This window comes from Canis lupus, chromosome 1 (assembly GCF_003254725.2).
Source record: "Canis lupus dingo isolate Sandy chromosome 1, ASM325472v2, whole genome shotgun sequence".
Classification (NCBI taxonomy): domain Eukaryota; kingdom Metazoa; phylum Chordata; class Mammalia; order Carnivora; family Canidae; genus Canis; species Canis lupus.
In genome coordinates, this window is record NC_064243.1 from 104,876,168 (window position 1) to 105,015,314 (window position 139,147).

At 41.9% G+C, this 139,147-nt stretch overlaps 3 protein-coding genes and 2 pseudogenes across 19 annotated transcripts; 3 read left to right on the forward strand and 2 right to left on the reverse strand.

Annotated features, from left to right (window-relative positions):
• LOC112643416 (zinc finger protein 347-like) overlaps positions 1 to 3,591 on the reverse strand; it is a 13,763-nt pseudogene extending 10,172 nt beyond the window's left edge.
• Positions 3,592 to 11,733: 8,142 nt separating this feature from the next.
• Positions 11,734 to 55,532, forward strand: LOC112643403 (uncharacterized). Of its 13 annotated transcripts, none has more exons than XR_007409792.1 (6): positions 11,736 to 11,801; positions 24,053 to 24,384; positions 33,664 to 33,746; positions 37,043 to 37,113; positions 51,187 to 51,341; positions 55,267 to 55,532. XR_007409792.1 is itself a non-coding variant. In XM_025421442.3 (6 exons), the coding sequence occupies exons 1-5, from the start codon at positions 20,149 to 20,151 to the stop codon at positions 51,192 to 51,194; spliced, it is 693 nt and encodes a 230-aa protein (XP_025277227.1). In that variant the 5' UTR covers positions 19,245 to 20,148; the 3' UTR covers positions 51,195 to 51,341; positions 55,267 to 55,532. The 13 variants fall into 13 exon arrangements, 11 of the variants coding, with proteins under 11 accessions (XP_035561516.1, XP_035561510.1, XP_035561504.1 ...); XM_025421442.3 differs by lacking the exon at positions 11,736 to 11,801 and adding an exon at positions 19,245 to 20,453 and having other exon boundaries at positions 24,053 to 24,278; XM_025421438.3 differs by lacking the exon at positions 11,736 to 11,801 and adding an exon at positions 19,246 to 20,453 and having other exon boundaries at positions 24,053 to 24,388.
• On the reverse strand, positions 39,444 to 56,145 carry LOC112643383 (zinc finger protein 347-like). Of its 3 annotated transcripts, none has more exons than XM_049108348.1 (4): positions 56,060 to 56,145; positions 47,581 to 47,653; positions 45,919 to 46,045; positions 39,444 to 42,121 (listed from the first exon to the last, which is right to left on the reverse strand). In XM_049108348.1, the coding sequence occupies exons 2-4, from the start codon at positions 47,593 to 47,595 to the stop codon at positions 40,608 to 40,610; spliced, it is 1,656 nt and encodes a 551-aa protein (XP_048964305.1). In that variant the 5' UTR covers positions 47,596 to 47,653; positions 56,060 to 56,145; the 3' UTR covers positions 39,444 to 40,607. The 3 variants fall into 3 exon arrangements, with proteins under 3 accessions (XP_048964305.1, XP_048964307.1, XP_048964298.1); XM_049108350.1 differs by having other exon boundaries at positions 55,987 to 56,109; XM_049108341.1 differs by lacking the exon at positions 56,060 to 56,145 and adding an exon at positions 54,735 to 55,030.
• Positions 56,146 to 59,559: 3,414 nt separating this feature from the next.
• On the forward strand, positions 59,560 to 82,667 carry LOC112643375 (zinc finger protein 677-like). Of its 3 annotated transcripts, XM_049108363.1 has the most exons (5): positions 59,588 to 59,861; positions 59,976 to 60,234; positions 71,139 to 71,208; positions 74,652 to 74,778; positions 80,273 to 82,667. In XM_049108363.1, the coding sequence occupies exons 3-5, from the start codon at positions 71,194 to 71,196 to the stop codon at positions 81,748 to 81,750; spliced, it is 1,620 nt and encodes a 539-aa protein (XP_048964320.1). In that variant the 5' UTR covers positions 59,588 to 59,861; positions 59,976 to 60,234; positions 71,139 to 71,193; the 3' UTR covers positions 81,751 to 82,667. The 3 variants fall into 3 exon arrangements, with proteins under 3 accessions (XP_035561490.2, XP_048964320.1, XP_035561486.2); XM_035705593.2 differs by having other exon boundaries at positions 59,620 to 60,234; XM_035705597.2 differs by lacking the exons at positions 59,976 to 60,234; positions 71,139 to 71,208 and having other exon boundaries at positions 59,560 to 59,613.
• Positions 82,668 to 107,446: 24,779 nt separating this feature from the next.
• On the forward strand, positions 107,447 to 110,901 carry LOC125754975 (vomeronasal type-1 receptor 4-like; annotated as a pseudogene).
• The last annotated feature ends 28,246 nt before the right edge of the window (positions 110,902 to 139,147 follow it).

Consider the following 139,147-nt stretch of genomic DNA (forward strand, 5'->3'; position numbering starts at 1 on the left):
TTCAGTGTTTTTGGGAAAATGAAAATGTATAAATTGTACTTAATTCAATTTATCAATTTGTATAGTAAGCTAGTAAAGAGGTGGTATGAACATGAAAAAATATAGAATACTTTAACTCCAGTTTCTAGAAAATACCTGAATCAAACATATAAATACAGTTTTATGCATTTAAATGTAGGTGTGTAAGCATTAACAAAAGTCAGTTTGTTTATTCCACTAATAAACCAACAGTTCAAGATTAGATTTAAAAAGATTAGAGGAATTATCAGTGTTATACATTAATTGAACAGATTAAGATTAAAAAACATACAGCAAATTAGATACTTGAAAAAAAATGACAAAAAGGAAACTGGGGAATAAACTATTATTAAGCAAGAACATTTCATCAAATGTTATGACCCAGTTAAAAGCACTGTATGATTTTCCTCTTAAATTATGGTGGAGGAAGGAGGCTGGCTGGGGCTCTTGCCATTCACCATCATATGGTATGCCTGAGCAGGGACCAGCAAAAGAGGTTAAAGGAGGAAAAAACAGGGTGAGAGAGAGTCAAAGAGCTAGACTGTTGAAATTCACAGATGTAAGGACAGAAATAGGCTAAAAATGAAAGAGGGACAAAGATATTCCATGCCGGTAGGAATGTAAAGAGGGCAATGGTGGCTATATTATATCAGACAAAACACGCTAAGACAAAGGACATTATAATGGTAAGAAGGTCAGTTCACCAGGAAGATGGAACAATTATAAACACACAGGCATGGAACATTAAAGCCCCCTTATGTATAAAGTAAATAGTAACAGTAGACTTCAATGCTCAGTTTCAGAAGATCCAGAAGGAAGCAGAGGACCTGAACAGCACTGTCACCAAATGCAACACCCAATCTGCTGATAGTGAGTTAGTACATGTGAAGCATTTAGAGTAATGCCTTGTTCATAGGAAGGGTTCAAAAACTTCAAGTTATTGCAACCACCAGACAGACAGAACACTCTACCCAACAACAGCAGAATATGGTCTTCCAAAGCACACGTGAAAGACAGACTGCATGTCATCCCACAAAACAATCTTTAACAAATTTAGGAAGACTGAAACCATAAAAAGTATCTTCTCTAACTACAGTGAATTGAAACTAGAAACAAACAGCAAAAAAGGAAATAGAAAAATCCACAAATGTGGAAATTAAAATTCATTCTTAAGCAATGAGTCAAAGAAGAAACTACAGGAATTTTTAAAGTGTCAGATGAAAATGAAAATACAACATACCTACATGTAGGGAGGTGGTGAAAGAAGCAATGAGAGGAGTATCTACAAAGGTAAATATGTACATTAAGCAAGCAGGAAGATCTCAAACCAGAAATTTAATCTTACACCCCAAGGAAGCAGAAAAGGAAGAACAAACAACCCAATTTAGCAGAAGGAAGAAAGGAATATTACAGCAGATATAAATGAAAGAGGATAAAAAATATAAAAAAATCAACAAAGAGTTGTTTTGTGAAAAAAAAAAATCAACAAATTGACAAACCCTTAGCTAGACCATTAAAAAAAGAAAGAAAGAAAAAAAGAGGAGCCTGGGTGGCTCAGTCACTTAAGCGTCCAACTCTTGGTTTGGGGTCACGTCCTGATCTCAGGGTTGTGAAATGGAGCCCCATGGCTCCACACTCAGCGTGGAGTCTACTTAAGAATCTACCCCCTGGGGATACCTGGGTGGCTCAATGGTTGAGCTCAGGTCATGCTCCCAGGGTCTTGGGATCGAGTACCACACTGGGCTCCCCACAGGGAGCCTGCTTCTCCCTCTGCCTGTGTTTCTGCCTCTCTCTCTCTGTGTCCCTCATGAATAAATAAAATCTTTTTTTTTTTAATTTTTTATTTATTTATGATAGTCACACAGAGAGAGAGAGAGGTAGAGACACAGGCAGAGGGAGAAGCAGGCCCCATGCACCGGGAACCCGACGTGGGATTCGATCCCGGGTGTCCAGGATCACGCCCTGGGCCAAAGGCAGGCGCCAAACCTCTGCGCCACCCAGGCATCCCTAAAATCTTTAAAATATTAAAAGAATCTACCCACCCTTTCTTCTAGCCCTTTTCCTCATGTTCTGTTTCTCAAATAAATAAATCTTTTTTTAAAAAAAAGAAATAAAAGAGGGGACATTCCAACTAATGACACAGCAAGTTTTAGAAAGGACTATAAGAGGGTACTGTGAACAATACCATGCCAACAATGTGTAACCTAGAAGACAAGGGTAAATTCATGGAAACACACAACCTACTAAGACCTAATGAAGAAATAACAAATGTGAACAGAAGGACCTACAGAGGACATACAGGCAGGAATAAAAAATCTCCAACAAAGAACCCAGGACCAGATGGCTTTACTAAAGAATGCTACTAAACATTTACAGAAGAATTAACATATCCTGCTAAAAACCATCCAAGGAATTGAAGATGAAACACTTGCAAACTCATTCTATGAAATCTGCATGACTCTGATACCAATCCCAGATAAAGATACAAGAACAAAAGAATGCATGCAGTACACTAACAGAATGTACTAATAGAATGAAGGGGGAAAACCCCACCCTAATCATCTCAATTAATGCAGAAAAAGCCTTTGGCAAAATTCAGCAACCTTTCGGGATAAAAACACTCAACAAACCTGGAAGAGCAAACTACCCCAACATAATCAAAGCACACTGCCCACATACTCAATACTGAGAGATGGACCACTTTTCCTCTAAGATAAAGAAGGCAAGGATCCATGCTCTTAGCATTATTATTCAACAGAGTACCAGAAATCCTAGGCAGAGAAATTACCAAGGAAAAGAAATAAAAGCCATCCAAATTCAAAAAGGTTGATTTCATATTATAAAACTGATGAATAAAAACTTTCCATTCCATTCCCAATCATTAAAATTTTGAAGTGTTTTTTTTTTTTTTTTTTTTTTAAGTAGTGTCTACACCCAATGTGGGGCTCGAACTTACAACCCTGAGATCGAGTCACATGCTCTTCTGACTGAGCCAGCCAGGCACCCCTAATCACTAAAATTTTGAAGGCAGTGACTCATTTGCTCAGCTTCCAAGGTGGCATAAAAGCAGGCAGAACAGATTTCTCATACATATTGCTCTCTTTTTCTAGAAGTTACTGGGTATCTGTAGATACAATATCTGTGGATATTAAATCACACACATGATTTCTATGTGTAGTTTCTTTTACCCTAGCTCACAGAGAACTAACAGAGTGCACCCAGATGTGGCCCCCAACAATCCCTGCTGCCCAACCTTAATGACACCACGGGGCCCCCACCCATCTCCAATCCACGCCTGGTGTGAAGCCCAGCAGGATGTGCCCAATGGAGTTTCCTCATAGACTCCACGTCACTGCATCATCAAGAGATGGAATCTAAGTGGAAAGGAGAGGGGCTGAGGGAAGGCCTAAGTGAGTGTAAGCAAGCATGTGTCAAGGATACTTTAGAGATTGACAAGCCCAATAGGAAGGAGTAACTGAACATCAACCAAGAATATGATTTTACCTGAGAAAAAGCCATTTCCAGCTCCTCTTGTCTCTTCCTCCTCTTCTGAGTTTCTTCCTCAAGCAACATGAATCTTCCTTAGAAGTCAACCTTGAAAGTTGAAAATATGCCATTTAATATGCCACAACTGCACACACAGGGAAGTCCTCACCATGTGGGAGAGACAACCATCTACTGCCCCTGCCACAGGTGGGGCTCACAGACAGAAAACTCCTACACCATAAAGTGAGTTTGGCCACCCCTTTCTCCAGATCACATTCCCTTCCCAGTGAAGCCCTTATACACACTGCAGCAATGGGGACCTCAGCAGCACTGACCCTCCCCTGCAAATCACAGACCTGCCCTGATCAAACCCCATGAAGAGCAGAAACCTCAGCCCAGATCTCAGCCCTCAGACATGAAGGACCCAGAGCGTTGGTGCTTAATGCTGAATACAGACCAGAAACACCTGGGGCACTTTAAATATTATCGAGGCTGCACCTGCCCACCCCCCCATCTGAAAGGAATCTATGGGGGGGGCACAAAAGATGTATCTGCAAAATGCCTGAGCGATCTAATACGAAGCTGGGATTGAGTACCACCCAGAAGAGGCAAGATCAACACACCTCCCATTGTTTTTTCTTTTTCAGCTTTATTGAAGTATTATTGACAAAAATTATATATAGTTAGGTGTACAATGTGATCATTTGAAATACATATACACTGAAACAATGATTACAATTGTCACAATTGTGACATATACACTGAAATACACATATACACTGAAATAATTATCACAATTATCACCTCACAATTACCATTTTGTGTGTATGTGTGTAGTGAGAACACTTAAGATTTACTCTTCAGGTAAATTTCAAGTATATAATATGGTATGATTAACTGTAGTCACTGTGCTTTACATTAGATTCCTGAACTTATTCATTTTACAAACGGGAGGTTGCACCTTTGACCAACATCTCCCCAGTTTTACCCACCTCCCAGCCCTTGGTAACCACTAATATACTCTATGGTTCTAGGAGTTTGACATTTTTAGGTTCTACACATCAGCAAGAGCACACAATATTCCCTTTTCTCTGTCTGGCTTATTTCACTTAGCATAATGTTCTCCAGGTTCATCCAGGTTGTCATAAATAGTAGGATTTTTATGGCCAAATAATATTTCGTCGTATACATATATATCAAATTTTCTTTATCCATTCATCCGTTGACATTTAGGTTGTTTCCATACCTTGGCTGTTATGAATAGTGAATGCAGTAATGCACATGGGAGTGCAGATATCGCTTCAATACTGATTTCATTTTCTTTGGATATAGATCCAGAAGTGTGATTACTGAATCAGAGGACAGTTCTATTTTTAATTTTTTGAGGAACTTCCATGCTGTTTTCCACAATGGCTACACCCATTTACATTCCTGCCAACAGTACACAAGGGTTACCTCTTCTCCACTTGCTCACCAACACTTGTTATCTCTTGTCATTTCCTGATGGACATCCTAACAGATATGCTACCTCCTCCCTGCTCTCCCCTTGAAGCTTGTCATCTTCAGGACTCAGACCTGAAGAGGAAGGGACAGAAGGAAACAGGCAGGACAGGCAGCAGAGGGGAAGGTGTGGCTGGCATGTTAACTGGGAGGGGGCCAAGAGGCTCCCCTGAGAAGGTGGTTATCAATCGAGGACCTGGCAGACAGAGGTTGTGTGCCACCTCCATGTGAGGGGCCAAACAGTCCCAGGCAGCCAGACAGGCCCTGGGAGGGCCCTGAAGCAGGAGCAAGCCTGGCCACAGGGAAGGGAAGAGGCCAGCATGGCTGCAACAGGGTGAGGAGGTCAGAGAGGCAGCTGGGGAAGCAGATGGGCATGGTCTTCTACGACTTGCCTCCCACATCTCTAAAGGATTTTAGACACTGTGTACTCTTCCTGTCATTTTAAATAAACATTTAACTTTTTCTTATCTTTTTTTTTTTTTTAATTTATTTATGATAGTCACAGAGAAAGAGAGAGAGAGGCAGAGACACAGGCAGAGAGAGAAGCAGGCTCCATGCACTGGGAGCCCGACGTGGGATTCGATCCCGGGTCTCCAGGATCGCGCCCTGGGCCAAAGGCAGGCGCCAAACCGCTGCGCCACCCAGGGATCCCTACTTTTTCTTATCTTATAAACACTTACAACTAAGGTAATTTCTTACATATTTTATGTTCAGGCTGAGATGTATACCTAAGTCCCAGGAAGTACAAGGTGGCCCTTAACCAAAATACACAGGATGCAGGGGGAAGACATTTAGAAAAAGTCAAGACCATTTTTGGACAAATTAAGGTGGAGACGCCTGTTAGACATCCTAGCAGAGATGCGAGACACATGGACATGGGATGCAGAGCTCAGGGCACAAGCTGGGTAAGGAGAGAAAGAAAATCAGTCTCTCAAGGAAGAGGGAAAAATCAACCGTGCCACCTGCTGCTGACAGGAACAAGAAGGTGAGAACAGGAAACCAATCACTGGACTGACAAGTGGCAGGTCTCTAGAAGGCCTCAGTTGCACAGTGGCTGTGAAAGCTTAACCGGATGGGGTCAAAGTGGGAACTGAGGCAAGGTCTGAAAACAGTGGCTAGTGTACTGTGCTCTAAAATAGATCATGAACAAGGATATTTAATAAGGGGGAAACACTTGAGAATGTTTTGTTCTATCGATCAAAGAATAGTGAATAACAAGGCTCTGAGGTATATGTGTCTCTGTGTCTGTTTAAGATACCACCGTTCAGGGATCCCTGGGTGGCGCAGCGGTTTGGCGCCTGCCTTTGGCCCAGGGCGTGATCCTGGAGACCCAGGATGGAATCCCACGTTGGGCTCCCGGTACATGGAGCCTGCTTCTCTCTCTGCCTCTCTCTCTCTCTCTCTCTCTCTCTCTCTCTCTCTGTGATTATCATAAATAAATAAAAAAAATATTAAAAAACATTTTAAAAAAGGTACCACCATTCATGCCTGCTGCTGGAATAACTTCCACAGAGTAAACGCATATGAGGAGGTGCAGGAAGGATGCCCAGAAGACCCCACAGAAATAACCATGTGGAGCAGATGCTGGGGGGGCACCTCCTGGATCCACCCCCTCAGGACCAAGATGCCATCCTGCTGCAGCCAGCCCTCCCTGTGGATGAAGCACAGGGTAATGTGTCTCTGCCTAAGCCCACTCCCATCATGCTTCCTCAGGTGTCATCATGAGTTTCCCAATTAAATCCAGCAGACAAATCTCAGTATCAGCCTCTGTGTCCCAGGGAACCCGAGCCATGACAATGGCTCCAGCACTTCAAATGGACCCATGCAGACCCCATCTACCCATAAGCCCCCTTCCAGGTATTCCCGCTAGGACTAAGACACCCCTTCTAAGAGTTCCACACATCCCTTGACCCTACAACTGAGCCTGGGACACGTGCACACACTATTCACTGGGCCATCTGGAGGCCCACACTTGCTCCCACATGGCTCCTGCAGACCCTCTAGGCCACTTTCATTTTCCCCCATCTTCCTACCTCTCCTGCACCCAGAGACTGATAGGCGCAGGCTCTGCAGCAGTAATGCACACAAGTGCATGCTGAGGGCCACTGGGCCTCCAGCATGGAGACCAAGAGGTTGGCCCTGCTGGAAACAGTTGTGAGGCCACCAGGTCTCCTCCTCTCCCCATTCACAGCAAATTACAAGAATCTCTAGTTCTTCATCCTATTTTGTGCCATCTTAGGCTCCTGACCTTGTCCCCACCTTTCCCAAAAGGAAATCAGGTTTCTCGACCCTGAGCAGATCAACTGCTGGAAGGCAAAGCCCTCACCCAAGATGCAGCTGCTCCCTGTGATGTGCTCGGCAAGGATGACCCGGGAACTGGCAGAGGGCAGTGACACTACAGTAAAATAAATTTTGAGTAAAATGAGCAGCCACAGGAGGTTTAGATCAATGTGTTAAATTTCCCAGAACAAATATGGGCACCATCTTCATCACCTGTCCTAGCTCCTTGGTCTTCCTGAGGACTACTCAGCCCAATCCACAGCCCTAGCATCTAAACACATCCCAAAGGGAAGGTGAGGCAATTAGCTTGTGTGCCCTCCAGTGGAGGGAAAACAGGATGGACTTTAAACAGTCAAAGGAGAAGAGCTTTTCTCATATGGGTGATTGACATGGAAACAATTCAACCTGCAGAACATGGCAGCTGGCCAGGGAAGGGCACTGCAGAGGATAGGTGAGAGAGGCTGGACACACATCGCTGAGCCTAAACCTACATGAGAAAGGGCCGGAGCCAAGATGATTTAGAGACAGAAGGGAAGAGCAGGGACAAGGTCCTGCGATAGAAAAGGCTGGTGTTTGGGAACAGAGAGAAGGTGAATGTGACTGGGGCAGAGTGAGCTGTGTGAACTGTGAAGTTCCCAGGATGAGGCTGGAGACCCTGATCATACAGGGCTGTGTAGCAATGGTGAGGAGTCTGCATTTTGTCCTGATGATAACAGGAAGCCCGCAGAGGGTTCAGTACCAGCGAGTGATATCATTTGCCTACAGATTTATTCCTGCTGCAGAGACAGGTGACGATGGTCTAGGACTTACAGCCTATGTCTTTGCCTCCATCCTAGTATTTTTGTGTTTCAGTTTTCAAGGACTGGGACCCATCTAAAATTCTAATGACAACTGAGCACTCCAAAGTGCCACACAAAGAACTGCCACACACAGACCCAATATGACCAATCATTTCAGGAGTCAGTATTGCTAAGACTCAGTTTCTGGTCTAGTGTCCCATCTCCATGTGACAGGTAGGCTTACTGAGGCCCAAAATGGGAAACCTTTCTGAGAAGGTCTGAGTTGAGTGAACAGAACCATGTGTAAGTGAATTGAGATGGAGTCTGATGGACCAGAAGCAGTTAGTCCTTATCATCCTCTTAAAGCACCAGGACCTTCTTTCAGATGCCCCAGCAAAAGAAAATTTTCTTTGACCTGATCACACTGATACCAAGTATTTAATTCCTCTTTTCCAGAAAATCACAGTAAAACATTTAAAAATACAGAATTGCAAAAAACATAACCATTGGTACAGAACACAATGAAAAAGGATCAGCTATAGAAATAAACTCTGAGCAAATTTTTTTTAACAATTTCTATTTTGTTAGAGATTCTTTGTTTTGTTTGTGAGCAAATTTCTTCATTGTAAACAGATGAACTATTTTGGGAAAAAGTTCAAGTCAATCCAGCCATCCTTCTATTTGTAGAGAGCAGACAAATGGACTTGAGGGGAATATTGACTTAGTAGCTCACAGCCCACTGTTTTAACGGATCACATAAAAGAAGAAAATGGAGTATTAAGCAGCTGGTTAAACTAGGTTACAAATGCTAAAAGACCACTCACAATCTTACCAAGTACTCATTGAAAAAAAACTAAGATTATTTAGTGATTACCAAAAAACTTTTCTAATATATAAGATAGGGAAAAGGGGCATCTGGATGGCTCAGTCAGTTGGGCAGCTGACTCTTGATTTCAGCTCAGGTCATGATCTCAGGGTTGAGGGATCCAGCACCAGGTCAGGCTCTGTGCTCAGTGGGGAATTTGCTCCAGAATTTTCTCTCCCTTTCCCTCTATCCCTCCTGCTGCTCACTTGTACTTTCTCTCCATAAATAAATAAATACATCTTTAAAAAGGAGAGAGAGGAGAAAGCACACAGAAACAAATTTAGAAGGGAAAGTTTTAATTTTTAAAAAGCTAAATCATAATGGTGGCAATGTAAAAAAATTAAGAATATATCATATTGACTGGGTGATTAAAATAGAAACTTAAAAAACATATATCATATTGAGAAAAGAATAACATGACTTGAGTATAGGCCACCAAAGCTTATTTCAGAAGCTAGTAATTATTTATAGAAAAGTGGCAACTGAAAAATAAGACGAAATCAGGGAGACAAACCATAAGAGACTCTTAATCATAGGAAATAAACAGGGTTGCTGGAGAGGAGAGGGGCGAGGGGGATAAGGTAACTGGCTGATGGACATTAAGGAGTGCACCTGATGTAATGAGCACTGGGTGTTATATAAGACTGATGAATCTCTGAACTCTACCTCTGAAACTAATACACTATATGTTAACTAATTGAACTTAAATAAAATAATAAAATTGACAGAAAAAGTGCCAACTGACCTCAGATTTATCTCAAGCCACAATAAGAATACTGAATCAAATGTAAGAGAAGTTGTGTGTGTGTGTGTGGGGGGGGGGGGGGATGTAAATCCATTACCCAAAAAAACACACAGTAAGTGTAATCTTCCTTTACAAAGGCAGTGTGTAGTGAAGGTCACTGCTTGCCTCGTCTGTTTCCTCCCCCACCCAGCCCAGGCAAAGGGAAGAGGGTGACCCCCAACTGACTGAGTTCAGTCACTGCCCCTGGCTGAACAGCGTTTGCAAATGGAAATTATCTTGATGCACATAAATATAAAACTCATATAAGCCTTATACACAGGAGTCTTGAAATTCTCATCCTCATCCATAGAATTCAAACTTTAAGCATTTAAGATTATAAAGTCACAAATCAGTATTCCACAACTTAATTATCTACATCCAGTCAACTCAGAATCATCTGGATTGAGGTCCACCCTCTTTTTTCATTACCATGTGTTTTCTTTCTCATTCTATCTATCTCTGCATTTTTTTTTTCTGTTTTCCCCCTGGGTTTCTGCTCATTCTGTTCCCTTCTCCTGTCTTGCTGTTTCTGTCTTCCCCTGGATTCATCCTCTCACACCTGTTCCGCCCCACTTGGCCACTTGTTTCCCTCTAGTTTCTATTTCTCCCCAATCTTTCTGATTGTCCCCAGTCTCCATGCATGCCTGCCCCTTTCTTCTCCCATCGGGGCTCCTCTGCCCTCCCTTACATTCCTCTCTTCTTTCCCTGCCATACTCCCTTGGTCCCCCTTCTCTCTGGCACCCCCAGGTAGTTATACTTCCATTCTGGTCTGTTTCTTCCCTCGCTCTCCTTGTCACCTGTTTTCTCTGTCTCAGCTACACGTTGCTCAGGCTGGCCAAGGCTTTAACTCTTCCGTCCTCTCCCCCGGACTCTCTACCTGAACTGACTCACCAATGTGGCCTCCGCTCCTACACGGAACAAGGGCCCTTCTCCTACGTTGCTGTCCTTCGCCTCCCTGGAGATCCCGCTTTCCTCTAACTTCTCTATTCCTTCCACCTGCTTTCTCGGCTTATTCTTACTGTCTTTTTGCAAGTCCCTCAGCCATCCTCTCTGCTTTCTTCCGGTCGCAGTCTGTCTCTCGACCACACATCCAGTAGGCGCGGGACGGATATAGATGCCCGTCCCTACACAAGCGCACTGTCCAGGGGGTTGGACTGGGGCCAGAAGAGCACCGAGTGTCAGAGACAGGCCCAGGTCACCCACCGCACCCGGGGTCAATGGAAGACGTGTCCAGGGAGGGGGCCTGAGGAGCTGCTCAAAGGGATGGCCGCTCCAGCGGGGCGGGGCGCTCCAGCATTCCAGGAGCCGGAAGAGGACGCGGCCCCTCCTGAGGGGGCTGCAGGGGCTGCCCGCCGGGGCCGAGAAAGGGAGGCTGTGGTGCGCCAAGAGCACAGGTCACCCACCTGGCGGAATGGGGCTCTGCTGGGCCCGGGGTCCGACGACGGCTCCGAGCAGGACGCCGAGGGGGAAGCGGGCGTCCGCGTGGACCCCACACAAGGTGCCAAGGGCAGGGACCAGCCTCGCTGCGATTGGAAACCGAAAGGGACGCACACCCGGCCTCCCACCGCGACGTCCGCATGTACTTGGGGTGCAGGCGAGGGCGCGAGGACTTAAAGGCCCGTAGCGACCCTCATACCTCGGCCATGGAGGAAGAGGAGACTGCGATGAGCAGGTTTAAACGAGAAAGACGGAAAATCACGCTCCCCAGCGAGACCTGTGCTTCGCGCTATCCGCTTCGGGGTCTACAGGAACCTGCACAGCTGTTAAGAGGCCGGCCGGACGCCTGGGTGGCTCAGAAGTTGAGCGTCTGCCTTTGGCTCAGGGCTGATCCCTGAGGCCCCGGATCGAGTCCCACGTCGGGCTCCCTGCACAGAGCCTGCTTCTCCCTCTGCCTGTGTCTCTGCCTCTTTCTCTCTCTCATGAATAAATAAATAAAATCTTAAAAAAAAAAAAAAAAAAAAGAGGCGGGGCAACGTGGGGGCGGGGCGCAGAGCGGCGAGGCCAACAGAGAATCTCAAGAGGGAGGGCGGAAGCGGACATGCAGGCGGGCGAGGGGGGCGTGGCGTGGAGAGGCGAGGTCGGCGTGCAGGTACCGCGAGAGCGCGGGGTGGGGGGTGGGGCCTCGCCCGCGCGACCGTCAGGGGGCGTGGCCCGTTTGGCGCACCTGATGCGGGAGAGCGGTTGCCGTCCCTCCAAGCGTTCCCAAGGTGTTTCCTCTGTGGGTAAAACTTATTCTTTGTTATGTTCAGGAGCAGCCTTGCTTCCTGCTTATGTCACTGTTTCTAACAATTCTAAGGTAAAACCTTGGGAAGCTGAAACAATTCGGGGGTCAGGGAACTGGGATCTGTGGAACTGGTCTGTGGGGACGCGGTGAGTCCGGGAACATTTCCTACAGTTAGAATCAATTTAATAAGAGTTTAGTTGTGTAACTATAGAGTTTTCTGTGTAGGGATTACAGGTTAGAATGTGAAATACAAAACTCTTCCTGGATGAGGCACCTGGGTGGCTCAGGTCATGATCCTGGGATCCGGATGAAGTCCCACGTCAGGCTCCCTGCATGGAGCCTGCTTCTCCCTCTGCCTGTGTCTCTGCCTCTCTCTCTGTGTCTCTCAGGAATAAATAAATAAAATCTTAAAAAACAAAACAAAATTAAAGAACTCTCCCTGAGGAGAAAGGGCAATGCTATACTGACACCCAACAAAATGGCATTTTTCTATTCCCCACTCACCCAGGAGGCCAAACTCCACACTGGGCTCCGTTCCAAAGACTTTCATAGGGAGGAGACCTGAGACCTGGGATATGAGGCTTGGAGGGCTGAGGTATAGGATAGTTTGGGTTACCAACCACTGCTTTAAAAACAACAGTAACTTAAAAAAATTTTTTTATAAGATTTTATTTATTTATTCCTGAGAAATAGACAGGTAGAGGGAGAAGCAGGCTCCATGTAGGGAGCCCAACGTGGGACTCGACCTCGCGTCTCCAGAATCATGCCCGGGCTGAAGGCGGCGCTAAACCGCTGGGCCACCCAGGCTGCCTACCACATTCATTACATTTGGAGGATTTCTCTCCAGCATGTACTATGTGATGATCACTAAGGCTTGAATCCACTGTAAAGGTTTTGCCACACTCATTACACTGACAGAATTTCTCACCAGAATGAACTCTCTCATGATTTGCCAGATATGAATTTTCACTGAAGACCTTACCACGTTCATTACATTTGTAAGGTTTCTCTCTAGTATGAATCATCCGATGTCTACTGAGGTGTGACACTTGATAATAAGCTTTGCCACACTCATTACATTTGTAAAGTTTTTCCCTTTTTGCTTCATGGTCTTGTGTCAGTATCGAAGGATACATAAAATCACTCCCATCTTTATTAGAAATGTTGGTTTGGACACTAGGAGGAATTCTTTGAAGTGGTAAAACTGAGGATCCACTGTTGAAAAACTTCTCAGCTTTATTACATGTATAAATTTTCCCTTCAGTTTGACATATGGGCAGTTCATCCTGCAAGCTTAATCCAAGCCTATTTCCTCATCCCTTCTACCAGATTGATCTCTTCTACTGCTGAGATGATCTTTATAATTCACAGGAAATCCTTTGTAGTTTCTTTCATCTTTCCACTGACACTCAAAGTCATACATGCTTTCCTGGAGTACCCTGATGCAAAAATCTTTAATATCATGGCCTGCATGCCTTTCCCACATTACTGTATGGAAGACTTATCCTGTATTATTGTTCTCTTGTGGTGGTAATTTTTTGATGAAAAGTATAGAAGGGATAGCTATAAGATATAAAGAACCATCAGTTTCCTATTGTAGCTGCTAAATATAAATATTTCATATTAAAAAACAATATTTCATCAAGAGTAATACTTATATTGAACAGAGTTAAGCAACTTCTCAACCATGACCTTCAATTTCTAGAAACACCAATAAAATAGAATTTATTTTTAAAGATTTTTAAAATTTATTCAAGAGAGAGGCAGAGACCCAGGCAGAGGGAGAAGCAGGCTCCTCACAGGGACCCCGATGGAGGACTCGATCCCAGGACCCAGGGATCACACCCTGAGCTGAAGGCAAATGCTCAACCACTGAGCCACCCATGCATTCCTGAAGTAGGATTTTTTTGTTTTGTTTTGTTTTGTTTTGTTTTGTTTTGTTAATAAAGGAGGAGTGATGGGCAGCCCCAGAGGCTCAGCAATTTAACGCCGGACCGTGATCCTGGAGACCCGGGATTGAGTCCCACGTCAGGCTCCCTGCATGGAGCCTGCTTCTCCCTCTGCCTGTGTCTCTGCCTCTCTCTCTCTCTGTGTCTCTAATAAATAAATAAAACCTTAAAAAAAAAAAAAAGGAGAAGGAGTGATTACATATAATTCAAATTAATTTGGGGGAAGCCTAGTTCCAAAAAAATAAATAAATAACGTATGACAAAAATGCTTTGTAGAAACTTAAGTTAGCTTTAAAAAAGGGATATGTTTCCACCAAAACTCCACAGCACCAACAAATGTCAGTAAATACATAGCTGTCTCTTTTTTTAAAAAAGATTTTATTTATTTATCCATGAGAGACAGAGAGAGAGAGGGAGGGACGGTGGCAGAGACACAGGCAGAGGGAGAAGCAGGCTCCATGCAGGGATCCCGATGTGGGACTCGATCCTAGGACTCCAGGGTCACGCCCTGAGCTGAAGGCAGGTGCGTAACCACTGAGCTACCCAGGCGTCCCACATAGCTGTCTCTTATTTGAGGAGGAAAAAATATATATACATATTACTATATATGTGAATTAATAAGTACTAAAGGAAGGGCACCTGGGTGTCTCAGTTAAGCCTCTGACTCTTGGCTTTTGGCTCAGGTCATGATCGCATGGGGTGTAGGACTGAGCCCTATATTAGACTGCACTCAGTAGGGAGTCTGCTTCAAGATTCTCTCCCTCTGTTCCTCACCCCACTTGCTGCCTCTTGTGCTCTCTGTCTCTCCAAAATAAATAAGCAAATCTTTAAAAAAGTTCTAAAGCACACGATATATTGTAAAGACAAATGATCTGTACCAACATTATCTAATGAATAATCTAAATTTTAACACAAAATTTCAAATCAAGAATAACAATGGGAAAATAAGGGAGTATTAATAAAACATAGAAATAAAATATTTTTCTCAATATTGTTATAAACTCATGCAGAATAGGCATTTTGCAACATTAAAAAGTGGTTCAGGGATCCCTGTGTGGCGCAGCGGTTTAGCGCCTGCCTTTGGCCCAGGGCACGATCCTGGAGACCCGGGATCAAATCCCACATCAGGCTCCCGGTGCATGGAGCCTGCTTCTCCCTCTGCCTGTGTCTCTGCCTCTCTCTCTCTCACTGTGTGCCTATCATAAATAAATAAAAATTAAAAAAAAAAGTGGTTCACTGAAGGGGGGCACTTGACGGGATGAGCACTGGGTGTTATGCTATATGTTGGCATATCGAACTCCAATAAAAAAATATATTTAAAAAAAAGTGGTTCATGTCATGACCACTAAACCAGTCCTACAAGAAATGTTAAGGGGACTTTCTGAGTGGAAAGGAAATACCGTAAGAAAGAGGTAAAAAAAGAAGACATCCAGATGGCTAACATACACATGAAAAGATGCTCAACATCACTCATCATTAGCGAAACACAAATCAAAACCACAATGAGATACCACCTGACACCTGTCAGAATTGCTAAAATTAAAAACACAAGAAACAAAAGGTGTTGGTGAGGCTGCAGAGAAAGGAGACCCGTCTTGCACTGTTCTAGGAATGCAAACTAGTACAGCCACTCTGGAGAATAGTTTGGAGGTTCCTCAAAAAGTTAAAAAAAAAAAAGTTAAAAACAGAACTACCCTATAATTCAGGAATTACACTACTAGGTATTTACACAAAGGATACAAAAATACACATTTGAAGAGATACATGTGCCCCTATATTTATAGCAGCTTATTTACAATAGTCAAGGTATGGAAGAAGCCCAAGTGTTCAAGGATAGATGAATGGATAAAGAAGGTATGGCATACATATACAATGGAATATTATTAGTCATAAAAAAAGAATGAAATCTTGCTATCTGTACAACATGAATGGATATACAAGGCATTATGTTAAGTGAACTAAATCAAACAGAAAAAGGCAAATATCATGATTTCACTTATATGTGGAATATAAAAAACAAAACAAATGCATGAACAAACAAAAAAAATAGAAATAGACTCATAAATACAGTGAACAAATTGATGGTTGTCTGAGGGGAGGAGGTGGGCAATGAGCAAATTCAGTGAAGGGGATTAAGAGGTACAAACATAGTTATAAAATGAGTCACAAAAATGAAAAGTGCAGCATAGGGAATATAATCAGTAATATTATAATAATACTGTGCTGTGACACAGGGTAACTACACTTACGGTATTTTGTATTGCATGTAATTGTGGAATCACTATGTTGTACACCTGAAACCAACATAATAACGTATGTCAACCATACGTCAAGAAAAAAATGCAGCCTACCATAAAATCTTGGGATAATAATACTGTATTCAGCAATTCATTCATTAAGAAAAAAGAGCTTTGCTTTCATCTCTGTTGGAGTTGCAGCACCACCACTGGAGTGTGAAAGGGTATATTTTACATGTCTGAAAAAGTTTGATATGGAGAGGGAGAAAAACATTTCCTCCGAGAGCTCACAAGAAAGAAGCCTTTGTTTTCTCACAGAACTCTCCCACTGCAGTTTCTCACTTTTTTTTTTTTTTTTAAGATTTATTTATTCATTCATGAAAGACACACAGAGAGAGGCAGAGGGAGAAGCAGGCTCCCTGTAGGTAGCCCGATGTAGGACTTCGTCCTGGATCCTGGGATCATTCCCGGAGCCAAAGGCAGACGCCCAAATCCCTGAGCCACCCAGATGTCCCTCTCAAACACTATTAATGGTGTGGCCTCCTCTCTGCCCTTCTGAGTGCCTGCCTGTGTTCCCACCTGTTAGGTTTTCTTTTAATGATCGTCGGAGAAAATTAAAGACAGCAGAGCCAGGCGGTAGGTTTAAAAGTGCTTTAATGGGGAGCGCTCCCGGGAGAGGTTCCGTGACTCCGAGAAGCTCCAGCCAGGGAAGTCGCGCCCCAGCAAACCGGAGGGGGGTTTATAAAACGTTTTCGACGGGAAGATGGGGGCAGGGTGGCATTCCGGTTAGGGCAAGGATCATGGGTTTCGGGTTTCGGAAGCTAAGTTAGGGTAGGGCAGCAAGGCGGCATTGTTGGGAGGTTGCTGGCCTCTGGTCGGCTGTTTTGAGGTCCCCAGTCTCTCCAGCCCAACACAACCTGTTACACATTCCCATTCATTTGCGTTTTGTTTGTTTTTTATTTTGCCCTCCACAGTCCAGGGCTCTTTCCCTTACTTCAAAAAGAATATTTAGGGATGCTTGGGTGGCTCAGCAGTTGGGCGTCTGCCTTTGGCTCAGGGCATGATCACAGAGTCCTGGGATCGAGTCCCACATGGGGCTTCCGGCACAGAGCCTACTTCTCCCTCTGCCTATGTCTCTGTCTCTGTGTCTCTCATGAATAAATAAAATCTTAAGAAAAAAAAGTCAGAAAGACTTAATTCCATCAGATAAGATTCCTGCTTATCACATAACAGAAACATGATGCACTGTGGCTTTTCCAAAATTCAACCCCTTTATTCAGCTGAGTAAGGACATTATAGGTGGATCTAGAAAAAGCACTTCACAAATTCCTCCACTGCTTGTCTCCTTCTCTGAATGCACAGAAAACAGAACAATATATGCAAACCTCACTCTCTTCTAAGAGCCACAAGACTAGAAAACGGAATCGGGTATGTAAAAGCTTGGAAGGTTTTACGCATACTTAAGTTCTGTAACACTCCTGATGTATCATGAAATGGGCAGATGACCTGAAGAAAGAGGAAGTGTAAAGTCCAGATGGTATACTATGAAGCTTGTCATTTCTTTTTTAAGTTGGCTCCATGCTCCACGTGGAACCCAACATAGGGTTTGAACTCATGACCCTGAGATCAAGACTCAAGCTTAGATCAAGAATCAGATGCTTGACCGATTGAGCCACCCAGGCATCTCAAGAAGTTATCATTTCTGCATCAAGGCTTCAATCTCAATCAAGCAGGGCAGGGGCTCCCAGGAGGCAAACAAGGGAAAATGCAAAAATAGCCAAGGGCAGATCCCCACTGCTGGAGAGACATTATCCTCACCCAGAGAGACCAGGTTCCTATAGTTCTCCAACATCACATCCCTGTACAATTCCTGCTGTGCAGAGTCCAGGCACTCTCACTCCTCGAGAATTCTGTGGCCACATCACTAAAGGTCAACCATCCCTGAAATGAGAACACATTTCACCAAGGAGCTGTGGAAAAAGTTCTTATCTTCACATAAAATGAGAAGAAGAGAGATGTGAAGGATAGATTTGGTTGAAGTGGTGTTCTTACAGATCCACAGAAGATATTTCCGAGCAAGTTAAGTGTCCCTAATTGACTTATTGTACTTTTTCCAAAAGAGGTTAGGACAGTCTCTAAATTGTTGTGGATTTCTCATTTTTGTAGATAATACAAGAAGTACATACCAACACACACAAGTTCAACACAGTATTATCCATTTAGAAGTGTGAGATATTATGTTCTACACACTCAGTGATATTCAACATCTAGATGAACTACAATACAAGTGGTATCCTCAGAGATGACAATACCCATGGTAGCTTTAAAGAAAGCATGGAATCTAAAAATTGTAATAACAATAGTGACAGCAATGACTAATGGTTTTTCAACATGTCCCGTGTACTAGGCATTACTCTAAATGCTTTACACATCCAAGCTGATAAAACCAAAGAATAGCTCATGACAGAAAGAACGGTTCTCAAATTACTGAAATTACAAATTTCACCTGTCTCACAGTTACTCTGAGAAACTATTCTTGGGTCAGGTAGCTAAGAAGTGGCAGTCAACTTCTGATCACAGAGGTCTGGGCTTTGAAATTGAACATAAGAATTAAATACTTAAGTAACAGATACCATCTAAAGTGCATTCATGGAGGGTTCTCAAACTGAGAAAACTTGAAACAAGTTCAAGGATAATAACAAGGAATTGCCTGGAAGGTCACTATACACACACACACAAACACATACACAAACATAATGTATTACTATTCTTACTATAATTTTAATCACTGATGTAATAGTGTAAAAATAACCTAAAGCCATAGAAATTATTTCAGATGTAATTCCAACTGTTAAAAAGATTTAAAACTTATTTACGAAAGTATGAAGTGTCTTTTATAAAAAACCATGGGCCTGCACATCCATGGATTCATGCACACATAAATATACACACTTAAATTGAAACAGAAATAAGAGGAGTTTTCTCTTGATTTTTTGGGTGAAATTTTTCATCATTTTTTGCTTATAGTGTATTCAGTCTCTTTGGGTCAAACTAATATATAAATTGTACTAAATCAAGTACAAAATTAGTCTATCTTAGGCTTTAAAACAAGTGGTAAAACATGTAAGGATACATTGGCCCCTTCATTCCAATATCTATTAAATACTTATGGTCAAAAATATAATTTTGCTCTCCTAAATTTAGACATTTAGACATTAAAAAATATGATTGAGTTTGTTTACTCCACTAATAAACTAATAATCTACAAGGATTCAAGAGTTGAAAATTTATTACTGGTACACACTACTTGAACAGAATTAGATAAAAAAAAATATGGATTGCTGCAGAAAACACTTGAAACATTAGTGGAAAATTAACAATCACCAAAAAAGGTGAAAAAAAAAAAGCCATGTTTTTAAGCAAGAATATTTCACCAAATATCATGACCAAGAGCACACATTGGATGCATCTCCCCCAAATTAAGGCACAGAAAAGAGGCCGGCCAGGCCTCCCAGATCTCACCACTGCACAGAATGCCTGAGTGGGGACCATTACAAGAAGAGGGAAAGAAAAAAAATGTCAAAGACCTGGGTATGTTAAATTCAGGGATGAAAGGTGTTCACTGAAGCAGAACTTAAAGCAATATACTAAAAATAATACTCCTTTCTTTAGTGGCACAGATTTTCTCCCATTGGTCTCGTTTTCAAAAATTTTACCAACTATTTATGCCCATGAACACGTGACTTCCATGTATAGGTCCTTTGATCCCGGTATACAGAGGCTGACAGTGCATGCAGAAGCAGTCCCTAAAACAACCTCTGCTGCCCAACTGTCCTGACACCATGGGGCCCACACTCATCTCCAACCCATGCCTGTTGTGAAGCCCAGGAGGATGCGCCCAGGGGTCCTCACAGGCTCCACATCACTGGGACACCATGAGATGGAATCTACATGGAGAGAGACTGAGGGAAGGCCTGGGGAGTGTGGACACACACAGCTCAGGTGGACACGTCAGAGTCAGAGAAGATGAGCGAGTCCAAGAAGGGCACAGCAGGAGGGAGAGATGGAAAAACAACCAACAATATGACTTTACCTGACAAACAGCCATGCCTGACTCCTCCCTTCCTCCTTCTTCCTCAGACAAGATCAGTCTTGAGAGTCCTGAGTCCTGAGGGTCAAGAATATGCAGCTGAATGCTTAGAATCAATCTCTGTCCTTCCGGTACCACAACCTCACACAGGAAGACCTCTCCCTGGGGAGACAACAGTCCCTGCTGCCACTGCCACAGGAGGAGACTCAGGGACCATGAACCCCTCCAGACACCGACACAAGTGAGTGTTCCCAGCCCATTCTTCACAACTGGCCCCTGCTCCGGGGAAGTACCCCCCCTTTCACTGTAGCAGTGGGGACCTGGGCTGGACCCACACTCCCCTCCAGGTCACAGACCCGTCCTGACCACACCCCACACAGAGCAGGGCCCCCTCCCCTCTCCCTAGATCAGGAACTGCTGTCAGCCTCAGAAACGGAGGACCCAGGGCTTTGCTGAAGGGGCAGAAGGAAACAGGGAGGGAGTCAAGGGGTATCAGAGAAGATAGTATCAAATCGAGGACTCGAGGGAGGACGCTGTTTGCCACCTGCATCTGAGGAGCCAGACAGTCCCAGGCAGAGGGATAGCCTGAGGCAGGAGCAAGCCTGGCCAGCATGGCTGCAGCAGGGTGAGGGGAAGAGGCCAGCATGGCTGCAGCAGGGTGAGGAGGGGACCAGCAGGAGAGGAGGTCAGAGAGGCAGCTGGGGTAGCAGATGGGGAAGGGCGTGGTCTTCCAACATTTGCCTCTCACATCTTGAAAGAAGTTTAGAAAACATGTATTCCAAAAAAACAAAAACAAAAAACAAAAATAAAAAAATAAAATAAAATAAAAAGAAAACATGTATTCCTCCTCTCACTTTAAGCAAACATCAAACTTTTTTCATCTTATACATTAAAACATTTACAAATAATATAGTATCTTATACTTAGAATCACGCCAAGATGTGCATCTAGGCCTCAGGAAGTACAGGGTCACCCTTAACCTAGATGTGGGGGGCGCAGGAGGAGGGTGACTGGGGGAGCTTGAGCCAGTTCTGCACAAATAAGATGGACATGCCCCAGGTGTTCCAGCAGAGATGTAGAGGCAGCTGGACATGGGATGGAGTTCAGGGCAGAAGTCTGGAGGAGAGGGGAAACTGGGACATATGCAGGTGATGTTGAGAGCCAGGAGATGAGGTGATGAGGAAAGGCAGGGGGTAGACAGAGAAGAGGTACAAGGATTAAGCTGTGGGGTGCCCCACACTCAGAGACCAGGCAGTTCAGCAGACACCAGCAGGGATGGTGAGAGGTGATCAGGAAAACCAAAAGGTAGGTAGAGTAGTCAAGGTTAGTGGGATGTCCTCAAACCAAGGAAAAATGTGTCAAGGAAGAGAGAGTGGTCTCATGTGCCACCTGCTTCTGACAGGAAAAGCAGGATGAAGCCAGGAGATTCAATCCTGGGCTGAGAAATGGGGTCCCTGGTGATTCTGAAAGAGAAAGTCTCAGGGGCATAGTGATTGTTGAAGGCTTGACCGGATGGGGTTCCTGTGACAAGTGGAGACAAGATATGAAGACAGTAAAAGCCAACTTTTAGTGGCTTGCATTCTGGAAGGTAGCAAGGAAGAGAATGGCTTTCAAGAGGAGAAATGAGAAAGCCAGTGGGCCTCAATCCGAACCAGACACAATTCACTTAAAAGCGAAAAAGTCTGGGCATGTTTTCAAAAATATAATGAAGTCAAAGTTTAGAAAAATTTCATACTTATAGCGGGAAGACGAATTGATTATAGGATCCTACCAAGCTTATTTCAGAAGTTTATTAATAATTATTCTCAAAGTAGGGGATCCCTGGGTGGCGCAGCGGTTTGGCGCCTGCCTTTGGCCCAGGGCGCGATCCTGGAGACCCGGGATCGAATCCCACGTCAGGCTCCCGGTGCATGGAGCCTGCTTCTCCCTCTGCCTGTGTCTCTGCCTCTCTCTCTCTGTGTGACTATCATAAATAAATAAAAAACTTAAAAAAAATAATAATTATTATTCTCAAAGTAGAAATTGAGTAAACTTAAGATTTATCCTAATTTCAAAAATAATGAATTAAATGTAAAGAAATGAGGGAAAAAAAGTAAATTCATCACTAAACCAACAGTTTCAACGCTCCTTTCAAAAGGAAACGTGTAGGGACAATCAAGTCCTGTCCCAGGGCCCCTCCCTTCCCCTTTCCCAACCCAGGCAAAGGGAAGAGGGTGACCCCAACTGACTAAATCAATTGCTGTCCCCTGGCTGAATAGGGATTGCAATTGGAAGGTATCTTCTCATACAAATAATCATAAAATGCTCAAGCCTTTGAGACAGGAGTTTTAGACGCGTCATCCTTATCTGTATAATTGAAACAAACTTCAATTTCTTAGATTATAAAGCCACCCATCAATGTTATAACTTAATGACATCCATATCCAAACAACTTAGTGCTCATCTGGATCCAGATACGCCCTCTTTCTTCACTAGGATGTGTTTCCCTTATTCTGCATGTCAGTCTGCCAGATTTTTTTAAAAAAGATGTTATTTATTTGTTCATGAGAGACACACAGAAAGAGGCAGAGATACAGAGGGAGAAGCAGGCTCCCTGTGGGGGAGCCTGATGCAGGACCCCTGGGGTCATGACCCAAGCCAAAGGCAGACGCTCAACCACTGAACCATCCAGGCATCCCTATCTCCCAGATTTCTTTCTCTCACTCTGTCTCTTAACAAAGGTACTTTGCCTCACCAAACTTTAGTCAGCCAGATCCTTAAACCTTCTTCTAGGCGCATCTATACACTTCTCTACAAAATCAGCCTTGGCGGGGCACCTGGGTGGCTCAGTAGGTTAAGGGATGGACTCTTGGTTTCAGCTCAGGTCATCCTGAGATCAAGCCCTACCTTGGGCTCCCTGCTTCTCAGGAGTCTGCCCTCCCTCTATGTCTGTTCCTCGCCCTACATGGGCGTGCTTGAGTGTGCTTGTGAGCTCTCTCTCATAAATAAATTAAATCTTTAAAAAAAATCAGCTTTGGTAAGAATCCTGCAAAGTTAGTTTATCCAGAACCTTCCACCCTCCTTATCCTCATCCCCCCACCATTCCCCAGGTTATGTCTGATCACCCTGGCCTGTCAGCAGGAATCCTGTTCGGTCTGTTTAGCCAGAACCACACTTACCCGTGAGGTTTCCTGTTGGCAATTTTCCATGCAGGAATCTCCTCCTTGCTCCTTATCTTCGAATTCCCACTTGCCCAGGATGTAGTCAGGGCTGAGTCCAATCTCTCTCCCCAACCGTAAATCTTACAGTTGGGGGGCAATGGTCCTGAATAATCCCTGCCTTACCACCTTTAACAAGCATCATTACATTTTTTTTCTTTGACACTCTTTTTTTTGGTGGGGGGGGTGAGGTCCTCTTTTCCCCTGGGTTTCCCCTCATTCTGTTCCTCTCTCCTGTCCTGCTCTTTCTGCCCTTCTCCTTCTCTCACACCTGTTCTGCCCCACTGGGACACTTGTTTCCCCTCTTGTTGCTTTCTCCTCAACCTTTTTCTTTCTTCCTTTTCTTTTTTTTTTCTTTTTCTTTTTTTTTATGATAGCCACAGAGAGAGAGAGAGAGAGAGAGAGGCAGAGACATAGGCAGAGGGAGAAGCAGGCTCCCTGGGGGGACCCCAAGCGGGACTGGACGGGACACCATCCCAGGACCCGGGGATCATGTCCTGACCTGAATGCAGATGCTCAACCACTGAGCCATCCAGGTGCTCCTCTTCCCAACCTTTCTGATCCTCCCTGACCTCCACTATTTCTGCCTCTTTCCTTCCCCATCTGCCTCCTCTCTGCTCTCCCTATTACATCATCACCACAGGTCACCTGGCAGAATGGGGCTCTGCAGGACGCCGAGGAGTCAGCGTAGAACCCACACAAAGTGCCGAGGGCAGAGACCAGCCTTGCTGCGATTGGAAACCGATGGGGACGCACACCCGGCCTCCCACCGCGACGTCCGCATGTACTTGGGGTGCAGGCGAGGGCGCGGGTATTTTAGGGCTCGTAGCGACCCCCACACTTCGGCCATGGAGGAAGAGGAGACTGCGGTGAGCACGTTTAGACGAGAAAGAGGAAACTCATGCTCCCCAGCGGGACCTGTACTCACTCCTGAGTCTAGAAGAACCACCACCCGCGCAGTGAAGAAGCCCCAGCGTGGGTATTTGTTGTTTCTAATGGCTGAGTAATATTCCATTGTATACATAGACCACAGCTTCTTTATCCATTCATCTTTCGATGGACACCGAGGCTCCTTCCACAGTTTGCCTATTGTGGACATCGCTGCTATAAACATTGGGGTGCAGGTGTCCTGCATCTGTATCTTTGGGGTAAATCCCCAGCAGTGCAATTGCTGGGTCGTAGGGCAGGTCTATTTTTAACTCTTTGAGGAACCTCCACACAGTTTTCCAGAGTGGCTGCACCAGTTCACATTCCCACCAAGAGTGCAAGAGGGTTCCCCTTTCTCCGCATCCTCTCCAACATTTGTTGTTTCCTGTCTGGTTAATTTTCACCATTCTCACTGGTGTGAGGTGGTATCTCATTGTGGTTTTGATTTGTTTTTCCCTGACGGCAAGGGATGCGGAGCATTTTCTCATGTGCTTGTTGGCCATGTCTATGTCTTTGTGAAATTTCTGTTCACAGAAATTGCCCATTTCATGATTGGATTGTTTGTTTCTTTGCTGTTGAGTTTAAGAAGTTCTTTATAGATCTTTGGTACTAGCCCTTTATCTGATACGTCATTTGCAAATATCTTCTCCCATTCTGTAGGTTGTCTTTTAGTTTTGTTGACTGTTTCTTTGGCTGTGAAGAAGCTTTTGATCTTGAGTAAGACCCAATAGTTCATTTTTGCTTTTGTTTCCCTTGCCTTCATAGATGTATCTTGCAAGAAGTTGCTGTGGCTGAGTTCAAAAAGGGTGTTGCCTGTGTCCTCCTCTAGGATTTTGATGGATTCTTGTCTCACATTTAGATCTTTCATCCATTTTGAGTTTATCTTTGTGTATGGTATAAGAGAATGGTCCAGTTTCATTCTTCTGCACATGGATGTCCAATCTTCCCAGCACCATTTATTGAAGAAACTGTCCTTTTTCCAGTGGATAGTCTTTCCTGCTTTGTCTAATATTATCTGACCATAGAATTGAGGGCCCATTTGTGGATTCTCTGTTTTTGTGCCAGTGCCATACTTTCTTGATGATCACAGCTTTGTAGTACAACCTGAAATCCGGTATTGTGATGCCCCCCCGCCCCCGGCTCTGGTTTTCTTTTTCAATATTCCCCTGGCTATTCGGGGTCTTTTTGATTCCACACAAATCTTAAGATTATTTGTTCCAACTCTCTGAAGAAAGTCCATGGTATTTTGATAGGGATTGCCTTAAATGTGTAAATTTCCCTGGGTAACATTGACATTTTCACAATATTAATTCTTCCAATCCATGAGCATGGAATGTTTTTCCATCTCTTTGTGTCTTCCTCAATTTCTTTCAGAAGTGTTCTGTAGTTTGTAGGGTATAGATTCTTTACTTCTTTGGTTAGGTTTATTCCTAGGTACCTTTTTTTTTTTTTTTGAACAGGTTTCAATTTATTTTTTTATTCATAAATTTATTTTTTATTGGTGTTCAATTTGCCAACAAATAGAATAACACCCAGTGCTCATCCCATCAAGTGCCCACCTCAGTGCCTGTCACCCAGTCGCCCCCACCCCCCACCCACCTCCCCTTCCACCACCCCTAGTTCGTTATTCCTAGGTATCTTATGCTTTTGTGTGCAATTGTAAATGGGATTGACTCCTTAATTTCTCTATCTTCAGTTTCATTTTTAGTGTATAGATATTCCACTGATTTCTGGGCATTAATTTTGTATCTTGCCACACTGCCAAATTACTGTATGAGTTTTAGCAATCTTGGGGTGGAGTCTTTTGGTTTTCTCTGTACAATATCATGTCATCTGTGAAGAGGGAGAGTTTGACTTCTTCTTTGCCAATTTGAATGCCTTTTATTTCTTTTTGTTGTCTGATTGCTGAGGCTAGGACTTCTAGTAATATATTAAATAGCAGTGGTGAGAGTGGACATCCCTGTCGTGTTCCTGCTCTTAGAGGAAAGGCTCCCAGTGTTTCCCCATTGAGAATATTTGCTGCGGACTTTTCATAGATGGCTTTTAAGATGCTGAGGAATGTTCCCTCTATCCCTACACTCTGGAGAGTTTTGATCAGGAATGGATCCTGTATTTTGTCAAATGCTTTCTCTGCATCTATTGAGAGGATCATATGGTTCTTGTTTTTTCTCTTTTTTTAAAAAATTTTTTAATTAATTAATTAATTAATTTATTTATTTATTTATGATAGTTACAGAGAGAGAGAGAGAGAGAGAGAGAGGCAGAGACATAGGCAGAGGGAGAAGCAGGCTCCATGCACCGGGAGCCTGACGTGGGATTCGATCCCGGGTCTCCAGGATCGCGCCCTGGGCCAAAGGCAGGCGCCAAACCACTGCGCCACCCAGGGATCCCCTTGTTTTTTCTCTTGATGATATGATCTATCATATTGATTGCTTTACAAGTGTTGAACCAGCCTTGCATCCTGGGGATAAATCCCACTTGGTCATGGTGAATAATCTTCTTAATGTACTGTTGGATCCTACTGGCTAGTATTTTGTTGAGAATTTTTGCATCTGTGTTTGTCAGGGATATTGGTCTATAATTCTTATTTCTGGTGGGGTCTTTGTCTGGTAATGGAATTAAGGTGCTGCTGCTCTTGTAGAATGTGTTTGGAAGTATTCCATCCCTTTCTATCCTTCAGAACAGCTTTAGTAGAATAGGTATGGTTTCTTCTTTAAACAATTGATAGAATTCTCCTGGGAAGCCATCTGGCCCTGGACTTTTGTGTCTTGGGAGGTTTTTAATGACTGCTTCAATTTCCTCCTGGTTTTTGATGACTGCTTCAATTTCCTCCCTGGCCTGTTCAAGTTTTCTATTTCTTCCTGTTCCAGTTTTGGTAGCTTGTGGTTTTCCAGAAACTCATCCATTTCTTCTAGTTTGCCTAATTTATTGGTGTATAGCTGCTCATAATGTTTTTAAAATCGTTTGTATTTCCTCGGTATTGGTTGTGATCTCTCCGTTTTCATTCATGATTTTATTAATTAGAGTCTTTTCACTTTTGTTTTAATAAGGCTGGCGAATGGTTTATCTATCTTATTAATTCTTTCTTTTTCTAAGATTTTATTTATTTATTCATGAGACACACACACACACACACACACACACACACACAGGCAGGGAGGCAGAGACACAGGCTCCAGGCCGGGACCCGATGTGGGATTCGATCCTGGGTCTCCAGGATCACACCCTGGTCTGAAGACGGCGCTAAACCGCTGAGCCACCTGGGCTGCCCTTATTAATTCTTTCAAAGAAGCAACAACTCCTAGTTTTGTTGATCTGTTCTATAGTTCTTCTGGTCTCTATTTCGTTGAGTTCTGCTCGAATCTTTATTAACTCTCTTCTTCTGCTGGGTGTAGGTTTTATTTGCTGTTCTTTCTCCAGTTCCTTTAGGTGGGAGGTTAGGTTGTGTACTTGAGTTTTTTCCAATTTTTTGAGGGATGCTTGTATTGCAATGTATTTCCCTCTCAGGACTGCTTTTGCTGTTTCCCAAAGATTTTGAACTGTTGTATATTCATTCTCATTAGTTTCCATGAATCGTTTTAATTGTTCTCTAATTTCCTGGTTGGCTCTTTCATCTTTCAACAGGGTGCTCTTTAACCTCCACATGTTTGAGTTTCTTCCAAGTTTCAACTTGTGATTGAGTTCAAGTTTCAAATCATTGTGGTCTGAAAATATGCAGGGGACAATCCCAATCTTTTGGTATCGGTTGAGACCTGATTTGTGACCCAGTATGTGGTCTATTCTGGAGAAAGTTCCATGTGCACTTGAGAAGAATGTGTGTTCAGTTGCGTTCGGATGCAAAGTTCTGCATTTATCTGTGAAATCCATCTGGTCTAGTATATCATTCAAAGCTCTTGTTTCTTTGGAGATGTGGTTATAAGATCTGTCATTTGCAGAAAGCGCCATGTTGAAGTCTCCCAGTATTAGTGTATTATTATCTAAATGTGTCTTTACTTTGCTTATTAATTGATTGATATACTTGGCAGCTCCCACATTAGGGCATAAATATTCATGATTGTTAGGTCTTCTTGTTGGATAGATCCTTTAAGTATGATATAGTGTCCCTCTTCATCTCTTTTTACAGTCTTTGGGATAAACTTTAATTTATCTGATATGTGGATGGTTACCCCTGCTTTCTTTTGAGGACCATTTGAATGATAAATGGTTCTCCAACCTTTCATTTTCAGGCTGGAGGTCTCCTTAGATCTAAAAGGAGTCTCTTGTAGACAGCAAATAGATGGGTCTTGCTTTTTTATCCAGTCTGAAACCCTGCATCTTTTGATGGGATCATTAAGCCCATTCATGTTCAGAGTAACTATTGAAAGATATGAATTTAGTGTCATTGTAATACCTATTCAGTCCCTGTTTTTGTGGATTTTTCCTTTGGGTTTCCTTTTTCTTTTACAGGGTACCCCTTAATATTTCTTGCAGAGCCGGTTTGGTGGTCACATATTCTTTCAGTTTCTGCTTATCTTGGAAGTTCTTTATCTCTCCTTCTATTCTGAATGAGAGCCTCGCTGGATAAAGTATTCTTGGCTTCATGTTCTACTCATTTAGGACCCTGAATATATCCTGCCAGCCCTTTCTTTTCTGCTAAGTCTCTGTGGAGAGGTCTGCTGTTAATCTGATATTTCTCCCCATATAAATTAAGAATCTCTTGTGGCTCGCTGCTTTAAGGATTTTCTCTTTATCTTTGGAATTTGCAAGTTTCACTATTAAATGTTGAGGTATTGAATGGTTTTTATTGATTTTTTTGGGGGGGAAATCTCTCTATCTCCTGGATCTGAATGCCTGTTTCCCTCCCCAAATTAGGGAAGTTCTTAGCTATGATTTGTTCAAATATGCTTTCTGGTCATCTCTCCCTTTTGGCGCCCTCTGGAACCCCAATTAAATGTAGATTTTTCCTCCTGAGGCTGTCACTTATTTCCCTTAACCTTTCCTCATGGTCTTTCAATTGTTTTTCTCTTTTTTCCTTAGCTTCCTTCCTTGCCATCAACTTGTCTTCTATGTCACTCACTTTTTCTTCCACCTCTTTAACCCTCATCATTAGGACCTCCAGTTTGGATTGCATCTCATTTAATTGATTTTTAATTTTGGCCTGATTAGATCTAAATGCTGCAGCCATGAAGTCTCTTGAATCTTTTATGCTTTTTTCCAGAGCCATCAGTAGCTTTATTTTTAAGATTTTATTTATTTATTCATGAGAGACACAGAGAGAGAGAGGCACAGACACAGGCAGAGGGAGAAGCAGGCTCCATGTAGGAAGCCCAACGTGGGACTCAATCCTGGGTCTCCAGGATCATGCCCTGGGCTGAAGGCAGCGGTAAACCACTGAGCCAATCGGGCTGCCTTACCAGTAGCTTTATAATTGTGCTTCTTCTTTTTTTTTTTTTTTATAATTGTGCTTCTGAATTGGCTTTCTGACATCGAATTGTAATCCAAAATCTATAACTCTGTGGCAGAGAGTACTCTTTCTGATTCTTTCTTTTGTGGTGAGTTCTTCTTTCAAGTCATTTTGCTCAGTTCAGAGTGGCTAAAAACGAGTTGTACTGGGAAAAGAAAAAAAAACAAAAATCAAAACAACAACAACAACAAAAACAAGGAGTGGTATCCTCTGGTTCTATATACTGTAAATCCCTCAACTTCCCCTGGAGCTTTCCAGCGGTGCTCGGCCAGGAACTTGCTCTTCCCCTGTCCTTCCTTTTTTTTTTTTTTTTTAATTTTTATTTATTTATGATAGTCACACAGAGAGAGAGAGAGAGGCAGAGACACAGGCAGAGGGAGAAGCAGGCTCCATGCACCGGGAGCCCGATGTGGGATTCGATCTAGGGTCTCCCGGATCGCGCCCTGGGCCAAAGGCAGGCGCCAAACCGCTGCGCCACCCAGGGATCCCTTCCCCTGTCCTTCCTGCTGGTCTTCTGGAGGAGGGGACTGCTGTGCATATTCTCAGGTGTGTGCATGGCTCAGTGGGAGTGTTTATCCTGTGAGGCCCCTGTTCCCTGGCGGCCCTCCCTCTTAGGCACAGGGTGACACCACGAGGAACAACAACATTGGCAGCGGCCAGATCTCCAGCCCTGGGGTCAGTTCCCGCAGTAACTACCGCAGTCTCCCAGTCCGCACTGGTCTGGATGCTCCAGAGGCTGGGGGCACTGACCTGCATGGCTTGGGGGCCCCCAGGGGCAGGAGAGTCCTCGCTGTCCTGTGTCCTCCACGCCTCTGCCTGTCCCGGGGGGAGCGCAGGATCCTGGATTGTGTCTGCTCAGTGCCCAGGATCCGCGGCCTGTGCTGCTGGAATTGTGCTCCTGGGGCCAGGGCTCCTCAAGGCAGCAGGGCGCAGCCCCCTCCCCCGGAGCCGCTGCCTGAGCTTCTCCTAAGGTCCCACCAGGCGCGTGCTCTAGCCCTTTACAGAGCTCGGCCCTGGGTCTGTGGCAGGCTCTCCTCCCGGTGCACTTCCTCTGTTAGTGACCCTGGGAGACTGGAGACTCCATTGCCCCTCCTGCGGTTCAGCCCAAGTTCCCTGCTGAGCACCTTTCTGTGGGAAAGAATACTGTGTGGATTTTTAAAGTTCCTGCTTCTCTGGGACTGGGCTTTCCTGTCCCAGGAGGCTTTCGCTGTCAGCCTTAGCCCGGCTCCTGGGGGGAGCCCCTTCCCCCACTTGATTCTTTTTTATTTTTCCACCTTCCTACCTTGTTAGAAGTGCAAACTCTTTTATCTGTAGAGTTCTAGCTGTTCTCTCTTTAAATCTCAGGTCGAATTCATAGGTTTTCAGGATGATTTGAAAGTTATCTAGGTCAGTTGGTGGGGACAGGTGACTTGGGGACCCTACCTCTCCGCCATCTTGCCCCACCCCCCAAAATAAATATTTAGATAGCAGTCCTAAGCTCACAATGAATCTACTATTTAAACTTATACAATGCATTTGTTTCCATGCCTTCTTGATGTCATTTTGAATATTTGTCTTGATGAATCTATTTCAATAATTATTATGTCATTCCTAGTAGAATTTCATTTAGTCCTCCTTCATTATATCATATATAATCAATAATATTTAAAAATAGCCTCTATTTTAATCACATTTTGTCTCCTCTACATGTTTCAAAATCCAGATATTAGCCCACCATGTGGTAGTACAAAGATTTTGGTGATTGCCACCATGTATGCTTGTTCCAGGGATAAGGATGGACACCTTTTCTATCACCATCATCAATATTGAGCCATTTTTGTCCCTATAAACCCAACATTCATTTTAGATCATCTTTCTATAGGATTTTATGGTAGTCAGAGTATTATCAGCTTATTTGCATCTTTAAATATTCATAGGTAACACTGGCCTATTAAATAAACTTATAGCGGTGTCTGGGTGATTCAGTCAGTTAAGTGTCTGCTTTCGACTCAGGTCATGATCCTGGGGTCCTGAGATGGAGCCCTCCATCTGGCTCCCTGCTTAGCGGGGTGGAGGGGGCGGGGAGCCTGCTTCTCCTCTCCCTCCCCCGACCCATGCTCTCTCTCTCAAGTAAAATCTTTTTATTTTTTTTAATTTTTTTTTAAGTAAAATCTTTTTAAAAAATACGATAAGCTTATAGACATAATTATAAAATTGCCAGAATCACAATTACTCATGAAGATCAAATTACTTAAAAATGGCAAATGATAGCAGCAAAATTAAGTCCAGATGTTAAGGTGAGGACTTGAGTAAAACTACTTTTTTTCATGTAGCATCACGATTGAGATACTTGTCTTTGTAGCTAGAAAACACAAATCCAGTTTCTGATGCTGCTATCTGGAAGGATGTGAGCTAGAGTGGTTGTACACGCTGTGCTTAGGGTCTCCTCACTTGGAAAAATAATAAAACAACAGTACTTATTTAGAGAGTGGACGATTCAATCAGTTATTGCACACAAAACATTACTTAGTGACTCTACTTTAATCACTATATAAAGCATAATAGGCCCCACCCAATGACAGATTTGGGGTTGAAACATTTCCCTGGTGACTCTGGATGCAAACTTTTTTTTCCTGTGTTCACAGAGTAGCAGGGATGTGTTCTTTAGCACCACCTGTCTCATATTTTCCTGGTGACCACCATCAGTCCCAGAAATGCCACACGGATAGAGTTTAAAGTTAAAGCTCCCAAATACACTGGTATCTCTCTGTACCTGTGCTGGATTTTGCACATGCTTACATATATTTTTTTCAGGCACGTTTGGTAAATGGAGCAACACAAACATTACGAAGCAAAATGGTTCAGGATACTGCTCTAGGACTCTTTTTTTTTAATAAACTTATTTTTTATTGGTGTTCAATTTGCCAACATATAGAATAACACCCAGTGCTCATCCCATCAAGTTCCCACCTCAGTGCCCGTCACCCAGTCAACCCCATCCCCCGCCCACCTCCCGTTCCACCACCCCTAGTTCGTTACTAGGACTCTTCTTGACCAAGATAACATCCACACTATTTGTAGCTTTTTAAAACCTTTAAAAAATATTTTCTTTATTTATTTGAGAGAGAGCGTGCATAAGCTGGGGAGAGAGGCAGACAAAGAGAAGCAGATTCCCCACTGAGCAGGGAGGTGACAACAATGACGATGATGACAATCCCAGGACCCCAAGATCATGACCTGAGCCACCCAGGTGCCCTGAGCCTTTGGTTTTGATGATTCACACGCCTAGGATGGATCAGGAAGAGGGAATAAGGTATCAGATATTGCATGACCCTGAAGGTCAACTATGTGTTTTTACCTCAAGCCTAAGAGAAGACCTTGTCATTTGATTGTTTATAAGTGGGGAGAGATTGCCATACATTTTTTTCCTGTATCTTATGGCAAGAATCAGCTAAATGATGAAAATAAGGCAATAAACTAAACACAGGAGATGTCAGGGCACCCAGCTGGCTCAGGAAATAGCGAATGTAATGTAACTTTTTTTTTTTTCAGCATGTGACTCTTGACCTTGATATTGTGAGTCTGAGCCCCAAGTTGGGTGTAGAGATTACTTAAAAGTAAAATATTTTTCTAAAAAAACACACAGAAGGATTCCTGGGTGGCTCAGCAGTTTGGCGCCTGCCTTCGGCCCAGGATCAAGTCCCATGTCCAGCTCCCTGCATGGAGCCTGCTTCTCCCTCTGCTCTGTCTCTGCTTCTCTCTCTCTGTGTCTCTCATGAATAAATACATAAAAGCTTTTAAAAAAAAACACACAGAAAATTTCTCGGGATGTGTTTCTTAAATTATTTTTAATGGTAGTGAAATATGCATAAAATTTAACATTTTAACTGTTTTTAACTGTACAGTTCAGTGGCATTGAGCGTATGCACACTCTGTTGCACAACTATCACCACCATCCATTTCCAGGACTCTTTCCATCCAGCAAATTGTAAGTATGTACGCAATAAACGATTCCCCTCCCCCAGCCCTTGACAAATGCCATTCTATTTTCTGGCTCTGTGAATCCAACTGCTCCAAGTATTTCATACAAATAGAATCACACAGTATTTGTCCTTTTGTTATTGGCTTGTTTTACTTAGCAATAACCTTACCTCAAGTTTGTAGCACACACAAGAATTTCCTTCCTTTTTAAGGCTAATATTCCATTGCATACTGCATTTTATTTATCCATTATGTGTCCATGAATGTCCTGGGTTGCTTTTACCTTTTGGCTATTGCGAATAATGTTGCTCTGAACATACTTGTACAAATGTCACATTGAATCTATTTAGTTCTTTGGGGTTATTGGGGAAGAAGAGTTTCCTCTACCTTCAGAGACCTTCTAGTTAGGCTAAGAATCAAATTGACATGACACAGATAAACAAGAAAAAAGATCTTTTTTTTTTTTGAAAGTAAGCTCTACATCCAACATGGGACTTGAACTCACAACCCTGAGATCAAGAGTCACATGATCTTCTGACTAAGCCAGCCAGGCGCCCCTAATTTTTTATAGTTGCTGTCTCAATAGGTATGAGATGGTATCTCATTGTAGGATATTTTTAGAGTTCAGGAGACAGCTGGGAAATATGACGAGATAAAATCCAAGTAGGAATTAGGATATTTAGAAGGTAGAATATTGTGTATTAAGTGATGTTAGTTAGCTTGAGGGAAGCAGAGGAGTGAGTTTGGACTCCCATGTCTCCTACTTAATATATCCATGGTGAGACCTTTACCATTTCCACAACAGCAGAGGTGAGAGTGAGGGTGAATAACCTGAGTGTTTTTGTTTATGTTTATGGAACAAAACAATATTGATTTGGGGCAGCTGTCCTAAATTGGGCTTGAATAAAATGTTTTTTAGGGGTGTCTGGGTGGCTCAGTTGGTTAAGCATCTGCCTTCTTCTGCTCAGGTCATGATCCCAGGGTCCTGGAATTGATTCCTGCTCAGTGGGGAGCCTGTTTCTCCTTCTTTCTCTGCTGCTCCCCCTGCTTGTGCTCTCTTGCTCTCTGTCAAATAAATCTTTAAAAAATTATTTTAAAAAATCCTTTCTTGGAGAGAAAATGAGTGGGAAATATCAGTGAGGGTGACAGAACATGAGAGACTCCTAACTCTGGGAACCGAACAAGGGGTAGTGGAAAGGGAGGTGGACAGGGGGACGGGGGGGGACTGGGTGACAGGTACTGAGGGGGGCACTTGACGGGATGAGCACTGGGTGATATGCTATATGTTGGCAAACTGAACTCCAATAAAAAAAAATCCTTTCTTTTAGAGATTCTAAAAGGTTCATTTTGCAACAATATCACAAACTTTCAAAAACCATAGGATATTTTATAATTAGATGTTTATCATATGTCAAATAATAGTATATGGAAAACTATACTTTCAGAAAATTTAAAATATTAAAAACCTAAAAGATAGTCACTGTTTTGATAACTAGTTTTTGTATATGAAAAGACAAGAAAATTCTTGTACAAACTTGTGGTATTTATTTAATGAAAAAGTATTTAGAGGGAATAAGTTAGCCATAAATTTACATTAAAAATTACATACATCACTAGGCATTTTAGGTTGTACAAGTCCAATTCAAGAGTTTTAAAAAAGATATAGTGTCAATCCAACAAAGGCAGAAATGAGAATTGTATCAAATATAATGGAGTGTAGAAAAACAGACATAAAGACATAAAACTAATGTCTTATCAAAATTGATATAATAGATCTTCTGAAATACTGATTTTGAGATGTGCAGACACATGAATACTAAATAAATAAGAGATTTTCAAAACTTGTAGAAATTACTAAGAACTATATCTTAATTTGAAAATTGAGAATAATTTCCACAAATATAGATTGCTAAACTAGAATTTAAAAGAATTAGAAAAATGGCTTGGCTTTGTCAGTTAAGCGTCTGCCTTCTGCTCAGGTCATGATCTCAGGGTCCTGGGATTGAGCCCCATGTCCAGCTCCCTGCTCAGCAGGGAGCCTACCTCCCCCCCTTCTCTCTCTCTGCTTTTGTGTGCTCTTCGTTAAATAAAATAAAATCTTTTAGAATGTTCAGAAAAACATAAATAACTTGGAAATTTTGAAATATTCAACACCTTACAAGAAACGTTCCCACTTCTTTGGAAGTATTGCCAGTTCTCTTCATTTACAGATTTTTTCAGTACAGAAGAAAACATGAAAGTTTTGTAGTATTGCTAGTATATCCCTCATATTTAGACATAAAAAAGAAAGCAGTTTGACTTCAGTTTTGATGCAAAATGAATCATTATACAATATGACTAAGCAGGTTTTACTCCAGTAATGCCTGTATTTTAATAGACTGTGGTGTAATACACTCTACTGTGATGTGATTAGAATATATCTCTATTATGCTAACATTTTCAGGAAAGCACTTTAAATATTTCAACACTCCATTATATTTAAAATAGAAATGTATGCTCAGTACATAGGGTGAGGAAGAAAGTTAATCTGATCTATAGATTAACTGCAATGAACATAGGGCCTTCTGTTAATGGCCAAATGTTATAAGTATTTCTGTTAAGGTCAGGAATAAAGAATTGAGAAATGATCCCTTATATCACTCCTACCTCAAGAATATACTGGAATGTGTAGCTATTTAGAGTTAGTAGGTCAGAAGTACAGGAAGCCCAGGACTTGGGATTGGCATCTGAAGTGGAGACAGTGTTGTGAGACCAAGTCCTTAATCTCTGGGATCTGTACTAATTCCAAGCAGTTGGTTTCAGAATTGAATTATATGACACCCACCTGATGTCAGGAGAGCTGGAGAATTGGTGTAGAGAAAACCCCACACATTTGGTCTCAGTAGTGTTGTGGGTGAAACAGCTCACCCTACTGTTGATGATTAAAAATTATCTTAAGTGTGTTGGTAGCTAAATATAAATGGAGAGGCACCTGGCTGGCTCTGTTGGTAGAGCATACAACTTCATCTCAGGGTCATGAGTTCAAGCCCCATATTGGGCATAGAAATTACTTTAGAAAAACAAATGAGCATGAAGAGAGGGGGTAGAGAGAAATGGCACCAAGGGAATTTTCTGATGGTTTGTTCATTTGCATTCATGACTTCTATTTTTGACATGTGGAGCAACCCGTGGACTTTCTAGGAATAGAAGACTTGGTGCTACAAGGATCTCTTAGAACATAGGTTATAACAACAAAAGCAACAAAAACTCTACAAATTCACTTACCAAATTTTAAGTTCTTTGTACTCCTTTATTTGCATCTAGGTGCCTGGCAATTGATGGGCAGGAGCAACCCCCCACCAACCCCATTCTAAGCAGTTCTGAGAAAGGACAACGTAAGGATGAGGCAAATGGGAGGGGTGAGAGAGCCCAATTCCTTAAGGCTATTTTAGAGGGAAACTGGACTGATAATTCTCTATTAGGTCCTACAAGACCCCAGTTAGACAGAGGAGAAATAATCTCACATATTTATAGCCAACCGATATGCATAACTGGTGCCAAAACACACACCAGGGAAAAGATAGTCTCTTTGATAAATGGTGCAGGATGAATTGGATTCTTTATTCACATGCAGAAGTTGAAAATGGACCTTTATCTCACCACACATAAAATCAACTAGAAAAGGTATCAAAAATGTAAAGTGCAAGACCTGAAAACTGTAAAACTCCTAGAAAAAAAATGGGAAAAATTTCTTGACATTGGCCTGTGGAATAATTCTTGAATTTGACACCAAAAGCACAGGGAGAAACAAGCTAAAATGGATGGGTGTGACCACATTGAACTATGAAGTTTCTGCACAGGGGTGCATGGGTAGCTCATTCAGTTAAGTGTCTGCTTTGGCTCAGGTTATGATTTCAGGGTCCTGGGATGGAGCCCTGTGTCGAGCACTGAGTTGGACATCCTACTCAGCAGGGAGTCTGCTTCTCCCTTTCACCACTTGTGGTTTCTCTCTGGTATGTTCTCTCCCTCTTTCAAATAAGTAAAAAAATAAAATAAAAAATTCTTAAAAGTCTCTGCACAGCAGAAGAATCCATCAAGAACGAAAAGGCAGGGCTGCTCAAGTGGCTTAATGGTTTACCACTGTCTTCAGCCCAGGGTGTGATCCTGGAGACCCGGGATCGAGTCCTATGTCGGGCTCCCTGCATGGAGCCTGCTTCCCCCTCTGCCTGTCTCTCTGCCTCTCTCTCTCTCTGTGTCTCATGAGTAAACAAAATCTTAAAAAAAAAAAATGAAAAGGCAATCTCTAGGAGAAAATATTTGCACACTATATATCTAGGGTGTTAATATTCAAACTATACAAGGAACTCAACCTATAGAGGGAAACTTCCTCCACTCAATAAAGAACAGCTATAAAACCTTATTATACAGTGAACATCAGGCTTAATGGTGAAAGACTGAATAATTCCTCCACAGAGATTGGGGATAAGGTGTCAATGTCCTATTATCCCTGCTAGTCAATATAAGCTAAAGCCAATTAAATTAAGGACAGAAAAGTGGAGACCAGAAAGGAAGGTGTAATAGCGTACCCATCCATGGAAGGTTATGTAGTTGCAGTAGGATGAATGCACCCCACCCCCCAACACACACAAAAGATAGGTATATCATCTCTGTAAACGGTGAGGATTACATTCTTTGTCAAAAGGGAGTTTGCAAATGTGCCCTAGTTAAGGATCTTGAGGTGGGAGATGATCCTGGATTATCTGATAGACATGATATAATCAGGATGTGACAAAGATGCCAGTTGGAATTGGAGACTTAGAGAAGTTGTTGCTCTGACAGAACCAGGATGGACAGATATCAAGATACTACCTTGGTAGAAGTAGGCCATGAAGCAAAGCATATAAGCAGTTTCCAGAACTTGGAAAGTGCAAGAAAACATATTCTTCGCTGGAATATCAAGAAGTTTAACAGTGCTGTGGATCCATTTTAGAGGTCTTAAATTGAATAGTGTAAGAGAATTTTATTGTTTTAATCCATTTAGTTTGTGGTAATTTCTTACAGCCACATTAGGAAACTAATGAAACAGTATACATAGAAAAGCCCAAAGAACCTGTAAATATATAAAGTGACATTAGTCAGTTCTTTTTTTTTAAGTTTATTTTTTAGTGATCTCTACACCCAATGCGGTACTTGAACTCATGACCCAGAGATCAAGCATTGCATGCTCTTCCAACTGAGCTAGCCAGGTGCCCTGTGAAATGAGTAAATTCTGAGGACACAAGACCAACATTAAAAAAAATTCTACCTTGGGGTGCCAGGGTGGCTCAGTTGCTTAAGTGTCTGACTCTTGATTTTGGCTTAGGTCATGATCTCACGACTAAGCATGACATGGGGTGAGACTAAGCCCCATTTCAGGCTCTATGCTCAGTGCAGTCTGCTTGAGATCGTCTTTCTTCCCTTCCCTATGCCCCTCTCTCCATCCATGCTCTCTTTAAATAAATAAATATAATCTTTTAAAATTCTTATTGCCTCACAGTAGCAAGTAACACATGGAAACAAATCAAAAACACAATGTGTGTGATTGCTCAAAAAGGGAAAAGTACAAACATAGGTTAATTTAAAAAAACACCAGCAGGATCTTGATGCTAAAAATCTATAAAAGATCACACAAATAGAGATATACCACAGTCATTGGAAGATAAAACATAGAAATGATGTCAAATGATTGCAAATTGACACACAGGTTTAATGCAATTTCTATCAAGATATAGACAGAAACAAGATTATTCTAAAATTTATAAGGAAAGGCAAAGGAAGTACAATAGCAAAAACATCTGAAAAAGAATAAGGTCGCTGGAATCATTCAATATTTCTAATACAGTGAAGTCAAGACTACATTGTATTTGTGGGGTAAGAAACATAGGGATCAATGTAAAAGAATAGAGAACCCAAAAATGGCCCCACACAAGTACTTCCAACTGAGCTTTGTCAAAGGTACCAAGGAAATTAAGTGAAGAGAGAATTTAAAAAAAAAAAAAAAAAAAAAAAAAAAAGATGTGGGACCAGTTGATTTCCCATACCGGAGAGGGGAAAAAAAAGAATCTCTGCAAAAACTTCACACCTGTACAAATATTAGCTCAAAAACGATCACAACTTTACATGTAAAATGTAAAACAATACTTTAAACTAGAAAAGACTTAGAAAAGATACCATGGAATAATATCTTCGGGATCTATGTATCTTTGCTATATCTTTATGTATCTTTCTTCCCATCAGGTGTTTTAATCCATTTTAGCTTTATTCTGTGGTATGCTGTATTTAAAAAAAATCTGCAGTATGTACTATCTCAGGTGAAATTGAGAGAACTTGAGACTTAGTCATTTTATTCCTCAAAAGAATTCTCTGATGTGGATTCTGTTGTGAAACTCATGGAAGAAATATAAAAATATTCATTACATTTGTAAGACTTCTTCCTATTATGAACTATTTGTTCTATTATGAATTGATGAATCCCCAGGATATACTGTTGCTTTAAAGGCCTTTATATGTCCAGTAAATTTGTAGGTTTTCCTCTAGTATAAATATTTGCATGATATCAAAGGCATGAATATTTGACAAAAAGCCTTCATATTCATTACATTGTAAGGTTACTCTCCAGTATGAGTCCTGTAATGTTCTGCAGTTTTGATTCATGGGTAAAAGCCTTAGCATGCACATTACATTAATGTGGTTTCATCATAGATGTATATTCCGATGTCTAATGAGTTGTGAGCCTATGTAAGTTCTTTGCCACATATGTTACATTTATGATTTCTCTTCAGTGTGGACTCTCTAATGTCAATTCATGCTTGAAATTATAATAAAGGCTTTGTCACATTCACTACATTTGTTACTCCCCAGTATGAATTCTCAGATGACTTGCAAGGCTTGAATTTTGAGTGAAGACTTTTCCACATACATTACATTTATATGGTTTCTCTCCAGTATGAATCATCTGATGTCTAGTGAGGTTTGAGCGTTGAATAAATGATCTGCCACACTGATTACATTTGTATGGTTTCTCTCCAGTATGAATTCTCCGATGACTAGGAAGGCTTGAACTCTGACTGAAGACCTTGCCACATTCATTACATTTGTAAGGTTTCTCTCTAGTGTGGATTACCTGATGATAAGTAAGGCTTGAATACATACTAAAGGCTCTGCCACACTCATTACACTGGTAAGGTTTCTCTCCAGAATGAATCCTGCGATGACGTGCAAGGTGTGAATCATAACTAAAGACTTTCCCACATTCATCACACTTGTAATGTTTCTCTCCTGTGTGGATTATCTGATGTCTAGTGAGATGTGAGCTCTGATTAAAGGCTTTGCCACACTCATTACATTTGTAAGGTTTCACACCAGTATGGATTACCTGGTGGTTAGTGAGTTGTGAGCTATACGTAAAGGCTTTGCCACACTCATTACATTTGTACGGTTTCTCTCCAGTATGAATTCTTCGGTGACTTGCAAGGCCTGAACTCTGACTGAAGACCTTGCAACATTCATTACATTTGTAAGGTTTCTCTCCAGTATGGATTACTTGATGGTTAGTAAGACCTGAACACTCACTAAAGGCTTTGCCACACTCATTGCAGTGGTAAGGTTTCTCTCCAGTATGAATTTTGTGATGACGTACAAGGTGTGAATTGCGACTGAAGACCTTGCCACATTCAATGCATTTGTAAGGTTTCTCTCCAGTGTGGATTCTTCGATGACATGCAAGGTGTGAGTTGTGACTGAAGACTTTCCCACATACATCACATTTATATGGTTTCTCTCCTGTATGGATCATCTGAAGTCTACTGAGGTGTAAAGTGGGATTAACTGCTTTGTCACACTCATCATGTTCATAAGGTTTTTCCTTAATGTGTGCTTTCTGGTCTGGTGTGAGTAATGCAGAATGCAAGAAATCATTCCCATGTTCATTAGAAATGTTGGTTTGGACACTAGGAATAATTCTTGGACGTAGTGAAATGGAAGAACCATTGCTGACAGACTTCTCAACTTGGTGACATTCATATATTTTCCCTTCAGTTTGAAGTACCTGCACTCCAGTCAGATGTGACTGGAAGCTTAGTCCAAATCTGTTTTCCATTGGCTTATTTCCTTCATCTCTTCTACCACATTGAACTCTTCCACCAGTGAGATTTTTGTTAAGGGTCACAAGCACTGCTTTGTAATTTCTATCACCATCTCTCCACTGACACTCAAAGTCATGAATATTTTTCTGGATTGCTCTGAAGATATAATCTTCCGTGTCACAGCTTTTATGTCTTTCCAATATAACTGCCTGCAATACTTCCCCTATGTTACTGTTGTCTTTTGGTGGTAATTTCTTGATCATACATTTGGGAGTGATATCTACAAGATATAAAGAACCACAGGTTTCCCATAAATTACAGAAAAATTCTATACTGAAAAACACATTATACCAAAAGTATTACATATTTTAATCAGTTATGAAATGGAATTGTGTTCTTCAATTTTTAGGAACACAAAAGAAATAGGATCCTTTAACATAAAAGGGTGATTACATGTAATTCAAATTAATTTTAGAGAAGCCTACTTTCAATAATCAATGGCCAAAAAAAAAAAAAAAAAAAGAATCAGTGTGCCAAACTTATGCCAGCCCTGAAAGAAGAGGTATTTTTGGGCAGCCCTGGTGGCTCAGCGGGTTTAGCTCCACCTCCAGCCCAGGGCGTGATCCCAGAGACCCCGGATCGAGTCCCACATCAGGCTCCCTGCATGGAGCCTGCTTCTCCCTCTGCCTGTGTCTCTGCCTCTCTCTCTGTGTCTCTATAAATAAAAAAAAAAAAAAAAAAAAAAAGAAGGGGTATTTTTCTATCACATACCACTTCACAGAAAATATATGGCTATTTCATATTTGAAGAGATAAAAAACTATATATATTTACTGCATATTTATTGTGTACTCATGCTAAAGCATAGCATGACATACTCTAATGGTAAATAATCCCAAACAAACTTATCTAATGAGTAATCTAGTAAATGGTAATTTGGAATTGGAGAACTGTAGCAGCACTGAGGAAGTGAGGAAGCATTTAATCCAACAATGTTAGAAAAGTATTTTTCTGAATACTGGTTATAAAACTATATTCACTTGGAATGGCCATCTTTTAACGTTAACAAGTGGTGTTGCATTATACATTCAGAAAAATCATCGTCCACAAATCATGAAAATTAATATTCTAGTAACCTGTACTGAAACCAGGACAGAAATAATAAGTAACCACAATTATACAAAATTATAGTTTGTGTAATTCTTAACAAATCTCTTCTAAGAAAAAAAGGCTTCTATTCTAGACCAGCACACAGTATTAGAACTGGAATTTGTATTAAGACCACTCACTTTTGAAGTACCAAGTCAGTTAAACACTTAATATTATAAAGAAGAGTAACTAGGGAAAGAGTCAGAAATCACAAGTATGATTTTTTTTTTAAGTGATCTTCTTCTCAACGTGGGCCTTGAACCCATGACTCAAAGGCTCCACCGACTGAGCAAACCAGGCGCCCCATAAACCATAATTATGATTTTATGCCTGCAGTTATGTAACAGCAAAGCAATAGAGCAATTCCCTATCTATGCAGTGTTCTTTAATTTTCTAGTTCATTGGACACAAACTATATGTAATAAAGAGCTTGTGCATGAAAAACTTATTAACTAAGGTCAGATCAAACACTGGACAAAACTACAGAATAAAAACATACAAAATATAATGCAGGCTGCATGCTCTGAAAGCCTGTGTCCACCCCAACACGATGGTGTTGGAGGTGGGGTCTTTGCTGGTAACCAGGTCATGAGGGTGGAGTACTGTGAATGGGATTAGGGCTGTTATCAGAAGAGAGAGGGGTATTTGCTACTTCTCATTCTTTCCACCATGCAAAGACACAGCAAGACAGTGTTCTAAACCAGAAAGAGAATGCTCATCAGGAATTGAACTGACTAGCACTAATCATGCCAGTCTCCAGGATTATGAGATATAAATTTCTACCAGTTAAGCCATCTGGTTTATGGTATTTGTTATGGCAGGCTGAACCAAGACACAGGCAAAAGACCAACTGCTTAAAATCGTGACAGAAGGTTGCTATATCTTACTAAACAAAGGAATTTCTGAGACTTTACTATAAAACATGGAATATTCTAAACCTTCTAATAGTGCTAACATGGTTAAAAGTCTCAAAGTAAGAGGCACCTGGTGGCTCAGCCAGTTAGGTGTCTGTCTTCGGCTCAGGTCATGATCCCCGGGATTCTAGGATCGAGCCCCATGTTGCTACCAGGCTTCCTGCAGGGAGTCTACTTCTCCTTCTCCCTTTTCCTCTCCTTTCATTAGTGTGCTGTGTGTCTCTCTCTCAAATAAATAAAATCTTAAAAAAAAAAAAAGCCTTGAGGTAAATTGTTGCTATTTTTTTTTTTAAAGCAGGCTCCATGCCCTGTGTGGAGCCCGATGCAGGGCTTGAACTCATGACTCTGAGATCAAGGCATGAGCCAAAATCAAGAGTTGGATCCTTAACTGACTGAAACACCCAAGTACCCCCAAATTATCACTATTTTTAAAATAGGGACAGTAGACACACGGGGTTTCTGTTTCTAACCTCTATCTATAGAGAAAGTAAGTTAGAGAAACAGGATTGACCTGGGCCTGCAGGTTCAGACAATGTGTTCTTATGCAGGACTGCCTGTAAGTCACAGTAAAGATCATGAGCTCAGAAATAAATACTTCGATGGAGACACCAGAGCTGTGTTATGTTGCTAAGAGTGGCACTCAGCCATCCTAAGTACCCTGTCCCTCTCTGCATATATGGATTTCCGTACTGTCCTGAGACAATGATACGATGGATAAACAGGGATCTTTTCTTATACAGTGAGAGTAGTGTGGCTGGTGAAGGGTCCTTTGGGAATAAGGTACAATCAGGGTGTTCAAGAGTACAAAATCAATATGCTAGTAAGCAATAGTGTCGTCCATCCAGATTGAGGAACCATGTAAAGAAAGACCATATGGAAGGAAGGTCAAGAGTGGAGGGCAGGAAGTAATGAGCAAATGAGAGAAGCAACTGTATGTGCCAATCTATGGGAAGATAAATGTACCAGGACAGTTAGAATTCTGACCTTAGAAATAAAGAAGGAACTGACATGGCAAAAACCATCAGGCTGTCCCAATCTTAACTGAAGTAATTATAGTACAGCTGTGGAGCAAAAAATGGAAGATATTTAGCAGGAAGGGAGCATGATGACAAGGGAAGGAGTCACGTTTAGAAACAAGGTAGGAGGGATCCCTGGGTGGCACAGCGGTTTGGCGCCTGCCTTTGGCCCAGGGCGCGATCCTGGAGACCCAGGATCGAATCCCACGTCGGGCTCCCGGTGCATGGAGCTTGCTTCTCCCTCTGCCTGTGTCTCTGCCTCTCTCTCTCACTCTGTATGACTATCATTAAAAAAAAAAAAGAAACAAGGTAGGATGCATGGCTGCTGAGGGTGAGGCAGAGGGGAGATGCTAATAAAAGGGGACAAAATTTCAGCAATGTGGTGAATAAGGTCTGAGAAGCTAGTGTACAACTAGTGACTAGAGTTGATAATATAATTGAAATTTGCTAAGAGAATAGAACTTAAGTGTTCTCACCAAAAAAAAAAAAGATGAAAGAAAAAGAAAACAAGTGAGGTAATGTGTGTTGACCTGATTATGGAAATCCTTGCACAATATATGTGTATTTCAAATCATCATGGTGTACACTTTATATTACAATTTTCTTCATCAATTATACCTCAGTAAAGCTGAAAAATAATTTCAAAAATTCATCCAGCCACTGAATATCCTCTGAATACTTAAAGAATAGTTTATACAAATGTTTTGATGTCCTCTGAGAACTAGTGAATCAATAGCACTGGGGGTAGAAAAAAATGGAACTGGATATTTTAAGTTTTTCATAAGGTTTTATGCATACTTAAGCTCTGGCACCTGCCTGATTAAGTGCGCAGATCATCTGAAGAAAGTGTAAATGTAAAGTCCAGATGCCCCATTCATTTCTGCATCAACAAGGCTTCAATCTCAATCAAGCAGGGCAGGGGCTCCCATGAGGCAAACAAAGGAAAATGCAAAGATACCCAAGGGCAGATCCCCACTGCTGAAGGGACATTATCCTCACCCAGAGAGACCAGGTTCCTATAATTCTCCAACATCACGTCCCTGTACAAGGCCCTCTGAGCAGGGTCCAGGCACTCCCACTCCTCCTCAGAGAATTCTATGGCCACGTCCCTGAAGGTCAACCATCCCTGAAATGAGAACACATTTCACCAAGGAGCTATGGAGAGAGTTCTTATCTTCACATATATGAAAAGAGGAGAGATGTATAAGGATCAATTCAGATGAAGTGGGTGTTCTCACAGATCCACATAAGGTATTCCTTTTTTTTTTTTTTTTCAAGATTTTATTTATTTATTCCTGAGACACAGAGAGAGGCAGAGACCTAGGCAGAGAGAGAGAAGCAGGCTCCATGCAGGGAGCTTGATGTGGGACTCGATCCCAAGATTCTAGGATCATGCCCTGGGCTGAAGGCAGGCGCTCAACCGCTGAGCCACCCAGGCGTCCCAACACATAAGGTAGTCCTGAGCAAGTTATGTGACCCTTATTTTGCTCTATTATACTTTTCCATAAGCGGTTAGGAAGGTCTCTCAATCAATATGGCTTTTTTCATTTTTGTGGACAATATAAAAAATATAAAAATACAAAATCAGGGGTGCCTGGCTGGCTCAGTCAGAGAAGCATGTGACTCTTGATTTTGGGGTTGAATTTGAACCCCACATTGGGTGTAGAAATTACTAAAAAAAATAAACTTTTAAAAAATAGAAAACCAACACATGATTATAAGAAGTGTTACTTATCATGTTGTACATAATGAATGATATCAATAAATGAATGAGCTACAGCATGAGTGGTTATCTTCAGAGATGACAAGGTCCACATGGCTTTAGAGGCCAGAATCTAGAAACTGTGATAATGATAGCAACAGTAATGAATAAGAGTCCTGAATACTTCCCATGTGGTAGGCATTATGCTAAATGTTTTACACGAACTAAGTGCTAGGCATTATGTTAAATGCTTCACAGGAACTAATTGTAACAGCATCAATTGTTAAAGACAGATCTGTTCCCATCTTCCTGAGGAGACCCCTGTGATTCCTGGAAACCCACCCAAGGTCAAATGTTAAGAAATGGCAGAACAAGCATCTGAACCTAGATGTTTAGGCTCTGGAATGAACCTAAACAATTAAACATCTATAACAGACAGCATCAAAAGTAAACTGACAGAGGGCTCCCTGAGACAATTTGAAACAAGTTTAAGGCTACCAACATAGAGATCATTATATATGCATACATGTGCACATAAAAGTCACTCTTCTTATACTATTTAACTCGTGTTAGTGTAGAAAAAGTGTATAGCTATGGAAATTTTGTAAGAAAATTCTTCAACAATAATTTACTTATGAAGTACTAATAATGTCTTTTTAAAAACTATGGGCTTGCACATCCATGCATTCATGCACACACATATATATACACTTAAATGTACTGAAATAAGAGGATTCGTCTCTCCATGACAGAAAAGGGCTTCCTCACAGGCTCTACATCACTGGGGCACCATGAGATGGAATCTATGTGGAGAGGAGAGGGACTGAGGGAAGGCCTGGGGAGTGTGGACACACACAGCTCAGGTGGACACATCAGAGTCAGAGAAGATGAGTGAGTCCAAGAAGAGAAGGGCACAGTAGGAGGGAGAGATGGAAAAACAACCAACAATATGACTTTACCTGACAAACAGCCATGCCTGACTCCTCCCTTCCTCCTTCTTCCTCAGACAAGATCAGTCTTGAGAATTCAGTCCTGAGGGTCAAGAATATGCAGCTGAATGCTTAGAATCAATCTCTGTCCTTCCTGTACCACAACCTCACACAGGAAGACCTCTCCCTGGGGAGATAACTAGTCCCTGCTGCCACTGCCACAGGAGGAGACTCAGGGACCATGAACCCCTCCAGACACCAACACAAGTGTTCCCAGCACATTCTTCACAACTGGCCCCTGCCCTGGGGAAGTCCCCCCCTCACTGCAGCAGTGGGGACCTGGGCTGGACCCACACTCCCCTCCAGGTCATAGACCCGTCCTGACCACACCCCACACAGAGCAGGGCCCCCTCCCCTCTCCCTGGATCAGGAGCTGCTTCCTGGATCAGGAGCCTCAGAAATGGAGGACCCAGGGCTTTGCTGCTCAATGCTGGAGACCCATCAGGAGTACCTGGGACACTTTACTAGAACTGAGGCTGGGCCCTATCCCCCCACACCCCTGACCAATGGAAGGGGAATCTCTGGGAGAGGGCACAAGAATGGTATCTGCAAAACGACTCAGCCATCCAGGGTGCAGCTGGGTGGAGCACACAGGCCAGCCCAGACACTTCCCACCTTCTGGCTCTGGTCTCCCCGGGAGCCTGCTGTCACCAGGGCCCACACCCGGAAGGGAAAGGGGCAGAGGAAACAGGGAGGGAATCAAGGGGTATCAGAGAAGATAGTATCAGATCGAGGAATCGAGGGAGGACGCTGTTTGCCACCTGCATCTGAGGAGCCAGACAGTCCCAGGCAGAGGGATAGGTCCTGGGAGGGCCCTGAGGCAGGAGCAAGCCTGGCCCCGAGGAAGGGGAAGAGGCCAGCATGGCTGCAGCAGGGTGAGGAGGGGACCAGCAGGAGAGGAGGTCAGAGAGGCAGCTGGGGTAGCAGATGGGGAAGGGCGTGGTCTTCCAACATTTGCCTCTCACATCTTGAAAGCAGGTTTAGAAAACATGTATTCCTCCTCTCACTTTAAGCAAACATCAAACTTTTTTCATCTTATACATTAAAACATTTACAAATAATATAGTATCTTATACTTAGAATCACGCCAAGATGTGCATTTAGGCCTCAGGAAGTACAGGGTCACCCTTAACCTAGATGTGGGGGGTGCAGGAGGAGGGTGACTGGGGGAGCTTGAGCCAGTTCTGCACAAATAAGATGGACATGCCCCAGGTGTTCCAGCAGAGATGTAGAGGCAGCTGGACATGGGATGGAGTTCAGGGCAGAAGTCTGGAGGAGAGGGGAAACTGGGACATATGCAGGTGATGTTGAGAGCCAGGAGATGAGGTGATGAGGAAAGGCAGGGGGTAGACAGAGAAGAGGTACAAGGATTAAGCTGTGGGGTGCCCCACACTCAGAGACCAGGCAGTTCAGCAGATACCAGCAGGGAAGGTGAGAAGTGATCAGGAAAACCAAAAGGTAGGTAGAGTAGTCAAGGTTAGTAGGATGTCCTCAAACCAAGGAAAAATGTGTCAAGGAAGAGAGAGTGGTCTCATGTGCCACCTGCTTCTGACAGGAAAAGCAGGATGAAGCCAGGAGATTCAATCCTGGGCTGAGAAATGGGGTCCCTGGTGATTCTGAAAGAGAAAGTCTCAGGGGCATAGTGATTGTTGAAGGCTTGACCGGATGGGGTTCCTATGACAAGTGGAGACAAGATATGAAGACAGTAAAAGCCAACTTTCAGCGGCTTGGGTTCTGGAAGGGAGCAGAAGGTGGGAAGGGAATGGGCTAAATTAAATGGATGATGGGGATCTAGGAGGGCACTTGTGAGGGGCACTGGGTGTTGTATGTAAGAGATGAGTCACTAAATTCTACTCCTGAAACTAATACTCCACTGTAGGTGGAGTTAACCTAACACTGCAGGTTAACTAACTAGAATTTAAATAAACACTTGAAACATTAAAAAAAAAAAAAGGAAAGGGATTACAGAAAAGAGTTTTAACTAGCAGTGAAATTAGTTAACAGAATGTTTTGTTTTAGAAATGCAAGAAGACAGTGAGTACAAAGCTTTGAGGGGGGTGCATGCGCATGTGAAAGATGGGCAAAATCTCCCTCTGTGTATATGGACTGAGATGATTCCTGAGATGTACAAATTGAAGATGCAGTGGAGGAAGGATGCCATATGGTCCTGAGATGTTGAGTGGGGCTGGCAACTGGGGAACAATCTCAGGCCCACAGTGATGTTGGTACATCCTCTGGCGTGGCCTTCTTATGGGGGACTGAAATATGTATGGGTCTTGTTTGTCCTTGGAACAGTCTTCATCATGAGGGTAGGGGGAGCTGACCAGGAGCAGAGGGGGGAGTGGGAAGCCATGAGTCCAGGGCACCAGGCTGGCTCAGTCAGGAGAACATGTGACTCTTGGTCTTAGGGTTGTAAATTCAAGCTGCATGTTGGGCATAAAGCTTACATGAAAAAAGGAAAGGGAAAGGGAAAAAAGGGAAAGGGAAAGGGAAAGGGAAGGAAGAAAAGGAAAAAAAGAAAGAAAAGAAAGACAGACAGACATCCAGCCAGCCTAGAGTCCTTCATTCAGACCACTCTCCTCCCTCTCAACAGATGTCTACAAGGATGCACATACCCCAACAAGACCTCGACATCTTCCAAAAACACTGCAAATTCTCATTTAGATTTCCCAAAACAGATTTGAATCATTCTTAACTTGCAACGCAGAATAATCCAAAATAGCAAAGTCATCCCCTGAAGGTTCTCTGAGACCTTTTCTCCAAATCCTCTGTATTGGACAATGATTCTTGCAAAAAGTCAATGAATGATTCTTGCAAAGACCCCACAGAGGTCACTATGTGGAGTGGATGCTGGGTGGCACCTCCTGGGTCCATGCACTCAGGACCAAGGTGCCATCTGCTGTGGCCAGCCCTCCCTCTGAACGCAGCATAGAGTAATGTGTCTCTAAGCCCACTCCCATCATGCTCCCTTGGGTGCCATGTTGAGTCTCCCAGTTAAATCCAGCAGGCAAATCTCAGTCTCAGCTTCTGTGTCCCAGGGAACCTGAGCTGTGACAACGGCACCCTGAATGGACCCATGCAGGCCCCCCAAATACCTATAAGCCCTCTTCTGGGTGCTCCCGCTAGAACTGAGACACCCCTCCCAAAGTTTCACACATCCTTCGATCCTACAACCGAGCCTGGGACATGTGCACACACCATTCACTGGGCCATCTGGAGGCCCACACTTGCTCCCACATGGCTCCTGCAGACCCTCTAGGCCACTTCCATCTTCTCCTCTTCCTGCACACGAGTGAACTGGGCTAAGGCACAGGGTCCACTGGACACAGGCTCTGCAGCAATAATGGACACAAGTACACACTGAGGGCCACTGGGCCTCCAGTATGGAGATCAAGAGGTTGGCCCTGCTGGGAACACTTGTGAGCAACTGGGGACAACATGGGAGTCCAATGAGGATGTCAGAGAAAGAAGCCCACAGCTCTCCTAACAGAGGCCACCAGGTCTCCTCCTCTCCCCACTCACAGCAAATTACAAGAATCTCTAGTTCTTCAGTCTGTCTATTTTGTGCCCTCTTAGGCTCCTGACCTTGAGGAGGAAAAGGGAAATTAGGATCCTCGACCCTGAGCAGATCAACTGCTAGAAGGCAAAGCCCTCACCCAAGATGCAGCTGTTCCCTGTGATGTGCTCAGCAAGGACAACCCAGGAACTGGCAGAGGGCAGTGATACCACAGGTAAAATATTGGGGACCCCTGGTCCACAGGGCTTTCCAGGCTTCAGTACATCCTTTTGCTCTTATGTTGAGTAAAATAAGCAGCCACAGGAGGTTTAGATCAATGTATTAAATTTTCCAGAACAAATATGGGCACTGTCCTCATCACCTGCCCTAGCTCCTTGGTCTTCCTGAGGACTACTCAGCCCAATCCAGAGCCCTAGCATCTAAACACAACCCCAAGAGAAGGTGAGGCAGCCAACTTGTGTGCCCTCCAGTGGAAGGAAAACAGGAAAGACTTCAGTCAAAGGAGGAGAGTTTTTCTCATATTGGGTGATTGACATGGAGACAATTCAACCTGCAGAACATGGCAGCTGGCCAGGGAAGGGCACTGCAGAGGATGGGTGGGAGAGGCTAGACACACATTGCTGAGCCTAAACCTACATGAGGAGAAAGGGCCAGAGCCAAGATGATTTAGAGACAGAAGGGAAGGGCAGGGATGAGGTCTTGTGACAGAAAAGGCTGGTATTTGGGAACAGAGAGAAGATGAATGTGACTGGGGCAGAGTGAGCTGTGTGCACTGTGAAGTTCCCAGGATGAGGCTGGAGACCCTGATCATACAGGGCTGTGTAGCGATGGTGAGGAATCTGCATTTTGTCCTGATGATAACAGGAGGCCTGTAGAGGGTTCAGTGCCAGCAAGTGACATCGTCTGCCTACAGATTTACTCCTGCTGCAGAGATAGACACATGATGATGGTCTAGGACTTGGAGGCTATGTCTCTGCCTCCATACTAATGTTTTATGTTTCACTTTTGGAGGACTGGGACCCATTTAAAATTCTTTTTTTTTTTTTTAAGATTTATTTATTCATTTGAGAGAGAGAGAGAGAGAGAGAACAGGCATGCATGTACACAGGGGAGGGGACAGCGGAGAGAATCTCAAGCAGACTCCACATTGAGTTGGGAACCCACTGTGGGGCTCCATCTCACAATCCTGAGATCATAACCTGACCCCAAATCAAGAATTAGATGCTTAACTGAGCTCCCCAGGCACATACTGCCCCCTATTTAAAATTCTAATGACAACTGGGCACTCCATCCAAGAACTGCTACACAAAGATATGCATTGAATTTGCTAATCAATTAAGTGTTGCTCAAAATCCGTTTCTGTGTAGTCCATCATCTCCATGTTGGGGTGGGCTCATGGAGGCCTACAAGGGAGTCATTTCATCAAGTTATCCTGAGAAGGTCAGCGCTGGGTAAGCAGAACTTGATGTAACTGAATTCTCATATGGTGGCCTGATGGGGCCAGTGGGCAGGGTTTGCCTGCATCACTTTTCTTAAAAATTCTAGGACCATATTTCACACGTCTCAACAAAGGAGACACCTATTTCTTTTCTCTTCTTTTTTTTTTTTTTTTTAAAGACAATTTATTTATTCATAAGAGACAGAGAGAGAGGCAAAGACATAGGCAGAGAGAGAAGCAGGCTGCCTGCTGGGAGCCTGATGCAGGACTCAATCCCAGGACCCTGGGATCATGACCTGAGCCAAAGGCACCCAGGTGCCCCACTTTTCTGTTCTTTAAGTAATCTCTAAACCCAACATGGGGCTCAAACTCATGATCCTGAGGTCAAGAGTTGCATGCTCTACCAACTGGGCCAGCCAGGCTTCCCTAGGAAACTTATTTAAAGATATGATCACAGTGATCTCAGGCAATAAATTTCTCTTTTCCAGAACATCACAGTAAAATATTTACAAAATACAGAATTTTGGACACCTAGGAATCACTGCTGTAAACATTGTAGGAGGGTCACCTACAGAAACAAGATAGTCACAAATTTCCTCATCAGATGGGTATGTTAGCTGACATTTCCAAATAAATCAGCCCATTCTTCAACATTTGCAAAGAGTGGACAAGAGGAACTTGAGAGGAATATCTACCTGGTCCACTCATGGCCCACTGTTTCAATAGATCAACACAAAATGTAAGAAAATTGAGTATCAGAGTAAAAGATTAAACCAGGTTCCACTTAGATAAAAGAAGACTGACATATTTACCAAGGACACATTGGAAAAAATCTATAATTACTTACCAGATACCATAAAATGTTCTCAATATACATGACAAAGAGAGGAGAGCTGGCAGATCTCAGCCTGAACTAGACAAAATTAACTTAAAAAGCAGAAAGTTAAAAAAAATTTTTTAAAAAGAAATATGAGATCAAAATTTTTTAAAATGGCAAGGCAAGGTCATATTTAGAAAATGCCATCGACTGTTTATAGGATGGCTCCAAAGCTTACTTCAGAAGTAAATAATTTTTTATAGAAAAGTATAACTTAAATAACCAAGATTTATTTCAAGTTTCAAAAAGAAAAGTGATGTAAATATAAATGAATAAGGGAGAGTAAAGTATAGCACAGCTATTACAAAAAAGCAACACTTTAATGTTCCTTAAAGACACAGTGTAGGGGTGCCTGGGTGGCTCAGTCGGTTAAGTCTGCCTTCAGTTCAGGTCATGATCTCAGGGTCCTGGGATTGAGACCCACACTGGACTCCCTGCTCAGTGGGGAGTCTGCTTCTCCCTCTGCCTCTGCTGCACCCCCTGCTTGTGCTCTCTCTCTCAAATAAATAAATAAATAAAATCTTTAAAAAAAGAAAAAGGCACCGTGTAGTGACAGTCATTTCTTGCCCCACTTTTCTGCTCTGAGCCCAGGCAAAGGGAGAAAGGTGACCCAAGTCTCTGCCCTCTTCACTGAACAAGGATTGCAAATAGAAGTTATCTTCTGATATAATTATCAAATGCATAAGCCTTTTGTGCTCTTTCTCTGCTAATCTCCCTTTGTCCCCACTGTCTGGCACCCCCAGCTTGGTTGGCTTCTTCTCTCTGTTCCTGTAGCCCATTGCTCCCTCCTTTCCTCCAGCTCCACACTCTCTGTCTGCCATACTCCTTTTTTGTTTTTTAAGATCACGTATTTTATTTATTAGAGACAGAGAGAGAGAGAGAAAGTGAGAGCGAGCAAGCACAAGCAAGGGAAGCGGCAGGCAGAGGAAGAGGGAGAAGCAGACTCCCCTGAGAGCAGGGAGCCCGGTGTGGGGCTTGATCCATGACCTGAGGGGAAGGCAGATGGCCAACTGACTAAGCCACTCAGGTGCCCCAAGATGTATTTATTTTAGAGAGAGACAGGGCGCAGGGTGGTGGTGGTGGGGTGCCGAGGGAGAGGGAGAATCCTGAAAAGCCTCCCTTCTGAGCATGGAGCCGGACTTGAGGCTCCATCCAAAGTCCTTAAGATCATGACCTGAGAAGGTACCAAGAGTCTGATGCTTGACAACTCCGCCACACAGGCGTCCCTGCCAAGACTCCAACTCTTTTAACCTCTCCCCTCACTGCCTGTGAAGGGCCTCCCCCTTTGTTACCCATGCTCCTGTACATCGAGGGCTCTTCTCCACATTTTGCTCTTCATCATCTCCTTGGAAATTTCCTTCTTACTCTAAATTTCTCCATCTTCTCTTCTCCCACTGCTGCTATTCCCAATGTCATCTGTTTGTGGTTCTCCCTCATTCTTCTTTGTTCATTTTTCTATAATTCTCTCAGCAGGTCTTGTGAAAATAAATAAGGAAACCTCATTTAAAATGAAGCAGGGAGGGGCACCTGGGTGGCTCAGTGGTTGAGCGTCTGCCTTTCGCCCAGGTCACCCAGGTCGTGATCCCAGGGTCCTGGGATGGAGTCCTGCATCGGGCTCCCTGCATGGAGCCTGCTTCTCCCAGGCAGAGCCTGTGTCTCTGCCTCTCTCTGTGTCTCTCATGAATAAATAAATAAAATCTTTAAAAATAAATAAATAGAGTAGGGAAGCCCTGAAGTGGGAGCCAAGTACCATGCCCTGAAGCTTGCTTTACCAGCATGAAGAAGAATTATTTTAACAAAGGAGGGCATTTTTTTTTTTTACAGATTTTCTTCTTCTGCTTGTACGAAAAAGAAGATCCCATCCTGCTCAGCAACAAACGCACTAACCACCACTTGCAGCCACTGAAAAACCGCCACCAACTCTTGCTCTTCTCCAATTAAAGCAATCCTCCCCAATTTCCATCTAAAAATAAAAGGCTGACCTTCCTTTTCTCTCCCCACTCGCCTACGATGGTTCACCACTCCATGCACGTCCCGAACTGCAATTCCTCTGCTTCTTCCAGAATAAACTCATCTTGCTAGTAAAGTGACTGACTTTTGTTTTTTTACGGTGGACAGCTCCTCTCCTTCTCCGGGTTCCTCCCACCCAGGAGTGGGATGTAATACGATGCCCGCCTCCCACGAGAGCACGTTATCCACGGCGGGGTGCACGGTCTGTGTCAAGACAGGCCCTTGTTAGTCACCACGTCAACACAAGGTGGGCAGAGGCGGGGACCGACGGGGGGAGGCTGAGGAGGACGCGGGGTGAGGGAAGTGCGTGGGTCCCGGGAAGGGCTGGGCTCTCCAGAACCTCCCGGCCCAGCTGAGGGCCCGCTGCTCCGAGGGACCGGCCGGCGCTGCCCTCTAGGGGCCGAGCAGGGCGCGGACCACCTCGCGGATTTCAAACCCTAAGAGAAGCACCGCCCCCGCCCCCGCCCCCGCCCCCGGTCTCCCAGGGAGTGTCTGAATTTTCTTGGGCTGGAGGAGGTGGTGCAGGGATTTTACCTGCCCTCCGCACCCCGGAGATGAAGAAGCGGGACTGCGAGGCGCAGGTTTAAACAAGAAAAACGAGACTCACTCTCCACAGACGGGCCTCCGCTCCACGAAACCCGCTTCCGAGACTGTAGAGCACTGCGCACGCGCAGAGGGAAGAGGCAGGCCCCGGGCGGGGCACGGAACGAAAAGAGGCGTGCGCGGGGACCGCGGGTGGGGAGGCGGGGCCTCAGAGGCGGGTGGTAACCATAGAGATGAGGCGTTGGGGGGAAATGACGCTAGGCTGGGGCGGGGCTGGCGTGGGGGCGGGGCCTGGGACTCTGCCAGGTGTTTAGGGTTTAGGCAAATTTGAGTCCTGTTTCTTCTGGAAAATAGCGTTGATTTCTTTCTTTTCTTTTCTTTCTTTTCTTCCTTTTCTTTCTTTCTTCTTTCTTTCTTTCTTTCTTTCTTTCTTTCTTTCTTTCTTTCTTTCTTTCTTTCTTTCTTTCTTTCTTTCTTTCTCTTTCTTTTCTTCCTTCCCTTTCCTTTCCTTCTAATAGCGTTGATTTCTATTTTAATGTTTTTTTTTTTAAGATTTTATTTATTTGTTCATGATAAACACACAGAAAGGCAGAGACATAGTCAGAGGGAGAAGCAGACTCCCTACAGGGAGCCCTATGCAGGACTCAATCCCCGGACCTGGGATCACAACCTGAGTCAAAGGCCTTCAACTACTGAGCCACCCAGGAGTTCCCTCTTTTTGCTATTTTTTAATTAATCATGGGGAAAAAAATCTGAAGACAAGTCATGAGTTTTATAGTCCGGATTGGGCAATACAAATAGTATTTAAAAATCAGGGTCACTGGGAGGAGGCAGGACCTCAGCTGATCATGTCTTTGGGACTAGGCTTCTCCAGGGAATTTAGGGTCTTTGGGCACCAAGATGGGCCACAGAGATGCCAGGTGACACTTGGCATCCACACCTGTGATTCAGAAGGGTACCTTGGTGTGGCTCCTCCCCTTGTAGGACCAGAGTCTGCCCTCAGAAGTCATTCGCCACTGTGCCTGCACTGCTATAAGTTCTTGCCCAAGTTAAGCGCCTGTGCTCAAAAGAGTGCTTACCATCCTTGCACCCCTTACCCAGGATCCAAACATGCAGCAACAAATTGGTCCCTCTACCGATTTGGAGCTCTCAACACTCAACCAGAATCCAATATGGCCCTAAGTGCACAAGAAGAAGCTGCAGTACTCAGCCCTGCCTGGACAGGAATATGTAGCACAAGCCAGTCCTACCACCATCCCGTGCTGTCCCCTTACTTGATTTCCCTTACTCTGCCTCTTTCTGCCTCTTCCTTCCTGTCCAAACCCTCCAGCATGCACAAACACCCAGGGAAGTGGACAGCCCCTCAGGGCCTGAGTACAGCATCCTCCACAATCCATGTGTCTCTAAACTGCACAGAGGCTGGCACTTGCTGCCCACAACTACCCCATGCTATCAAAAAGTAAGAACCCCTTACTAGCTAGAGGGTGCTAGTGAAAACTGCTCCTCTCAAAATTTCCTAGATTTCTATGTCACACCTCTGGCCTTACACAAGCGTTCACACAGAGCTCAGTTGCCTCCAGAATCTGCACCCTGGAAGGCAGTCTCTTCTGCCAAGCTGGGGTCTCCAGGGTCTAACAGAATGGTCAGAACAGATATTCTCTCAGATAATCTCTTAGGTATGGAATTTGCCTCTTGCACTCCTCCCGTTCACTCCCATCCTGAGAGGTCCTACCTCCTGAGAACTGCTTAGAGAACTTAGTTCAAGGCAACTCCTCTGGCTGCCCAGCCAGGACTGGCACTCAGATTTTCTGGACACACAGATGCACATAAAAGGGAGCAAAAGTCCTAGATTTGATAAGTGAAAATTTGCTCTTTTGGTTTTAACCTATGCATAGGAAATTCTTCGAAGCACAGTGTCTCCAACTATTGGGGGCCCACTGGTTGCTCCACATGTTAACAAAATACATGAACACAAATGAACAAACCATCATTAAACCCCTCAGAACCACTAATCTCACCACTCCTTTGCTTTCTTTTCTTCTGTGTATATTGAGGTACAGTCATATGAAGGTCATTTTAATGATCAGTCATAGGGAAAGGAAACAGAAGAGACAAGGAGAATCTCTACCCCCAGAAAGGCAAAGCCCAGCACCTAAATCCTCCAGAGGAAAATTGATATATAAAACCCAATTCCTAAGATATTACAAGAATTAACTCACATAATTTATGTGAGGTTCCCAGCACGGTTCTTGACACGTAGTGTACACATTCTTGTGAGCATGTCGCGGATGTTAAAAAAACAATATTGCTTTAGTGAATGAATGCATGTTGTTTCTGTAAGGAAAAATATAAACTAAAAATGAGAGACAGAAAGCAGGTCTCTCTTGAAAGAAGTGGGAAGGGCCTTTTCTTCCTCCTGTTTCCTAGAGCATTTCCCTTAGAAAACTCGTAAGTTCTTTGTCTTCCTGTTTGAAATGTATGTAAGTCTTTGAAAAGCTAAATAAGGCTCTTGCCAACTTTGTAACTCAGGAATGTTTGCTCTCAAGGATCTGTGAGTCATCCCTTTGAAATGTAAACATCAGGGGATCCCTGGGTGGCTCAGCAGGTTTAGCACCTGCCTTTGGCCCAGGGCACGATCCTGGAGTCCTGGGATCGAGTCCCACGTCGGGCTCCCGGCATGGAGCCTGCTTCTCCCTCCTCCGGTGTCTCTGCCTCTCTCTCTCTCTCTATCATAAATAAATAAATCTTTAAAAAAATGAAATGTAAACATCAAAGGAGAGAGGGAGGATAGGTGCCTAACTCAGCAGATGTCTTGCTCCAAGATCCAAAACTCCCTCCTTTCATAATGATATGAGAAGTTTGTTTTCCTTCTGGTTAAAGCCAATTAGCTAACACAAATGGCCACCCTGATTACCTGATGATGTTAGGATGAACTATGTGTGACAAATGGTGCTGTTATGTCTTCTTGAGGACTAGTTATGATCTATCTTGGGAACATGTATGTAATAGGTTGTATCTCCTTGTCTTTTGTGACAGGGTGAGATTCATCTTTGCAATCTCCCAAGATTGCCTGTGATGCACATCACATTCTGGTTTAATGCTTATTCACTAATGAAAATGTGCTCTTTCTCTACTGCCTTTGTGGAGAGGATTGCTGGGATGGGAGACGATTTTGTTTTTAATTATATTCCAACTCTGCCTGCTGGCAAGGAGCGCTTTGACTTAAACCGTTTTCAATTTAACAGGAAAACATCTTGGCTCTCACAACTCTCTCACAACTCTGGTCTTTCATTTTAAGTTGTTTGAAATATTAATTTAAAATAGCCAGGAGACTGTTCGGTCCGTGAGACACCAAAGAAATTAAAAGAAATTCAAAAGCGGAAAGTACGGTATTATTGGGCTGAAAGGGCGGGAAACGTCCGGAGGCTGCGCGGAGGTCCAGACCCCGCCCCTAAGCTTGGCCACGTCCCTTCAGCTGCGCACTTTTTGCCAAGTCCAGGCCACCGTCCGCGGCTTGTCCCCGCCAGCCCCCCCACCCCTCCACCCCCCCCCCCACCACAAGCTGCGCACGCGCACTCTCCTGCAGAGACCCGGAAGCGGAGCGAAGGGCACCATCAGGTAAGTGGTGTCAGATTTTCTGGTTCGTCAGTGGTCTCTGCGGGACGCTCCCCCCGCCCCCGGCTCCGATCCGCAGCACCCGGGATTCCGGGGTCTCCACGTACGTTAAAATGCCTTCGCTGTCCCGGCAGCACCGTCAGACACTCCAGGCCTGGGAGCTCCACTGCGGATCCGGGGGTCCAAGTCTGTTTCGAGTTAAAATCGCTGAGGCGCGTTCCCGCCCCCCAGTCTTTCCGCCTTCCGTCCAGGTAGACAGCGCCTGCCGGGTCTCTTTCCTGCTGAAAACCCTTCCCGGACTCCCGCACCTCCGGCCCTTCCCCTCTCCGCCACGCTGTGTAAAGTCTTTCCTCGCTGGCCCCCAGGGCGGACGCGATCGTGCAGACCTCGACCCCACATCTCCATGGCCTTGGGGTTCTGCAGGCACACCTCTCTCTCCTGACGCCGCCTCCATCTGCACCAACTCCGGAGCCTTAGCACTGCACTTTGTACTGCTCCCCGCCGTAGGAGTGCCTTCCGCACAAACTGCATGCCACTGGCCGTGCGTGTCACGGTGTGTGTGCGTCCCTGAAGCCCTCCTGGAAAGTGTTCTTCCCGGGCAAAGGACGTCTGCAGTCCGTACCTGTGAGTGTGAGGGTGCGGGGCGAAGCAGAGAGTCTGAGGGAGAGTAAGAAAGACTACGTGTGAGAGGGAGGGAGGGAGGGAGGGAGGGAGGGAGGGAGGGAGGGAGGAAGGAAGGAAGGAAGGAAGGAAGGAAGGAAGGAAGGAAGGAAGGAAGGAAGGAAGGAAGGAAGGAAGGAAGAAGGAAGGAAGGAAGGAATAGAGGGTGGATGTAGAGAGACCGTAAGAGTGGAGCGAGCCAGAGAAAAGTAGAAGTAGAAAAAAAAAATAGAGGAATCTAGATTAAAATATATCTCCAGGGCGGTGAAGGATAGCACACTGGACGAGAGCGGCCTTAACTGGTGATAGGAGTGGGGCAGCAAGGAGCAGATTCATCTTCTGAGACAATGGGGGAGGAATAGAAGAATTGGGACCTTGGTAGACGGGTGATGCGGGGACGGCAGGAGGGGCGAAGGGTGACAGAGGTCGCAGAGGGACTAACAGAGCAGGGAGGGCGTCCCCTGGCTGTAATCCTTTCATTGGCTTCCTGTTGCCCTCAGGAAAAAAATCCAGACTCCATCGTAAGGCTGAGGGCTCCGCTGGGAGCTCCGGAGGTGGGGTGACTTTCCGGAGTTGGTCCAATTTGAGGGAAGGAGCAGGCTTTTCTTTCCGGCACTGACCAGACATCGGACACTGGCTGCCCAGCCGGCTGCTGTGATGAAGAGGCCGCTGCTCAATGTAGCTGAGTCAGTTTACTAGGACCAGCCCTGGGGCAGTTTGTGCCTGAATCCCCAGGGGGTGGATTCAGGACACGCCCTCTGGTGTTGACATGGTTGACTTCGCTGGGGTTTCTTAGGACCCATAAGGGGTTGAAGAGAAAATGTCACCACTTGGGGGGCAATCTGTAGTGGTTTTGGTGGAGGATCTCACTATTAAGGGCAAAACATTACTGAAGGTATGGTGTTTTGTGGAATACAAACGACATACTGGGACGTTGCATTAGACAATACTTGAGTCTTAGAGTATGTAGATCATGACAGACGTTACTCTTATGTTATGACATTGTGGAGGTGCCTGACTTTTGGGTACAGACTCCAAAATAGGAACATATCAGATGCTGGGTTGGTGGGTATCTTTTTGCCAAAACCAAAGATTGATGTAAGGAACAGTTTGGGATTCTTCAACACTGTATAGATGATTCAGAGGTTCTGTCCTGTAGTAGTGTGGGGTGTCCATTGGGAATGCAGAACAAACACCATGGAAACTTGCAGGAGTGTCTGAGTCAAGAAGGCAAAAAGTGGGGGACTGGGGCCCAGGTGGTGGGGGTTTTCACTGGGGCAGGCTTGCTGGAGGTGGGTCTCTGCGAACAGCTGCAGAAGGGCCGTAATGTCCAACAGTACAACAGTCTCAGGATCCTTTAGACCCTGCCACTGCTCATCAATTCCTATCTTACCTTTAGGCAGTTACTTTGTTCACCATATACATGTGGTGGTATTGCCCCATCTTTTTTTTTTTTTTTTGTATATGTTTTTATTGGAGTTCGATTTGCCATCCCTCAACCCCCTACTCATCTCCCTTTCCACCACCCCTTGGTCGATTCCCAGAGTTAGGAGTCTCTCATGTTCTGTCACCCTCACTGGTATTTCCCACTCATTTTCTTCCTTTCCCCTTTAATCCCTTTCACTATTTTTCATGTTCCACGAATAAATGAGACCATATAATGTTTGTCCTTCTCCGACTGACTGACTTCACTCAATATAATACCCTCCAGTTCTATCCACATTGAAGCAAATGGTAGATATTAGTCGTTTCTAATGGCTAATATTGCGTTGTATACATAAACCACATCTTTATCCATTCGTCTTTTGATGGACACCGAGGCTCCTTCCACAGTTTGGCTATTGTGGACATTGCTGCTATAAACATTGCGGTGCAGGTGGCCAGTGTTTCACTGCATCTGTATCTTTGGCGTAAGTCCCGAGTAGTGCAATTGCTGGGTCGTAGGGCAGATCTATTTTTAACTCTTTGAGGAACCTCCACACAGTTTTCCAGAGTGGCTGTGCCAGTTCACATTTCCACCAACAGTGCAAGAGGGTTCCCCTTTCTCCACATCCTCTCCAACATTTGTTGTTTCCTGCCTTGTTAATTTTCCCCATTCTCACTGGTGTGAGGTGGTATCTCATTGTGGTTTTGATTTGTATTTCCCTGATGACAGGTGATGCAGAGCATTTTCTCATGTGCTTGTTGGCCAAGTGTATGTCTTCCTCTGGAAATTTCTGTTCATGTCTTTGGCCCATTTCATGATTGGATTGTTTGTTTCTATGCCATTGAGTTTAATAAGTTCTTTATAGATCTTGGATAGTAGCCCTTTATCTGATATGACATTTGCAAACATCTTTTCCCATTCTGTAGGTTGTCTTTTAGTTTTGTTGACTGTTTCTTTGGTTGTGCAGAAGCTTTTTATCTTAATGAAGTCCCAATAATTCATTTTTGCTTTTGTTTCCTTGCCTTCATGGATGTATCTTGCAAGAAGTTCCTGTGACCAAGTTCAAAAAAGGTGTTGCCTATGTTCTTCTCTAGGATTCTGATGGGTTCTTGTCTCACATTTAGATCTTTCATCCATTTTGAGTTTATCTTTGTGTATGGTGTAAGAGAGTGGTCTAGTTTCATTCTTCTGCATGTGGATGTCCAATTTTCCCAGCACCATTTATTGAAAAGACTGTCCTTTTTCCAGTGGATAGTCTTTCCAGCTTTGTCGAATATTAGTTGACCAAGGAGTTGAGGGCACATTTCTGGATTCTCTATTCTATTCCATTGATCTATGTGTCTCTTTTTGTGCCAGTGCCATACTGTCTTGATGATCACAGCTTCGTAGTACAACTTGAAATCTGGCATTGTGATGCCCCTGGCTCTGGTTTTCTTTTTCAATATGCCCCTGGCTATTCAGGGTCTTTTCTGATTCCACAAGATGATTTGTTCCAACTCTCTGAAGAAAGTCCATGGTATTTTGATAGGGATTGCATTAAACGTGTAAATTGCCCTGGGTAGCATTGACATTTTCACAATATTAATTCTTCCAATCCATGAGCATGGAATATTTTTCCATCTCTTTGTGTCTTCCTCAGTTTCTTTCAGAAGTGTTCTGTAGTTTGTAGGATAGATCTTTTACTTCTTTGGTTAGGTTTATTCCTAGGTATCTTATGCTTTTGGGTGCAATTGTAAATGGGATTGACTCCTTAATTTCTCTTTCTTCAGTCTCATTGTTAGTGTATAGAAATGCCACTCACTTCTGGGCATTGATTTTGTATCCTGCCACACTGCCAAACTGCTGTATGAGTTCTAGCAATCTTGGGGTGGAGTCTTTTGGGTATTTATTTATTTATTTATTTATGATAGTCACAGAGAGAGAGAGGCAGAGACATAGGCAGAGGGAGAAGCAGGCTCCATGCACCGGGAGCCCGATGTGGGATTCGATCCCGGGTCTCCAGGATCATGCCCTAGGCCAAAGGCAGGCGCCAAACCGCTGCGCCAACCAGGGATCCCTCTTTTGGGTTTTCTAGGTAGAGTATCATGTCATCCACGAAGAGGGAGAGTTTGACTTCTTCTTTGCCAATTTGAATGCCTTTAATGTCTTTTTGTTGTCTGATTGCAGAGGCTAGGACTTCCAGTACTATGTTGAATGGCAGTGGTAAGAGTGCACATCCCTATCATGTTCCTGATCTTAGGGGAAAGGCTCCCAGTGTTTCCCCATTGAGAATGATATTTGCTGTGGACTTTTCATAGATGGCTTTTAAGCCGCTGAGGATTGTTCCCTATCCCTACATTCTGGAGAGTTTGATCAGGAATGGATGCTGTATTTTGTCAAATGCTTTCTCTGCATCTGAAGAGGATCATATGATTCTTGTTTTTCTTTTGATGATATGATCTGTCATGTTGATTGCTTTATGAGTGTAGAACCAGCCTTGCATCCCAGGGATAAATCCCACTTGGTCATGGTGAATAATCTTCTTAATGTACTGTTGTATCCTATTGGCTAGTATCTTGTTGAGAATTTTTGCATCCATGTTCATCAGGGATATTGGTCTATAATTCTCCTTTTTGGTGGGGTCTTTGTCTGGTAATCGAATCAGGGTGATGCTGGCCTCATAGAACGAGTTTGGAAGTATTCCATCCCTTTCTATCTTTCTGAACAGCTTTAGTAGAATAGGTATTGTTTCTTCTTTAAACGTTTGATAGAATTCCCCAGGGAAGCCATCTGGCCCTGGACTTTTGTGTCTTGGGAGGTTTTGATGACTGCTTCAATTTCCTCCCTGGTTATGGGCCTGTTCAGGTTTTTTTTATTTCTTCCTGTTCCAGTTTTAGTAGTTTGTGGGTTTCCAGAAAGCATCCATTTCTTCTAGATTGCCTAATTTATTGGCATATAGCTGCTCATAAAATGTTTTTAAAATCGTTTGTATTTCCTTGGTATTGGTTGTGATCTTCCCTTTTTGATTCGTGAATTATTAACTTGAGCCCCCCCCCTTTTTTTTTAAATAAGTCTGGCTAATGGTTTATCTATCTTATTAATTCTTTCAAAGAAGCAACTCCTGGTTTTGTTGATCTGTTCTACAGTTCTTCTGGTCTGTATTTCATTGAGTTCTGCTCGAATCTTTATTAATTCTCTTCTGCTTGGTGTAGGTTTTATTTGCTGTTCTTTCTCCATTTCCTTTAGGTGCAAGGTTAGCTTGTGTACTTGAATTTTTTCCAATTTTTTTGAGGGATGCTTGTATTGTGATATATTTCCCTCTTAGGACTGCTTTTGTTGTCCCAAAGATTTTGAACAGTTGTATCTTCATTTTCATTAGTTTCCATGAATCTTTTTTTTTTCAAGAGAATATTAAATCGTTTATTGATTACACATGATAATGGACGATACACAAGCTTTCCAATGAATCTTTTTAATTCTTCTCTAATTTCGTAGTTGACCCATTCATCTTTTAGCAGTATGCTCTTTAACCTCCACATGTTTGAGTTTCCTCCAAGTTTCTTCTTGTGATTGAGTTCAAGTTTCGAAGCATTGTGGTCTGAAAATATGCAGGGGACAATCACAATCTTTTGATGTTGGTTGAGACCCAATTTGTGACCCAGTATGTGGTCTATTCTTGAGAAATTTCCATGTGCACTTGAGAAGAATGTTTATTCAGTAGCATTTGGATGTAAAGTTCTGTAAATATCTGTGAAATCCATCTGGTTCAGTGTATCATTTAAAGCTCTTCTTTCTTTGGAGATGTTGTGCTTAGAAGATCTGTCATTTGCAGAAAGTGCCGTGTTGAAGTCTCCCAGTATTAGTGTATTATTATATATGTGTGTCTTTACTTTGCTTATTAATTGATTGATATACTTGGCAGCTTCCACATTAGGGCATAAATATTCATGATTGTTAGGTCTTCTTGTTGGATAGACCCTTTATGTATGATATACTGTCCCTCTTCATCTCTTACTACAGTCTTTAGGATAAACTTTAATTTATCTGATATGTGGATTGCTATCCCTGCTTTATTTTGAGAACCATTTGAATGGTAAATGGTTCTCCAACCTTTTATTTTCAGGCTGTAGGTGTGTCCTTAGGTCTAAAATGAGTCTCTTATAGAGAGGAAGTAGATGCGTCTTGCTTTTTTTTTTTAATTTTTTTTTTATTTATTTATGATAGTCACACATTGAGAGAGAGAGAGAGGTGTAGACATAGGCAGAGGGAGAAGCAGGCTCCATGCACCGGGAGCCCGATGTGGGATTCGATCCCGGGTCTCCAGGATCGCGCCCTGGGCCAAAGGCAGGTGCCAAACCGCTGCGCCACCCAGGGATCCCTGCGTCTTGCTTTTTTTATCCAGTCTGAATCCCTACGTTTTTTGATGGGATCATTAAGCCCATTCACGTTCAGAGTAACTATTGAAAGATGAATTTAGTGTCATTGTAATACTTATTCAGTCCCTGTTTTTGTGGGTTCTTTGGGCTTCCTCTTTCTTTTACAGGGTCCTCCTTAATAGTTCTTGCAGAGCTGGTTTGGTGGTCAGATATTCTTTCAATTTCTGCCTATCTTGGAAGCTCTTTATCTCTCCTTCTATTCCGAATGAGAGCCTTGCTGAATAGAGCATTCTTGGCTGCATGTTCTTCTCATTTAGGACCCTGAATATATCCTTCCAGCCCTTTCTGGCCTGCCAGGTCTCTGTGGAGAGGTTTGCTGTTAATCTGATATTTCTCCCCATATAAGATAGGGATCTCTTGTCTCTCACTGCCATAAGGATCTTTTCTTTATCTTTGGAATTTGCAGGTTTCACTATTAAATGTCGAGGTGTTGATGGAGTTTTTTTTTTTTTTTTTTTTTTTTTTTTTTGTGGGGGGGACCTCTCTATCTCCTGGATCTGAATGCCTGTTTCCCTCCCCAAATTAGGGAAGTTCTCAGCTATGATTTGTTCAAATATGCTTTCTGGCCCTCTGTCCCTCTCGGCGCCCTCTGGAACCCCAATTAAACGTTTTTTCCTCCTGCGGCTGTCATTTATTTCCCCTAACCTTTCCTCTTGGTCTCTTAATTGTTTTTCTCTTTTTCCTCAGCTTCCTTCCTTGCCATCAACTTGTCTCCTATGTCACTCACTCTTTCTTCTACCTCATTAACCCTCATTGTTTGGACCTCCAGTTTAGATTGCATCTCATTTAATTGATTTTTAATTTTGGCCTGGTTCAATCTAAATTCTGCAGTCATGAAATGTCTTGAATCCTTTTTGCTTTTTTCCAGAGCCACCGGTAGCTTTATAATTGTGCTTCTGAATTGGCTTTCTGACATCAAATTGTAATCCAAATTCTGTAACTCTGTGGGAGAGAGTACTGTTTCTGATTCTTTCTTTTGTGATGAGTTCCTTCTTTATAGTCATTTTGCTCAGTGCAGAGTGGCTGTATGAGCAGGCCAAGTCAAGAATATCAACGACGACCTAGGTAAATTTCACCCTAGATGATTCTGCCAAGGTCAGAAACCAGAAATTGAAAACAAAGATCAGAAGGTAATAAAACAAAAGGCGCTACAGTGAAAAACAAATTTTAAAACAAGGTAGTAAAAAAATAAAGGGCCTTCCTAAAGAAGAGGGAAAAAAATGTAGAAAGAAATGGGAGTGGGCCCGGGAGATGGTGGTGGTGACGAAGTTGTAGTGGAGGGAGAATGTAGTCTACCTGAGGCATTCTAGAGGGTGATATTCTTGTTTCTGAGTATATTAAGTTCTGTATATTAGAAGATGCTCAGTCCCTAATTTATATAAACTAGAAATACTTGTAGAGGACCCCAACATTGACCACCAAAACATAAGTGAGATAAAATATGGGGGCAGAATTAGTATTAGGAATCTCACAGAATGAGGGGAATCCCTGGGTGGCTCAGCGGTTTAGTGCCTGCCTTTGGCCCGGGTGTGATCATGGGGTCCTGGGATCGAGTCCTGCGAATGGCTCCTGGCGTGGAGCCTGCTTCCTCTGCCTGTGTCTCTGCCTCTCTCTCTCTCTCTATCATGAATAAATAAATAAAATCTTAAAAAGAAAGGAATCTCACAGAATGAAACACATGGTATATCCCTTGGTTCTGGGTGCATGCTGTAGTCATGTTTTAGAAGGTATTAACCTCCGCCATTGTCAAACAAAATGAGGCAGATAAAACAAAAAAACACAAAAGAAAGAAAACATAATCTTGTATATCTTCCAAAATTAAGTTGTGTATGTTGAACAGAATCTAGAAGTGGAAAATATATCTAGGACCTGTAATTGTAGAAATATGAGAGTCAAAAAGGAAAAATCTTAAAAATGAAGAGGTGGTAAAATTTTGTAGTTAAGGTGGGAAAAGAGAAAAAAAATGGAAATTTACAGTCTGATAAAAAAAATGAGTTGTACTGGAGAAAGGAAGAAAAAAATAGGAGGGGTACCGTCTGGTTCTATATATTGTAAATCCCTCGACTTCCCTTGGAGCTTTGCAGCGCAGCTTGGTCAAGAACTTCCTCTTCCCCCTGTTCTTCCAGTGCGTCTTCTGGGGGAGGGGCCTGCTGTGCTAATTCTCAGGTGTGTGCACCTGGGGGAGCTGCCCTGCCCTGTGCCAGGTCCCCGGCTCAGTGGGAGCTGTTTACCCCGTGAGGCCCCTGTTCCCTGGGGGCCAGCTCTGTCCCAGGAAGAACGACAGCACCGGCGGCAGCCAGGTGTCCAGCTCTGGAGTCAGCTCCCGCAGTAACTACCGGGGTCTCACTGTCTGCACTGGCCTGGATGCTCCAGGGCTGGGGGTGCCTGGTGGCTGGAGAGTCCTTGCTGTCCGATGCCCTACCCGCCTCCGCCTGTCCCGGGGGGAGTACAGGATCGTGGGCTGTGTCTCCCCCCCAACCACACACCCCGCGCCTTGGGGCCTGCGCTCCTGGGATCGTGCTCCTAAGGCCGCAGCTCCGGAAGGCTTCAGGGCGCAGCCCCCTCCGTCCCGAGCTGCCACTTGAGCTGCTCCTGAGACCCCGCCAGCTGCGTGCCCCAGCCCTTTACCGAGATCCGCCCACAATCTGTGGCGCGTTTCCTCTGTTAGTGACCCCGGGAACCTGGAGGCTCCACTGCCCCTCCTATGATTCTGCCCGAGTTCCCTGCTAAGCGCCTTTCAGTCTGGGAAGAATCCGGTGCGGATTTTTAAAGTTCCTGGTTCTCTGGGGCAGGGCTTTCCTGTCCGGGAGGCTCCCCCCACCCTCCCCGCAGGCCTAAGCCTGGCTCCTCCCCGACTTGATTCTTTTTTATTTTTTTCCTCCTTCCTTTTTAGAAGCGAAAACCCTTCTCTCTGTAGCGTTCCAGCTGTTTTCTCTTTAAATCTCAGGTCGAATTCTTAGGTTTTCAGGGTGATTTGAAAGTTATCTAGGTCAATTGGTGGGGACAGGTGACTTGGGCACCCTACTCCTCCGCCATCTTGCCCTGCCCCTATATCGCCCCATCTTTAAAACAATCCACAGAAAGGCCTTTTACTACATTCTCCTCTCTTTAAAATAAAAAAGCCTTTATTAGCTACATTTTCCACTCTGGTAAGTGCCCTTTCTTATGCTCCATTTCAGAGCAGAACACACTAAACACGTGTTTATACTCTGATTTAGGTGTTGCTTCCAGTTCTCACTTTTTTTTTTAAAGATTTTTTTTAAATTTTTTATTTATTTATTCATAGAGATGCAGAGAGAGAGAGAGAGAGAGGCAGAGACACAGGCAGAGGGAGAAGCAGGCTCCATGCAGGGAGCCTGACGTGGGACTCGATCCAGGGTCTCCAGGATCACGCCCTGGGCTGCAGGCGGCGCTAAACCGCTGCGCCACCGGGGCTGCCCCAGTTCTCACTTTTTTAAAGAACAATTTTATTTATTAGAGAGAGAGGAGAATGCATGAGCAGGGGGAGGAAGGAGAGGGAGAAGCAGACTCTTGGCTGAGCAGGGAGCCTGACTCAGGGCTTAATCCCAGGACCCTGAGATGATGACCTGAGCTGAAGGCAGATGCTTAACTGACTGGGCCACCCTTGTACCCCCAGTTTTCACTTTCATATCTACTATGCCAGTGAGCCTTTCCCTGTCTGAGTCACCAGGGACCTCCCCACTTCTCAGTCCAGGCATGTTTGCAGAGTATACAAGACATTACTTTTTTAAAAAGACTTTATTTTATTTATTCATGAGAGAGAGAGAGAGGCAGAGGGAGAGGGAGAGGGAGAAGCAGGCTCCATGCAGAGAGCCCGATGTGGGACTTGATCCCGGGTCTCCAGGACCATGCCCTGAGCCGAAGGCAAGCACTAAACCACTAAGCCATCCAGGGATCCCCTGACATTACTTGTTAATGTTTTAACTTAGAACAAAAGAAATAAAAATTAGATGTTTACTCAAAACGGATAAGGGAATACATGGTTTCCAAAAAGCCTTCTGAGATATGGGGGGAAAGTTTGAAAAATTCAGCCCACTCTGATCTGTTTCGTTTAATATCTCCGATCTTAGCTCCTCCTTATCTCTTCCACTCACCCCACTCCAGCCATGCAGGGCTCCCTTGACCTTTCTGGAGCCCAGAATGCCACTACCCCAGGGTCTTCACATAGGCATCCTTCTGCCTAGAATTTTCTGGCCCCTCATATGCAGGTGGCAAAATCTCTTCCTCCCTCAGGTCTTTGTTCTGATATAACCTTTCAGTGGTGCCTGCTCTGTCTTGTGTCCCCCCCCCCCCCAGCTCCCACTTGTTTTAACATCCAGTTACTCCCTAACCCCCAGTTCTGGTGCCTCTTGCCTGCTCTGCATGTCTCTCTCTGTTCCTTCCCTTTCTACTCATGACAGCCCATGATAGCAATGCCGCCCCAGGGGAGAGCAGAGCCAGAAGGCAGGAGGTGTGCTGGGCTGGCCTCCTGTGAGTGTGCTCTACCCAGCTGCTCCCTGGATGGCCGAGACATTTTGCAGATTTAGCTCTTGTGCCCCCTCCCAGAGATTCCCTTCCAGTAGTCTGGGGGGATAAGGCCCAGCGTCAGTGCTAGTGAAGTATCCCAGGTGCTCCTGATGTGACTCCAGCATTGAGCAGCAAAGCCCTGGGTCCTCCGTTTCTGAGGCTGACAGCAGCTCCTAATCCAGGGAGAGGGGAGGGGGCCCTGCTCTGTGTGGGGTGTGGTCAGGACAGGTCTGTGACCTGGAGGGGAGTGTGGATCCAGCCCAGGTCCCCACTGCTGTAGTGAGGGGGGGGACTTCCCCAAGGCGGGGGCCAGTTCTGAAGAATGCGCTGGGAACAATCATTTGTGTTGGTGTCTGGAGGGGTTCATGGTCCCTGAGTCTCCTGTGGCAGTGGCCGCAGGGACTGTTGTCTCCCCATGGAGAGGTCTTCCCATGTGAGGTTGTGGTACAGGAAGGAGGGAGATGATTCTAAGCATTCAGCTGCATATTCTTGACCCTCAGGACTGAATTCTCAAGACTGATCTTGTCTGAGGAAGGAGGAAGGAAGGAGTCAGGCATGGCTGTTTGTCAGGTAAAGTCATATTGTTGGTTGCTTTTCCATCTCTCCCTCTTTCTGTGCCCTTCTTGGACTCGCTCATCTTCCCTGACTCTGACTTGTCCACGTGAGCTGTGTGTGTCCACACTCCCCGAGCCTTCCTTCAGTCCCTCTCCTCTCCACATAGATTCCATCTCACGGTGCACCAGTGATGTAGAACCTGTAGGAGGCTGCCCCCCAGGCATGTGCTGCTGGCCTTCATAGCAGGTGTGGGTTTGAGATGAGTGTGGGTCCCATGGTGTCAGGACAGTTGGGCAGCAGGGTTTGTTTTAGGGGCTGCCTCTTCATGCATTGTTAGCTCTCTGTATACTAGGATCAAAGGACCTACATGTAGAAGTCATGTATTAGTGTGTACGAATAGTTGGAAAATTCTAGAAAAGAAGTATAACAAGAGGAGATGGGTTCTGCCTGACTTGCATTCAGTGGTAAACAAGCAAACCATGGTGTTTCTGATTCTAAAATACTAATGATGTAGAATAAAGTTCAGAAACACATCAGTAGAGGATGTTTTATTCCATAATTGGTTTTAAAATATGGAATCAACCTAAATAACCAATAAGGTCAGCACATCTATCCGACAGAGACCATGGTATTCCCACAGCAACTCTTGTGTAGCAGATGTTTTAGGTAAAAATGATGGTAAGATAGCCAAGATGTACATACAACTTTATCTTCACCATCAGACTGTAGCCAAATTCTGGTTTTACCATTATTTTTAAGTATTATATCTGTTTTATTTTCAACATCACATGAGTGAGTCATATATGTATGGATATATTGATTGATTGATTAAACTCTAATCAAAGAAGGAGCTTAGGCACTAAGATATAGGGATGTCCCTTCCTGTCATGTTCTCCATTGTTCATGTCTCAATGGGGAACCACTGTTGTCATTTCTGTGACAAGAGTCAGTTCAAACTTTATAAAAGATGCTTTTACACAAATAAAAAATTTTAGAAAAAACCCCTCAATGAAGTTTGTTGTAACATTTTATTCTGCACGTTAAAAAAAGCATACGCAGCATGTCTAGACATTATTTTCATGTTAATAAACACAGCCACAGCTTGCTTTTTGATCCTCACTAGAGCATTTTCTTAAGATGCATGGGATGTTTACTATTTTTCACTGAAAGAAGGAATGCCACAGTGGCTGTGTATGAGCAGACTGACCTCTCTGCAGATGTCTGAGGAGTTCTCTGGGTTGGGCAACTTGACTTGTGATTACTGGGTCAAGGATGGTGCATTTCATATGAGGACAGATTCTGTCTGGCACGACTCCTAAAGCTGCAAAGTACAGCATCGTGCAGCAACATGTGAGATTGCCCCCTGATGTAAGCAAAACTTGGTAGTGTAATCTCTTTGTGTTTTGAAAATTGGAGGTAAAAGGACAATCCCTTGTATTTCCTTTTTCTACCTTCTTGTAACTTTCATTATTTTTGTGGAATAAAACATAGATTTTCACACTTTGCTGTTTTCCTTTGATATATTTTTAGGAGCTATCTTATATTTTGTAGTTTAATTCTTTACATACATGCTTGTGTCTTTCTTATTTTATCAGTGTTTTGCAGTGAAACGTATCTTTCCTTCTTGCTCTCTGGTTTCTGATCTTGCTTTGGGAGACTTCACCTAGTGTAATCTCAAAGTACTGTGTCCCACTTAGCACTCTCTTTGTTTAAAATTACTTTAAGGCCAGCCCTGGTGGCTCAGCGGTTTAGCGCTGCCTTTAGCCCAGGCAGGGCCCGATCCTGGAGACCTGGGATTGAGTCCCACGTTGGGCTCCCTGCTTGGAGCCTGCTTTTCCTTCTGCCTGTGTCTCTGTCTCTCTCTCTCTCTCTCTCTGTCTCTCATGAATAAATTAAATCTTTAAAAAAAAATAAAATTAATTCGGCTTTTTAGTGTAAAAAGCTTGTAGCTATTCATTTCATTGAAAAGTTTCATATAACACACATACAATAATAGGTTCATGTGTTGTTTGGCAAGGCTCTCCATGTTTTCTTTTCAAGATTATTTCTCCTCAACATAATGGAGACTGTTCTTTGTTTTTTTAATCCCATGTTTCTTCTGAATTTGAATTGCTCTGAATTTCTGAATCCCTGAGGTCTTTCTTTACGTCACCACATCTTCCAGTAAGAATTAGGTTTATCAGTCTTTGATCATGTCTTTGTTCTGTCTTTCAGTGAAGTTTCTTCTTTCTTTCTTTTTTTTTTTCAAGACTTTATTTCTTTATTAGAGTGCACAAGCAGGAGGAGTGTCAGGCAGTGGGAGAGGGAGAAGCAGGATCCCCACTGAATAGGGAGCTCAACGTGGGGCTCAATCCCAGAACCCTGGGATCATGACCTGAGCCAAAGGCAGATGCTTAACTGACTGAGCCACCCAGGTGCCCCTCAGTAAAGTTTTCTAATTTCTTCACATGCGTTGGGAAATGCTTCAAATACATGTCCTGGTACAGCTGCTAATGGGAATGGGTGGTTCCTACGGTACCACCCCCATCAGGCCTCTCGCATACCACACAGTAGTGACTGGCAGGGGCCTAGCTGGCCTACATGCCTCAGCCTCACCTGTGGTGGAAATGCTTCCAGTGCTTAACTGTGGATTGTGATGCTTAGTGGAATGGTCTTGCTCAATAATAGCTTTTTAAATGTGTTTGGCATGATTTCTAATCATCCATTATTTCTTCAAAGATCTGCTGTGATTAACTTGTGTTCTACTTAATCTGTTAAATTAATGTCTGACATTAATAAAGTTCCTCATCATGAATCATTTATTGTTGTCGGTTTTTTTTGTTTGTTTTTTTAATTTTATTTATTTATGATAGTCACACAGAGAGAGAGAGAGGCAGAGACATAGGCAGAGGGAGAAGCAGGCTCCATGCACCGGGAGCCCGACGTGGGATTCGATCCTAGGTCTCCAGGATCGCGCCCTGGGCCAAAGGCAGGCGCCAAACCGCTGCGCCACCCAGGGATCCTGTTGTCGTTGTTAATGGAATAAACTCCATAATGTTAAATGCCTGACTTTACTGGCATTTAAATTTATATTTTTGCATATAATTTGTCACACCTGAAGATACCTCTTGTGCTCTAGATCCTCTAAGTGTGCAGAACTCTCACTAGTGTAGAGAACATAATATGTACCATGTCCATCTAAACAACTGCACACTGGATATTTTTCTTTTACATAGTTCCTTTATTTTCCACAGAAGTAGGAAATCTACAGTGATTTAGTGGATTTGATATCCTCTGATGGAAAAACATAGTAAGAAAAGTTAGGAACATATACATTTCTCACAATTATCTATTCGTGCTCAAAATGGAGTCAGCACATTAATTTTAGTTGAACTGATCCTATCTCTTTCCTGGTCACATTTTGTGTGAACATGAGAACTCTACTCAAGGTTCCTTGATGAAATGTGTTTTCATTTCAGGAACAGTTGACATTCAAGGATGTGGCCATAAAATTCTCTGAGGAGGAGTGGGAGTGCCTGGACTCTGCTCAGAGGGCCTTGTACAGGGACGTGATGTTGGAGAACTACAGGAACCTGGTCTCCCTGGGTGAGGATAATATTCCTTTAGAAGTTGGGATCTGCCCTGCTTGACCTATATTGAGGCTGAGTACCTTCTGAAATGAAAAACGTCATGAGGCAGCATCTAACTTTCACCTCTTTCTTTCTTCATATGATCTCTCCATTCTCCCTAGATTAATGGTGTTTCCAGAAGCTGAGTAAGAACAAAACTATATGGCCAGCTTCAAAAAATATCTGATTCTAGACCCACTTTTATCCCTGTACATTTTGACTCAGTAGTTCGTGAAGAGAGCTGGATATCTGTTTTAAAAATATCCCTTAAGCATTCAGGAATGGACAAGTTTGTGAAGAAATTTTTCTAGACACATCGGTAACATCCTCTTCTCCTCAGCTGAACAAAGGGCTAGAATTGTATTCTGGAAAAGACACAGCATATTATTTTCCTTTCTTATTGTCCCTCTTTCTGACCTGAATAACATTTTTATTTTGGAGTAAAGTGAAAACAGCGAAGTAGCCAAATGGGTGGGAACACAGGGAAGAGCTCAAAAGGGCAGAGAGGGGATCACATCATTAATAGTGTTTGGGCAGTTTTCTCCCACTGGGAGAGTTCTGTGGGAAACAGAAGTTTCCTTCTTGTGAGCTCTTGGAGGAAAGTTTACTTCCCTTCCCTTTGTCACTCCTTTCTTCAGACATGTGGCAGTGCATCCTCCCAACTGCTAGCTCATGCAAAGACCAAGGCAAGATCTTTATAATGACTTATAGCCTCTATTATATGCCCCTATGACCTCTTTTTTTTTTAAGATTTTATTTTTAAGTAATCTCCACAACCAATGTGAGGCTTGAACTTAACTAACCCAGAGATCAAGAGTCACATGCTCTACAGGCTGAGACAGCTGGGAGCTCCCTTAAGACTCCTTTGGTCCTCTGACCCCAAGGAGTGCTGGGAGGCTGGTTTTCAGGGGTCCTCTTTCTTTCTTGGCTTCATCTCATTCTTGTTCCCAGTCCACATGAGTAGGAGCTGAGGCCTCCCCAGTCCTGGCACCAGGCCTTTTCCATGATCCATCCCATTCTGTGTACTGGGAAGACCTACTCCTGGGGTGGGAAAACATCAGCATCTAGGACCCCAGAGCTCTATGCCTCTTGAGGCTGCCTCCCACCCCTCAACCGTTTCTTTAGTTCTGCTTTTGCCATATATCAGAGAGCGTGTCTCACAGAGAAGTGGGGTGGGTCTTTTCAATCCAATAGTAAAACTGTTCACTCAGCAGGCGTATAAGCATGTCCACACCACACCATGCCATAAGTTTGCTGTGTTGTGGTTTTGTTTCTTTTCTCTCAAAGTATTTTCTAATTTCCCTTGTGACTCCTTCTTCGACCCTTTGGTTTTTTTAAGAGTGTTTAAAATTTTTCGTGTATTTTTGAGCTTTCCAATTTTCTTTCAGTTATTCATTTCTAGCTTCGTTCTTTTGTGGTTGGAGAAAATAATTTGTATGGTTTCACTATTTTTCAATTTATTGAGACTTGCTTCATGGACCGATTTATGGTCTATCCTGGAGAATTTTCCACATGCATGTAGAGCAGAATGTATTTTGCTCTTACTTGGTGGAGTGCTTTCTATGCATCTGTCAGTACTCCTTGGTCCATAGTCTGCCTAAAATCATCTGTGTCCTTACTGATCTTCTGTCTGGGTATATGCTCCACTTTTGAAAGGTCTGCAAGTCTCCAAATACTGTTCTAGAACTATTTTTATTTCTCTCTTCAATTCTATAAATGTTCGTTTCACTCTATTTTAGGGTTCTCTTATGTATATGTTCATATTTGTTATAATTCCTTAATGAATTATCCTTTTTAAAATATACATATTGCCCTTTGTCTCCTAAAAATTTTTACTGAAGGTATATTTTTTCTGATAGTATAGCCATTGGGAAATGAAAAAATTCATTAGATTCACTATGTTGTGTTGCTCTAGACCCAAACCCATAGTATCTCCAAAGTATACCTGTATATGGAAACTTGACTCCTCTATATCCTGTCCTTCTCTCCTCTGGTATTGTCATAGATTATATCTCTATATGTTGTGTGACCACCAATGTAGATTTAGAATTAGTTTTGTTTTTTTTTTGAATCAATAGGAAAAAAGAGGAGTGACAAACCAAAAATACATTAATGCTAACTACATTCATTCCCTTTACCATTTTTTGTTGAACTGGTCTAGTAGCAAAGGACTCCCAGTTTTTGTTTTTTTGGCAATGTCTTAAGTTATCCTCTATTTTGGAGGATAGTTTTGAAATATATAGAATTCTTTGTAGAGAATTACTTTTCTTTAGCACTGTGAAAATATCATTCCATTGCCTTCTAGCCCATATAGTTTCTGTGTGAAATCAATGAGTACTTTTATTGAAGATCTCTTTCAGCAAAGGAACTGCCTACTACTGCTTTCAGGATTCTGTGTGTTTGGGTCTTAACAGTTTGATTAGGAAGTTTTTCACTGTGGGCTTCTTTTAGTTTATCTCACTCGGTGCTTGCCAAACTCCTTGGATACATAGATTTATGTATTTTATCAAATTTGGGAATTTTTCTGCCTTGTTACTTCAAATATTTTTTTCTGTCCTCTTCATTCTGTCCTTTCTAGGATTCTCATTTTGTTGGTACACTTGAAGGTGTCCCACAGGTCTCTGGTTCTCCTTCATTTTTCTTTCTGCTGCTGAGATTGGATAATCTCAGCTGACTTAGTCTTCAAGTTTGCTAGTTCTTTCTTCTGCATGTTCAGTTCAGTGTTAAGCTCCTTTAGGGCTTTTTCCATTTTAGTTTTTGTACTCTTAAGCTCCAGAATTTCTCTTCTGGTTCCTTTTTATAATTTCTGTCTCTATTGATTCTCTATTTTGGGAAATATTGTTTTCATTGTTTCCTTTGGTTCTTTGCACATGGTTTCATTTTAGTTCTTTCAATATATTCAAAACAGTAGCTTTTGTCTAGCAAAGTCTGATGTCTGGGCTTCCTCACGGACAATTTTTATTAAATTGCCTTTTTTCCTACATATGGGTTATACATCATTGTTAGTTTGCATGCCTTATAAATTTTTTTTAAAAGCTAAACATTTTGAATATTCTGACAGCTCTGGAAGTCACATTCTTCCCCACCCACACCCTCACCCTAGCATTGGATGTTGCTGCTTATTGCAGCTGCTATTGTTTGTTTAGTAATTTTTCTGAATTGATTTGTGAAGTCCGTATTCTTTGTCATGTGTGGCCACTCAAGTCTGTGGTCAGCTTAGTGGTCAGCTAATGATTTAACACAGAACTTCTCAAATACCTGAAAGCAAAAAACCTAAAAAGCAAAAAACTCCTAGTCTTTGGAAACAAACTCTGTATGTTTGTTTGGGAATACCTGAAAATCAGCTTGGCAGTTTACAATGGTGCCTTAGCCTTTACCTTCTGGTTTTGGCTGAGCATGAAGGTTGACAGACGCAGCATAGGGCTGCCTCATGTGATTTCTGAGTACTGACCCAGCCCTGGGCATGTGCATGACTTAGATTCCTAGGAATATGTTGCAGCTTTTCAAAGCCCTTATTTCCCAAAGCATTTCACCCTCTAATCCTTATTCTCTAGCTTTCAGTTTGTCTGCTCTTTGCCCCAACTGTCTGTCATCTGCTAATACATTTGCCTTTAAGTATGTTTTTTAACTGTCTCCCTCATAATACCTCTTAAATTAATAAGCAAAGTAAAGGCAAAACGTTTTGAGTGAGTTTTTCAGTGACCCACTAGGCAGGTCAAAGGAAAATCACAATTCATTGAGAATCAAGCCTGTTCTGCTACTCTCAGTAAGAGGGACCTATACCAGGAATGTGGGCTGCTCTTATAATGGATTGGATCAGGGGAAGTTAAAATGTCAAAAGCTCTCCAACTGAGATAGTTGCCTCTTTCTTAAGTATCTACATGTTTGATGTAAACCTTTGTTTAGTTTCCAGAAGCTGATAAAGTTGATACTGACAGTTTTTGCCAACTTACTTACTGTTTTTATGGAGAGATGCACTTATAATATTCTATGATTTTTATCCTGATACTTTTACCCAGTTCTTTATAATACTATCTGAAAACTGGTATTTCAGAAGTAAGTGGGCATGTATGTAACTTAGACTGCTAAAAATATGTGGGAGCTTTTCTCATCATATTTTTCAATTCTCATCTTGTGTGCATTTTCTGGAATATAAGTTCTTTCTCTTGTTCTTAAGAGAGAAATCATTAGGATTCCATAGTCTATAATTTTGTGTAATTATAGTTACTTATTTACCTTTTGGACTTATTTTGGTTTAATTAAAACATTTTATTTAATAACTTGTCATTTACAGATTATGGATTTTAGCATCTAGTTTGGAATATGACTGCAATTTATCAATTGTTAATGTTCCAAAATGCCTATTCTGCATAGAGTATGGATAGCTTTAGAGTAGATATTAAGAATATTTTGTTATTCTAGTGATGTACTAAATTCTTCCTGATTTTCATATAACCCTTTTAGTTTTACAATTAATAATTTCCATGTTTTTATCTTATTCATTAATTTTTTAAGAAGATTTTAAGTAATCTCTATACCTAAAATGGGGCTCAAACTTACAACCCTGATATGTCACATGCTCTACTGACTTATTAATTTTTTATTTTTTTATTTATTTTTATTTTTTTCTTATTAATTTTTTAAGTGGATTATTTGCCCCCCAAAATCTATTCCTTCATATAGAGCTGTGCTTCAGCATTTATTTGCATATAATAATTGTGCTGTAAATATACATTTGTATAATATGTTTCTTTTTTTAAAGATTTATTTACTTTAGAGAAAGAAATTAGGGAGGGATAGAGGGAGAGGGAGAGAAAAACCCAAGCAGTCTCAGTGCTGAGCCTGACATTGGGCTCAATCTCAGAACCCTGAGATCATGACCTGAGCTGAAATCAAGAGTCAGGCACTTAACTGACTGTACCACCCAAATCCCCCCAATATCTGTTTCTTTTCAATGTGAGACACTCATTTGTCTATTGCCAGTTGGTGTGTGTTTTGGTATGGTGGTCAAAGAATACACTTTCTTTCAGAACTTATGTAAATTTACATAGTTTGAACGATTTGGTCATAGAACATTTGAAAACAGGTTTTCAGGGGCACCTGGATGGCTCAGTTAAGTGTCTGACTCTTGATTTTGGCTAAAGTCATGATTTTAGGGTTGTGAGATGGAGCCCCACATTGGGCTTTGTCTGGGGTGTGGAGCCTGCTTAATACTCTCTATCCCTCTCCTTCTGCCCCTCCCTCTTTTTTTTTTTTTTTAAAGAGAAAAAAAGACAGAAAGAAAGGTTTCCCTTAAAATAATTTGAAATACATGTCATCTTTTACTAAAGGATTCTATTCACTTTGCATTCTTAAACATTTGTAGACTTTGGTTGAGAAGCTTTTATCTCTTCAATAAGCATTATTTTTAGTGTAACATCCATTTTGCAACTCTAGTTAATGTGAAGACTATCTTTTTTTATATCTTTCAGATAGCTCTGCTAGCTTCATGATCAAGGAATTATTACCAAAGAAAGAAATTAATAACAGAAAATTATGCCAACCTGTGGTTTTGGGAAGACAGGAAAGCCATGACCTTGAAGATTTTGATTTAAGGGAAATTTGGGGAAATATGTATGAATTTGAGAATAAGTGTGGACATGAAGAAAGAAATTCCAGGGGAGTGCTTGTGACAGATACTGTAAATCTCACTGGTAGAAAAGATAAACAAGACAGCAAATCCAGAACTAACTTACCTTTAAAGCAGAGTGTTTCTTTAAGAAAAGGTACATATCAATACTTTAAACAAGGGAAGTCATTAGTGAAGAATTCGTTAAAAATAAAAAATAATATGGTCTATGCAGGAAGCAAATATACAAAATGTTTGGAAAATCGAATTGGATTAAACTTTCAGTCACAACTGCCTAAAATGCAGAGATTTCAAACTGAGGAGAAAATGAATGAATGTAATCAAGTTGAGAAGCCTGTCAAAACTTGTTCTCCAATTGTGCCACTTCAGAGATTTCCTCCTAGTATCAAAACCAACCTTTGTAATAAATATGGAAGAGTTTCTATGTATCCTTCGTTGCTCACACAGCACCAGAAAACAAAAATTAGAGAAAAGTCATACAAATGTAATGAATGTGGAAAGACTTTCAGCCATCATTCAGTCCTTACAAGTCATCAGAGAATTCATTCAGAGCAGAGGCCTTACAAATGTAATGAGTGTGGTAAAGCCTTTAAGCAGTTCTCAAACCTCACAAGACATCAGAGAATCCATACGGGAGAGAAACCATATAAATGTAATATCTGTGACAAGGTCTTTAATCAAAATTCTCACCTTACAAATCATTGGAGAATTCACACTGGAGAAAAACCGCACAAGTGTCATGAATGTGGTAAGGCTTTTATCAAATGTTCAGACCTCTCGTGTCATGAGAGAATTCATACTGGAGAGAAACCTTACAAATGTAATGAATGTGGTAAGGGTTTCACCAAACGTTCGTATCTTTGGGATCATGAGAGAATTCATACTGGAGAGAAACCATACAAATGTATCGAATGTGGCAAGGTTTTTAGACAGTGGTCTACCCTCAGGATTCACCGAAGAATTCATACTGGAGAGAAACCATATAAATGTAATGTGTGTGGCAAGGCCTTTAGTCAAAACTCAAACCTTACAATTCATCAGAGAATTCATACTGGAGAGAAACCTTACAAATGTAATGAGTGTGGCAAAGCCTTTAAGCAATATTCAAGCCTCATAAGACATCAAAATATACATCCCGGAGAGAAACCATACAAATGTATTGTGTGTGGTAAGGCTTTTATCAAACGTTCACACCTTTGGGGTCATGAGAGAACGCATCCTGGAGAAAAGCCATACAAATGTATTGAATGTGGCAAGTCCTTTAGACAATGTTCTGACCTCAGGATTCACCAAAGAATTCATGCTGGAGAGGAACCTTAGAAATGTAACAAATGGGACATAAATCATTTAACTATTTTTCACAATACACTTTATATCAGAGAATTTACACTAGGGAGGACTAAGTCTCTAGTCCAAGATTAATCAACCTTGGATGTTAAATTCTTCACAGTAAGTAAAAGTCAAAATCATTTTAAGACTCATGAAACATGAGATGAGTGTCAGTCGAGCAAGGAGAGCTTAGGAATGTAGCATTTCCTTTAAAAATACTTTGATTACATGAGGTTTCTTGAAAGGCCTACATCAATCATGATTCATGTCTTTTGACCTGAAGTCTGAATTTGTTAATGTTACATCTTCATTACATGTTTTTCATGTGTTACCATTGATGGGCTCTGGGAGCAGATCAGTAAGATAAAAGGGCCTACTTTATTAAATGGGAGTCATTCACATCCATGTATCCTGAAGGAATGCTGAATTTTAACATAGAGTGTTTTGTGGAATTGAATACATGGGTTGAGCAGAGAATATATGTAAAACAATGATGTAAATAATAATATGTCCAGGATCCTTTCTACAGGATCCTGTAACAGAGGGCCACTGGATTATCAGAAACCATTGCTCTGCCAGAGGAGTGTGAAACAGCAGGTTTTGAGACTGACAGACTGAGATTTTCATGATGTGTTAGTAGGGACTGCTTATGTGATAGAAATAATGGAGAAATAATGGTCATTTCTCCCTTTAATGAAAATAGTGGTTGTATATCAAAGATGAGTGAAAAGTTATTCTTATTTTGGGGAACTAAAAGAGCAATTATGAGGAAAACTTAACCAGAATACAGTGTACACGTATAGGATCTGTGTTTAACCACTACACTGATGCTGCTTTACTCAGAATGTATTATACTTATGTTTTCATTAATAAAATTTAATCATTTTTTTTTCAAAATTCTAAATTAATCATGGTTTTTTTTCTATCAGATCAAGTCTATACTGTCTCATTATGGTACTTCATAACAAGGACTAATAGTACATCTTCAGGCTGTCAAGGCTAAAAGGCATCTGCAACAATTTTTTTCCATGATGGAATCAACATACAATTTTATGAATATATGGTCATAATTTACTGAGCTCTTCTCTCCGTCATCTGCTCCTTGGATATTTATGTGACTGTGATTTAAAAACCACAGCAATGCAACTTTAGATTCTCCCTCTAAACATTTGAAGTGCAATTCATGAATGTGCATCTGATAATATTTCTACATGCCTTTTTTTATGCCTACATGAGACCCATGATTTGCAGTGACCTTGATTTACATGAGGACACGTGTCTGTGTGTGTAATTAAAAAAAAAAAGATTTTAGTAAGTAATTTCTACACCCAGGGACTTGAACTCACAACCCCAAGATCAAGAATCACATGCTAGCTCTACTGACTGAGCCATCCAGGTGCCCAGAGGCCAATGTATTAAGCATATGAAAAATGTTAGGGAATAAGAAAATTTCAGGAATAGAGACAGGATATGAGAAGAGTTTACTCACCCCCCGCCCCCCTTCTGGGAGCCTTCATTGGAGTAATTTGGAAAGATCATTGATCATGAGTTTCCCCTTAAGAATGAACATATAGGGCAGCCCCGGTGGCGGTGGCTCAGAGGTTTAGCGCCGCCTGCAGCCCGGGGCGTGATCCTGGAGACCTGGGATCGAGTCCCGCATCGGGCTGCCTGCATGGTGCCTGCTTCTCCCTCTGCCTGTGTCTCTGCCTCTTTCTCTAGCTGTGTCTCTATGAATAAATAAATAAAAATCTTTAAAAAAAAAAGAATGAACATATATGCCCGGGGATACACTGGTTTTTATTTGTAGGCCAACTAAGAACTATACATATTAATTCCCTCAAAAATAGTTAATTTGTACTTTAAGATAGCCCACAGACACAAGATGAACCCCTATGCAAAATTTAGTCTTGGGTGTTAAGATTGATAATCCTAGACACCAAAAGGGAATGAAAACGTTTAATGCATAATGAGACTTTCTGGGGAGAATAGGGCAGGTTTCCAAAGTTGCTAGAAAAATGGCTTGAGAGAGCAAGAAAGGGAGACTCATTTTATGAGGTGGGTCCTGCAAATGGTTTGATCTTCCTGTGGGCATCAAAGGAGAACCTGGGCTTATAAGTTTGACCACCTGTGGAGTAGGAGGGAAGTGGGAGGATGCATTGAATATGTGGTTTTGGTTTTTTTGGAGGGAGGGGTTGTTTTTATTTTTTCATATATTATACCTCAAACTGTACCAGGAACAACAGGGAAAGCAGTTGAGAGAGTTGAGGCTTAAAAGGTGTCCATGGTCAAATATCAAAATAATAATAATGAGGTTCTAATATAATGCAAAATGTTTACTCTCAAACCTCCTGACTGCCTGGTTAGGAAAGACCAGTTTTTTTCATACTAATAACTTCTTGCACATCCTTTCCTGCTACATACATAGGACCCTTAACCCAGTATAATTGTTGAAAGTGAAATACTGCAATACTAAAAAAAAAAAAAAAAAAAAAAAAAAAAAAATACTGCAATACTATTTAGATAAACTGCCTAAGATGCTTTTACACTAGTTTCACAATCACTAATGTGTGGAAGTGTTTATCAGGCAATAGATAGGATTCAATGATCTTTCTAGAAGAGTCTTTTAAAAGCTATAAAAAAATCTCAATTTGTGATTATTCTATTAAGCATTACATGATTCTTTCAACTCTAGAAAAATTCCTTTTTATTTAGAAATGTTTCCATAACCTACTTCATATATATTTAGTTTACACATTTTCCCTGTGTTACTACATTGAAATTTTTTGAAAAATAATGCATGAGTTAAAGATTCTTTTTAGAGTTTATAACATGAAAATGAACCCAGGACAGTACGTGGTACAAAGTAAATGCTCTATGGATATGAAGAATAAGAGTCCTTTTATACCTTTAGTTCAGTGAAAGAAGTAAGACCGTATGAAATTGTAAACTGGGATCTAATAAGATGGAGCTAGGACACCTTTTTTAAAAAAATATTTTATTTATTCATGAGACACAGAGAGAAAGGCAGAGACACAGGCAGAGGGAGAAGCAGGTGCCATGCAGGGAGCCCTGCATGGGACTCGATCCTGGAGTCCTGGGATCATACCTTGAGTCAAAGGCAGACGCTCAACTGCTGAGCCACCCAGGTGTCCCGTGGGAGACTTTTTGTTAACCCATCAATCTAATACTGGGATTTGGGGAATAGAGTATGTTCACTGTACCTTAAAATCACTTCCAATTCTTAACAAAAACAAAAATTATCTCCCAATTCTTCTAATAGCCGTAAGACTAATCATCTCTGTCCTACATTATAGCAATGATATTGGACCTTTATGTGTAGTACAGGGTCAGGCTATCAGATTTTTTTATGAGTTCAATGCGAAGCTATTAGATGTTTTTACTTGATGATTTTAATAAGATATACCATAAAATCCACTCTTAAAATGTACAATTTATTAAATAAAGTGACAAAGATGTCCTCTCTCACCATTCTTGTTCAACACTGTACTGGAAGTCTTAGCTAATGCAATAAGAAAAAGAAGTACACAGGACAGTCAGTAGGAAACATGTCTTGTTCACAGATCATATTGTCTATGTAGATACTCCATAGAATCAACAAAAACACTTGGAACTAAAAAGTGATTATAACAAAACTGAAGGACACAAGGTTAATACATGTACTGTTTGGGTTAGCCACTTAAATTTCACATGGTGCAATTCTAACCCATATGTGGTATGTGGAAGTGTCACTTTTGGGAGGTAATTACTGCATAAAAGTGGAACCCTCATGAATGAGATTAGCAACCTTCTACAAGGAATCTCAGGGAGCTCTCTTACTCTCCACCATATGAGAATCCAACAAGACAGCCTTTTGCAGCCAAGAGTAGGGCTCTCACCAATGCCTAATTAGCCAGCACATTGATCTTGGCCTTTCCAGCCTCCAGAACTGTTAGAAACAGCTATTGTTTATAAACCACCCAGTCTATGTTACTTTTTTAAAAAAAGATTTATTTATTCATGAAAGACACAGAGAGAGGCAGAGACATAGGCCAAGGGAGAGGCAGGCTCCCCGCAGGGAGCCCATTTTAGGACTCAATCCCAGAAACCTGGGATCATGACCTGATCCAAAGGCAGACGCTCAACCTCTGAGCCACCCAGGGACCCCATCTAGTTACTTTTTAATAACAGCTCAAACTGACTAAGGCAGTACACAAATGAGCAATGAACAAGTGGAATTTGAAATTAATCACACAGTAACTTTATACTGACACTAGAAAATACCTTATACTTAGATATAAGTCTAACATAGTATGTACAGGATCTACATGAGGAAAGCTTGATTTCAGTTGATTAACAAAATCAAAGAACTAAATAGATGAAGAGATTATCCATGTACATGGACAAGAAGACTCAACAAGGTTTCAGTTCTTCCCAATTTGACTTACAGATTCAATGCTATCCCAAACTAAATAGCAAGTTATTCTGTGGATACCAACAAGTTGATCCTGAAGTTTATATGGAGTGTCAAAAAATGCATAGTAGCAAACAAAATATTTTTTTAAAAATTTTATTTACTTATTCATGAGAGACACAGAGAGAGGCAGAGAGAGAGGCAGAGACAGGAGAAGGAGGCTCCATGCAAGGGGCCTGATATGGGACTCGATCACGGACTCCTGGATCATGCCCAAAGCCGAAAGCAGACGCTCAACTCCTGAGCCACACAGGCATCCCGCCAACAAAATATTGAAGTAAATGAACAAAGAGGACTGATATTACTTGATTCAAGGCTTCCTATAAATATACAGTAATGAAAACAGTGTAGTATTGGCAAGCTGATACACAAATAGATCAAAAGAACATAATGAGAGCTCAGAAATGGACCCACACAAATAGAGTCAACTGATCTTTGGCAAAGAACCAAAGGCAATATGGTAGAGAAAAGTGGTCTTTTCAACAGATGTGCTGAAGCAACTGGACATCAGCCTTCCAAAATATTACATGTAGACATAGATTCCTTATTCCTTTCACAAAATTCAACTCACAACGAATCTGATGTAAATATGAAATGCATAACTATAAAATTCTTAGAAGATGACACAGGAGAAAATCTAGATGACCTTGGTTTCATGATGAATTTTTCTGACACAACACCAAAGGCAAATTCCATGGAGGTAATAATATTTTGGATTTCATTTTCATTCTGCAAAACACACAAAAGATAACGAGAAAACAAGCCACAGGTTGAAATAAAATATTTGTAAAGCACATTTCTAAATGGACTGTTATCCAGAATACACAAAGAACATTCTCAAAGCACAAAAATAAGAAAACAAAAAACATAATTTAAATATGGGAAGACAGGACTAAATACCTCACTAAAAAAGATACACTGATGGCAAATTAGGCATATGAACGTAAGTTCCACATCTTCTATCATTTGACAACTGAAAAGTAAAGCATTAAGTTACCACTATGCATCTATTACACTGGCCAAAATCTAAAACAGTGACACCGCCAAATGTAATATGGATGCTGAGCAACAGATACTATCATTCACTGCTTCTGAGAGTGATAGAACTACTTTGGAAGGCAATTTAACAATTTCTTACAAAACTAAAAATGCTCTTACCATATAATCCAATACTCACACTCCTTGGTATTTATACAAAGTAATTGAAAATTTATGTCTATGGAAAACCCTGTATTTGAATATTTATAGGAACTTATGCGTAACTGTCAAAACTTGGAAGCAACCAAGATGTGTTTCAGTAGGTGAATGGTTAAATAAGCTGTAATATATCCAGAAAATGGAATATTATTTGTTGCTTAAAAAATGAAATATTGGGATGCCTGGGTGGCTCAGCGGTTGAGCATCTGTCTTGGGCTCAAGGCATTGTCCTGGAGTCCTGGGATCAAGTCCCACATCGGGCTCCCTGCATTGGGTCTGCTTCTCCCTCTGCCTATGTCTCTGCCTCTCTCTGTGTGTCTCTCATGAATAAATAAATAAAATCTTTTAAAAAATGAAATGTTAAGCCAAGAAAAGACATGGAAGACCTTAAAAGTATACTACTAGGTGAAAGAAGCCTATCTGCAAAGGCAGAATATATGTCTAAGTATATGTGACATTCTGGAAAAGGCAAAAGTATGGACATGTAAAACATTTGGCAAAACTATGGATGGGCAAAACACTTTCCCATGTAAGCCATTCGATCAACCACTTTATTAATCTGACTAGGACCCAATATATTGATGAGCTAGGACCCAATCTATTACATTTTACCCAAGCAACATTTGATTAACTTTACAATCTACAGGATACTATATATCAGGATGAGGCCAAGCTGCTTTATTCATCTCCACTACAAGAATGTAGGTTCCAAGTTCAACCAGCTGAAGAAAGCCCAATACTCATTAGGGTATAATTTAAAAAGACATGACATTGCTCCATCACTTTCTGAATTGAATTTTTGATGGTGATGACTAAATAAAGAATGAAACATGATACAAAAACATTAACTTTACATACTTCTAATAAGATTAGGAAATTTAATATACATTATCCAGGCAACACAAGGTCTGGGTAGAGTAGAATCCTGGCTCATAAGCAGAAAGGGGATGACAGTTGGAAAAACACACAGACATGATGGCAGCCGCATTTATCATCCACCAGTTGGGATTATAAATAAGAGCAATACAGGCATGAAAGGAGGAGTGGTAAAAAGACACAAAGGTGCTCACCAGGACAAGGATGGAGGATCTGAGGGAGATATTATTAGGCCTTTGAGTGTGTTGTACCTGCTGCCTGTTCCTGGGTAGGATGAAGACCATGGAACTGCTGGCCCAGACTGTGAGCACACAAAATGAAACTTCAGGGAATACTATCAATGCTGCATATACAGAAACTGTGATTGTATCATGATCTACAGCAAGACAGTACACCAAATCTCCTTTCTTTGTGAAGTTTTTCATTCTTCATTTGCTAATCACAGTAACACACAGGAAAAATCAAATTTAAAAACATGTACATGATCTAGCAAAGGGAGATGGAGAAATTAACACACTTTGGAGCTTTGACTTCAAGATTCTTCCAACAGGAGTTCATGGGGTGGTCTAGAAGACACTCAAGAGGCAAGTGCGCTCCTGGACACTTCCCTGCCCACTCTCTGAACATACAAAAAATTTGCATACAAATTTATTGAAAATAGTTTTCAACCCTTCCACAGTCTGGAGGACTCCCTCTGTACTCAGTGTGGTAAAGGAAAAGGTAATGGTAAACAAAAGAGAAATTGCCCACAATTCTGTCATCTGTGACAAGAAGATTATTTCTATTGTCAAATCCCTGCAGGCCATTCTTTCATTCAACACGTCTCCCTTTAAATTATGGCAACAACCATTCCTCTGAGCAAAAGTCCCACTGAAGCTTTCTGACACCAAAAGCGACTTCATTACATGCTCCTGTCTCATTGCCAAGACTTCAGAAGACTGGAAGAATAAGAGTGATACCTAGTATATTTCACTGCAAAGTCAGCACTAACGATGAAGTGATGTTAGTCTGGGGGAAACAGTGACAAGCGAGAGCAAATGGAACAAAAGCAAATATCACATTTTCAGATGAGGATGAGATTCGTATCTGATGGGTGGTGGGAGGGAAACACCATCACTACCCATTTCATAAAACAAATCAACTCTAAATGGATTGCATATCTAAATTTTAAAGAAAAATAATAATGTATTTTTTTAAATTTTATTTATTTATTCATGAAACACACCCACACACACACACACACACACACAGAGGCACAGACACAGGCAGAGGGAGAAGCAGGCTCCATTCCATGCAGGGAGCCTGATGTGGAACTGGATCCCGGGTCTCCAGGACCACACCTGGGACTGAAGGTGGCGCTAAGCCACTGAGCCACCCGGGCTGCCCAATAATAATGTATTTTTAAGTAAATCAAATTTTTTTTAGAAAGTAAAATTTTTATTTTTATTTTTATTTTTATTTATTTATGATAGTCACAGAGAGAGAGAGAGGCAGAGACACAGGCAGAGAGAGAAGCAGGCTCCATGCACCGGGAGCCTGACGTGGGATTGGATCCCGGGTCTCCAGGATCGTGCCCTGGGCCAAAAGCAGGCGCCAAACCGCTGCACCACCCAGGGATCCAGAAAGTAAAAATTTTTTTTTTCAGAAAGTAAGATTTTTAAACAGCACAGAACATATTAATTATATGGGTAAAATGACTTGCTTATGTTAAAATTAAGGGCTAGTTCTCAACACACACAGACACACACACACAATCTGTAACCAGTCTAAAGAACAACTACAAATCACACAATAAACAATGGGCAAAGCATTCCAACAGAAATTTTAAAAAGAAGGTATTCAGTGGGTAATACATGTGTGGAAGTATCTAATGTCCTTAGTAATCAGGAAAATTAAAATGTAACCACTACCTAAATATAATGTCAAACACCAATGAAAAATCTAAAACAGAAATAACAGAAATAGCAAAAATGTAAGCGGGTGTTAAAGCTGGTACAACATTTGGAAAACTGTGTGGTATCCACGTTAGCTGCCCAGATATAATCTTATGTTTCAACAATTCCACTTCTGTGAATACATTCAACAAAATCTGTATATTTATCACCAAAAGACTAATTATAGGGTTTAGATGCCAGCACTACTCATTACTCATAATAGCCCCAAACTAAAACCTACCCACCTTCTCATTAATAGAATGCATAAATTAATTGACTTATATTCAAACAATGGCATCCTATAATGCAGTGCTAATGAATGTTAGCAGTAATATACAGCAATACAAATAAATTCACAAAATCATATAGAATGGGGAAAAACACCAACAATATGAGAGAGCCCATGCTGTCTGGTTCCACTTATGTAAAGTAGAAAAGAGGCAAAAGGAAATACTCTCTTAAATGTTGCAGTAGATGTAAACCTATGTCCCAAGATTCCACTCCCACAAATATATGTAATAGAATTATATCCTTGGGTGTAGAAACTTAGGACCCATGGGAGGGTTTCTGAAGAACTACAGCAGCATTCTTTTCTTGATCTAGGTGTTGCATACAGAGGTGTGGTCAATCGTAAATTCCAGTGAGCTCTGTGCTTATAACTTGTATACTGTCTCTGTAACTATTGAAAATGTTTAACACCAAGAGAATATTTGTAAGCAGCTGGGAGATGTCCTATGAATACTGAGGGAGTCTGTGGCAGGGTGAAACTCATTAATCTGCAGGTCCAGATTTGAACCCAGCAATGAAACATCAGGGAATAGTAACAGTAACAAGTTTGTGAATTCATCAAGAAATTCAGCAGAGCAGAATCCTAAATCTCTGTTCTTTGTTGCTGGGTTTGTTGCTCCATCTGGAAACCTTACACATAGAAAAGCGATCCTTCCCAGCATATAAAGAAACCAACAGAGAAAAGTGGAAGTTCCAATATCCTAGGGAGGCTTTACTTTAATTTCTAACAACCTAGAACCCCTGGGGCTTCTCCTGATGACTGGAGACACAGAAGAGGCAACTGGTGTCAATGGACACACCCTGCCAGCTCTGTGAGTACAGAAAACAAATCTGTATTCAAAAGTCACTGGACTTATTTCACTCAGCATAATTCTCTCCAGTTCCATCCACATTGAAGCAAATGGTGGGTATTTGTCGTTTCTAATGGCTGATGTGCCATTGTATACATACCACATAAGTCAATCAGAGAAGGACAAACATATGGTCTCATTCATTTGGGGAATATAAAAAATAGTGAAAGGGAATAAAGGGGAAAGGAGAAAAAAATGAGTGGGAAATATCAGAAAGAGATACAGAACATGAAAGACTCCTAACTCTGGGAAACGAACTAGGGGTGGTGGAAGGGGAGGTGGGCGGGGGGTGGGTGACTGAGTGACAGGCACTGAGGAGGGCACTTGATGGGATGAGCACTGGGTGTTATCTATATGTTGGCAAATTGAACACCAATAAAAAATAAATTTATAAAAAAAAATCACTGGAGCCCTACACCAGGCAGGGGGCTGAGCAGCTCCCCCAAGTGCTAACACCTGAAAATCAGCACAGCAGGCCCCTCCCACAGAAGACCAGCTAGACCCACAGGGGAAAAGCAAATTATTGACCAAGCAGAACTGGAAAGTTCCAGGGGAAGTCGAGGGATTTACAGTATAGAGAATCAGAGGATACTCCCCCTTGTTTTTTATTTTTTTATTTCTGTTTGCTTTCCCCCCTTTTTTCTTTCTTCTTTTCTCTTTTTTTTCTTTTTTCTTTTTTTCTTTTTTCTTTTATTTTTTTTTCTTCTTTCTCTTCTCTCTTCTCCTTTTCCCAATACAACTTCTTTTTGGCCGCTCTGCACTGAGCAAAATGACTAGAAGGAAAACCTCACCTCAAAAGAAAGAATCAGAAACAGTCCTCTCTCCCACAGAGTTACAAAATTTGGATTACAATTCAATGTCAGAAAGCCAATTCAGAAGCACTATTATAAAGCTACTGGTGGTTCTAGAAAAAAGCATAAAGGACTCAAGAGACTTCATGACTGCAGAATTTAGATCTAATCAGGCAGAAATTAAAAACCAATTAAATGAGATGCAATCCAAACCAGAGGTCCTAACGACGAAAGTTAACGAGGTGGAAGAACGAGTGAGTGACATAGAAGACAAGTTGATGGCAAAGAGGGAAACTGAGGAAAAAAGAGACAAACAATTAAAAGATCATGACGATAGATTAAGGGAAATAAACGACAGCCTGAGGAAGAAAAATCTACGTTTAATTGGGGTTCCTGAGGGCGCCGAAAGGGAAAGAGGTCCAGAATATGTATTTGAACAAATCATAGCTGAAAATTTTCCTAATCTGGGAAGGGAAACAGGCATTCAGATCCAAGAAATAGAGAGATCCCCCCCTAAAATCAATAAAAAAGGCTCAACACCTCGACATTTAATAGTGAAGCTTGCAAATTCCAAAGATAAAGAGAAGATCCTTAAAGCAGCAAGAGATAGAAATCTCTAACTTTTATGGGGAGAAATATTATATGAACAGCAGACCTCTCCACAGAGACCTGGAAGGCCAGAAAGGGCTGGAAGAATATGTTCAGGGTCCTAAATGAGAAGAACATGCAGCCAAGAATACTTTATCCAACAAGGCTTTCATTCAGAATAGAAGGAGAGATAAGGAGCTTCCAAGATAGGCAGGAACTGAAAGAATATGTGACTACCAAACCAGCTCTGCAAGAAATTTTAAGGGGGACTCTTAAAATTCCTCTTTAAGAAGAAGCCCAATGGAACAATCCACAAAAACAGAGACTGAATAAGTATCACGATGACACTAAACTCATATCTTTCAATAGTAACTCTGAATGTGAATGGGCTTAATGATCCCATCAAAAGGTGCGGGTTTCAGACTGGATAAAAAAGCAAAACCCATCTATTTGCTGTCTACAAGAGACTCATTTTAGACAGAAGGATACCTACAGCCTGAAAATAAAAGGTTGGAGAACCATTTACCATTCAAATGGTCCTCAAAAGAAAGCAGGGGTAGCCATCCTTATATCAGATAAACTAAAATTTATCCTGAAGACTGTAGTGAGAGATGAAGAGGGACAGTATATCATACTTAAAGGATCTACCCAAGAAGAGGACTTAACAATCCTCAATATATATGCCCCGAATGTGGGAGCTACAAAATATATCAATCAATTAATAATCAAAGTTAAGACATACTTTGATAATAATACACTTATACTTGGTGACTTCAATCTAGTGCTTTCTACACTCGATAGGTCTTCTAAGCACAATATCTCCAAAGAAACAAGAGCTTTAAATGATACACTGGACCAGATGGATTTCACAGATATCTACAGAACTTTACATCCAAACGCAACTGAATACACATTCTTCTCAAGTGCACATAGAACTTTCTCCAGAATACACCATATACTGGGTTATAAATCAGGTCTGAACCGATACCAAAAGATCGGGATCATCCCCTGCGTATTCTCAGATCATAATGCCTTGAAATTAGAACTAAAACACAAGAAGTTTGGAAGGATTTCAAACACGTGAAGGTTAAGGACCATCCTGCTAAAAGATGAAAGGGTCAACCAGGAAATTAAGGAAGAATGGAAACTAATGAGAATGAAGATACAACCATTCAAAATCTTTGGGATACAGCAAAAGCAGTCCTAAGGGGGAAATACATCACAATACAAACATCCATCCAAAAACTGGAAAGAACTCAAATACAAAAGCTAACCTTACACCTAAAGGAACTAGAGAAAAAACAGCAAATAGATCCTACACCCAGCAGAAGAAGAAAGTTAATAAAGATTCGAGCAGAACTCAACGAAATCGAGACCAGAAGAACTGTGGAACAGATCAACAAAACCAGGAGTTGGTTCTTTGAAAGAATTAATAAGATAGATAAACCATTAGCCAGCCTTATTAAAAAGAAGAGAGAGTAAACTCAAATTAATAAAATCATGAATGAGAAAGGAGAGATCACTACCAACACCAAGGAAATACAAACGATTTTAAAAACATATTATGAACAGCTATACGCCAATAAATTAGGCAATCTAGAAGAAATGGACGCATTTCTGGAAAGCCACAAACTACCAAAACTGGAACAGGAAGAAATAGAAAACCTGAACAGGCCAATAACCAGGGAGGAAATTGAAGCAGTCATCAAAAACCTCCCAAGACACAAGAGTCCAGGGTCAGATGGCTTCCCTGGGGTATTCTATCAAACGTTTAAAGAAGAAACCATACATATTCTACTAAAGCTGTTTGGAAAGATAGAAAGAGATGGAATACTTCCAAATTTGTTCTATGAATCACCTTAATTCCAAAACCAAAGACCCCACCAAAAAGGAGAATTATAGACCAATATCCCTGATGAAGGTGGATGCAAAAATTCTCAACAAGATACTGGCCAATAGGATACAACAATACATTAAGAAGATTATTCATCATGACCAAGTAGGATTTATCCCCGGGATGCAAGGCTGGTTCAACACTTGTAAAACAATCAATGTGATTCATCATATCAAGAAGAGAAAAAACAAGAACTAGATGATCCTCTCAACAGATGCAGAGAAGCATTTGACAAAATACAGCATCCATTCCTGATCAAAACTCTTCAGAGTGTAGGGATAGAGGGAACATTCCTCAACACCTTAAAAGCCATCTACAAAAAGCCCACAGCAAATATAATTCTCAATCGGTAAGCACTGGGAGCCTTTCCCCTAAGATCAGGAACAAGACAGGGATGTGCACTCTCACCACTGCTATTCAACATAGTACTAGAAGTCCTAGCCTCTGCAATCAGACAACAAAAATAAAAGGCATTCAAATTGGCAAAGAAGAAGTCAAACTCTCCCTCTTCGCCGATGACATGATACTCTACATAGAAAACCCAAAAGACTCCACCTCAAGATTGCTAGAACTCATACAGCAGTTTGGCAGTGTGGCAGGATACAATATCAATGCCCAGAAGTCAGTGGCATTTCTATACACTAACAATGAGACTGAAGAAAGAGAAATTAAGGAGCCAATCCCATTTACAGTTGCACCCAAAAGCATAAGATAAGTAGGAATAAACCTAACCAAAGAGGTAAAGGATCTACACCCTAAAAACTACAGAACACTTCTGAAATAAATTGAGGAAGACACAAAGATATGGAAAAATATTCCATGCTCATGGATTGAAAGAATTAATATTGTGAAACTGTCAATGTTACCCAGGGCAATTTACACGTTTAATGCAATCCCTATCAAAATACCATGGACTTTCTTCAGAGAGTGGGAACAAATTATTTTAAGATTTGTGTGGAATCAGAAAAGACCCCGAATAGCCAGGGTAATTTTATTAAAGTTTTTTTTTCTTTTTTTTTTTTTTTATTCATGATAGGCACACGGTGAGATAGAGAGAGGCAGAGACACAGGCAGAGGGAGAAGCAGGCTCCATGCACCGGGAGCCTGATGTGGGATTCGATCCCGGATCTCCAGGATCGTGCCCTGGGCCAAAGGCAGGCACCAAACCGCTGCGCCACCCAGGGATCCCAAGCCAGGGTAATTTTAAAAAAGAAAACCATAGCTGGGGGCATCACAATGCCAGATTTCAGGTTGTACTACAAAGCTGTGGTCATCAAGACAGTGTGGTACTGGCACAGAAACAAACACATAGATCAATGGAACAGAATCCAGAACCCAGAAGTGGACCCTGAACTTTATGGTCAACTAATATTTGACAAAGGAGGAAAGACTATCCACTGGAAAAAGGACAGTCTCTTCAATAAATGGTGCTGGGAAAACTGGACATCCACATGCAGAAGAATGAAACTAGACCACTCTCTTGCACCATACACAAAGATAAACTCAAAATGGATGAAAGATCTCAACATGAGACAAGATTCCATCAAAATCTTAGAGGAGACCACAGGCAACACCCTTTTTGAACTCGGCCACAGTAACTTCTTGCAAGATTCATCCATGAAGGCAAGAGAAACAAAAGCAAAAATGAACTATTGGGACTTCATCAAGATAAGAAGCTTTTGCACGGCAAAAGGTACAGTCAACAAAACTCAAAGACAACCTACAGAATGGGAGAATATATTTGCAAATGACGTATCAGATAAAGGGCTAGTTTCCAAGATCTATAAAGAACTTATTAAACTCAACAGCAAAGAAACAAACAATCCAATCATGAAATGGGCCAAAGACATGAACAGAAATCTCACAGAGGAAGACATAGACATGGCCAACAAGCACATGAGGAAATGCTCCGCATCACTTGCCATCAGGGAAATGCAAATCAAAACCACAATGAGATACCACCTCACACTAGTGAGAATGGGGAATATTAACAAGACAGGAAACCACAAATGTTGGAGAGGATGTGGAGAAAAGGGAACCCTCCTGCACTGTTGGTGGGAATATGAACTGGTGCAGCCACTCTGGAAAACTGTGTGGAGGTTCCTCAAAAAGTTAAAAGTAGATCTGCCCTATGACTCAGCACTGCTGGGGATTTACTCCAAAGATTCAGATGCAATGAAATGCCAGGACACCTGCACCTCGATGTTTATAGCAGCAATGTCCACAATAGCCAAACTGTAGAAGGAGCCTCGGTGCCCATCGAAAGATGAATGGATAAAGAAGATGTGGTTCATGTATACAATGGAATATTACTCAGCCATTAGAAATTACAAATACCCACCATTTGCTTCGACGTGGATGGAACTGGAGGGTATTATGCTGAGTGAAATAAGTCAATTGGAGAAGGACAAACATTATGTGGTCTCATTCATTTGGGGAATATAAATAATAGTGAAAGGGAATAGAGGGGAAGGGAGAAGAAATGGGTAGGAAATATCAGAAAGGGAGACAGAACATGGAAGACTCCTAACTCTGGGAAACGAACTAGGGGTGGTGGAAGGGGAGGAGGGCAGGGGGTGGGGGTGACTGGGTGACTGGGTGGCGGGCACTGAGGGGGTCACTTGACGGGATGAGCACTGGGTGTTATTCTGTATGTTGGCAAATTGAACACCAATAAAAAATAAATTTATTATTAAAAAAAAGGAGAAAAAATAACAAAAATAAATTAAAACAAAAAACAAATATTAGTCTACATAAAAACACTCAGGACTCCTTTAAGAAGTGGCCTAATATAGGCTACGGAAGGTAGAATTTGAGGAAAGGGCAAGATGGCAGAGGAGTCGCGTCCTCAACTCACCTGGCCCCACCAACTTACCTACATTACTTTCAAATCATCCTGAAAACCTACGAATCTGACCTGAGATTTAAAGAGAGAATATCTGGAATGCTACAGAGAGAAGGGTTTTTGCTTCTAACAAGGTAGGAAGGTGGAAAAAAAATAAAAAAGAATCAAGTAGGGGAGAGGCCCCACGAGGAGCAGGGCTAAAGCCCAGTGACAGGAAAGCCCAGTCCCGGGGAAGCAGGAACTCTAAAAAATCCACACTGGATTCTTCCCAGATGGAAAGGCGCTTAGCAAGGAAATTGGGCAGAATCGCCGGAGGGGCAGTGGAGCCTCCAGTCTCCCGGGGTCACTAATACAGGAAGTGCACCCGGACCAGAGCACGCCAAACACCGCAGGCTGATCTTGGTAAAGGGCTGGAGCACCCACCCGGCCGGTCCTCGGGGAGAAGCCGGTTGGTCAGGAGGGGGCTCTGGTTGGAGGGGTCTGCGCCCTGCTGCCTTTGGGAGCTGCGGCCCAGGAGCACGTTCCCAGCAGTACAGGCCCCAGATCCCAGGGCATCGATCAGACACAGCCCAGGATCCTGCGTTCCCCCCACCCCCAGGAGAGGCGGAGGCAGGGAGGGCACAGGAGAGTGAGGACTCTCCTGCCGCTAGGCGCCCCCAAGCTGTGCAGATCAGCGCCCTCCTCCCCTCACCACCCATGAAGCATCTAGGCCACTGCGGACTGGGAGACTGTGGTAGTTATGGCGTAAAGCTAACTCTAGAGCTGGAGACCTGGCCACCGCCAGTGTTGTTGTTCCTCCTTGTGTCACCCTGTGCCTGGGAGGGGGGCCTCCAGGGAATAGAGGCCTCACGGGGTCAACAGCTCCCACCGAGCCCAGCACCGGCAGGGGGGCGGGCAGCTCCCCCAGGTGCACACACCTGAGAATCAGCACAGCAGGCCCTTCCCACAGAGGGTCCGCTGGAAGAACAGGGAAAGAGCAAGTTCTGGACCAAGCAGCGCTGGAAAGCTCCAGGGGAAGTTGAGGGATTTACAGTATATAGAACTAGAGGGTACCCCTCCTATTCTTTTTTCTTCCATTTCCAGTACAATTCATAAGTCCCCAATTTTTTTCTTTTTTTCCCACCTTAACTACAATATTTTACCACCTCTTCATTTTTAAGATTCTTCCTTTTTGACTTTCTTATTTCTACAATTACAGGTCCTAGATATATTTTCCACTTCTAGATTCCCTTCAACATACTCAACTTAATTTTGGGAGATATACAAGGTATGTTTTCTTGTGTTTTGTTTTGTGTTTTTGGTTTTCTTTGCCTCATTTTGTTCTACAATGGCCAAAGTTAATACCTTCTAAAACAGGACCAGCATGCACCCAGAACCAAGTGGTAGACCATATGGTTCATTCAATGAGATTCCTCATTCCCATTCTGCCCCCCTCTTTTATCTCATTTATGTTTTGGTGGTCAATGTTGGGGCCTTCTACAAGTATTTGTGGTTTATATAAATTTGGGGCTGAGTATCTTCTACCATACAGAACTTAATAAACTCAGAAACAAGAGGACCACCCTCTAGAACCCCTCAGGTAGACTACATTCTCCCTCCACTACAACTTCGTCACCACCACCATTATCTCCCAGTCTCACCCCCCTTTTTATTCTCCTTTTTTATTCTTTTATTCTTTTTTCTTCTTCTTCTTTAGGATTCTTGGCCTTTTATTTTTTACTACTTTGTTTTAAAATTTGTTTTTCACTTTAGTGGTCCTTTTGTTTTATTTCATTCTGATCTTTGTTTTGAATTTCTGGTCTTTGACCTTGGCAGAATCATCGAGGATGAAATTTACTTAGGTCATGGTTGATATTCTTGACTCAGCTGGCTCATACAGCCACTCTGCACTGAGCAAAACGACTAAAAAGAAGAACTCACCACAAAAGAAAGAATCAGAAACAGTACTCTCTGCCAAAGAGTTACAGAATTTGGGTTACAATTCGATGCTAGAATGCCAATTCAGAAGCACAACTATAAAGCTACTGGTGGCTCTGGAAAAAAAACTAAAAGATTCAAGAGACTTCATGATGCAGAATTTAGATCTAATCAGGCCAAAATTAAAAATCAATTAAATGAGATGCAATCCAAACTGGAGGTCCAAACGATGAGGGTTAATGAGATAGAAGAAAGAGTGAGTGACATAGAAGACAAGTTGATGGCAAGGAAGGAAGCTTAGGAAAAAAGAGAAAAACAAGGAAAAGATCATGAGGAAAGGTTAAGGGAAATAAATGACAGCCTCAGAAAGAAAAATCTACGCATAATTGGGGTCCCAGAGAACACTGAAAGGGTTGGAGGGCCAGAAAGCATATTTAAACAAAACATAGCTGAGAACTTCCCTAATTTGAGGAGGAAAACAAGCATTCAGAACCAGGAGATAGAGAGGTACCCCTCCAAATCAATAAAAACCATTCAACACTCCAACATTTAATAGTGAAACTGCAAATTCCAAAGACAAAGAGAAAATCCTTATGGCAGCGAGAGACAAGAGATTCTTAACTTATATGGGGAGAAATATCAGATTAACAGCAGACCTCTCCACAGAGACCTGGCAGGCCAGAAAGGGGTGGCAGGATATATTCAGGGTCCTAAATGAGAAGAATATGCAGCCAAGAATACTTTATCCAGCAAGGCTCTCATTCAGAATAGAAGGAGAGATAAAGAGCTTCCAAGGTAGGCAGAAACTGAAAGAATATGTGACCACCAAACCAGCTCTGCAAGAAATGTTAAGGGGGGCTCTGTAAAAGAAAGAGGAAGCCCAAAGAAATGATCCACAAAAACAAGGACTGGAAAGGTATTACAATGACACTAAATTCATATCTTTCAATAGTTACTCTGAACATGAATGGGCTAAATGATCCCATCAAAAAACGCGGGGTATTGGACTAGATAAAAAAGCAACACCCATCTATTTGCTGTCTACAAGAGATTAATTTTAGACCTAAGGACAACTCCAGCATGAAAATGAAAGGTTGGGGAAAATTTTACCATTCAAATGGTCCTCGAAAGAGAGCTGGGGTAGCAATCCTCATATGAGATAAATTTAAGTTTATCCCAAAGACTGTAGTAAGAGAGGAAGAGGGACACTATATCATACTTAAAGGATCTATCCAACAAGAGGACCTAACAATCATGAATATCTATGCACCTAATGTGGGATCTGCCAGGTATACCAATCAATTAATAACCAAAGTAAAGACATATTTAGATAATAATACACTAATAGTAGGAGACTTCAACACAGCACTTTCTGCAAATGACAGATTTTCTAAGCACAACATCTCCAAAGAAACAAGAGCTTTAAATGATACACTGGGAGGATGGATTTCACAGATATATACAGAACTTTGCATCTGAATGCAACTGAATATACATTCTTCTCAAGGGCACATGGAAATTTCTCAAGAATAGACCACATACTGGGTCACAAATCAGGTCTCAACTGATACCAAAAGTTTGGGATTGTCCCCTGCATATTTTCAGACCACAATGTTTTGAAACTTGAACTCAAGCACAAGAAGAAACTTGGAAGAAACTCAAACACGTGGAGGTTAAAGAGCATCCTGCTAAAAGATGAATGGGTCAACCAGGAAATTAGAGAAGAATTTAAAAGACTCATAGAAATTAATGAAAATGAAGATACAATAGATCAAAATCTTTGGGACAGCAAAAGCAGTCCTAAGAGGGAAATACATAACAATACAAGTATCTCTCAAAAAATTGGAAAAAACTCAAGTACACAAGCTAAGCTCACACCTAAAGGAACTGGAGATAGAACAGCAAATAAAATCCATATCAAGCAGAAGACAATTAATAAAGATTCGAGCAGAACTCAACGAAATAGAGACCAGAAGAACTGTAGAACAGATCAACAAAACCAGGAGTTGGTTCTTTGTAAGAATTAATAAGATAAACCATTAGCCAGCCTTATTAAAAAGAAAAGAAAAAGACTCAAATTAATAAAATCATGAATGAAAGAGGAGAGATCACAACCAATACCAAGGAAATACAAATGATTTTAAAAACACTATGAGCAGCTATATGCTGATAGATTAGGCAATCTAGAAGAAATGGATACATTTCTGGAAAACCACAAACTACCAAAACTGGAACTGGAAGAAATAGAAAACCTGAACTGGCCAATAACCAGGGAGGAAATTGAAGCAATCATCAAAAACTTCCCAAGACACAAAAGACCAGGGCCAGATGGCTTTTCAGAGGAATTCTACCAAACGTTTAAAGAAGAAACAATACCTATTCTACTAAAGCTATTCTGAAAGAAAGAAAGAGATGGAATATTTCCAAACTCATACTATGAGGCCAGCATCACCTTAATTCCAAAACCAGACAAAGACCTCACCAGAAAGGAGAATTATAGATCAATATCCCTGATGAACACAGATGCAAAAATTCTCAACAAGATATTAGCCAATAGGATCCAACAGTACATTAAGATTATTCACCAAGACCATGTGGAATTTAACCCCAGGATACAAGGCTGGTTCAACACTCATAAAGCAATCAATGTGATAGATCGTATCAACAAGAGAAAAAACAAGAACCATATGATCCTCTTCAATAGATACAGAGAAAGCATTTGACAAAATACAGCATCCATTCCTGATGAAAACTCTTCAGAGTGTAGGGATAGAGGGAACATTCCTCAGTATCTTAAAAGCCATCTATGAAAAGCCCACAGCAAATATCATTCTCAATGGGGAAACACTGGGAGCCTTTCCCCTAAGATCAGGAACAAAACAGGGATGTGCACTCTCACCACTGCTATTCAACATAGTACTAGAAGTCCTAGCCTCTGCAATCAGACAAGAAAAAGAAACAAAAGGCACTCAAATTGGCAAAGAAGAAGTCAAACCCTCCCTCTTTGCAGATGACATAATACTGTACAGAGAAAACCCAAAAGACTCCACCCCAAGATTGCTAGAACTCATACAGCAATTTGGCAGTGTGGCAGGTTACAAAATCAATGCCCAGAAATCAGTGGCATTTCTATACACTAACAATGAGACTGAAGAAAGAGAAATTAGGGAGTCAATCCCATTTACAATTGTACCCAAAAGCAAAAGATACCTAGGAATAAACCTAACCAAAGAGGTAAAGGATCTATACCCTACAAACTCCAGAACACTTCTGAAAGAAATGGAGGAAGACACAAAGAGATGGAAAAATATTCCATGCTCATGGATTGAAAGAATTAATATTGTGAAAATGTCAATGTTACCCAGGGCAATTTACACGTTTAATGCAATCCCTATCAAAATACCATGGACTTTCTTCAGAGAGTTGGAACAAATCATTTTAAGATTTGTGTGGAATCAGAAAAGACCCTGAATAGCCAGGGTAATTTTAAAAAATAAAACCATAGCTGGGGGCATCACAATGCCAGATTTCAGGTTGTACTACAAAGCTGTGGTCATCAAGACAGTGTGGTACTGGCACAAAAACAGACACATAGATCAATGGAACAGAATAGAGAACCCAGAAGTGGACCCTGAACTTTATGGTCAACTAATATTTGACAAAGGAGGAAAGACTATCCACTGGAAAAAGGACAGTCTCTTCAATAAATGGTGCTGGGAAAACTGGACATCCACATGCAGAAGAATGAAACTAGACCACTCTCTTGCACCATACACAAAGATAAACTCAAAATGGATGAAAGATCTCAACGTGAGACAAGATTCCATCAAAATCTTAGAGGAGACCACAGGCAACACCCTTTTTGAACTCGGCCACAGTAACTTCTTGCAAGATTCATCCATGAAGGCAAGAGAAACAAAAGCAAAAATGAACTATTGGGACTTCATCAAGATAAGAAGCTTTTGCACGGCAAAAGGTACAGTCAACAAAACTCAAAGACAACCTACAGAATGGGAGAATATATTTGCAAATGACGTATCAGATAAAGGGCTAGTTTCCAAGATCTATAAAGAACTTATTAAACTCAACAGCAAAGAAACAAACAATCCAATCATGAAATGGGCCAAAGACATGAACAGAAATCTCACAGAGGAAGACATAGACATGGCCAACAAGCACATGAGGAAATGCTCCGCATCCCTTGCCATCAGGGAAAAACAAATCAAAACCACAATGAGATACCACCTCACACCAGTGAGAATGGGGAAAATTAACAAGACAGGAAACAACAAATTTTGGAGAGGATGTGGAGAAAGGGGAACCCTCTTGCACTGTTGGTGGGAGTGTGAACTGGTACAGCCATTCTGGAAAACTGTGTGGAAGTTCCTCAAAGAGTTAAAAATAGAGCTACCCTATGACCCAGCATTTGTACTGCTGGGGATTTACCCCAAAGATACAGATGCAGTAAAACACTGGGACACCTGCACTGCAATGTTTATAGCAGCAATGTCCACAATAGCCAAACTGTGGAAGGAGCCTCCATGTCCATCGAAAGATGAATAGATAAAGAAGCTGTGGTCTATATATACAATGAAATATTACCCAGCTGTTAGAAATGAGAAATACCCACCATTCGCTTCAATGTGGATGGAACTGGAGGGTATTATGCTGAGTGAAGTAAGTCAATTGGAGAAGGACAAACATATGGTCTCATTCATTTGGAATATAAAATATAGTGAAAGGGATTATAGGGAAAAGGAGAGAAAATGAGTGAAAATATCAGTGAGGGCAACAAAACATGAGAGAATCCTAACTCTGGGAAATGAACAAGGAGTAGTGGAAGGGGATGTGGGCGGGCTGGGTGACGAGCACTGAGGGGGCCACCTGATGGGTTGAGTTTTGGGTGTTATACTCTATGTTGGCAAATCGATATCCAATAAAAAAATACACAAAAAAAGAAGGGAGAATTTGAGGTGAGTCATCAGTTTGTTTTCGATTCAGAAAGTAAAGAAATGCAGTCATTGCTGGGGTATGGGAGCAGCAGGAAATGGAAATTACAGCTTCCCCTAGAACAACATGGGTGTTGGTGTGCCCATTTTTGTGCTGTCAAAATCTGAATATAAGTTTTGTCTCTCCAAACACTTAACTACTAATGCCTACTGTTGACCAGAAATCATACAGATAACAAACAGTTGTTTAACACATATTGCATATTCTATTCTATGTATTATATTATATATATATATATAATATATTATATTCTTGTGATAAAGTAGACTGGAGGAAAAAAATGTTATTAAGAAAATCATAAGAGAAAATAAATAAAAATTCCACATGTAAGTGGACCTACATCCTTCAGAGCAGGGTTGTTCAGGGGACAGCTGTACTGCTTCATGGGTGCTGGTTTTCTGTGTAGGATGATGAAGTAGGTCATGGTTATGGTTGCAGGACATTGTGAATATGTGAAATGCTACTGAATTGTACACTCTAAAATGGTGGTGCATTTTATATTCTGTATATTTCAACTCAGTGATAACAAATACAACTTGATGGGACGTAGCCAGGGTGAAGAAACTTCCAGTGGACAAATTTGGAATAATTTGTGCAACAAAAAAATAAATAGTAATATGTCACTGCAAATGGAAAGGATTTCTTGAATGTATCATGATAATAGACATGGGAAAGGGAAAAAAGGAAACCTCCCCTTTACACAGAAACACTAATTAATACACATTTAATTGATTAGGCAGTGGGAAGGTTGCTGCGGGTGATTCAATCACAAGGCAAGTCAAGGTGATACACCACATTAGTAAAAAAAAAAAAATGGTAAGAACTATATGATCCTCTCAATAGATACAGAAGAATCATTTGATTAAGTACAACATCCACTCTTGATAAAAACCCTTAACAGAGTAGGGACAGAGGGAACATACCTCAATATCATAAAGAGCATATACAAAAAAAGCAAAGCTAATATCATCCTCATGGGCAAAAACCCGAGAGCCTTTTCTCTACACTCAGAAGCAAGACAGGGAAGACTCCTCTCACCACTGGTATTTAACATAATACTGGAAGTCCTATCTTGGCATCAGAGAACAAAGAGAAATAAAAGACGTCCAAATTGGCAATGAATAAGTTAAACTTTCCCTATTTGCAGATGACATGATACTCTACAGAAAACCAAAAAGGCTCCACCGAAGAATTGCTAGAACCAATACAGGAATTCAGTAAAGTCACAGGATACAAAATTAAAATACAGAAATCTGTTGCATTACCAATAATAAATAATGAATGAATGAATACATTAAATAATAATAATAAAGCACCAGGAAAATAAATCAAGGGATAGATCCCATTTACAATAGCACCAAAAACTGTAAGATACCCAGGAAAAAACCTAACTCAAAAGGTAAAAGATCTGTACTCTGAAAACCATAAAAAACACAAATGAAAGAAGTTGAAGATGACACAAAGAGATGGAAAAGCATTCCATGTTTATGGATTGGAAGAACAAATATTGTTAAAATTTCTATATTACTTAAAGAAGTCCAACATTTAATGCAATCTCTATCAAAATGCCATCATCATTTTTCACAGAGCTAGAACAAATCGTCCTCAAATTTGTATGGATCAACAAAAGACACTTAGTCTTTTGTTTTGTCTCTTAATAGCCAAAACAATCTTGAAAAACCAAACCAAACCAAAGCTGGAGGTATCACTATTCCGAACTTCAGGTTATATTACAAAGCTATAGTTATGAAGACAGTATGGTACAGGCACAAACACACACACATAGATCAATAGAACAGAAAAGAACACTCAGAAATTAACCCACAACTACATGGTCAACCAGTCTTCACCAAAGCAGGAAAGAGTATCCACTGGGAAAAAGACAGCCTCTTTAATAAATGATGTTGAGAAAACTGGACAGCAACATGCAAAACAATGAAATTGGACCACTTTCTCAGAGAACACAAAAATAAATTCACAATGGAAGAAAGACTGAAATATGGCAGGAAACCATCAAAATCTTAGAGGAGAACACAGACAGCAACTCCTCTGACCTCAGCCATAGCAACTTCTTACTAGACATGTCTTCGGAGGCAATGGAAACAAAAGCAAAATGGAACTAGTGAGTCTTCATCAAATAAAATGCTTCAGGATGCCTGAGTAGCCCAGTGGTTGAGCATCTGCCTTCAGCTCAGGTCATGATCCCATGAGTTCTGCATTGGGCTCCCTGCAGGGAACCTGCTTCTCCTGCCTGTGAATCTCCCTCTCTCTCTCTGTGTCTCTCATGAATAAATAAATAAAATATTTTTTAAAAAGACAAAAACTTTTGCACAGTGAAGTAAACAAGCAACAAAATGAAAAGGGAGCCATCAGAATAGGAGAAGATTTTTGCAGATGACATATTGATAAAGTGTTAGTATCTAAAATCTACAAAGAACTTATCAAACTCAAGCACAAAAAACTCCAAATAATCCAGTTAACAAACGGGCAGAAGATATAAAGGGGGTGCCTGGGTGGCTTAGTCAGTTAAGCATCCAACTCTTGATTTCAGCTCAGGTCATGATCTCAGGGTTGTGGGACTGAGCCTCATATTGGTCTCCACACTAAGCAGGAAGTCAGCTTGAGATTCTCTCCCTCTCCTTCTCCCTCTTGCACTGCCCCTCCCCTCCCACTTGTGTTATCTTTCTCTATCTAACATAATACATAGGGATGCCTGGGTGGTTCAGCGGTTAAACATCTGCCTTCAGCTCAGGGTGTGATCCAGGGGTCCAGGATCAAGTCCTACATCGGGCTCCCTGTGAGGAGCCTGCTTCTCCTTCTGCCTATGTCTCTGCCTCTTTCTCTATGTCTCTCATGAATAAATAAAATCTTAAAAAATACATAAATATTTTTTAAAAGAAGACTTGAATAGACATTTTTCCAAAAAAGACATCCAAATGGCTGATAGACACACGAAATGATGTTCAACATCACTGATTATCAGGGAAATACAAATCTAAACCACAACTACATCACATCTGTCAGAATGGGTAAAAGTTAATAATACAGGAAACAGCAGTTGTTGGAAGGATGCAGAGAAAGGGGATAATTCTTGCACTACTGGTGGGGATGCAAACTGGTGCAGCCACTATGGGAAACAATATGGATATTCCTCAAAAAATTAAATATAGAAGTACCCTATGGTCTAGCAATTGCACTACTAGGCATTTACCCATAGGATACAAAAATACAGATTCGAAGGCAGGCACCAAACTGCCGAGCCACCCAGGGATCCCAACACGTGATTTTCTTGAATTGAGTAACTGAGGATTGGCTCATCCAGTATTTACAGGAAGGCAAAAAGCTTCTGTTTGAACTATCTGATCCAGCTACTTTAATCTGTGAAACACTCTTTTAGACTGCTCTCTTTCCTCTGTGGATCTTGTTGTGACACTAATTCATATTAATTGAGGTCAATTATGGTAAAACATATTTTCCTACACAATTTTCATACTAATTGGCACTGAATTATTCAAACAGGGCCAAATTCATTAACTTTGATTTGTGAAATGATCTACATTGAGTTATTTACATCAGGTACCTCTTTTACTTATATCTCTGAATATTCTTCCCAGGTATTTTGTCTCATTCTGTTTCTCTACTAATAACCTTAACTGATGGTTCAGTTTAGTGGTCTGAAGATTAGCAAAGTACTAGTTTCTGGATAGAGACACTTCTCTGGGAAATGAAGAATCTAGTGAGACCTGCATACTTCCGCACCAGTTCCTCACATATCACAACTCAGTATTTCCTGCTATTCTTCATAGGAGACCCCATCTACCCACAAGAATCAAAGGGGGAAAAAAGAACCTCCCACAAATACTCAAACAGTCTCCTCTGGGGTTCTAACTAGAAAGTCATAATTATTTTTCATAATTAACAACTGAATAGGGCAGCCCGGGTGGCTCAGCAGTTTAGCGTCGCCTTCAGCCCAGGGTGTGATCCTGGAGATCTGGGATCCAGACCCTCATCAGGCTCCTTGCATGAAGCCTTCTTCTCCCTGTAGAATAATTCTGAAGCTTGAATTCAGCTCGCAAAAAGAGATGGGGTCCTAGACCTTCCCCAATCCCTGATGGTTTCTAGTGCAATAAAGATCATTTTCACTGAGTTATTTTTGGTGCTTCATGAAAGTGATAGTACATGCTGATTTTTAAGTCTTTAAGGATTATATTGTAAAATCAATCTCCTGTGCAGTCTATATCATAGACCTAATGTTCAGGGTTACTAGAGGTGCATGTGTAACACCTCCATACTTGTAATAAAGAATATGAAAAACATACTGGAATCATCTAATCCTGTGCAGAAAATGCATAAGAATATATGCCTTGCAGATGCCATTTTGCACTGATATGTTTTATGTTAATATCATTTGCAAATCTTAGTTCATTGTTAATAGTTTTACTTACTCATGCATTAGTTACTAGGTAAGTATATCATCTGAAATTAACAATTGTGTTTCTGCCTTGCACTATTTTATCACGTATTAGTGTCTTATGTCTGAACATTTACAGAATTACATGTAATTATTCAAAACTCCCTGTGATTGCTGTCATTACACTTGGTTTCAGACATAAAAGCAAATGAGTCTTTCTGTTGCCATCCTCATATCAAGCCAGTCTTGCATCCACTATATATAACTTGTCATGGGACAGGTTCCTGCAGTATTCTACTTCCAAAGTGCCTGTACAGTTACTAAGATATTGAAGGCTCTACCCATGATTGATATTGTCCTGTGAAATAAATCTTAGAAATTAATGGAAACTGGTTGTAATGAAAATCATAGAGTACCACCACTGTACAGTCAACCTCAAGGTGGCAAAACAAAACCAACTATGGATCTGGATTATTTGATGAACACAGCTAACTAGCTTTCTAGCAGACCACGGCCACTATCACCATTTCCAGCTCAGCCAGTTCTCAGTCCCCACACAGCCTAAAGGAGCAGATGTGGACAAATACTTAATTTCTTGTGTGTCTGCTCTCTTCATCTCTTAGTTAAAACCACAATAGTGCTGGCCTCATAGAATTGTGAAACGTGGGCAGCCCCGGTGGTGCAGCGGTTTAGCGCCACCTGCAGCCCATAGCGTGATCCTGGAGATCCAGGATCGAGTGCCACATCAGGCTCCCTGCATGGAGCCGCTTCTCCCTCTGCCTGTGTCTCTGCCTCTCTCTCTCTCTCTCTCTCTCTCGCTCTGTATCTCTCATGAGTAAATAAAATAAAATCTTAAAAAAAAAGAAAGTATTAAAAATATTTGTGAAACGTGAAGAAGTTCTCACATGAGTGCCTTCACAGGAGAGATTTTACATGGGCTCATTAAAAGTTCTACATTCAGCCCTTAGAAAGATGTTCTGAAAAGAAAACATTAAGTCGGTGTTTCAAGGGGGAACGAGTGGAAAGGGGAACATATTGGATTTCAGCTGACATGATACATGTGGCCTATGCCTCCTCTTCCCATGCAGGACATTCTAGCTCAGGAAGCAGCTCTCAGTGACTGGAAACAGAGAGAATGGCCACCAGGGATCTGGCAATAGGACTGATCTTCTTAAGACAGATGATGGTTGGCATCCTGGGGAATTTCTCTCTTATTGTCATTACATCCTCCTTTCCTTCACTGACTACAATTTGAGGTCCACAGATTTCATTCACAAGCACCTGACTGTGGCCAACTTCTTAGCCTTGCTCTGTGAAGGAGTCCCCAGACCATGGCAGCATTTGGGTGGAAACAGCTGCAGTGATTTTGAATGCAAACTTCTCTTGTTTCTTCACAGAGTGGGGAGGGGAGTATCCATTAGTAGCACCTGCATCCTGAGCATCTACCAGGCCATCACAATCAGCCCCAGAACCTGGTGGGCAGAGCTTAAAGTGAAAGCTCCCAAGTACATTGTCCCTTCTATTTTCCTGTGTTGGATGCTGCAAATGCTGGTAAATGTCATTTTTCCTATGTATGTAACTGGCACGTTGAGTACCAAAAACATCACAAATGAGAAAAACTTTGGATACTGTTCTTCGGTTCGTCATGACAAAACCACAGACTCCTGGCATGCAGCATTGTTATCATTCCCTGATATACTGTGTTTGAGGCTCATGCTCTGGGCCAGCTGCTGCATGGTTTTTATCCTGTACAGGCACAAGAAGCAGGTCTAACACATACGAAGAACCAATGTCTCCTCTAGGTCCTCCCCTGAGTCCAGAACCACCAAAACCATCTTTTCTTGTTGAGCACCTTTGTCTGTTTTTACACCCTCTCCTCCATCTTTCAAGTTGTTTTGGCTCTTTTTGATAATCCCAATTGGATCCTCATGAATATTACTGCAGTCATGACTGTGTGTTTCCCAACTGTCGGCCCCTTTCTGCTCATGAGCCATGACTCCAAGGTACCCAGGCTCTGCTTTGCTTGGACAGGGGATACAAAATCCCCTCATCTGATGAGAAATATGTAAACTGTATGCATTTCTACAATGTCTAGTTGCCAATTCATTCATCGCCCTCAAGATCCTAAATAAAATTATGAGTCCAAGACAACAGTAAACAGGACTTGCTCACATCCTCTTCAAAATAAACAATAAATCAGTGAAAAGCTGAGACACCTGCACCCCACTGTTTATAGCAGCAATGTCCATGGTGGTCAAACTGTGGAAGAAGTCTCGGTGACCACTGAAAGATGAATGTATAAAGAAGATGTGGTATATATATACCATGGAATATTACTCAGCCGTTAGAAATGATGAATACTCACCATTTGCTTCGACGTGGATGGAACTGGAGGGTATTATGGTTTCACTCATACGGGGAATAGAAAAAATAGTGAAAGGGATTATAGGGGAAAGGAGAGAAAATGAGTGGGAAAAAATCAGAGAGGGTGACAAAGCATGAGAGACTCCTAACTCTGGGAAACAAACAAGGGGTAGTGGAAAGGGAGGTGGGTGAGGGGATGGGGTGACTTGGTGATGGGCACTGAGGGGAGTACTTGATGGGATGAGCCCTGGCTGTTATACTATATGTTGGCAAATCAAACTCCAATAAAAAAATACACAAAAATTAAAAAAATAAAAATAAACAAAATAAACAATAAATCATAATGAAACAGGGATCCCTGGGTGGCGCAGTGGTTTGGCGCCTGTCTTTGGCCCAGAGCGCGATCCTGGAGACCCGGGATCGAATCCCACGTCGGGCTCCCGGTGCATGGAGCCTGCTTCTCCCTCTGCCTATGTCTCTGCCTCTCTCTCTCTCTCTCTCTGTGTGACTATCATAAATAAATAAGAATTAAAAAAAATCATAATGAAACAGAATTATCTTGTCAATACTTTTATAATTGAAGTTTTCTTAATACTGCCAGAAAAGGAGTTCAGAATTTGTGCAAGAATAAACATCAGGTCTTGTTACAATCTGGCTGTTACAGAGAAGTCTTCAAGTGTGTGGCTTTCAATCTAATGCAATAAATCTCCAAGAAATGAAACCGACATTAAATTTTAGGAAAAAGTACATGAACATGAGTTGGAGCATGGTCTTGTCATTCCTCTAACTAAGAAATAATGTCCCTACTATATACAGAATAGCCTGGGTAGACTGGAGGAAACATCCATTCTTGGGCAGCAGCATCTCTGGGAGCCAGTTTTAAGTTTTGTAGGTAAGTCATATCCTTACAGAGTGACACTGATTTGTTTGAAATATGATGTGATGAAGGGAGATGAGCATGTTTATCATATTTTCATGTAGAAATGGCCCAATTAAAGAGAAACAGGGGAAAGGAAAGCACAAAAACAAAACTATATTTCTGCTGATATTAAGGACAAGTGAATGTTGATAATGTAATTAGACATGTGTTGAGATCTGGAGAAAGCAGAGTTTTCTCTATTATGTTAAGATGACTTGGGCATATTGGCAAGAACAGGCACATTCATGCCTCTGAAGTAATTAAGTTCATTTCTGGAGGAGATTTCCATAAAACCTGGAACACTCAGCCAAAGAAAGGAAAAGATATAAATCCATTCTGCTTACAAAGAGTATGTAGATTTGGATTTCCAAGAAGTACAGTTCATATTTCCTGAATTTTAGGGGAGATCAAATATAGCTCTCTGATGCAAAGTATGCATTAGCTTCATATTTTGCATATGTGTGTACACATGCATCTGTATACACATACATCTATAAGCCTTTGCTTCTTTATTTTGATCTAATATGTAGTAAATAATTTAAATTTCTGATGTGAGCTAAAGCTATGGGTTTCTCTTTATGGCACAAGAATTTATATATATATATATATATATATATATACACACACAATAAATCATGATAATTCTTTTGTGTTTCACATTGCTGATTTCTTCATACTTTATAAAGTAAATTATATTGTTTCCCCTCAATCAATATGCCGAAAAACTGTTCATTAAGAAATTTTTAAAAATACTACTACTACTAATAAGAACAAACCTTCAAGTTTATGCTACCTGAAATGTCTACGGTTGTGGTAAATTGTTTAAGTTCAGTAAAATCTATTTTCACTTTTCTATTTCAATTCTTACTTTTGACTTTATTCTTATTTTCTACCTCAATTCCTGCATGTCTTGAAAAAACTTTCATTTTTTATTTTTTTAAAATATTTTATTTATTTATTCATGAGAGACACACAGAGAGAGGCAGAGACATAGATAGAGGAAGAAGCAGGCTCCCCGTGGGGAGTCCAATGTGGGACTCAATTCCAGGACCCTGGGATCAGAACCTGACCCGAAGGCAGACGCTCAACCCCCAAGCCACCCAGGTGCCCCTGGAAAAAACTTTTAAAAACAAGTATATATTTGACCTTTTTTCTCTGTTTTATACTTAGTACTTATTAGTTTTGTTAACCTAGAAATTTCAGTATGATTTGATAACTAAGCAGAGTCTTTTTATTTAATGCATTTAAACTCCTTCTTGACAATATAAGACATTCTGTATAAATCTACTCACACTATCTCATGTTTTTTATTGGTGATACGTATTTTTTAAATTTAAAAATACAGATATAGTATAGCAATACAGTATTCAGATTAATGAAACTGTGTACACTGATCACATTTTTCTGTATGCAGCACTTTTATCAATGCACAGAATATCATCAGACCCCTGGAAGCCCCCATCTGTGGTCCCTCTCAGTCATCACTCGTAGGGTAAACACTGCTGTGACCTCTACCAGCGTATGTTATTTTTGCCTCTTTGGTATTCCATGTAAAGGGAATAGTAGAGCATGAACTCTTTTGTATTTGACTTTTTCATTTCTTATGTTTTTTTTTGTGTGTGTGTGGTTGCATATTGTTGTGTCTCATCTACTGGCATTGCTGTATAGGATTCCATTTTAGGAATATCAAACAACTAACCATTCCACTGTTACCAAGAGTGGCTTTAGAGAAACAAAATTTTAAGGATGAGTTTTTCTGAGTTGGTTTTGGGTTTCTAGAATTGGCCTTCTAATCTGATTAGATTTTAAAATGCTAAAGAGAGGACTGCTAGCCCAAGCAGAAGATCTTCCTCTGACACTCCTAATTACCCACGTATAAGAGTCAAATATTTGGGTGAGTATATATTTGATACTTGCAAACATTTTTGGAGAGCTAATCAACATGGGAATATTGGCTGATTGCTCTTTATGTTGCTGGACAAAGAAGTCAAAGAAAAGGATGAGCTCAGGGATTTGAATTTCCAGCTCAAGCTCTGTTTAAGTGACCCAGAGACCTGTGTGTGCCCCAAAGGAGACCCTCATCTCCATAGCCGTGGCTGAGATTGCCAGAGACAAAGGCAAAAGTTCAACCTACCAGTCTGAACTACAAGGCAAGCTGTACACCCAGCCCTGCAGGGATCTTCTGTTACAGAGAGGGCACTGACTGGGAAGAATGGGATTCTCTGACACAGAATGAGGTGTGTGGGAAGATCCTGATGAAGCTGGGGACACCAAAACCCTAAATTCTGATTAGTCTTCCTTACCAGTGCAAGTGGCCTCTCACGTTCAGCAGAGGGACAGCCTCACCCACAGTGGTACTGGCTTTTCAATTTTGTCTGAAGGGGTTAACCATGCATAACCTGAGGAAGCCCACTGCCCCCCAACCCCAAAGCAGTTGCCATGTCATAGATTCTGCTTCTTCTCAAGACCTATCCCCACCCCCTTCTTTGCCTCTAGGCCTATAATTAGGCTCAAATCATAGCAGGATCCTAAAGGTGAGGTACAAAGTGTGACCAAAGAGGAGGTGCACTACCCTTCAAAAAGCTACTTGAGTTTTCTAATTTAGACAATCGGAAATCCTGGGGACATGGGTGGGAATATTATGGCTATGGGATAATAGTGGAAGGAACATAAAGTTGAGTAAGGATGAATTCATCGATCTCTGCTCACTAAGCAGAGATTGATTCTGCATTTAATCTCACAGTTGACAGAGTTGAAGAGGGCTCTAACAGTTTGGTTGGTCCACTGAACTACAGATCAAAAGATGGTTTGCTGTGAGCTAACTGGAAGTGCCTAACATGCTTTACTGAGGAGGAATGGATTCAAAGGCAGAGGGAGTGAGAAAAGCAGCCAAAATGTGGGGCAGGTATAATGGTGATGCCAGGGGACAGTGGTGCCACTCATTGCACTGCTAATAAGCATGTGGGTGGTTTTCAGTTCATGGCTATTAGGGATAATGCTGACATTCCAATTCTAGAACATGTTCTGATGACACACAATGTCTGTTGGCTACAGAGAGAGGGTAGAGTAACTGCTGGGCCACAGGTTTACATCTGCTTAATTTGAAGACATAGAGCCAAATAGACTGGGAAAAGTTTGTACTGATTTTTCCACCTACCAGCAGAGTGTGAGACTTGGAGTTTATCCATAGCCTTGTCAACATCAACACTGTAATTTTAAAAAAGATTTTATTTATTTATTCATGAGAGATAGATATATGATAGATAGATGATAGATAGATAGATAGATAGATAGATAGATAGATAGATAGATAGAGGTGCAGAGACACAGGCAGAGGGAGAAGCAGGCTCCATGCAGGGAGCCCGACGTGGGACTCAATCCCAGGTCTCCAGGATCAGGCTCTGGGCTGAAGGCGACACTAAACTGCTGAGCCACCTGGGCTGCCCCAACATTTGTAATTTTATTTCATTTTCACTTTAGCCTGCTGGTTGGTGTGTCATGTAATAAGTCATGATTTTATTTTATTTATTTTTTAAGAGTTGAGAGAGAGAGAGAATATGTACACTTGAGAGAATGGGGGAAAGAACAGAGGGAGGGAATCTTAAGCAGACTCCCCATTGAGCACAGAGCCTGGTGGAAGTAGGGCTCAATCCCAAGACCTTGAGATGATGACCTCAGCCAAAACCAAGAGTCTGAAGGTCAACTGAATGAGCCACTCAGGTACCCCCTAAGTAGTGATTTTATTTCCATTTCTTTAATTACCAAGGAACTTTGGATTTTTTTCTCATGTTTACTAGACAGAAGGTAACCGCTTTTTGATGTATATGTATTTTGTTCATTGTCCCTGTTCTGTTGCGTTTCTTTTTTTCTTTATGGATTTGTAGGTCTGTGTATCTGCTATGTATTATGTTTTTCTTGTTTCTCTCTCCTTGTCCCTCCCTCCCTTTCTCCCTTCTCTCCCTCCTTCTAGGTTTCTCTCTTTCTCCCTCTTTCTGTGTATTTATCTTTTAATGAAAAGTTTCTTAATTTTAATTTAATTGATCTGACTTTTTCCTGTTGTACATAATCATTATTGTTCTGTATCAGAAATATATTCCCATTCTAAACACTACAATGTGTTATTATATATATATATATTATATATATTCCCACTAAAACACTAAAATGTGTTATTATTATTTAGCTTCAAAATTTAGATCAGCAACCATTCAGTATTTATTTATTCTGTATGTGGTTAGTTGAATATTCTTTCCAATAAACTAATGACCTTCAGTTTATTCTAAAAATGTGGTATTATTCCTTCTTTTCATTTGTTTTCACCTCTCACTGCTCACAAGATTGACATCACTGGCCTTGGCTCTGTCTTTCCCATGAGACTCCTGGTAAATATGTGTGCCTTCCTGTTCCTTTCATCTTTCATAGTCCAACACCACATAACCAAGGGAAGTCTCAATATCTAACATCTTCAGCAGACTCTCTTATTCCCACATTTGAAAGAGGAAGATGCACCTTATTAAGAAACAATTCTCCATGGTCATAGCAAACTTGGTCACATTTTAAAAAAGATTTTATTTATTTATTCATGATAGACACACAGAGGCAGAGACATAGGCAGAGGGAGAAGCAGGCTCCCTGCAGGGAGCCCGATGTGGAACTAGATCCTGGATTCCAGGATCACACCCTGAGCTGAAGGCAGACGCTCAACCACTGAGCCACCCAGGCATCCCAGTTTGTTCACATTTTATATAAGTCTCTGTTCTGGACTCTCTTTGAAGAGCCTCTGAAAAGGGTAATAGTGTCTCTCTCAGGATTAGAGCCGATTCGCCCCTGACCAGTATTAAAAAAAAAAAAATGAGTACCTTAATGACAAAAGTTGGGCATGTGCATTGTTAACTGGAATTTTATTCCTAAAGATTACTTATTTATTTGAGAGAGAGCAAGAGGGAGCAGAGCAGCATGAGCTAGTGAGGGGAGGCAGAGAGAGAAAGAGAGAAGCAGACTCCCTGCTGAGCAGGGAGCCTGATGCAGAGCTCAATCCCAGGACCCTGAGATCATGACCTGAGGCATCTGTTTAACCCACTAAACTGCCCAGGCACCCCTTAACTGGGATTTTAAAAGACTGGGATTTCTTCAACAGGCATTAGCAAGGATGTGGAGAAAAAGGAACACTCATGCACTGTTGGTGGGAATATAAACTAGTGTAGTCATTATGGAAAACAGCATGGAGGTGCTCTAATAAGTTAAAAATAGAACTATCTAATGATCCAGCAATCACACTACTATGTACTTACTCAAAGTCTATAAGAACACTAATGCAAAGGAATATATGGACCCCTATGTTTATAGCAGCATTATACACAACAGCCAAGATCTGGAAACAGCACAAGTATCCACTGACTGATGTACACACACACACACACACACACACACACACACACACACACAGGAATATTATTCAGCCATAAAAAATGAAATCTTGCCATTTGCAATGACATGAATGGAGCTAGAAAGTATAATCCTAGGCAAAATAAGTCAGAGAAAGTCAAATACCATATGACTTTACTCATATGTGAAATTTAAGAAACAAAACAAACAAAGAAAGGGAAGAAATATATAGAGACAAAGCAAAAACAGGCTCTTAATCATAGAGAATGATCTGATCCTTATCAGAGGAGAGGGGTATAGGGGGCATGGGTTAAACAGGTGATGGGGAATAAGGAGTGCAGTTGTGATGAGCACCGGATGATGTATGAAAGTGATGAGTTACTATATTGTACACCTGAAACTAATATACACTGTGTTAACTAACTGGAATGAAAATAAAAACTTAAAATAATGAAATGACATGACATGACAAGACATGAAATGAAATGATTAGAATTTCTTTTTTTTTTTATAAATTTTTATTTATTTATGATAGTCACACACAGATAGAGAGAGAGAGGCAGAGACACAGGCAGAGGGAGAAGCAGGCTCCATGCACCGGGAGCCCGACGTGGGATTCGATCCCGGGTCTCCAGGATCGCGCCCTGGGCCAAAGGCAGGCGCCAAACCGCTGCGCCACCCAGGGATCCCTGATTAGAATTTCTTAACTTGACAGTTCTCCAGCTGTGACATGAATCTACTGTGTGTGCAGCATCTACCTAGACTTCTTCGCATGGCCCTCGTGGGGCTAGTGTAGCAAGTGGAACAGATGTAAACATGAAGCTCTTGCTGCCTGTTGTATATGAACAATAATGCCTTTTGTCTTCATCTCAGGAGTCTTAGGTTTCCAACAAGTATTCATGATACTGGAGCCTAATTTCTTTACTTGCAAGTAGGATAAAATCTTGCACCTTTCCCATTTCTTAAGTCTTAATTACAGGATGGGGTCATAAGAGAGCCATACAACTCATAGTTTTCATGCATTGTCACAGTAGTGGAGAGAAGCTAACTCAATGAGGTAATTGGAAGAATTCAAGAACCAGTTATTGTTTCTAGATCAGAATGTGTTAAGAATTGTTGTGTTATAGGCTTGTGCTTCCCCAGAAATATGAGGGGACCATCCACATGAGAGTGAGATGCAGGTAGAGTAGTGTTAGTGGGACACACTGCCAATCATTTGCCACCAGAGGGGGTATAAGGAGTTAGGTCAACCTCTGATGTAACGGGTTTTCATTACACACATGATGTTCTCTCTGTTGTCAAGTTAGAGGCCTCAATCTCAACTGCCCTAATGTGTTATCATCTTTCTGCCGGTAGGGATGGCTGATATAACCCAACCCAATTCAGAGTCCTGCTTCCCAGGGAAAGTCCAATGGAACCCTGTGCACAGGTACATAGTGCTCAATCCCTCCAGTGGTGAAGAAAAAACCCTTGTCTCTTTGGCTTCCCATCACCTAACAGGAGGCCCAGCCCCTACTGAACTCCTGGCAAATGGAAGATGGCACAAGTCTCTGTGAGAATCAGTCTATATTTGGAGCCTCTGGCAGACAGGCAGCCTCCACCTGGAAACTCTACTGGTGTAGGAATCTGGGGCCTCCAGGACACAACTACAAGTTGTGCTTTTTAAAAAAGCAGTGATTAGGTTGTTGGTGAGCTCTCCTCAAAATGACCCTTAAGAAGCCTTGAGTATCTGGCTGGATATTCCAATTTTGGATGTGTCAACATGGACTCCACTTCTAGCAAGAAGAGTACCAAAATTCCATGTCCCGTGTAACATGCATATTCACAAATGAAGGCAGATGGGTCCCAACAACATGTCAAGTTGAGAAGACTAAGTGGTACCTATCCCTTTAGAGGAAAGTTTAAGCCCCACACTGTAGCCAAAGCCAATGAATGGTACTAGGAACCCTCAGTCCTCTGAGAGTGCCCCAAGTGCATGGCCCTGATCACTGATGGTTTAGGTCAGCTGAAACCTAATGGTGTTCCCTGGGCAACTGGGTCCAGTTAGTCTCAGGGCCAGCTCTGCAGAACTGAATCAGAGGCAAGTTCTTCCTTCATTGGTCAAATGTCAGATTCCTGGACTGCTGCCAAGGGTCTAGCTGTTTAGTGTGTCACTTGGAAACTATGAACTGGAAGATTAAGGACCGCCCCTGACTTTCCTGGGCTGTGAACTGTGGAAACCAACTGCAGTGCTGAAATACTTATCTGGGTCACTCTTTTGGATGCCCACGGTAAGGGCCTGTTCTTCACAGAGACTGAACAGAATCAAGTTGCTGATTGGGCCTGTGTGAAGCAGAGGCATCTGTGCATGGCACACTGTGACTCCTGCTAAAAGTTGACCTGCCTCATGACTACTGAGGCCCCAACCTGTTTGTGAGACCACTGATACCACTCCCCTCAGAGTTAATGCTGGTGCCTTATCACAGATGATGCTTTCAATACACTGTCAACTGGCACAGGCCTCACCACCCATGCTCTTAAAAATAAACTGTGTCATTCCAAACTTTCTGGGGCATTTTGCACTATAAGAAAGATTTGCCTTTTAAGGTAAAACCAGCTCCAAAAAGTGGACCAGTAGTCTGCCACCACCTCCTAACATCCATAATGTTGCTATTTAAATTCCAATTAGTTGACATACAGCATCAATATGATGTGTACAATGTAGTGATCTGACACTTCCATCCAGCACCCACTGCTCATCACAACAAGTGCTCTTTTAATTCCCATGCCCTACTTAACCACTCCCTCTACCCACTTCCCCTCTGGTAGCCATCAGTTTGTTCTCTCTTGTTAAGACTCTGTTTTGTGGTTTGCCTCTCTTTTTTTTTGTTGTTCCTCTTGCTCATTGGCTTTGTTTCTTAAATTCCACACGTGAGTGAAATCATATGGTATTTGTCTTTCTCTGACTTATTTCACTTAGCATAATCATCTCTAGCTCCACCCATGTTCTTGAAAATGGTAAGATTTCATTCTTTTTGTTGGTGGAGTAATAGTCCATTGTGCATATATATCACATCTTTATCCATTCAACAGTTGATGGACATTCGGGCTGTTTCTGTAATTTGGCTATTGTAGATAATGCTGCTTATAAACACTGGGATGCATGTTTCCCTTTGAATTAGTATTTTTTGTGTTCTTTGAATAAATGTCTACTAGTGCAATTGCTGGATCGTAGGGTAGCTCTATTTTTAAGTTTTTGAGCAACCTCCACACTATTTTTCAGCTTGGCTGCACCTGTTTGCATTCCCATCAATAGTGCGTGAGGGTTCCCCTTTCTCCACATCCTCACCAACACCTGTTATTTCTTGTGTTGATTTTAGCCATCCTAACAGATGTGAGGTGATATCCCATTGTAGTTTTCATTTGCATTTCCCTGACGATCAGTGATGTTGAGCATCTTTTCATGTGTCTGTTGGCCTTCTGGATATCTCTTTTGAGAATATGTTTCTTCATGTCTTCTGCCCACATTTTAATTACACCATTCACTTTTAGGGTGTTGAGTTTTAGAATTTATTTATATATTTTATCTGATATAAAGGGATACTAACCTATCTTTGGCTCAGGTCATGATCCCAGGGTCCTGGGATTCCTGCAGGGAGCCTGCTTCTCCCTCTGTGTAGGCCTCTGCCTCTCTCTCTCTGTCTCTCACCAATAAATAAATAAAATATTTTTAAAAAATAAAGGGAGGAACTCCTGGGTGGCTCAGTGGTTGAGCGCCTGCCTTCGGCTCAGGGCATGATCCTGGAGTCCCAGGGTCGAGTCCCATATCAGGCTCCTTGCAGGAGCCTGCTTCTCCCTCTGCCTCTCTGTGTCTCTCATGAATGATTAAATAAAATCTTTAAAAAAAATAAAGGGATGCTAACCCTTTATCAGATACTTAACATCCATCTTAATTAGAACCTTTGGTGAGGGGCACCTGGGTGGCTCAGGGGTTGAGTGTCTGCTTTTGGCTCAGGTCATGATCCAGGGGTCCTGGGATCGAGTCCTGCATCAGGCTCCCTGCTCAGTGGGGAGCCTGCTTCTCCCTTGGCCTATGTCTCTACCTCTCTCTTTGTGTCTCTCATGAATAAGTAAATAAAATCTTAAAAAAGAAAGAGGCTTTGGTCATTAAATGCCTTTCCTCAGAATTGCAGGTCTCCTCTCAGTTTCTTCTAGGATTAATGAACAGATTAAGAAACTAGGACATTATACTAATATATTTTGAAAATCTAAGGGCTGATTTGACCATTTCTTGGGAGGCTATGCCTTTCTTTTCCCCTAACAGCAACCATAGGGCATCCTAACTGGTTCATGTTCTGAAGGGCATCACAGAACAAGGAAGCCTATGGGATTCATTCAATTATGTATTAAGAATTGTTATTTTGTTTGAGTGTTTTCTTAAATATACTTTATTTCAGAACAGCTTTAAGCATGCCAAGATTTCAAAGACCATACAGGTTTCCCACAGATCCCAAACTTCATTTCACTGATTACTAATATCTTACATCAGTATATACACTTGTTATAACAATGAACCAATATCGATGCATTTTTATTACCTAAAGTCAAAACTGTATTCAGATGTGCTTAGTCTTTACCTAATGTCATTTTTCTGTTCCAAGCACCCACTCAGACACCAAATCAGGTTTAGTACTCATGTCTCCTCTGGCTTCTCGTTGTTGTGACAATTTATCAGATTTTCCGCATTTTTAACCATCCTGACAGATTTGAGGGGTATTAGTCGGGTATTTTGTAGAAGAGCCCACAGTTGGGATTAATGTGATCATTTTCTCGATTGCCATGGGATTCTGTGTACTGGGGAGGAGGGATGCAGGGTATAAGGAAGGCACCATTTTCAGTACATCATACCAAGGGTACAGCCCACCAACATGACTTATCACTGTTCACATCAACCTAGGTCACCTGGATGAGGTCATGTACATGAGTACCAGTCACTAAAACTTATGTGACCCCTTTTCACACATACCCATTGCAAGGAAGTCACTGTGTACAACTCAGTTTTACAATAAGGATGATATGTCCTACCTCCTTAAGAACAAAGTTTCTTAGATTATGTAGAATTCTTCTAAAAAGGAGATCTCATTTCTCAGTGCATTATTTATTGTGATTTCTTCATATTAGTGTATACTCATGCACATTTCTTTTCTACTCTGAATTACAATCCAACACTGTTTCTTCTGTTCTTTTTAAAAATCGAATTGTCCAGCTTGACTACTGGGAGCTCTTTCACATGACTCCTGTATCCCTCTGACATAGCTCTTCATTTAGTTGTTTTTTGTTAGCACTTCCTGACTTTATGGCACCGTGGCTCTCCAGGCTGATTTCATAAACATCCCATTCTAGTCCTGGATGCACCCATGTCTCTTAAGCAGCCCTGGTTGCTATTGTGAGAGAACGGTGTTATGATCAAAGATATGGATGGTAGGTATGCTCATTGCTCCTGGGTGTCATGGTTTTCATGCCTCCTTACCTCAATCACCAAGAAAATACATGTGTGTGTGTGTATGTGTTGAACCATTCATATATGTGTCTGTATGAACATGTCTGTATGTAATCATTTGTGTCCACATTCAGCTTACATAACTTCATGCTAGTGTCTCCAATTCTCCCTCATTCCACATGGGTCATTCTAACTTCCTGCCCTTGCTTATCTGTAATTGGTCTCTCTGTGAGAACTGTGGATCTCACTATCTGCCCATGTATTCAAACTCATTTGTGGCTCAATTTGTCTAAGTACACTGGCCCTCTTGCACCTGGTGCTTTCAGACAAAACATTTGAGTGAAACTATGGGATGATTGTAAGAAAGCTGAAGTGCAGGGATTGGCATGGAACAGTCCGAGGTGAGGACGAGAAAAAATTAGATGGCAGGAGATACCAGGGGAAAGTATGTCTCCAGTATGTCTCCAGATCATATGTGTTCCAGGATTTCCCTCTGACAATGGCATTTCAGGGGAGCTGCACAGCAGGGATACCAGCCCATAGGACCCAGACGACAACACATGCAGCCAAAGAGGATAACCCTCAAGCTTTGAAATCTAGGAGAGTTTGCCCTCCTAGGTTTTCTTACTCACTTGGGACAGGTGACCTGTTTCTTCTTTCCAATTTCTCCTTTTGGAATGGGAATGTCTATGCTGTTCCCATCCTACCATTGTATTTTACAAACAGAAAACTTGTCTGCATTCACAGGTTGACAGCTGGAGAAGACAGCTTTTTCTCAGGATTAATCCAATCTCAAGTCTCAACCACACTTGGCTTAGATGATATTTAGATGAGATTTAGGACTCAGAGTTGTTTATAGAATGAGTTAACACTTTGGGGCTAATGGAAGGGGGAGAGAGGTGAATGTATTTTCCTGGTTGCGACATGAATTTTGGGGTCCAGAGGGCTGAGTGTTATGAACTGACCTGTGTGTCCTCAAATTGATAGGTTGAATCCTAAATCTCAGGATCTCAGAAGGTGACTATATTTAAAGATAGAGCTTTGAAAGAAATGACAGAGTTAAAAAGAGGCCATTAGGGTAAGCCTCAATCCACTCTAAGTGGTGTCATTATAAGAGGGAATGTGAGACACAGACAGACCTCTGCATACACAGACGACACTATGATTAAGCACTGCTCATATGTAAGCCTTAATGTTATGTTCACAGAACTTCCGACTTTGTACCCTAATTTTCTGATGCTTTCAGATCTTAAAGTTAGGGGACTCTAGCCAAGTGGGTATTCTCCTCAACTCCCTAGAAAACCCTGGTCTTGTATTTTCACCACCTCTACACTAGGTACCTATTTCCTTTCTTGGAGAGTATTTTGTGCCTAGTTGACAACACAGAGAAGGTAATGTCAACGGAAAGATTTTCAGTCTCTTCAATAAGTGGTGCTGGGAAAACTGGACAGCCACGTGCAGAAAAATGAAACTGGACCATTCCCTTACATCATACACAAAGATAAACTCAAAATGGATGAAAGATCTAAATGTGAGACAAGATTCCATAAAAATCCTAGAGAAGAACACACCCATTTTGAACTTGGACACAGCAACGTCTTGCAAGATACATCTATGAAGGCAAGGGACACAAAAGCAAAAATGAACTATTGGGACTTAAGATAAAAAGCTTTGCACAGCAAAAGAAACAGTCAACAAAACTAAAAGACAACCTACAGAATGGGAGAAGATACTTGCAAATGACATATCAGATAAAAGGCTAGTATCTAAGATCTATAAAGAACTTATTAAACTCAACAGCAAAGAATTTTGGGGTCCAGAGGGCTGAGTGTTATGAACTGACCTGTGTCAGTTCATTTCCAATCATGAAATGGGCAAAAGGCATGAACAGAAATTTCACCAAAGAAGACATACATATGGCAAACAAGCACATGAGAAAATGCTCCACATCACTTGCCATCAGGGAAATACAAATTAAAACCACAATGAGATACTACCTCACACCAGTGAGAATGGTGAAAATTAACAAGACAAGAAACAACAAATGTTGAGAGGATGTGAAGAAAGGGGAACACTCTTGCACTCTTGGTGGGAATGCAAACTGGTACAGCTACTCTGGAAAATGGTGTGGAGGTTCCTCAAACAGTTAAAACTAGAGCTACCCTATGACCCAGCAATTGCACTTCTGGGGATTTACCCCAAAGATACAGATGCAGTGAAAAGCCGAGACACCTGCACCCCAATGTTTATAGCAGCAATGTCCACAATAGCCAAACTGTGGAAGGAGCCATGTTGTCCTTTGACAGATGAATGGATAAAGAATATGTGGTATATATATACCATGGAATATTACTCAGCCACTAAAAAGGATGAATACCCACCATTTGCTTCCATGTGGATGGAACTAGAGGGTATTGTGCTGAGTGAAGTAAGTCAATCAGAGGACAATCACCACATGATTTCACTCATACGGGGAATATAAAAAATAGTGAAAGGGATCATAGGGGAAAGGAGAGAAAAATCAGAGAGGGTGACAAAACATGAGAGACTCCTAACTGGGAAATGAACAAGGGGTAGTGGAAGGGGAAGTAGGTGAGGGGATGGGGTGACTGGGTGATGGGGACTGAGGAGAGCACTTGATGGGATGAGCACTGAGTGTTATACTATATGTTGGCAAATTGAACTCCAATAAAAAAAAAAATACAAAAAAAAGAAGATTTTCAGAGTACACTTCCTTAAGGGGGGATGACAGCATCTCCCACAGGCACATGAGGAAACTGTAGCCAGAGCCTTTATTGGGGTTTCCTGGGGAAAGGGAAGGCAGGGCAGGATATACAGTTTAGAATTAGCTAGTTTGTCCTGGGGTGTAGGGGCTGTCCCTAATTATCTGGTAGCTGGTCAGGGAGTGATTTAGTGTAGTGGAAATAAAGAGTTTGGTGTGCTAGAGCTTGATAAAAAGATGGTTGGGGGAGTGAAATCTCTACTGGATAGTTGTCATAAGAAGGGGTGTCATGTAAAGCCCTTCCCTATTTGTATGAATTGGTTAGCCATGGATCAGGCAGTCTCTCCCTCAACGCGAAGGTCAGGAAATTCAGAGCCTGAAGACCACAGAAACCAAGAAAACGCTGTCAATATAACAGGCCCTGTAATGGATTCCAAATGCAGAAATGCAAAGTCTAATCAAACTCAATTACAAGAGAGAATTTATCAGAAAAGAAATCAGATACTGTAGGATCTTCTTCCTTTTCCAGAACTTCATGCTTTCTCTCTTTCCTGTATCTCTGTTGTCACGCTAGATGAGATTCCCAGAATCTCTATTTCGCAGTGATGTTCTGGGTTGACATGAGACAGAGAGAACCTATATGGAGGGGGAAATCTCTGGCTTTTAGGGGTGGCTTTTTGGATGCTGGAGGTACCACTCAACATTGTCCTTGGCTTGAGGTAAGAGAGAGGCTTCTGGTCACTAACAAGTTCATCCATGGTCTCCCCCTTGTCCTGGAACCACTACTGAGCAGACCCCCTTGGATGTTTGCACTTCATGTGTGCACTCACTTCTTCCCTAGGACCATGCCAAGGACTGTCTGGCTCTCCTGAGTTTCACTGTCCCTACTGTTCACCAAGAAAGATCTACTACTTTGAGTGAGGTTGGACTTTGTCTGAGGCTCTATGTGGCTTTTTGAAAAGACATTCCAGTCATTGCTTTCCTGGGCTCAAGTTACTGATACAGATGTCTGACCCTTTCTTAAAGTTTAAATTCTAAAAGAGCTTGCTACTTCCATGGCAGGAATAGATTATTTTGTGCTCACTGTTTGCTTTGTGTTTGAATGAATACCCTGACATCTTCCCTCTGGAACAGGAGTTCCTACTTCTACATTCTGTCCTCAATATTATCCTGAGTTTCAATCCCCTAAAATCATCTATCCCTTCAGCTGAATTCTTATCCAACATCCTTAGAGTCTGCATCTTAGCAGTACAAGGGATCCAATAACACCTGGCCCTCCACATGGCTCTAACGGTACCTGGAAAGTGACCTGATTTCTACCAAGAACAGTCTGGAGAGGAGCCAATGACACAATAAAATCCAAGGTGGCTGAAGAGGACACTTTAGTGGAAAAACACTGAAACTGGGGCTCTACCTCCAATTTTACCTTCAACTCACCAGCAAGACAGATTGTAAGGAATTACTTCCTTGGTACATTGGCAACGTGCCTTCAAGGTGGAGGACAGCATGGTGTGGTTACTGGAGCTCTTGGTGGCTTCCAATCCCATTTAACTTCTGAAGGGAGTCTACTCCATTTCAGGTCTTCTCTTCCTGTAGCCAAGGACTGGGGAACATCTCAGCCTTATACCTACATGCATCTCAAAATTTGTCACACTGGACCTTAATTTTCTTAGCTGGTGTCTCTTTTTCCTTGTACAGCAAAAAAATAAAAATAAAAATAAAAAATCTATCCTCTGCCTCAAAAGCTCAGACCGCCTCTACATTATAAACATCTTTTTAAAAAAATACATATATATCTATAAACTACAGTCCAGAATAAAGTTGCTCATGCCTCTGCCCATAAGACCTGCACATACAAAGGAAACTATGCAGAACTGCCTTCCAACAGTATCCACCCCTCACTACCTGATTGTATTCACTTCTACTGATATGCGCATGAGTACACTTCTGGGAAACCACTCTGATTCATCTCACTCTGGAGTCAAGACAAAATCCAAGCAGATTTATTCACCTCCATTCTACCCATGTGTGTCCATCTTGAACCATCTGATGAAATGCCAACACCCAGCTGTGTCCACCTTACAAAGTCCTGTGTTTTCTTCTTAGAATTTCCATTGACTTTCCCCACAAGGGGAGTAAATTAGGAACTGGACACTGTGCAAAAATTTATTTTATTTTATTTTATTTTTTAATAAAAATTTTATTTTTTATTGGTGTTCAATTTGCCAACATACAGAATAACACCCAGTACTCATCCCGTCAAGTGCCCCCCAGTGCCCGTCACCCATTCACCCCCACCCCCCACCCTCCTCCCCTTCCACCACCCCTAGTTCATTTCCCAGAGTTAGGAGTCTTCATGTTCTGTCTCCCTTTCTGATATTTCCTACCCATTTCTTCTCCCTTCCCTTCTATTCCCTTTCACTATTATTTATATTCCCCAAATGAAGGAGAACATATAATGTTTGTCCTTCTCCGATTGACTTACTTCACTCAGCATAATACCCTCCAGTTCCATCCACGTTGAAGCAAATGGTGGGTATTTGTCGTTTCTAATGGATAATATTCCATTGTATACATGAACCACATCTTCTTTATCCATTCATCTTTCGATGGACACCGAGGCTCCTTCCACAGTTTGCCTATTGTGGACATTGCTGCTAGAAACATCGGGGTGCAGGTGTCCCAGCGTTTCATTGCATCTGTATCTTTGGGGTAAATCCCCAGCAGTGCAATTGCTGGGTGTAGGGCAGGTCTATTTTTAACTGTTTGAGGAACCTCCACCCAGTTTTCCAGAGTGGCTGCACCATTTCACATTCCCACCAACAGTGTAAGAGGGTTCCCTTTACTCCGCATTCTCTCCAACATTTGTGGTTTCCTGCCTTGTTAATTTTCCCCATTCTCACTGGTGTGAGGTGGTATCTATGGAAACTAATGAGAATGAAGATACAACCGTTCAAAATCTTTGGGATGCAGCAAAAGCAGTCCTGGGGGGGGGGAAGTACATCGCAATACAAGCATCCATCCAAAAACTAGAAAGAACTCAAATACAAAAGCTAACCTTACACCTAAAGGAGCTAGAGAAAAAAAACAGCAAATAGATCCTACACCCAGCAGAAGAAGACAGTTAATAAAGATTCGAGCAGAACTCAACGAAATCGAGACCAGAAGAACTGTGAAACAGATCAACAGAACCAGGAGTTGGTTCTTTGAAAGAATTAATAAGATAGATAAACTATTAGCCAGCCTTATTAAAAAGAAGAGAGAGTAGACTCAAATTAATAAAATCATGAATGAGAACGGAGAGATCACTACCAACACCAAATACAAACGATTTTAAAAACATGAACAGCTATACACCAATAAATTAGGCAATCTAGAAGAAATGGACGCATTTCTGGAAAGCCACAAATTACCAAAACTGGAACAGGAAGAAATAGAAAACCCGAACAGGCCAATAACCAGGGAGGAAATTGAAGCAGTCATCAAAAACCTCCCAAGACACAAAAGTCCAGGGCCAGATGGCTTCCCTGGGGAATTCTATCAAACATTTAAAGAAGAAACCATACCTATTCTACTAAAGCTGTTTGGAAATACAGAAAGAGATGGAGTACTTCCTTTTTTTTTAACATGTACATTTTTTTTAAAGTTTATTTATGATAGTCACAGAGAGAGAGAGAGAGAGAGAGAGGCAGAGACACAGGCAGAGGGAGAAGCAGGCTCCATGCACCGGGAGCCCGATGTGGGATTCGATCCCAGGTCTCCAGGATCGCGCCCTGGGCCAAAGGCAGGCGCCAAACCGCTGCGCCACCCAGGGATCCCAAGAGATGGAGTACTTCCAAATTCGTTCTAGGAGGCCAGCATCACCTTAATTCCAAAACCAGACAAAGACCCCACCAAAAAGGAGAATTATAGACCAATATCCCTGATGAACATGGATGCAAAAATTCTCAACAAGATACTAGCCAATAGGACAGCCAGTACATGTGGGCGGGAGGCAGCTAGACTCAGAGAAAAGTTTGTCAATCTGTGATCTCACCTCGTCTCAGAACTGACATTTCTCCTGTAGGTGTAATGTCATTGAAAAAGAAGGAAGGGCTGAATCCACAGGAAAAAGCATGAAGTTGGACCCTTTCCTAACACCACATGCAAAAATTAACCCAAGAGGGAGAGAATCTCAAGCCGACTTCCCCTGACCACGGAGGCCCCTCAAGGGCTTGATCTCAGGGCCCTGAGACCCTGACCTGAGCCAGAACCAAGAGTCAGACTCTGAACGGACTGCGCCACCCAGGCGCCCCTAGTGGCTGTTATTTTTATTCCTACTGTTCCAGCAGAAGGGTTCCAATTTCTCCACATCCTTGCTGTCCTTGCTATTTTCTGGTTTTGTTTGTTTGTTGTATAGTAGTCATACTAATGAATGTGAGGTGGTATCGCATTGTGGTTTTGATTTGCATTTCCCTAATGAATTGTGATGTTTCATGTGCTTAATGGTCATTTGTATGTATATCTTTGGAGAAATGTCTGTTCAAATCGTTTGTTTGCCAATTACTAAATTGGGTTCCCCCCCTTTTATACTGTTCAGTAGAGTTCTCTTTATATTCTGTATACAACCCTTAACAGATATATGAATTATAAATATCGATTCCCATTTTGTTGGTGGCCCTTTCACTTCATTGATAGTGACTTTTGATGCTCAAAAGTTTTCAATTTTCATGTAGTCTGCTTTTTTTTATGTTTCCTTTTGTCACTTGTTCCTTTGGTGTCACACCCAAAAAATCATTGTCAAATCTAATGTCATGAAGATTTTGACCAATGTTTTCTTCTAAGAATTTTATTGTTTTAGGTCTTACATTTAGACCACAATGCAATACCACCTCACATTCATTAGCATGACTATTATACAACAAACAAAATCAGAAAATAGCAAGGACAGCAAGGATGTGGAGAAATTGGAACCCTTCTGCTGGAACAGTAGGAATAAAAATAACAGCCACTAGGGGCGCCTGGGTGGCGCAGTCCGTTAAGAGTCTGACTCTCGGTTCTGGCTCAGGTCAGGGTCTCAGGGTCCTGAGATCAAGCCCTTGAGGGGCCTCCGTGGTCAGGGGAAGTCGGCTTGAGATTCTCTCCCTCTGCCCCTCCACCAGCTTGCACGCACACGCTTTCTCTCTCAAAAAAATAATAATTAAAAAAAATAACAGCCATTGTAGAAAACTTTGGCAATTCCATAAAATATTAAAAATAGAATTACCACAGGATCCTGCAATCCCACTTCCAGGTATGTATTGAAAAGGATTGGAAGCATGGTCTTGAAGAGGTATTTGTGCACTCATGTTCATAGCATTATTCAGAATAGCTAAAACATGTAAGTGACCCAAATGTCCAACACCAGATGAATGGATAAGCAAACAGTGGAATACTGTTCAGCCTTAAAAAGGACATCCTGTCATAGGCTACAACATGTATGAACCTTGAGGATATTACGATAAGTAAAATGAGCCAGTCAAAAGAAGAAAAATCCTGTATGATCCCACTTATATGAGGTGCTTACAATAGAAAATCATAGAGAAAGTAGAATGGTGGGTCCCAGGGTCCTGGGGGGAGGAGAGATGGGGAATTTGTGTTTAATGGGTATAGTGTTTCGGAACTGCAAGATGAAAAGAGTTCTGGGGATGGACAGTGGTGATAAGGTTGCATAAAAAAATATAAATATACTTACCCACTGAATTGTACACTTAAAACAGCTGAGATGGTAAAATTTATGTTACATTTAGATTTGCTACAATTTTAAAAATTAGAAAAAGTTCTATGAGCTCTGCCATATGAAATGAAGTTGGAGAGTGAGTGTGACTGAGTATGGTGGTGATGGAGAGGACAGAGGGACAGGGGACAGAAGGGTAAGATGGCAGGGTTCATGATGATAGGGTTTGGGGGATACAGAGTGCGAAAGGAGAGGGCACATACACACAGGGGTTCAGAGGTGGTGTGCACCTAAAGTGCATCGAAGTATCTGAGGGCACACAGAGGGTAAGTGTGCAAAGCAGTGAAGGTGGAACACATATTGGGCTCTGTGTGCTAAGGGCTACAGCAATCATGGAGACAAAGGGGATATCTGGGAGGGGACAGTGTAGAGGAATGAGGCAGGGCTGGGCAAAAGGCACAGGCAAGTTCATGTCCACAGAGGTAAAGAACACAGGGGAGGAGAGGTCTCTGTTATATAAGATTTAAAGACTCATTTGATGGGATCAAAGAGTAACACGCACACAAAAATTGAAGGCAGAACTCTATATTACTTATGGCTCTGCACAAGGGAAGGACAGACAGGCTACACAGGGGACTGCCACCCAGGAACAGGTAACCGTAAGCTGAGGCTGTAGGGACAGCTTCTGCATGGCAAGTGATATGGGGTTAGTTAGGGTTAGAGGGCACCCTTTGCATTGGCTAATTTAAATCATCTTACAGGTTCCAAACTAGAAGGCTGTCCCTAGTTGTCTGGTACCTGACCCTGGGTGGGCACAGCTGCTACAAAATGGCCCAGTGTGGGAGACCCCAGTTAGGGAAGTGGCAGAAGTGTAGACGTGGTCAGCTGCTTAAGAGAGGAGACTGACCATCCACTAGCCAGGGCCCCAAAACTAGGTCAAGACATCTACAACACAAAACAAACTATAGTGTATTGTCAGGGTATGGCTGTGGCTGTGGTCCAAGAGAGAAATAGAGGGTCGAAGGAAAACTGGAGCCTTGCATGGGGGGTAATGGGCTCAGGAAAAATGGGTGGGTGATGAAATCCTTGCATGGGGAGATAGTGGGCATGAGGAAGCTAAGGACAGATGTGGGGTGTGTATGGGGTACACAGAGAGCTGAGAGTGCCCCATGTTTCACAGCTGGAATTTTGAGGGATGCACCATAGAGGACACAGAAAATAGACTGAGGTCACTGGGATGGGGGCAAATATAGCTCGAGGAGGAAGGCAGATATGGAGGTGATAGGAGGCAAGGAATATTGGGTTGAGCTCTCTGGAAGGGTTGGAGAGAAAAGTGGAAGGAAGGATGAGGCAGGGGCAAGTCAAGAGATGGAAGACTAGGGGATGGATAAAGATATGAGGGGTTGTGAGGTGCAGGTCTTGGGGGCTAGAGAGGTGGGAAGAGGGGCAGCATGAAGATTGAGGACATGGAGATATACCTACTATGACCTTATTTCCAAATACATTCTGAGGTACCAGGGGTTAGGACTTCAAAATATGAATTTGGGGAAACACAATTCAAACAGATGCTATGATTTGAACTGTATGTTAACTCCATATACAAGGCATAGTTAGTTTCAAAATGCAGCTGTGATTTTTCAAGAAATGAAATGAAAAAGAGGGCAAGAGGAGAAAAGGGAATGTCTTTCTCAGGTAAGTGCTGAGTCCCAGGATGGATGCTGTGCCCTCTCTTCCTTCTAAAATGCCGTACCATTTCTTTGGTTTATTTATTTTTTTAGTAATCTCTACACTCAATGTGGCACTTAAACTCATGACCCTGAGGATGGAGAGTCATCTACTCTTTCAACTGTGCCAGCCAGGCGCCCCTGCCATACCTCTTTTTATACAATTTGAAAAACATTACTTTTTTTTTTTAATTTTTTTTTTACATTTTTATTTTATTTTATGATAGTCACAGAGAGAGAGAGAGAGAGAGAGAGAGAGAGAGAGAGAGAGAGAGGCAGAGACACAGGCAGAGGGAGAAGCAGGCTCCATGTACCGGGAGCCTGACGTGGGATTCGATCCCGGATCTCCAGGATCGCTCCCTGGGCCAAAGGCAGGCGCCAAACCGCTGCGCCACCCAGGGATCCCTTTTTTTTTTTTTTTTTTTCATTACTTTTCTACCATGGAGATATTGACCCAAACAGAATATGGTGTGTGTGTGTGTGTGTGTGTGTGCAGTGTGATTTTGATACAAGTTCAGACATGTTCTGAAACTTCGTAAGAAGGAGGGTACAGCTCAGTGATAAAAGAAAATGTTACACCTGGAGATCATGGGTAATTCAGGAATATTTTTACTCTATTGCTTAAATATTTTACCATTAAAATTGTTCCCATGTGTATTACTTTTATATTACTGATATAACAATTTACCACAAACTTAAGCATTTTTTTAAAAAAAGATTTTATTTATTCACAAGAGACACAATGAGAGAGAGGCAGAGACACAGGCAGAGGGAGGAGAAGCAGGCTCCACGTGGAGAGCCCTACGAGGGACTCAATCCTGGGACTCCAGGATCACACCCTGAGCCAAAGGCAGACGCTCAACCACTGAGCCACCCAGGTGTCCCCAAACTTAAGCATCTTATCACATCTATTTTCTTCTCCCCCTCCCAGCTTTGTTCAGGTATAACTGACAAATAGAACTTATACAAGTTCAAAGCAGATGTGATGTTTTCATAAACCTATTTATTTTCTTGCAGATCTTAGATCAGAAATCTGTGGGATCTGGCTGAGCAACCTGATTAGGGTGTCACAAGTCAACATTAAGGGGTTACCAGTTTGGGTTGTATTCTTGAGATGCTGGGGAAGGATCCACTTTCAGAATCTTTTAGGTCGTTTGCAGAATTCATTTCCTCCTGAGCGTTTGTGTGTGTGCCCACCTACACTCTACTTTCAATGCCAGCAACCGTGTGTGTTCAATCCTCATGCTTCAACTAATTTTCTCTTCTATTCCATCTCTCTGGCTTCTTTCTCTTTTAAGTACTTTCATTCCATTACACTGGATCCACCCAATAAGCCAGGACAATCTCTCTCTTTGGAGATCATCTGATTAGTAATCTTAACTGCACCTACAAAATCCCTTTTATCATGTACTATACAACATAACCACCCAGTCTCTATTATATCCAGGGTTGGAAAAAATGCCTATTGTTTTTTAAAAATTAAGAATGTACCTACAACTCTTTTACCACTGGTTACCACTTGTGATGGTTTCTCAGAAGGAAAAAACAATGAGAAAAAGGTCCCTACAATTTTTAGTTGTCTTATTTTCTTACAGTAAAGTTTACAAATAAAAGCTCATGAAATGGGATCCCTGGGTGGTGCAGCGGTTTAGCACCTGCCTTTGGCCCAGGGCGCGATCCTGGACACCCGGGATCAAATCCCACGTCGGGCTCCCGGTGCATGGAGCCTGCTTCTCCCTCTGTCTATGTCTCTGCCTCTCTCTCTCTCTCTCTCACTGTGTGCCTATCATAAATAAATAAAATAAAATAAAATAAAAAAATTTAAAAAAAAGCTCATGAAAGCTCATGTAGCTTAAAATAAAGTGTTAGACCTTAGAAATACCACAACACACATATACACAGAGCTTGGGACAGGACAGTTCTTCTCAACACTTCCAACTGGCTAGATACCAGTCAATAGCCTCTCCAACCTGACCCATCCAGGCCACGTCCTACATCTGATTTCCCAATGAACTGTTGTACTGCTACCCCAAACTGCATTTTTTCCTCTCATATTTTAATTTCTATTTCATGATATGGAAGAAATTTTACATGAGCAAAAGTTTGCCTCCTAAGCTGAAGTTAGAAACTGTACATGACGCTTGTAATTGGACTATAAATTGGGAATAAATGGGGGTAAAACAGTGGCCTCCAATCTGCCCTGTGTCATCCATCCCTCCCATCTCCATTGATCCTCTACCTTACCATACACCCCTCTTTTTAAAAAAAGATTTTATTTATTTGAGAGAGAGAGAGAGAGCATGAGCAAGGGGGAGGGACAGAGGGAGAAACAGACTCCCTGCTGAGCAGAGAGCTGGAAGTGGGACTCCATCCCAGAACCCTGGGATCATGACCTGAGCTGAAGGCAGACATTTAACCAACTGAGCCACCAAGGTGCCCATCACACATCCCTCTTCTATTGGCATCCTCCACATCCCCACCCCAGGAGCCCAAACTACCTGCTAAACCGCCACACACCCCTCATCCACATGCAATCCTGTTAGACATCTGCATTGTACCCCAACCTCCTTCCCATCATCTTTCTGACATCTGTCCCTACAAGACCACTACTCTAGGGACTTGAGTGCAACCCTCCTCACCTTCTATCACCTCCTCAAACCACACCATCTGCATCCTTCATGTTGCTGAACATCCACTCCCAATTCCAGTATCTCCCCCTGTTCCGAGTCCTCTACATTCCACACCATCCACTCCCTCAGCCTCAACTCCTACACAAACCCATTCTGCACCCACATGCCCTACCCCATCACCCCTGACCCCTTCTCCTGGCTCTCTAGCTCCCCCACTGCCTATCACCTTCCCTGGATCCCTCACTGCCCTATGCCTCTTTTGCCTCTCCCCTCAGGCTCATGGTCTCCTCCAGGAGACTCTCCTCCCTCTCCTCTTCTGACACTGTCTTGGACCACACTACCTTCCTTCAAAGTCTGCCTACCACACACATTCTCCCCTTCCTCCTCTCCCACCATGATTTTAACCCCTCGAAGCCCTTGTCTCCTGTGAATTTCACCAAACACAAACCATGAATATCTTCCCTGCAAAGTGCCTATACCCATTACCCCCCTTCATTTCCATGAAACGATGTCTTTCTCCAGATCCCAGTATGCCTCACCCTCTTCACTTCCCAGCGCTTTGTCTCCTTGTACCCTCAAACGTGGCAATGCTCCTTGTGACACTGAGCACACTTATCTTTTTTCCCCTCTGCCTTCTTTCTTCTCCTGCGCTCCTGTCCCCTCATCCCAGAACCAGTGAACAACCATCTTGTCCCTGGTTCCTGCTTTCCCTGTGCCTCTCACCTGCTCTGTCACATACCTACGCACTGCCACTCCCTCACACACCCTAACATTCCCACCACACATCCCAACTTATTATAAATACTGCCTTTGTACGCTCTTACAGGATTAGGATCATAAAGGGGGAGGAGAAGGCTCCTTCTTAGGCATCCAAAAGTATGGAGATATAACTATTCTTCTGTGTAAGAAGATACTATTGAGATTCACACAAACCTGGTGACTGTGTGTGGTTTCATGAAAAGGAGGAACTGTGAAGTTGTGTGAATGTCATTATCTGTTTATAAATAAGTGTAAACTTGTGCGTGGTGTTTCAGGATGTTTGTGTGCAACTAAGACGGTGTCACAGTGAGTGCATGAGTATTTCACTGTGTGCATGCATTTGTCTCTCTGCATAAATGTGTAAATGAATTTGTGTATATGAGACATCTGAATTGCCCACCATTGTAGCTCTAAACCCTGACTTGAACATTGGGGGTGACTGGTTAGTGAATCTGGATCAAACTGTGGATTTGTTTGTAGGAAAAAATCAAAGAATCAACTTGAACTTTTTTAAAATATTTTACTTATTCATGAAGAGAGAGAGAGAGAGAGAGAGAAAGCAGGCTCCAGGACCACACCCTGGACCGAAGATGACGCTAAACTGCCGAGCCACCTGGGCTGTCTTGAATTTATGTTTCTTAATTACCAAAGTGTCAAGTGCTCACACAGCAAATTTAGCCGAAATAAGTATGGAGAATTAGTAACCATTTTCTTCTCTGGAATTAGGTAAGTAGCACTGGCTTTTCTGATAGTTTCAGGAATTGTAGAATCTACCTGTTAAACCATCTGATCCCAGTGCTTTTGTGATGGGCTCTGTGAGGGGCTCTTTTAGAATGTTCTCTTTCTTCTGTGGCTACTGTTCTACTTCCTATCATTAGAGGGAGGTCAACAATGTTAAAGTATATTTTCCTACAAAAATTTCCATTAATAATTGGCATTGAATTGTGTGAATGGGTCCAAAGTAGTTGAACCTGATGTGTGCTGAGTTCAATTATTTCTGATTGTCAATTGTTGCCATCATATTCTTCCATCTATTTGCATCTTTGAAAACTCTTCCTAAGTATTTTGTCTTATTCCATTTCTTTGCTAATTACTTAAATTATGGTTCAGCTCAGGGGAATGAAGACTGGGAAAGAACTAGACATTGGGGAAACTTCTAGAGAGAGGAAGCAAAGAGCCCACTGAGACAAACATAATCACTGCCAGTCCTTCATATGGCAGACCTCAGCATTTCCCACTGTCCCCTGTGTGAGACTGTTTGCCTCCAGGGATAATGGAAAAGAGTCTCTCAAAATCATTCTAATACTCTCTTAGGAGATGCTAACTAGAAACTTCTAATTGTTTTTGGTAATTACCAACAGGAAAAAGTTTTCTGAAATAGTCTCAACTCCCAAAGCCTACACTGCAGATGAAATGACAAGCGCAGTTCCAAGGGAGGTAACTTCACAGAATCAAGACCCCCATGTCAGATTCTAGCTACCTATGTTCTGCCCATAGTGGCCACTACAGAGCCCACTCTCCTGGCAGCAGGAAAGTATTTTCTATTTCACTCTGAGAGGCAGAGTCTTTAAGGGAAGGAGGCAGATCGGGATTTGGCATAAGTGTTCATATCAGAAAAAAAAAAGGCATTCTCTGGTTTTGAATCTGGTCCAGTGCCAAGGCACACAGGAAGAATTAATTCCTGAGGAACAGGGTGAACTAGTAGAGAGATGGGAGTCCTAGACCCTACCTGATGGATTCTAATACAATGTAATATAATCCTCTCTGACAGTGATTGCTGGTGTTTAATGCAAGGAATAAAACCTGATTTTTAAGGTGCTTAAGGATGTAGTGGTAAGATCAGTCTGCTGTTCAGCCTACTTTAAAGTGATCTTAGACCAAAATTTCAGGATTACTACAAGTATACCTATAACACCTCTTTATAAACCTTATAACTCCCTTAACACCTTATAAAGAGTAAGATGAATTTACAGGACTCACCTGTCCCTGTGTAGAAAGTGTATCCAAATGGTAATGGCTTGAATGGAAAGGTTTTCTCTAACTCTGAAGATAATTTATGGAGATCCTAATTGTCTCTTGAAAACACTACAGTCTGATTATATTGAGGCTATTTTTACCCTTAAATTTAGGGGAGGAAAATTAAAGGAAGAGTTACCATAATTATGTATTTCACACAACTGTCTGGCTCATATCATCTTGTTTCCCCGTTTGAAAATATTTTCATCAATTGTAACAAAGGTAACACTCTGGTGTGGGATTTTGACAGTGAGTATATGGGAAATTGCTGTAGCTTCCACTCAATTTTGCTGAGACTAAAACTGATGTTAAAAAAAAAAAGTACTATTTATATTCTCATGACAATCCAAAAATCTTTATCAACTCATAAAATGCACAAAATTTCATGCCTTACACAATGCCATTTTGCATATATGTCATCATTTATATATATATATATATATTTATTTATTTATTTTAATTTATGATAGTCACACACACACACACAGAGAGGCAGAGACATAGGCAAAGGGAGAAGCAGGCTCCATGCACCGGGAGCCTGACATGGGATTCGATCCCGGGTCTCCAGGATCACGCCCTGGGCCAAAGGCAGGCGCTAAACAGCTGCGCCACCCAGGGATCC

What these genes read in the sequence shown, in the direction of transcription:
- LOC112643403 (XM_035705611.2), top strand. Translation starts at nt 20,149, where the DNA reads ATGAGCGAGTCCAAGAAGGGCACAGCAGGAGGGAGAGATGGAAAAACA. An exon ending in CCCTCCAGACACCGACACAA is followed by an intron (nt 20,454 to 24,052) that starts GTGAGTGTTCCC and finishes TCATCACCACAG; the next exon opens with GTCACCTGGCAGAATGGGGC. An exon ending in TGGAGGAAGAGGAGACTGCG is followed by an intron (nt 24,279 to 33,663) that starts GTGAGCACGTTT and finishes TTAACTGTACAG; the next exon opens with TTCAGTGGCATTGAGCGTAT.
- LOC112643383 (XM_049108341.1), bottom strand. Translation starts at nt 54,784, where the DNA reads ATGATGAAGAGCAAAATGTGGAGAAGAGCCCTCGATGTACAGGAGCAT. An exon ending in CTCGATGTACAGGAGCATGG is followed by an intron (nt 47,654 to 54,734) that starts GTAACAAAGGGG and finishes CTTGACCCTCAG; the next exon opens with GACTGAATTCTCAAGACTGA. An exon ending in TAGGAACCTGGTCTCTCTGG is followed by an intron (nt 42,122 to 45,918) that starts GTGAGGATAATG and finishes TATATCTTGTAG; the next exon opens with ATATCACTCCCAAATGTATG.
- LOC112643375 (XM_049108363.1), top strand. An exon ending in CAGGAACCTGGTCTCCCTGG is followed by an intron (nt 74,779 to 80,272) that starts GTGAGGATAATA and finishes TATATCTTTCAG; the next exon opens with ATAGCTCTGCTAGCTTCATG.